Source organism: Lepidothrix coronata, unplaced genomic scaffold (genome assembly GCF_001604755.1).
Source record: "Lepidothrix coronata isolate B3197 unplaced genomic scaffold, Lepidothrix_coronata-1.0 Scaffold48, whole genome shotgun sequence".
In the NCBI taxonomy this organism is placed as follows: Eukaryota; Metazoa; Chordata; class Aves; order Passeriformes; family Pipridae; genus Lepidothrix; species Lepidothrix coronata.
In genome coordinates, this window is record NW_016690228.1 from 1,184,556 (window position 1) to 1,314,031 (window position 129,476).

Here is a 129,476-nt window from a genome sequence, read left to right on the forward strand (position 1 = left end):
GCCCTGTTTTGGGAATAAACAACAGAGACTTTCTTTTCTCCTATTCCAAAATAAATGATCATGATCCCCCCAGATGTTTTTTGCCTCTCTGCAGATTATTTCCTCTCTTTTTTCCAGCTTACACAGACCACCTGCAGTGCAGGCAAGCAAATGATACATCACGGGTGAAGATGGCAAAAGTTTGCCTTCTGCTTACCCTGGCAGTTCAAGCGTTAACGGTAGTTTTGAGATTTAATTCTTGCACCCTTGCATCTTTGCTGGCTGAAAAATCAGATATTCAGGCTATAGGAGAGATCCTCACTGGCCAGCAGAGCTCTGCTGATGCTGTGTGGAACTTGTAATGGAGTAGGACAAGTAGCCCTGTAATAATCTCACTCTATTAGTTTTCCTCTTCCAAAGTGAGTTCCCTTCTCACCTTAATTTGTTAATGAGAAGGTTGGCTGACAGGAATGAAGGAAGTCAGAGCATTAGCTGATGGTAGAATAGTTTTCCTGGCTCAGTGCTCCCAAATCAAAGTCAGCTTCTGCAGGAGCTTCCCTCTGTGCCTGGCAGCAGATCTCAGCTCCAACTCCAGACCCAAATAATTTGACCCTGTGGTCGCCTAGCATAGCTCCTGTGAACACAGCTGAACTGCTGAACTCAGGAATCCTTCAGATGTGGACAGCACTCAGCTCTTCCAGCACCTGGACATGTTAGAAAACTAACTGGGGGTGTTACCTCATCCACAGAGAAGAGGAGAGGTGAAACCAGATTTCTGCAACATCACAGTCTTTACCTGTGAAATGCCTTCTCAAAACATGAGAACCAAGAGATGAGGAAAGATCACACATGTACCAGGAATCACTTGCAAATGCTAAGGGCTCCCATCAAATATGAAGTGTGTCTCAAGGAGATGGTAATCCTGCAACTTGCTCAGTGCTAGCAGCCAGAAAAGGAGATGGGTGGTCCAGCTGTCCCCCAGGAGACCTGCTCTGAGGAGGAGTGAGAAATCACCAAAGCAAGGTGTTCTAGCTGCATGAATCTAAGCGAACACTTTGGTGTATCTAAGCACAGCATCTGGGCTGTGAGATGGCCAGGCTGCATCTGGTCATAGGAAGGAAGTTGTGGCCTCTGGCTTTTAGGGTGCCCAGTTTTTTGGGCCAGTCAGGTGGCCAGCATGACCTGGGCAGCCTCATTACCCATCCCAAACTCTTCCCATCTCTATGTGTCTCCAGCCACTCAAGCATTGTGATGGGATGGAAGCTTGCTGGCCGTGTTCCAATGCCTTTCACAGGAAGGGGAGACTGTGGCCCAGTGGTGCGGTTTATCTTGCTGGGAGAGCCCATGGCTCGACTCTTGTGGCACATCTGGATTCTGAGTTCCAGAGCAGCAAAGCTGTTGCAGCAATTCAAGGTAGGAAGAGGCTTTCATGTGTTTCATGTGATTTCACAGGACCATAATTAGGAGCTGTAGTCCCTCTCCTCTTTGCCTGTGCCAGACACACTTCACCTCCTCATCCACCATGTGGAAAGTAATAAAGACAGGGAGTCTGCAAATGCATTGCTGGCAGAGCAGTGAAAAGGAGCCAAAGTCAGCTGTGACTGTTTTTCTGTCACTCAGGGCAGTATCTTCTCTGATGTCATGCATGTAGGGAAATTTTGTTTCTCTTGTTTAAATTCCATGCACTCTGCCTTGCTTAGAAACTGAAACACAAGTTGGGATCCACCTGCTTGATATAATTCAGTGCTTGTAGTTTAGTGTGATTAGAGTTGATTTGTTTAATCTGGTGTATAAAACTGTTTGTCGTCTGCTACTCTATCCAAATTAGAATGCTTGGGGACATCTGCACAGAGTGCAAAACAGATCTCTGTGTTGTATTAGCTTATAATACGTTAATTATTTTGCGCCCTATTTTTTTTTCTTTTCCACACCAACTGCTTCACTTCCCCAGGTTTTTCTGTGCACCAGGAAAAATATATTAAAAATGTAGTTTTCATCAAGACCTCTGATGTTTCTAAAACAGCATCATCCCATAGTTTCTTCCTGACAGGCAGGGAATAAGAACTGTGTTGAAGTACTGTGTGCAGTTTTGAGCACCACAAGATAAAAAAGACATTAAGCTATTAGAGCTCATCCAAAGGAGGGTCATGAGGATGGTGAACAGGTCTGGAGAGGAAGCCATATGAGCAGTGGCTGAGGTCACTTGGTCTGTTCAGACTGGAGGAGACTGAGGGGAGACTTCATTGTGGTCTTCAACATTGTCACAAGGGAAAGCAGAGGGGTAAGTAACAATCTCTTCTCTCTGGTGACTAGTGACAGGACTTGAGGAAACAGCATGAAGCTGAGTTGGAGGAGGTTTAGGTTGGATATTAGGAAAAAGTTTTTCACCCAGAGGGTGGTTGGGCACAGGAAGAGGCTCCCCAGGAAAGTGATCACACCACTAAGCCTATCTGAGTTCAAGAAGTGTTTGGACAATGCTCTCAGGCACATGGTGTGACCCTTGGGGTGTCCCAGTCTGGGCCAGGAGTTGGGCTTTACGATCCTGATGGTTCCCTTCCAACTCAGCATACTCTATGATTCTATGACTCTACGAATCATCTTGCAACTAAAACCAGTGAAGCTAGAGCAAAGGAATCCTGACATCTTCAAGAGCTGTCTTTGTGGAGGTTCCTCTGGTGCTATTAGGGAGGCGCAGGAAAAAAAAGCCTCCAGGGGTTGCTGGCCAGCTCTCTGCCTGTATATCCAGATTTCCTTTCCTCCAGTGGGAACCAGTGAGTCACAAAGCAGTGACCAGTGTGTGCACGAGTGTTGTTCCTGGTGACACCCTTGGGAAAATAAGCTGAAGAGACTTCCCAGGTGTCCTACTTTAGTGTTATCTAGCTATAAAGCAGGCTTTCTCCACAGAGGATACAGCTGAATGGTTTGAACACTCTCTCATGGAAAAACCCAGCAGGTTTTTTCCCCCCTAAGAGCTTCATTTTGTTGCTAAGAAGTGTTTTCAGTGAATCTTCTTTGATGGTGTCCATCACTGACATCTTAGATGGGACCACCAGCTTCCAGAAGCACATCTCCCCTCATTCTTGCCAGTTTTTGAGGAAAGCACGAGTTCCTCTTGGCAAAACTCCCGTCAGCTTCAATGGGACAGCATCAGGCCTTTCGCCTCTTCTGCTGTGCTGGTTTTCACCCAGCACCATCAGAATGCAGTGATTAGCCCGGTCCTAAAAACGATAAAGAGAAACTTTGTGCAATGCTGATGATGTTGCAGACTCTTTATCTCACCTCACTGGACAAGGGGGAAAAAAAGAGAGAAAGGTTGTGCAAGTCTGAATTTGGCCACCTCTCTCCTCAGGCATAACATCTGTTTCAATGCCTGCAAGAAGAAAATGGTTGATTAACTCACAGCTCCGCTGGCCCCTGGATCCTCCTCCAGGGGCAGCTGGCCCCTGGATCCTCCTCCATGGCACTAAATGTGTCCCTGGCAAACAGAAGGTTGAGATTTTAAATGATGAATTAATGAAAATGCACTCTTTTCCTGCTTGTTGTCCCTTCAAATTCAGTTTCCATGGAAACAGGTATGGAAAGGCTGCCTGGAGGGAGCCAGGAGAGATCTCTGCCTGGCCGCCTTCCCCTCTGGGTTGCCAGCTGAGCCACCCCTATTTGCCAGGCTTTTACAGAGGTTTTTACTATTGTCTTTTCTGCCTGGAATATGAATGATGACTCCTCACTGATTCCTTCTCCAAGGAGTCTGAGGTGGTCAGCCGTGCTCCTGTCACCTGCCACTGAGCTGCTTGCAAGTGGAGCTCCTCTTCTTCCATGGCCCATCTGGTGGAGCACAGGATCATCTGTACCCCCGTGACTCCACTTTGCTGTAAATGTCACTCCTGTTAGAAACATCCACTCCACTGTTTTTTCTTTTTGAAAAGTGGTGGCAGGTGTGATCTGAGCACACAGATTGAGCTGGGAGTGGTGGCAGAGGGACAACTTTGTTGTTAATTCAGTGTTTTTCCTGGGGAAATATTTGAGATCCCACCTGGGGTACTGCATCGAGCTCTGGGGTTCCCAGCACAAGGCAGACACAGACCTGTTGGAGCTGGTCCAGAGGAAGGATGCTAAAATGATTAGAGGGCTGGAGCACCTCCTCTATGAAGACAGGCTGAGGGAGCTGGGGGCCTGAAGAAGCTTTAGGGAGACCTTATCGTGACCTTTCAATACATAAAAGGGGCCTACAAGAAAGATGGAGAAACTTTTTGCCCAGGGCCTGTAGTGAAAGAACAAGGTGCAAAAAGGGTAAGTTTAGAAATGTTTTAAAATGAGGGTAGTCAGACTTTGGAACAAGTTGTCCAGAGAAGCTGTGGATGCCCCATCCCTAGAAATGTTCAAGGCCAGGTTGGATGGAGCCCTGAGCAACCTGGTCTAGTGAAAAGTTTCCCTGCGCAGGGCAAGGGGTTTTGAACTAAATGATCTTTAAGGTTGCTTCTAACTCAAACTATTCTATGATTCTATGAGTAGGACCCAAAGCAAACTGCAAAATGATGGTGTTTGTCTGTGTAGATCCATCCTTTTTTTAGGTGAACAAAACCTAAGGGTCTTAGACCTACAATATTTGGAAGTGGCACAGTCCTAGGAATTGTGGCTGGTTTTACAATTGTTGAGATGCATCTGCTTCCATTTTTGTTAGCATTTAAGGAGATGATCTGGTATGTCTGTGAAAGGTTGTCTTAATGAAATCTGAATTTCTAGTGAAAGCTGACTAATAATATTAAGCTCAACCCACCCACTCAGGTGAGTTCTGCAGACAAATACAGTTCCAATGTAAAAGCAAAAGTAATTTTTAATTTTAATTAATCTTAATCAGAATAGTTCAATGTTAGCTGTTACTTCTTCAGATATACATAAAAGCATTGCCCTCCTTGGTAACCTAGATGCTTGCCTATAAATAGAAAGGCAGACGATCATATCTGAGATGTAATAGTGAGATCATTTTCTGCAAGCTAGATGAGCAATTTCTTGCATATTGTACCAGAAGAACTCTCTGCTTGCTGCTGGTACAGCCTCAGATGGAGTACAATCTTCATATTGAGCAATCAGACTTCAAGGAGGATGTAAACCTGTACTGGGGGGGATTTCAGAGAGCAATGGGCATGACCAGAGGTCTAGAAAATATGACCTATGAGGCAGAGCTGAACGAACTGGGGTTATTTACTATAAGTGGAGGCAAACCAAAGGGAAATATCATCATTTTGCATGCTGCTGTCGTTCTTCAGTGTGCTTGGATAACTTATCCTGTACAGGGAGAGAATAACTTCCCACTCTACCCTGCACTGGTGCAGCCTCATCTTTAATCTGGGTGGAGTTTTGGGCACCACAAGATAATGGTATAAAGCTACTCAGGAGTGTCCAAAGGAGGGCAGGAGTGTCCAAAGAAGGGCTACTGAGGTGGTGGAGGGCCTAGAGGGGAAGCTGTATAAGGAGCAGCTGAGGTCACTTGGTGTGTTCAGCCTGGAGGAGACTGAGGGGAGACCTCATTGCAGTCTACAACTTTCTCATGAGAGGAAGTGGAGGGGCAGGCACTGATCTTCTGTGGTGAGCTCTAATAGGCCTGGACGGAATGGCCTGAAGCTGAGTTAGTGGAGATTTAGGTTGGATACTGGGACAAGGGTTTTCAGCCAGAAGGTGGCTGGGCACTGGAACAGGCTCCCCAGGGAAGTGGTCACAGCACCAAGCCTCACAGAGTTCAAGAAGTTTTTGGACAACACTCTCAGGCACATGGTGGGATTCTTGGGGATGTCCTGTGCAGGGCCAGGAGTTGGACTCGATGATCCTTGTGGGTCCCTCCCAACTCAGAATATTCTGCGATTGCGTGATTCTACAACTTTCTGCAGCCGCCACCGGAACCGCCCCTCCTCGCAGCCCCGCCAGGGCGGGGACTCGAACCCGTGGCCCTGACGGACACAGTGAGGGCCCGCCCCGCCGCGCAGTGCGAGAGGAGGAAGTTTGTCCGCCGCGGGCCGCCGTGTGCCGGGTGTGCTCTGCTGCCGCCTCTCTCGCTGCCGGATCGGCCCGCGCTGTGCCCGCCCGGCCCCGCCATGAGCGACAGGGCCGAGCTAGACCTCACCGGCGCCAAGCAGAACACGGGCATGTGGCTGGTGAAGGTGAGGAGCCGCCGGCGCGCCCGCGGGCCCGGCCCAGCGCGGCCTGTGACGGCCGGGCCCCTCCGCTCGTCCCCGCCCCGCTGTGCCCGGGGTGGCTGCCGGCGGGTCCCGCAGCCTGAGGCCGGGGCTGCCCGCGTCAGGCTTGCCCTGTGACCCGGGGCAGCCGCCCCCCCGGTGCCTCTTCTCGAGGACAGCGCGGGACTGGGCCCGGATACCTGCTGAGTGAAGGAAGCACCGCAGGGAAAGTTGGGTATCGGGGGCCGTCATAGAATCGTGGAATGTGAAAGGGTCGGGATGGGCTTTAACGGTTATCTGGCCCAACCCCTCCCCAACCCAACCCCCCCTCCCGCCCCGCCATGGGCAGGAACATCTGTCTCTAGACCAGGTTGCTGAGGGCCACATCGAGCCTGGCCTTGAACACTTCCAGGGATGGGACAGCCACAAACCTTCCTGGGCAACCTGTGCCAGTGTGTCACCACCGTCACAGTAAAAAATCTCGTCCTTGTCCTTGGCTGGTGCTTTGTTACAAGTAACAAACATGACAGCGTAACTTTATTTCCCCAAAACTCTGAGGCTTGAGGAGAGTTTGAGTGCGCCCAAAAAAACCCCACAAAAAACCCAAAAACCAATAAGGAAAGTGAATCTCAGTATCTTGTCACTACAGCTGCCTTTGGTGCTGGAGAAGTACAGCTGTAGTGAAGGGGCTATGAAAAGATACTGAGATCATCAAATCAATCATGTCTGTTGCAGGGCCACACTTATGTCTGGCGCTTCCTCTCCTTCCTCCTTTAGGAACAGGCTTGGACCATCCACTTCAAAGAACCTGTGGGGACAGGGTGGTACCCAGATACTGGTCCTGGGTGGTGAGGGACGCGTGACATCATCATACTTCAGCTACCAAAACATCTTATTATGGCCCTTATAAATGATGGGGAATTTCAGACTTGATTTGCTGTGCAGAATTTTTGGTGGGCAGATCGCTGCCTCTGTCTCCCTCTTTTGTAATGACACTGGAGTCTCTGGTGTGTCTTGTACTGCCACCCAGGTGTCATGAAACCACAATAAATGCTGCATAGTGCTATAATTGTAATAGCTATCCAAGGCAGTATCAAGGAAAGCTGACAGGAGAAAGCTGCAGAAGTATATCATGATACACCAAGTGACAGGATGATAAAATGGCAGATAGAGTTGAAAAATCTAATCCGACGTGCAGAGAGAAACATTATCCTAGTTATACATACACAGCAGTTTGGTCTCTGCTGGTTGTTGTCATTCAAGAAGAAATTTAGGTTTTCAGTATATGTGGGTAACTCTTAGGAATGTCATGTCAGATGAGCAGAGTGATTGGACGTGATTACAAAGGATACAGAAAACAAAAGAGAAAATATTATTGCACCATCATGTTGCCTCTATTTGGAATGCTCTATGTATTTGTGGTCTCATCCTCCCCACTGTGGAAAGTGTACAGTGACCTAGAAACAGTACGGAGGAGAGTACCAGGGATTGTCTTGGGAACAAGGAATGATGGCTGTGGAGGGAGCTCCTAAATATGTTATATACCTTTCAGGTTGGCAAGAGGACTAGTTTGGAGATCTTATAGAGATCTGAAGTAATAAGTAATGTCATGTGTGGACAAGGAAGAAGTGAATAGGCAAAAATGAATAGGAAAGAGTAATTTTGAACACAAGAATTAGAGGTGTGTCAGATTAATTCAACTGATGCGGCTTGGAGCAAACAAAGCAGGTACCATTTTGCACAATATCTAGTTAAATTTTGGAACTTGTTGCAATAAGAAGTTGTGAATTTCAAAATTGCAGAAGCTCAAACACCATTAATCAAGTTCAGGCAAGAAAATTGAATTGAGGGATTAAAAATAAATATGCTGCCGTAACCCAAGTCTGCTAAAACATCCTAGAAATTAGAAGAGCATGCTGGGGAAATATCTTTTCTTCGTATTTTCTCCTGTTTTTCCTGAAGTATCCGCTGTTGGCTGCATTTGGAGACAGGACACTAAACTTGCTTGTCCTCTAGTCTGATACAGTTTGGTGTTTCTTAAAGCAAGCCAGGAATTTTCAGGCACATACCTGCTTACAGTTGGTGCCACTCTGTGAGTAGAGAGCGCTGCCTGGTTTAATGAGAAAATGGGACTAAAACGAATGCTTAAAGATTACTCTTCCAAGTAAGTGTTAATGTAATCCTTCGTGTATGTGTTCTGAGCTTATCATTTGTCTGTCTTCTTGTATAATAGTGATAATAAAAAACTATTAAAATGTTGCTAACACTGATGGACCATAACAAGGGACACGCACGATTTTATCCTTTGATTTCCTTCAGACTTGAACTTCGAAACAATCATCCTTGTTAGTAGGACTTCTAAAACACTCAGAGGCACAGTACAGGTACTGTCTTCACTAGCTGGGATAATGACGCTGAATTTATTCTTCCTTTGAGGGAGGGAGCAATCAGTTCTGATGGAATAAAAAACCTGACTTATTTGATTTCCTTTTAGCATGTATTCTGCTAGCATGGGAATTATTCCAGGGAGACTACTTAACAGGCAATAAAAATGCATTGATGAGTGTTTTAGAAATGTGAGCAGTAAAAGGAGGTACCATAGAGTGAGTTGCTTTAGTACAAGTCCAGAAAGCAGCTGTTTTTTTTTTTCTGTGTTTCCAGTGAAAGCTAATATAGAGAAATACTATAAGAACTTTTAGTTATGTACTTGTGGTAAAGTGAAGCCCATTTAGTGTTAGCCGGTAGAATTGTCAATTTTTTATTCCCTGTGTGTTGGTCAGGTTTTTTTTATTTAATGTGCTGCACTTATCTATAGTTAGAAAGATGATATCTTTATGTAATTATTTTTGTATGTTCAAAGGAAAATTAAAACATAGAACCTGACAGCAGCCTTACTCAGTTTCTGATGTACACACTGCATATGGATTGCTATATAGAGAAAGAGCTAATTTAGTTTCTTACAGAAAAGTGGAAGTAGTTTGTTATAGGTAGGGTCTACTTTTGTGTTTTCTCTTGAAGGTGGATAGGAAGCTGTGAATAAGCTGAAAGATGTGTGAAGCAGCAGCCCTCATGTCATACACTATCTGCAGGGTGCATTGTGTACTGGAGCCTGAGCGTGTTTGTGCAATGTGAGTAGCAAGAGGAAAGCAGCAGTGTGAAGAGGTCTTGAAGTGATGCTCCTTAGTACGTCAGATTTGTTCTAGTGATTAAAGTGTATATTTTTTTTGAGAGAAGAGTATTCTTACCAACAAACCTGAGAATAAAGGCCTCTTGTCTTGAAAACGTTCAGTAGCCTTAATCCTGTTGTGGGATCTTTGAAAATTCTGCTCTGTAAAAGCAGGTTGCTCTTGTTTTCCATATGCTCCTTCAGGAAGTGTTAAGAGTTTGAAAACTGACTCTTCTCCATAAGTTAAACTTTTATTATGCTGAAGTTAGGAAAAAGGTGCAAAATAAGATGTCTACAGCGTGTAAGACTTTATTTAATCTTTCCTGTAATTGTTTATGTCATTAGTGTGGTATTCCAGACTTTATTATGTGGTTTTGTGAGTACTATCTGGTTTTATCTGAAGTATCTGTGGATAGCTAGAAGTAATCCTTTGATCACAGCCCTTCATAACCCTTTGTCTTTCTCTGCATAGCCCTTGATTGCAGGTAGGCCAGCAGAAAGGTGATTAAATGCACTCTTTGAGGCTGTTTCCCTTGCAACTGAAAAAAGCATGATTGATCTGCCACCTCTTAATCTGAATAAATTTCCTGTCTGAATATATTACATAGCAAGTCAGTGATTTTAACAGTGTGACTGTCCTTTACTCCTTGTGCACTCACACTGAATGTGCGTCTGCCTTATTACCTGGCAGTATAACTTAAATACAGGTTAGGTGCAAGTACATAATAATATTTCTATTGAGTCAGCTGGAGCACATGTCATAGCATTTATCTTGGCCTTAGAAAGAGAATTATATGTGATCTGGTATGGAATCTGCTGTAGGAAATTACTACTTTGAAAACTGTGGAAAAATATATATTAATAGATGGTGCCAGTTCATGGCTCTCTGTTGTGCTTTTGTGGTGTTTTCTGACCCACTGTCTGAACTTTATGGGAACCTGGACTGACATTCAGTTAGTCTGAACAGTTGGAGGACATCTGGATTTTCTAGGTATTCCACAGTACTTTATGGAGTGCTGTGAGTCTAAAGGAAAGTGCTAAACACCAGTTCCAGGATATCTTCTGGAGTTTTTGAAGAACAGGTAAATGCAAAGTTAATGTTAAATTAATTTGAGCTTTAGGAAGTTAGCAGGTTTCTTTTTTTCACAAGTTCTTGGACCATCATCTTTGCCTTCTCAGCTCTGTAGTGAAACTTGGCTTAGTTTTATTCTAGGCAAAGTCAGACTTCAAAGTGCTTCTTTACTGCTTGAAACAGAAAATGCCACAGGCATAGCTTAGTGTGTTTCTCATTGGCTGTGCCTCACACCATTTTTCTACGTAAGCACAGATGTTTTCAGTAGCTATGGACTGTGTGAGCCACAATAAGCTTTGCTGTACAGTAAAGAACATTGCTGCAAAGTTCTGAAGAGCACGCTGCTTCCCAGAGGCCTTTATTGTCCATTATGAGCCCAAGTCAATTGATGCTGCAGATACCAAAATCTTTGTAACTGAAGGAATCTGTGTGTAGGTGAGTTAACATCACTGGAACAGCTTTTAATTCTTGGATGTGTCACGTTAAGCAGGCCTCCTTATTCCTGTCCCTGCACTGACCTCTAATTTGTGCAGCTGTTTGGGAAAATGGGTTGGGAAGCTCATTTGGTTGTTCCACCCACTAAATACAAAATCAGCACAGCTAAAACATGGAAGTTCCCCGCATCTCCCAGCCAGATCGGTCTGTTTTCTGTATAATGACCAACTGCACAAAGACTTTTCCCCATACAGTGGAGGTGTGGGAATGAGTGATGGGAGGCAGATTTGCCTCAGGTAGTTCTGCTGTTGGCGAAATGGACATCTCGTAGAGTGGGGCTGTGATCTGCTGCTCAGCATTTCTGAGATTTCCAAACTCTAAGCCTTCCCTTCAGAGATACCTTTTGGTCTCTGACTTGTAATTCTCTAAATTCTCATCACTGTGATTGTTTGGTTCATGGTTTTTTTTTTTTCCTGGAGAGATTATAAGTTCTAATAAATATTTAAAAGTATAGGTTTACCTCATAAAATATTGAGACAACTTAGTTTAAAAATATGATGCTGATCTTTTTCTGCCTTTCATGATTGGATAATAGTATTTGAGATTCATTATAAGATTTTTCCCTCATTTGGGACTCTATGCCAGCCTTATTTTTGTTATGCCCCTTGTCTCCCTAGCAGAACATATGTATATGTATAACTGCTTGGGAAGTGGGCTCATGTGAACCTCATGAAGTTCAACAAGGCCAAGTGCAAGGCCCTGCACCTGGGTCAGGGCAATCCCCAGGATCAATACAGGCTGAGGGAGGAAGGGATTGAGAGGAGCTGTACGGAGAACTTTGGGACGTTGGTGAATGAGGGGGCTGGACATGACTCAGCAATGTGCACTTGCAGTCCAGAATGCCGACTGTATCCTGGGCTGCGTCAAAAGCAGCATGGCCAGCAGGGCAAGGGAGGTGATTCTGCCCCTCTACTCTGGTGAAATCCCACCTGGAGCTCTAGGTCCCCCATCATAAGAAGGATGTGGACCTGTTGGATCAAGTGCAGAGAAGGGCCACTAGAATGATTAGAGGACTGGAGCACCTCTTCTGTGAAGAAGAGGTGGGGGGGCTGGGGTTGTTCAGCCTGGAGGAGGGAAGGCTCCACGGAGACCTTATAGCAGCCTTCAGGTACCTGAAGGGAGCTGGTAAGACAGATGGGGTCAGACTTTTTAGTAGTGCCTGTGGCAATTGGACAAGGAGTACTAGTTTTAAGTGAAAGGAGGGTGGATTTAGACTACATGTAAGGAAGAAATATTTTATGTTGAGGCTAGTGAAACACTGGCAGAGGTTGCCCAGAGAACTTGTGGAAACATTCAAGGTCAGGTTGGACGAGGCTTTAAGCAACCTGATCTGGTTGCAGGTGTCCCTGCTCATTGCAGGAAGATTGGGCTTAAATGACTGTTTAGGCCCCTTCCAACCCAAACCATTCTATGACTCTATATTATCTACTACATTTACCTCATACTGTGTTCTGAAGTGGTCAGGGTAAAAGCATTTGAAGAATATACACATACACAATTAATACAGAATTTTAAAATCTACTTATTGTGAAATCTGTCTTCTTTGATTAGGTCCCCAAATACCTGTCACAACAGTGGAATAAAGCTTCAGGAAGAGGTGAAGTGGGAAAACTAAGGATTGTCAAGTAAGCCTTTAGTATACCTTTACTGGTTTCATTTCTTAGAAGAAGTTACCTGCAGTAAAATAGTTGCAGCTATTGTAATACATAATCCAGTTTCTTGCCAACAATGTACATATTTCTCTGATACCTGAATGGTACTTGCTGATATATGATTAGGAATATAAATTGTACAAAATTATGCTAGGGAGTCACTGTATCCCATTACATGATGTTTGGTTTCTTAAACCTAAGAAATGTAACTGGAGAATTTTCTTTAACTTACATGTGCTGTTTTGCTGCTTCTGTTCTCATGTGCTGACTTTTCACGTGTATTCTTGGGCACCAGAATAAAAAAAATGTTGAGCAGCTCAGGAGTGAAGATGAGTAACAAAGCTAGAATTTGAATTTTCTTTTTTATCAGGAAAGCTAAACTTGAGGAATTAGGTTATGGAAACGTTGTTAAATATTTTAAATATTTATATACTTATTAAATATTTAAATATTTAAATATTTTCTTTTGCAGAAATCAAGGAAGAACGGAAGTGAGTATTTACTAATTAAAAAGACTATGAATGTTTATATTTTGAATTCTAAAAATTGTTTAGAACATGTTGGTTTCTAATGTCACATATTTTTTGTTAAACCTGTACCATAGAATCAGGAGGAGAGAATTCTGCTAGTAGTTCTGCCTGTAGACTTACTGTGGGACTTCCATCTGGTCTGTCTGTTCCCTCAGTTTGTTTACCCATCTGTAAGCAGCAATCATAGTGATGACATTCTTTCTAAACATTTTGAGATGTGTTAGTGCTAAAGGCTAAGTTGGATGCACAGGAGAAGCACACAGTGCTGGTCTGAAAAATCCCTCTTCAAGTTTCTTTCTGTGGCCTGTGATTCTGGTTACCCAGTCCCCCACTCCTTAGCAAAGGAGCCATGTTTAAATCTCTTCCAGGCTGTATGAAATTCAGGAGTCCCAGGCTAATAACACTTGTTGTGATACTTTAGCACTTTTTCTGGGACTCAGCTGACTGTGTGAAACATTTTTAAGCACTCATACTGAGCAATGGCTGAAAACTTATTATGCCTTACATTTTAATCAAATTGTTCTCTGACTTTAGGAGGAGGAGGTAATTTACAATTTTTTAAAAGTTGAGTAAATTTTATTAGGTACATGAAAGCTTTGAATTCTGTATTTCAACAAGAGATTAATCTAGGACTCTTATCCCACTTGTTATGTTTTTGAAATGGAAATGTGCTATACTACTTGTATTTTCTCTCTTTTTGTTTCCTTGTAACTAGTAAAACAGTGTAATTGAGTCTGTTTAGTAACACTCTGGCAATTGTGACTGTTAGGTGTCATTTACTTTGAATGAAGAGCTTGCAAGCATCAATGATATTGGAGGAAAACCTGCTTCAGTCAGTGCACCAAGGGAACATCCATTTCTTTTGCAAAGTGTGGGAGGACAGACCTTAACTGTGTTCACAGAAACTCCAGTAGGTAAGTTAGAATTAAAGTTATTTGTTTTGATTCCATTATTTGTGATTTCAATAACTCAATGCTGTAAAAGAAAAAGACTTGGAAGTAAGGTTTTGGCTCTGTTTTGTTGCTGTCTGCATACAGAGCACTGTTGTAATTTTTTTGTGTCTGCTGTCTCTTTTCTTCATGTGATTGAGCAACTGATTTATGTTCTTCACAAAGGGTTATCATGTACAGTTCAGCTGTGGGTCTGCTGAAGAGAACAGAGAGTGTGGAGTGCAATACAGAGTGCAGTACATTGAGTACATTCCCATTTAGGGTTTTCACTGCAAAAAATGTTTCTGTGTTCTTATGTGTTTCTGAGATGAACTAGTATTTCTTTTTCTCCTTGAGTTGGTCTCTGCTGTGAATAGGGTTCTATAAGAATGTTGATTTTTTTCTCTATCCAGTTGAACAGATGCATTTGAACAATAAACACATCTGTTCAGCACATTTTCTGGAAGTATATACATGGTTTAAGTGTATTGAAGCTTAATAAGGTCATAATAACCAAACAGCAGCGAGGTTATAATTTTTCTTACTGGATTTCAGATGCCTGCCTTAATTTCAGATCAGTAGCTGTGTGAGTGATTAGGATATTCAAGATTGTATGCCCTAAACTGCATGTCAGACTTAAGAGACATGGTAGTGTTATACTGTACAGTAAGTTCAGCAGTCTGCCTTGTATATAAGTCCCTTATGCTGTAAGGTTTTCTACTGGAATTACATGAGCAAGTTCTGGATGTTAGAGAGAGAAGGCAGGTGTCTGCAGAGCATATCTCATTGTCTGCAGAAGGTATCCCAGTTTCAGGAATGTAGGTTTCAGTGTTTCCAGAAGACAAATATACTAGTATTGTTTGTTACCTCTGTCTTCTGCAGGGCAGCAAACTACAGTGTGACCAGCTTCTGATTTTTTTGATGTTCGTAGGCTGGCAAGTAATTGCTGTGATGTCAGTGTGATAAATAAATGAAGGAAGGAGAATTGTAACTCATAGGACAGACTTAAAATACTTAGTAGGTTTGACCACCTCCTTTTTAAAATCTATTTTAAAGCTTTAATGACTGAACAGTGAGATATTAAGGTACAAGTAGCTTGGCTATCTCAGTTGTGTTTAGGTATAAAAGCACTTATGCTACAACACAGGGGCTTTTCATTTGTTATCCCTTTCTCTGAAATTAATGTGATAGTGTTATTGGTTTTTCACTTTAAAAAATTTGTATTTTTCTGTGTATGACTCGCAACTTTTTAAAAATGCTGGAGTTTGTAATTCATAGATTACAAATGTGGAAAGAGACAGGAAGCAAGTTTTCAAGAATTTTCCAAGCATTTTAGTAGTATCTCATCCTTTTTCCTTTCTCTGTGCCCCAACCTTAGAATGCTTGACAAAAGAAAGAGATTTTAGGTTTGAAGATGTGTTTAGAATATACATTCAGTGACTTTTGCATGTTTGCTGCAAATCCCAAGACACTTTTGATACAAAATACTGCTTCAGAAACCTCTAACAGTAACTTAAACTGCAGTGAGTGCTGATGCTTACCTGGATTGTGGAGTATTTGTCATCAGTTGGAATGAAAGTCATTATGTGGTAGTTAGAAGATGCCCATTTATCTCTGTTCTATCATCTGTTAATACCAGTGTCTCAAAACTTTTAGATGCTCAGAACCTGTCCAGTTTTTTTATTTAATCAGTGAAAAATTTTGCATTTCTTAGCAACCAGAAAATGTTATTCAAGGGCTATGGATCTACTGAGTAGAAGTTATTATTTTAATTGAGAGCAAAAGGTAGTTAGTGACATGAGAAATGTTTGGAATGAAGCACTGAATAAGCATAGACCCTGTCAAAATTGGTTTTGCTTGAGATTAGCAAGCCTAACATACAGTCAGTGAGTTTTCATGGAACTGGTTTGGATGCAAAATGGCTAAAATCTCTTGCTGTTGTGTTTAAGTTGGTGTTGAGAGTGTAATCAAACATAATCTTTATTGTGCTTTTCTTGCCTGACTTCTTTTGCTTGTAAAAATGAATGTGACACAAATATTCCAAATTCCATTCAGATTCCTTACTGGCACTTTGTTTCCGCAGCCATCCTTGTGTTTTTAAATGTGTATCACCAGTATGTTTTGAGCTCCATGACTAATTTCAACAAATTTCATAGTGAATTATGGCTAGCATGAAAATAAGTGTCTGAAGAGTGGACTGAAACTGTATGGATATCCCAGCTGAAAGAAAGGCTGCTACCCTGTTTTCCATGCAACATGGAAAAACCCACTATGTTTATATCAACCATGGAAAAACACTCAAAAAACCCTTACACATCTTTGCACATCAGTCAGTCCACAGTAAGAGACAGTCATAGGAAGTTGAAGTTCATTACTTTGTAGGTTCACAGACCTAGTACTTGTCTTCATATTATAATTAGCACATTTTTTCTGAAAAGCACTGGTGATCCTATTCCTCTTCCTTTTGTGAAGTGTACCATGTAACAGAAGCAATATGCTCGTTTGAACTGTGGGCCAGAGAGTAAGCTGGTATGAAACTGCAGATGTCATGCATCTGGAAGGATGCATCTTGGGAATTAGGCAAATTAAATATGAATAAAAAAGTGCTTCATGCACTATTGCTCTCAGTCCTTCTTGAGGACTGAATTTACCTAAAATGGAGCAAATTGCATAAAGCAGTTTGTTTTATTTTGTAAAGGGTGCGGTTTATTTGTTTGTGCATTTGTGTTTTATTCCCCCCCACTTGTTTTTTTGAGCACATTGAATGCCTTAAGATCTATTCTGTACAGTCCTTTAATCCTGTGATCCTTATGTTGTGGTGTCTTTCTTATGGTCTTTCTGAAGTATGTTGTAATTTTGGAAGACGCTGCAGGGAGTTCACATATTCTGGATAATTCAGCACTTCACATCGACTCATCAGGTCATTTAGAGCAAGCAAAAAAGATCAAATTTGACAAGTAATTTAATATTTTCTGTATGATGTAATTTCTATACTTCTGAATGGATATTCTATGGGTTTTGCTTTGCTTTGTCTTAACTGAGCTTGCTTCTAATACCTGTTTTACTGGAAGAAATCCTTTAGTTCTTTCACTGTAAACCTCAGCATCTCTGGGTATCCTGTATTAGTTAATGGACAGCAGCAGGCTTTTCTGAAGTGCAATTTGTTATGTCCAACACCTAATGAATTGGTTTTTTGGTCTTCTGCAGTGTATGTACTAGATCTGAGTTAATATAAAGCTGGATAAAATGGCTCCCATCCTAGATACTATTAAAAATCTGGTCTATTTGCACATACTGCACGTTCTGTTTGGACTAACTCTGGGGGTTTCTCCCGTTTCTTTTCTTTTCCTGTTTTTGTATTTTGAAATAGCTCTAGGGAGTAATACAGAGTAGTACAATGTAATCTGAAAGTAGTAGTTCCTACTTCCTTTGCAAGGCTGTTTGCACATGTGAGACATTGCATTGTCTTCATTGCTGGGTAGATTGCTAAGGCCTGCGGGATGGTGTTCCTGAGCATCAGTGTAGCAAAGCTGGTGGGAAGTGTGGCTTCCTTCATGTCTGCAGAGGGATCCGAAGCACAGTTGTCTCTTGCTGTCTAGGTCTTGCTGTCGAGGCTGGTTTCAGTATTATTTCTGCATTAAATATGAACTACATTCTGTTCCATAAACATGACCATATGTACATCAACAGTTGCTATGCAACAATGCTATTTGTGCTTCCAGTCATTTTATTTTTTCTTTGTCATCAGCTATCATAGCTGTAATTTTTGGGGTGGGTGGAAAGGAGAGCATCTTGCTTATATTTTAATGTATTGAATAAAAGGAATCTATCTTATGTATAGCTACAAACTATCTAGGGGCAATTCATGGGCCTGGTATATAGAGTATATTTGGTTAAAATTGTTTTCTGAGCTTCCTACTGGCAGACACCCTGGCATAAGATAGTGCTATAATTTAACAGTTTCTTTCTTGGTTGAAGGAAGAGGAAGACTCTTTTGTTAAACATTTAACAGCAAACATTTCTGATTGTGATTTTAAATTAGTTCCCTTCCTGCTTTAATTGCCTGATGCTTAATTTTTCTGCCAGCGTGTAGTTTAGGTTTGCAGGATCTAAATATAAATGAAAAATGCGGCTTTGTTAGAGATAATGATAAATGTTTCTTACTGAGCTGTTTTTTGGAAAAATGCACTACTAATGTGACTTGGGAAAACACAGACCTGGGCAAGCAATTGGATCCCAAACTGTAAAGGACTGATGGGTGGAGAAGAAGATTTTACACTGTAGACACAAATAAAGTATAAGATATTTCTGTAAAGTTGGGTGAGATGATTCATTTTATTGAAATTTTGAATATATCTTCACAACTCCCCCTTCATAAGTGGGATTGCCTTAATGTCTGTTTTTGTGTCCTTAAAGTCTTTCATGCTCTTTCAATCTTACTGAAAGTACAACATGTTCAGAGAATTCCATTGACAGAATACCTGCCAGAGCTTTGCTTCTGAGCAGCATTTGTGCATGGATTGTCTCACTGTTTCATGCTTCACAGAACATTTCTGTCTTTTAGCATTGTGTTTTTCTCCTGTTTTCTGAGTCTTCTCTTTCAGAAACTCAGTTCATGACATTCAATTCTTTCATTTGTATTCTTGTTCAGTAAAACACATAACTCCGCCTATATACCTTAGAATAGCTTCTTTATTCCCACATTCCTTGAAAATTCTCCCACTGTTTTGAATTGTTGGTTTTTTCCCTTTATGCAGCTTCTCATTTACAAAAGGACCTTTTCTGAGTTTGTACACGAATCACACCTGCCGTATAATGTACAATGCGCAATTGTGTTCAGTGAAAATGAACATTCAGAGGTTTTTATTCTGTATTTTGTATATATGTATTTTTACATATCAGATATATCCAGCCATTAAAGTAATGTGAGAGGAAGAAACACTAATGAAAATCTTTCATTCAAGCAGCTACTTCTTTAGTTACACTTAATTATTTTCAGTAAAATACATAGTGCTCAGGATCCTGATGCCTTGTAATACTACTTCCACTCTTGTTAGATAAATGTTTGAATTCTGAAGTTCCTCATCAAAATGTTACTTGGGAAATAAACACCCTCGCTGTTTCGCCATCTTAGCACAGCCTGCTGAGGGGTTTTGATGTTTACCTGTCTACTGTAACGGTACTTCCCAATTGTCTCTGTTCAGGCTGTCACTTAACCACATATTCCAGTCTGCAAAATACTTTGGGATCTTACTTAATGCTTCTTTGTTCCGTTGTGTACTTTAGTCTTTTGTGGGCTGTTAGCAGAAACAGAAAACCTATCAGCAGCCTCACGATCAAAAGAAATAGAAATAACAGCAGCCTTTCAGATCTCTGGCATTTATGCAAATTTCCAAATATTTTTAAGGATCATAAAGATGAAACCTGTGATCAGAAGAGCAGAATGTGTGACTCAAGCTGGTGTAATTACAGACATCATTTTGATGGCTCAAAATTTTGTGTGTATTATTGTGTCAAAAAGTCCGTTTAGAAAACAATTCCAACTGCTTACATCATACCCCTTCTCCATGGCAAAAAAAATGGAAATTATATTTATTTAATTACTTCATATGCATGTTGGATGATTAAAAAATTACTGTAAAGGAGGCTCAGCTGGCTGGCAGGGATAAGCTAATCTTATTTTCATTTCTGTTATTAAAACTACAGACTGTTAATTCCTACACAAATTTAAACAATTGAGGATATGACACACAAATTATATGGTATGTTAGAACGAGCTCACTGTGATGAGAATAGTCTTTCTGCCTGCTTTATTGACTTAAAATATCTTTGTTTTTTTCAGTTTCACGGATGTGCATGTAAAAAACAATATCCCAACACCCTGTCACCACAACAACAGCAAAAAAACCCCCAGCAACGACAAAAAACCCCAACTAACCTACCCCAACCTATTGACCTTTATCTGTAACAAGTACACTCCCCCTGTAGACACAATATACATTTATTGTTATTTGAATCAGAGATGCTATTAGCAATGTTTAAGTGTGATGTCTTTGGCTATAGTTTTGGCTAGGTGACTGATCTTCCGTTGAAACAGAGTTAGAAATGAAACAGCTTTTAACCCAGCTGCATCTCACATCTCAGTCCAGACAGGTGTTCATATCTTGGTATGTTCGTATGTTCTCCATTAACCTCTTTGCATCTCGTGTACTGAATGTTTCCTTAATTAAGTTACAATTGAGTTAGGGTATTGGTTGGGTAATAACATTTTGATGTAATTGTGCTAAATACACACCAAAAATAGTGTCAACAAGAAAATACAGGGTTTTCTGCAAACAGGCTATCCTGCATATATATCTGAAAGTTATCAGGAATCTTTACTCACTTTATGAAGGCTCATAGCTTGGAGGAGACTATATAGTGATGGTTTCTGATTGAAAAAGCAGATGCCTTCAGTTGCTGAGACCAATGACAGCCACCTGGTATAAAGAAAGAAAGATTGGTGGGAGACTGGTTTTTAGATTTGCATTAATTTTCAGGCTGTCAGCAATCTCAGTGAGAAAAGAGGGACATTAGCCTTGAAAGCCAGCAAGAATCAGTGGCAAGAAAAAGATTTTTTAAAAATATTTCTTGTTTTCAATTTTGTTAATACTCAGCCTGTAAGTGGCAGAAATGATCAACCTAACTGAACTAAAAAATTAGTCTGAGTTAGAGCAGTAATTCAGTTTTGTCTGTGACTTATTTGAGTTGAAAGCCAAAGACAAGTATATTTTAGTGGTTTTAACTGTATTTTGGGTAGGTGAAAATGTTCTTTATATCCTCTGCCTTAGAAGATGTGTAAAAAGGAGAAATATAGGAGGAACAGTCAAATATCAGCTTGACAAATTTATGTAGGGGTTTAATTTCATAGGACTGTGTAAGTGTTAGAACTCAGTTCACCAAAATACATCTACTGTCTGCCATTTCTTGAAATGTGGGATTGGAATTTCTTGCAGAAAACTGTTTCTGAATCTGACCCTGCCATTCACCTGAGTGATAATATTTCAGCAAGTCAGTCTGCAGCACTGTGTCTGTTTCTCCTTCTTACATACTTAAGATTCTCTGCTCTGTGGAAGAGGTGATGTTTCAGATTATGTGTATTTGGTGTACTTGACAAACAGATAAAATGGGCTATAATATGGTACCATTTGAGGACAAACGTTATAGGTTTGAAAAGAGAACCCCCCCTTCATTTTTTGCCGTGGAGCCGCCATTGCTCCTGTGGCTGTGAGCAGTTGTTGAGCTGCCGGGAACAGCCCGCAGACAGCCCGTGAATCTCACAGGGAGCCACAGAGGCCACCACCTGGGAAAGCAGGACTTGTTCTGAAAGTTTTGGTTGCACCACTGTTGCTTATTTGGATTTGTTGTATATATGTTAATAAAGAGCTGTTATTTTCCTTTTCCACACCTTTCACCTCAAGTGTCTTAATTTCAAAGTTAGAATAACTTGGAGGAGTTTGGTTTCTTGTTTCTTCCTAACCTGCCCTCCTTAGCAAACATTTGTGTCTTTTTAAACTAAGACAACAAACAACCAGAAAGGAGAAAGGTTGAAGAAATAAATTTTTGCGTGGTCTGTAAAAAGAGTAGAGAAGAGGTTGATCAAGTTCAAAAATCTACCTAGTGCCTATTTAAGAGCATTCTTTTGCAAAACCTTGATTATTTTTTTAATATACAAAAATTATATTTGTTTTATCTAGGCTGACCAGTGAGATAGATTAATAATGTACTTTGCTTAAGCATAATCTTACTACTGATTTTGCATAAATATGTAGCTTCATTCTTGCAGACCTCAGTCAGAGATGTAATAGAGTTCTTTCATTTCTCTCATTTTGAATTTGGGCACTAAAGGACTTCTTTTGTTGCTCCTAGTGGCAAATTATTCTTCAGAAAGTAAATTTATAAATATTAATCAAGTCCAGTGATTGTGATTTTGTCGTAATTTATCATTCTTTGCTTTGCAACCCACTTTTCAGATATAATTTCGAATAAACAACACAGAAACATTGATTCCTTTTTTTGTTTATTTTTTTTCCAGAAAGCCAATCAGAAGAAAAATCAGAAAGTGGCAGTACTGGTGAGTATGGACACTTTCTTTGAAGCACTTAAAAAATTACTTATCACTGCAGCTTTTCAGTTTTACTTTAAAAAAAAGATGGTAGATTAAAAAAAAAGTCTTTTTTGTAATATCTGGTGGATACCATAAAATTGAAAAATAACTTGATAAACTGGTTATCTGCTGTGACCAAAAGCTTAAATTATTAACATTTTTTATTTAAACGAAGGGGAATAAAATGAGAAGGGAGAGGTTTAGAAATGTTCTTTGGATTGTTTTATTTATTTCTGAACTCTTTTACTTAGGTTCACTGTATGTATTTTTTACTTTGAATTCTTTCTTTTTGATTGGAAAGTTTGTAGCAAACTTCCAGATGTTTTGTTATTCTATTTCAATTGCATAAACTAAGCAGTCATAAAAGCAGTCCATAAAGACTAGGTTTTATCTCTGATGCACACATTTTAAATAGTATTGGGAGTGGGATGGCACTCGAAAGTGCTAATTGCACAGATAGGAGATGGGTGGGAAGAATCTCACACCCCTACCTTTCTTAAAAGCAATTCCTAAACGTAAGACTAATGCTAGTGGGTGTTCAAAATGTCTTCTTGAAAGTACTGTTTTGGACACTTTAACATGGAGATATCTGCTTTTTCCAATATTTGACTTCTTTTGAATTGTATTTCAGGATCAAATGTTATCACAAGTGTATACTTTGTGTCTGGCTAGAAGTAGGGTTTGAGTTTTGTTTTCTGTTGTAGGGAATTCTTTGTAAAATTGAAATGCCTTTTATTACACTGGCTCAAGCATGTCAAAAGACTAGTGTTAGAAATGTTAAAGGCTTTAGACTTGTACTGAATCCAAGGTGTTTTTTATAGCTTGCAATTTTTCTCAATTACTTGGTAAAACCTGTTCAGTTTGATTCTATGTTAATTGTAGTGTGGTTTTAAGGTTATGAAGGGCTACTTTCTAAAAATTTATACCACTTGGAAACAGACTCAATGCTATGTAATGACTCAGGTAAAATAGATGTTGAAAGTTTAACTGCTAAAATGAATCAGAATTTTGATACTTACATTTGGTTGTTTTGTAGTTTTAGGAATGTACCCTTGATTTTGCTTGGGTTTTGTGGTTTATTTATTCGTGGTGCCTCCTCCTTGTTCTGTGAATATTATGTAAGGTGGCCACGTGTTTAGTTGTTTTTTTTTTTGCTTCAGCCAGAAGAATGAATTACTGTGTGCTGTGGGCTGTTTAAATATGCTGACAAGATGAGTGCTAAGCCTGTTTGATGGAATCAAGCTGGCTGTGGATTCAGTTTCTTAGTGATGGTAGTGGGTTACCCTGGGGCGTGTAAAGGATTCTTAACCGTCAGTTGTGATTATTTGCTTATTCACTTTTTTCCTCAAAATTGTTGTGGAACTCAGATGACCTTTACCAAACTACCTCTCAAGTAATTCAGATAATTGAGTACTCTGTTTTTCTGGTAATCTACTTTATCCTGGCCTACAACAAGTATTTCTGAGGCAAAGATGATGTCTTTCATGTATTTATGTAGCATTTTATTGCATACTATATATATAATTTATTGGTATTTATGTTATATATTGCATGTATATAAGTATTAACATTAAACATTAAATTTATATATAGTATATAATAAATAATTACATAAAGAAATAAAAGACAACAATAAATTATATGATAAATTATTATCATATGATACATATATTTAATATTTTAGAAACAAAACTTTTGGGTATTACTATAATACAACTGTGTGAGGTTTATTTGTAGCTAGAAAATGAAGGCAGTAAATGAGATAAATAACATTCAGAAATTGTTTGATTTATATCCTTAAAAAAATTTCTTCACATTTTTACATTGTTAAACTTATGTCATAAATCATTAGTATTATGTATGATATTTTAAATCACATTTATTATTGGAATGGTTGTAAACCACTTATAAAAGGCAAGATAGTACCAGTGTTGCTACTCTACTTCATAAACATTTGGAGACAGGCAATGTAAAGCCCACCTAGTCCAACCCCCTGCAGTGAACAGGGTCATCTTTGACTGGATCAGGTTGCTCAGATCCCTGTCCAACCTGACCTTATATGTTTCCAGTGATGAGGCATATTAGCACCTCTCTGGGCAATCTCTTCCAGCTTCTTCCAGCCTTTAATGATTCACAGTTCAGAGAGAACCAGAGCCGGGGGTGACGGTGTATTATTTAACAGGGTCTCATAGATTTTCCCTCTGTGAAGTGTTGCTCTTGGTTGAGCCGATGTAAATTTTAGTATCCATAATATCTCAAATGATGCTATGGTTACAGTCAAAATATGCAAGAATCAAGAGGTATGTGTAACAAGTTTACTTAAACTAATTTTGAACTCCTTTTGCATATTATCATTTTAGATCGCTTTTCCACACAGAAATCCTATTTGTTTAGTGCTTGTGATAAAAAGTGCTTGGTGATTCAAGCAGTGTTGTTTAGTGCCTGAAGGCTGGTTTATGTTAAATATGAAAGGAATATAGCAAGTTACACACACAGCTAAAGGAAAAGAGAATTGAGAATTGGCTTTGCTTGATCACGTATGATGATAAGCAAGTGATTTTAAATCCAAATATATGTATGTAGCTGTTGTTTGTTTATGGCGTTGCTTGCACCTACCTGTAAGTGCTGTCAGTGGTGACAGAAGCTGTGAAAACCAAGCATTTGTGCCAATATAAAGTGTGACCTGCTCCCTCCCCCCAATAAAAATACCCAAAAGCTGCTGCTCTGAGCCTCTACGGTCTGTTAGGAATGATACACTAAAGGCATGCATTCTCATGTAACAGCAGATGTAAAGAAGTGCTGTCCTTGTGGAAGTGTGTTAAGTGGAAGTTGCATGTGCAGAAACTGAGTATATAGTGTTGCCTAAGCTTTGAGCATGTAGGCAGACAGTATAGTATGAACTTATTTATTGACTTATTTATAATAACGTATTTATAATAACCTATTTATTTATAATGACTTATTTTTATTCACAGTTTTACTAATTATGAATGTACTTGTTTGACTGCAGACAAAAATACACAACATTTGAATTGTCTGTAGATCACACTTACTTAATTTTTTGATGTTGTAATAAAAAAAAGGATTCATGTGTTGTTTATACATGTGTTGGAATATTTGAAATTCAGTGTAAGCACTATGATAGAACACTAAACTTCATGTGATAAAATCAGCAATTTTTTGTTAAAGGCACAGAGTTCTTATGTTATAACATGGGGCTATATAAAGCTGCTCAATGTACATTTGAATTTATCCTCTTTCAATCAGTTAAAATACATTAATAATACTTCAAAAGCGAAACTCTAAATGAAAAATGATTGTCAAGAGGAGTAAAACAGTAATTCTTAATTTAAATACTAGCTTGAAACTCAGTGTTGAAGATAACTTAAATATGGATTCTACCATTTTCAAGCCACAGGAACTGTTTTTGTCTTGGAAATATAACTGATTTTCTTGGCAGGTAAATACAACAAAACTTAAAATACAAGCTTTTCGGTACTTTTCCTGGAGTTGTAATCAGTGAGACTCCATTTGTAGCTGTTGAAACACAAAGAAGCAACAATTTCTGCTTTAAGGTATATTATACTGGTTATAATAAATGTTGTGGAGGAACAGGGAAGGTGTACTAGTACAACAGCAAAAAGGATATGGATTTAATTTAGGTCAGCACTAACTGAAGTTAAATTTTATAAGAATTTGCATAAATATCCTTTGTGTCCTTAGGGTCTGGCTATTTGTTTCAGTATACTGTATGAATATTCCAACATTTATGCTTGTCTGAGCGAACTGATGTATTTGTTGTCATACAGTCGCCATCCCGAGAACAGGACCTGATACAAAACAGTGGGAGTTAATCCCACAATGCTGTTCTGTCCTTCAGCGATGTCCAAGTCGAGCTTGTTGAAGTACTGAACTAAGCCGAAGTGTGCTTTTGGCTTGTATCAGAGTTCTTGGTTTTCACTTATGGCTCTTGAGAAATCCCAGGAATGTCAGCTATGCCTGGCGTTGCAGACTGTGACTTCACAAATTGTGTTTGTCTTCTGTGAGGGATTTTGCTGATTACTGCAGTTCACCCACCTACCAGCATGATCACATTGGATGGGTTCAGACCTTTGCAGTATTGCAAATTTGAGCCTTGAATGATGGATCAAAGGAGCAGAGAAACAAGACTGGCGAGTAGCAGTTGTCTCCTAGCAGGAGGCAGTTTCAAAGTAAATAAAATGAGGTGGTTCTGCATGCAGAATGTAAGTGAGCAATTGAATTCCTTGACAGAAGATGTGGACATGAAGGTGGTATTTGCTAAAGGTGTACATAACATTAGAGGAGACCAAAAAGATGTGTGAAAGAAGATCATAGAATGTTAGAATGGTTTAAGTTGGAAGGAACCTTAAAGATCATCAAGTTCCAACTCCCCTGTCAGGGGCAGGGACACCTTCCACTAGTCAAGGTTGCTCAAAGCCCTGTGCAACCTGGTGGGGAACACTTCCAGGGATGTGGCATTCACAACTTCTCTGGGCAACCTGTCCCAATGTGTCATCACCCTGACAGTAAAGAATTTCTTCCTAATATATATAAATCTGCCCTCTTTCTGTTTAAAGCCTTTGCCTCTTGTCCTATCACTACATGCCCTTACAAAAAGTCCCTCTCCAGTTCTGTTGTAGCCTCCTTTGGGTACTCGAAGGCTGCTCTAAGGTCTCCCTGGAGCCTTCTCTTCTCCAGGCTGAACAACCACATCTCCTTCAGCCTGTCTTCATAGAAGAGGGCTGCAGCTCTCTAATCATTTTAATGGCCCTTCTCTTGACTTGCTCCAACAGATCTATGTCCTTCTTATGTTGGGGCCACCAGGGCTGGAAGTAGTATTCCATCTGGGGTTTCAAGGGAATGGAGAGGGGCAGAATTACCTCCATCGACTGCTCATCACCCCTCTTTTGATGCAGCTCAGGATACGGTTGGCTTTCTGGGCTGTAAGTGCACATTGCTGGGTTACCTTGAGCTTCTTGTCAATTAAAGTCCACCAAATGGTACTAAGATTGAGAGGACATTGGATTTAAGAGACCCCGAGCCACAAAAGCCAGGTGGACACTGGGATGCATACCCAGTAGGTGAATCATACATGGCTGCACTTCTTTGTGGATATTCAGTTGTGACCGCTGTGCTGATGGAGTCATGATGTTGAGCAAAGCAGCAGACGTTTAGTCTGATACAGTTCTCTTACTCTCAGGCTCTTACTCTCCTGTCCCGTCCCTGCCCGCCTTCCCCCTAGTTCTGTTCTGTTGTTACAGAAGTTCCAGCAGAGATAGTTCTTTCTTCTTTTTAGCCATGGAAGTAGCTTTTCTGGGGGAAGGCAATGAAGGCAAAGGCAAGAACAGCTCTTCTAAGAGTAATTTATTTCTGCCTTTGCTGACTGCAGCCACAAGAACACTGTAGGCTGTAGTGCAGTAGAATCTGAGCTTTCTGTATGTTTTCAGTCTGGACACAGCCTGTCAGAGCTCGTTTGGTGCTCTTCCTGAGCTTACAAGGCTTTTTCAGCCCCAGTATCTTGCCGATATCAGTGGTGATACAGGAGCAGGAACAGTGTGTAGCTGTGCTACAGCATATTGTCTTACTCATGCAGGTTGTCTTGTTCCTGTACTGTGTCGGCAAACCTAGAAATCATAATCTCTGTGTGGCAGAAAAGTTATGGAGGTGGACTTCATATTAGAAGGCATAAAATAGCCTACATGTTACATTTCATCATGTTGGGAAAGAACTTTATTGCAGTTCATTTTAGAAAATGTGTTGGAAATATCACAAGACCTGGCAATGCTGCAGGCCTTAGATAACATTAGTATTGATAAGACTCCTAACTTGAGAGCACGTTTTTCTCTGTTCAGCTGACTCTTATCAACTCTTATCAACCTGCCTGGCAGGACCTTTAATTTGTCTGCTCTGAGATTACCAGTTTCAGCACTGAGAAAATGTACTGCTTTATCCCTAATACTTGCCAAAAGCTTTATTTAAGTAGCAGAGAGGCAATAAATGACTGGGTTTGGTGTTAACAGTTGTTTGTTCTGTTTACATTTTCTGATGCTTAGCCTGTTCATTGCTAGTTTGTGTGCTTATTTTTTTCTTCCTGATTGAGAAAGTCTGTACCCTCCTCTGACCTGTTCTTTTTTTTTCACTTCATCTGTTCCCTATGGTACAAAATCAAGAACCCCCTAGGAGCTAACAAGCAGCTTTCTGTGGAGCTGCAGCAGTAGATTTGTAGCTCAGTTTTCTATTAACAAAGTTTTAAGAGTTAATTCCTCTGACTTCTGCTACAATACAGAAAATTGCCTCTTTGAAACCTGATATATGAAAAGTCAAAAGAGAATTTTTTAAAAACTTTTTCCCCCCGTTATTTATTTGTTAATTTCAGGATTATTAGACCTTACTTGTACAACCTCAGTGTTGCACTGTGTGGGCATCTGCCTTCTGCATAAACCCAAGACCCTCAGGTAACACCAGTTCCCTTCCTTTTCATCTAATAGTGCTCAGGTATTGTAGGCTCTCTCACCGCACTGCTCCCTCCCCATCCTCACAGCTCAGGGAGTCCAGCACTGCAAACTTTGCTGAGCTTCAGACTCCAGACTCTAGCAAGTCCCTTGGACCTCATCTTTCTGGGGTGTTTCTCCAGCAAGCAGCCTTGGGTTTTTAAATTAGAATTCTCATCTCCTTGTTGTGCTTCTGCAACAGGTGAAGTGCCACCCCCCTACACACAATGCCAAATCTCTCTTCAGGAGATGTGAGCAAGAAAGTCTTATGCTGCCTTTTGGCTAGGCTTTCCATACCTGGGACAAAGCTGCTGCTGAAAGCTTGGGGTGGGGTAGTGGCAAAGGCAAAAAAAAAAGATGTATCCTGGAAAAGCATGGAGATCTAGCTTTTCACATAATTGAAATAATGCTTGGGGTGGAACTAGTGGAATTCCCCTTTAATGACCACAATGATGATGGTTTTCCTGAACTCTCTGTAAACCAAGGTCATGTCCCCCAAAGTCATACCGTTGGCAAAATTGCAAACAAACAAGGCAATATTGTTGTAATTTTTAGCATTACCAGGAGAAGTTTACAGACATTCAGAATGACTCAATTTATAACAGTCATCTTCGAACTACTTGGTTTTGAGATCTTAACATGTTGAACTTGCGTATCATTGTGTCATAATAGTGTTTTAAATGAGTAGATGCTGTTTACAGCTATATTTGTTGTACCAGCTTTGTGAACAGTTTTGTTTCTGGACTGGCAAAGCAGTATTCTTTTCTGAAGCTTAAAATGAACAAACATGGTGTTAAATGGTAATGGCAATGATGTTCAACTGTTACCAGCGCCAGTAGAAACAGCTTCTTGGGAGACTGTTGCATTAGCTGTGTGTGATACTCCTACTATACACGTTTTTAGGAAAAGCAATCAACTGTTTAGTTCTACAGAATATTACACAATTTCTTGCAGAAAGAAAGGCAACTGCAGTTTCTTTTTCTGAGTGCTTGCTCATCCACATTCCTCAGGTATCATCATACATCTTCCTCCTAGCTTCCCCAGTCCTTGCCACACTGCTTGTTTTCTGGCATTTTGTTGTGAATGATGATGATTTGCAGAGGCAGTGTTTTGAGACAATGTTCTCTGTGATATACCACTGCATAGGAGTTAGTGTCTATTTCAAAAGTAAATAAACCCCATAATGTTATTTTTTCTGATCCTAAATTTCTTGTGTCTCATTTATTGATTTTGTTTCAACCCAGTGGATTATGCAAGCCTCTCTCTTCGTATAAAAATTCCTTCAGGTTTTTAACTAGTAGTCACTTTCCTATGAATCTGCCCTGTGTTGCAGGGCAGGAGACAAAATTAGGATTATGTAATAGTTATTTAGCAAAGATGATCTAGCCTAGGAAAATAATATTTATTGTGTTATATACCCAAGTTAACATGTCCTCTTCATCCCCAGTCCTGATTCTTGAATCAACAGAGTAAGGGCAACATGACCCTTCTACCCAAAATAGATAAGATGAGATACTGCTCTTATTAAATTGTATTATTTATTGCCTGCCATTTTTCTGCTTGTATACTAATGGGGAGTGGAGAAGGAAGATAATTTTCTCAAGCTGTTCTCATCTTACTGAATGGAAACCTTGCAATGCTTTTAAAAGTGAAAATAATAATACCACTGATTGCTGCAAATGATGATGTAATTTTTTTTCCGTTTATGATCTAGAGGGGCATTCCCCACTGTAGAAAAGAAGAGACTAATTGTCACTTAAACAGTTGTAATAGGTACAAATAGTAAAAAAAATAAGACATGAGTGTTTGAAAATGTCAATAGTGCAATTATGGTGCTGCGAAACTTTGACCAGTGGGTGAGCTAGAACTGGAGGTGCAGAGTTGGAGCTGCAATTGGACTTCGTGCAGCCTGTGTATTTCACAGCATCAAGGCTCCTCCTAGAAACCAAATCTAACTCTAGAAGTCATTGGGCAGTAAGTGTTTGGAGACTGAGGAAATACTTTGAGGGGGCATAATATATGTTTTTTCTAGTTTTATATTCTTTCCTAGGCATCCCTAGGAATGGCCTGGTGAAAGAAAAATGAAAAGTCATTGTATGATGGGAGGAGAGAACAAGGGGGAAGATATGAGGGTCAAAGGATCAAAAATGGGGATTTCTACCCGGAGATGGGAAGGCTCAGGGGTTAGAAACAGTTCACAATGACCAGGGGACACTGGGCTAAACAGACCTTAGTCTGGTGTAGTGCAGCCTCGTAGTTTTGTCCTCATATAGAAATCCATGCAGTTGGTACCTACGCCAGCGTACTGTCAAGTGTGATAAGGAGCCCTTGGCTTCTCCTCTGCCAGTGGGGAAAGATGGGCATCCAAGTGTCAGTATTTTGGTCACTTTGGCAGCTATTAATATTTTTCCATGAGCAGTCATTCAAGGAATTCATAGGGGCAAGGATATTCTTTTTGGGGGGGGGTCCTACCTTCGACTGCCTCTGTCCTTTCTGCTTGGTGGCCCCTTTTCTCACCCAAGAAAATGGACAGGAGGCAAGTGGAGCTGACCAAGCCTGGGAGCAGGTTAAGTGCTTCCTTGGGGAGAGGGGAGGAAGTTCCTTTTTACTCATAGCCAAGCAGTTGAAGATCATTGGATAAATTTTGATAATTGTCATTCCTTCCTGATACTTGCAGGAGAGTTCTGGTAAGTTCATAGTGATCCAAGTCTTAATGATAGAAAGAAAAATAGAAATACTTTGCATGCACATTGTGTCCTAAAGGATGTTGTTAGAAGAACTGTTGGTATTTCTGACTTAAGCACTTGATTTTGCAGCTTTCCTATTGTCATGGTAGTTATTGAATTTGAAATTTCCAGCCTTAAAGGAAAGACTGAAGAGATAGCTGATGTATAACTGGGTACCTTTTCTGGCACACCCTACTATGGTGGAACACGAGTATCCACTGGACTGACACAACATATACAAAATATATTTAAGTTTTATTTAATATCTTTATGGAGTAAAAAGGAAACATTATTCACAGTATGGAGATTTTATGTGATCATTTTATTCAAAGCAAGACACGCCTCCACCCTAGTTTGAAAAATTACTCAAGTTTATAAGTACTTTGAAGTGTCTGTAGCTGATATGGCAGCTGATATATTCAATATACTTGTGGATTTGTTCAATGTGAACAGGGAAAAGAACGAATTTTTTACTCTATATTCCTTTCTGCTGTGTAATTCAAAGAACTGAGTGAGGTGCCTCTGATCAGAGATGGCTTGTAAAAATTTCAAGCCCTGACACTTGCAGAAATGCATGAGTGCTCATGAAAATGGGAAAAGAAGACAACACTGAAGTTAGTGTTACAGCAGATGACTTCACATGTATGCCATAGATGTCAGTGTTATTTACACAGAAATATAAAAAAGCCAGTTAAAAGTGTGTAACGTAATGAGTCATTGAATCTTAAAAAAAAGGCAACAAATCAACCAAACAACACAGGTGTTTATTTTTACTAATGATTAGAGCTGTACATTTTTCACTTAAAAAAAGGGTTTCAAGTTCTCTTTCACAGGTTAAGAGGGCAGTAGGTACTCTGAACCGAAAACCTGACAAATAAAGGCTTTCTGTAAATCTTTTATTATAGACTATTGTATAGAATATTCTTAGAAGATGTGTCAGATGGTTTGCATTTTACCTGTGATTACCAGTTTATGAATAACTTTCATTCAAAAAGTATTTTCTACAACAAATGCAGACCTATCAAATTCTCTACTGGTTTTTCATGAGTGAAATCATTATCTGATAAAATACAGGTCCTGCTTTCTGATATAAAGTGCTAAGGATTGATTCCTTGATGTTTGGCATCCTAAGAGCCCAACTGAAAGGCGAACAACCACAACATATTTTAATTAACATATATTAATTGTTTGAAATCAAAATTGATTTGGGCTTTTTTTCTTTTCAAATGCAATGACGTTTTAAACGTCAGTAAAGATCCATTACAAACGAAGGTTATAACCACAAGCATTTAAGTGGAAATGGATGATTTGACATCCTAGGAGCAACAGCCTCCTCCACTTTGTGCTGATGCAGGCTGTGTATTTGACAGCACTGAGAGCGTGCTGCTTTAAAACTTGTGGATTCGTTATGGAGCTTTTTTAGACTGTCATGTCACTTTTTCTTGCTCGTGTAGAGAATTGTGTCTACAAAGGCCTTTTCTTGTAATTGTTCTGTGTGATGGTGTTTCTTGATCTTGTCCTAGAAGATCAGCAGGATTTTGGATTTCTTTTAGGGGAGCTTTCACATTTATTTTCACAGAAGTTCTACAGATTCTTATAAGCACAAGATTACTGGTTAATGAGGATTTTTTTTTAATATATCAATTAGAAAAGAACTTGGAGGGGGAGGAGAGAAGGATGGCACGTTGATGGCATATGTAAATAATAGTATTTTACTATATTATACCTTTTGTTTGTAGATAGTTAATGCATTTGGACAAATTCAGAAAAGTTTTGGGATACATGGACAGTTCTTCAGCTTGTATACCTGAAATGTAGAGCGATCTGATTTTTAAATAGTTGAGTTTGGAAAAGTTCCACTTAGAACCACACCTTTTATGAACTGTAAGTCTGTACTGTGGGGACTGGATTAGAAAACTTGATCATTTCTAGACAGTGGATTCATTTTGAGGGAGTATTCTAGAGAGGTTGAATTTTCCCATTTGATAAAATCATACTGGAATATGGTTCAGTCACTGCTGCCTGGTCTGGAGTTGTGGAGTCCCCGTCTTAGTTCATGTCTGGCAAGGAACCTAGTTAGCAACACTTGTATGTTACAAGTGAAACAGTTTCATGTTGAAGGATAAATGGACCTTGCATTTATATTCGTAGTAGGTACTACTAAGGATTGATTTTTTTCCCTCTAAAATCCAAAACAAAACTCAGCCTGTCTTGTGTTAGCTGTTTTTCTTGGTTGTCGCTTCTACTATAGATTGTACTGCGTTCTGTTGACATTCTTCGTATTTTTTCCTTTACAAAATTGATGTTTTGGGAGAACTACTTAGTTGGGGTTTTTATTTCTTTATTTTTTATTCTTTTTTTATTTTTTTATTAGCATTTTACCTGAATTTTGTGTTCACATGAGCTGTGAATGATGATTGTGTTCAATGACAAAGCTTAAACTTAGATTTAGTGAAGCTTTTTTTTTGCCTTTTGTGATGATTTTTCAATTTGCTTTTGTGAAGTGACTGCTTTGTAATGCCTGTGGTTAAATTAGTTACAGTTGTTCTATAGAAGCTATTACAACTTTGTTTAAAATATAAATGAAAATATTTGATAAATAGTGGAGATGAGGAGAATGAAGGTTTGTTCACTCTATTACTTAGAGTGAATAATCTTAAATGCCAGCAGGTGGTCTATTCAAAACTGATAGTACTAGTTGCATTTAGTAAGCCACTGTGCAAAGCAAGGGCTCTGGTAATTGGCTGTCCTTATGAGCACAAATGATTGCTAGGAAATAGTGACTATAGCATTGTAGGATGTCATTACTGGAAACCTGTTACATTTAGCTTTATGTCAAATATTTTTATTAGCCATTTGATATGTATATATATTAGAAAATGTAGCATTCTGTGCAGATTGAACTCGTTTCCCATAATAGAATGAATCTCCCCCAGCATTATTTTGTTGGTTTACATCTTTTTGGCAATTGTTATTAGTGTAATAACATAGTATAAACTTGGTTGTGAGTTGAGAAATCATTTAAAATCAAGTTGATTAATTTTAAACTCTCTTGCAATCTTGTTTTTTGCAAATGCAGTACAATAGATTAGCATAAACACTAATGAACAGTCAAAATCGTTTATTCCAGTTAAAATCCATTTTAAATTTGTTATAAGCAAAACATATTTTAAGCCTATTTATTATGTGAAAATACTGCCACTGCTGTTCAGCAGAGCAGTTAGGTGTATGCATGTTAGTCACACAGGTACATAAAAATTCAGCTAGACTCTGCTTGAAAGACAGCAGTGGGAAAACATATTACAAAGAGCATAAAGCATTCAATCTGTGTTTACAATGTTAACAGGTAATTTTTATTAAATTCAGACATAAAATTTTCATTCAGCTTAAGTAAGCCAGAGATAGATGTCATTATGAGATTTACATACCATTAGCTCACATCAGTTGATTAGCAGCTGAGCTCTGTGGTACAAGGCTAGTTAGATACATTATTTGTGATGCCAGGAGGCTGCAGCTGAAGGAGGTTTACTGGCTGCATTGTCCTTTGCCTTTGTGATTACTTGATAAAATGCAGTGCATCACTGTGAACAATTGACCCTTTTGAGCAATCCAGACTGGTCAGCAGTCTAAATCCACATTTTAAAGCCGTCATTATAGCCTCAAACTTAAGAGTTTCCAAGGTGCAGACAAAGGTGTTATCCTCCTTCAGTACCAGTCGTGTACCATTTTCAGACTTTATGAAGTACTTGAATTGAATAATATTTGAAGATACTGAAAACTCTTCCGGAAATCCATCCAGCCTGCTTTTAGACACCAGTACAATTCTGGATTTTATTTTTGCAATGAAATCCGGAGCATTACAAAAGATTCTGAGTCCCTGTGAACGGTCGTGGCTGTCAGTTATTTCCAGGAAAGTAGTCTCTCGAGATGCTAGCTGTTCCTTCTCCCACCTTGATTTCACTGCATCCGAGAGTACCTTAAGCTGGAAAAATTCAGCTTCTTGTGCCAAAAGTTGATTTTCTCGAAACCCTTCTGGTAGAAGAAGTTCTCCATTTCGTAGGAAGTTGAGTATGTGTCTGAAAAGGAGTCCATCTCTGTCTATGAAGTAATGACCATCTGCATCAAATGGACACATTATTCTTCCGTTTATGATCCCTTCCAGAAATGAATCAGGATACTTGGTTAGTGTCTGTTTTTGTGTGATATATAGATAACCACCAACATTCAGAGTAATCAGAGACGTTTTATATTCCTTGTCTTGCTCAGAGCCTTCAGAGTTGCTGTTTTTTTCTTCGCATTCATTTTCTCTTCTGCTTGCTTTTTTCTCCATTATTGAAGCTGAGACAAAAAACCAGCTATCCTGCTTTGTTCTTGTTAGCTTGTAAAGAGGATGTTTCTTTTTAAAAAGCACCTTTATTCAGCTCCGGAACGATGTTGGAATGGAAATGCTGCTAGCATTGCTCTGACTGCCAGCTTGGGTTTGCAGTAGGTGGCGTATCAGCTGTGTGTGCAGGGTGATAGCAGGAATATGACTGTAAAGGAGAATTTGCATTTAACTGTATAAGGGAAGAAGGGTATAACAGCTGTTTGTCTCCTTCTTTTCTTTAAGTCTTAAGAAGTTTACGTAGCTTCTGGGCTTATCCACAGAAATGCATACTACTGTTCTAAATGACACCTTATCTTTAATACTTGAGGATATATTTGTAGTATCAGCAAGCCAAATCATATTTAGTGCTTAAGGTGTTAAACAGATAGCTTCATTTATGTTTCAAGGATTTTAATTTTCACAAGGCCTCTTTTGACTTTTTTTTTTTTGGTAATGAGTATAGTATTTGATGCATACAGCAGGACAATACTGAAAGGAAAGGTGTCCCTGTCTGTACAAGGGGGCTGTCATCTATGGAGTGTGTGCACATGCATGACACTCATTTATTGGACACGTGCACAGCAGTGAGATGTTTCCACAGAAGATACTCTGGAGGTGATGCTTAGGGCTTGTTGGTCTGACTGTTTTAAGTTTTTGGTGAAAGCTCTCATTTGCAGTCACAGGGAATATCCTCACCAACACAGGATATTCCAACAAGGAGCTGCAGCCTGATTAGGTTTTGCTTACTGCCTTTCTGTGTGCCACAGACAAAAACTGTTTTAGAGGGGGTATTTACTATTTATATTTGTGGTTGCTTTTAAGTCATCAAGACTGTCTAGCATCAGTTTGTTCTTTTTTGATAGAAAAACTGAGCTGCCCTGTGGAACAAAGGGTTAGTGTGCCTAGAGATAGCTTTGAACATCACATAACATTATAGCTTAGCAACACTTGAGTGCGGGGAGGCAAAACATCGTCGGAATCGAATGGCTGTCTTCCCTCCTGTGCTTTAAGCCTCTCTCTCAGTTGCCTCTTAAAAAAAGGTTTCCCCTTTAAACATTTGCAGCTTGGAGCAGGAAAGGGAAAGCTCTCCACACATCTCTGTGTGCCTTTCCTTGGGGAAGCGGACGGACGGGAGCCACAGCATGCATTCCCCAGCACAGGTGGAAGCAAACGCTTACCTTGGGCTAGATCTGGAGAGGAGGTCCCATCTTTTTCAAGATGTATTTTTCACTTTACAGGTAGATGTGTCCTGTTTTGCCTGATTAGCAGTGGAAAGGCAATTATTCTTATGTAAATTCTTCTGCTCTATTTCTAAATATTTCTACTGCTCCCACTGTCTCTAAGGCTGTTTATTGATACTGCAGGGTAATCACTATCATATTTTATTAATTGATAACTGAATCTAGCGCAAATAAATGCACTTTTTTTTTACTTTCTATTCTTCTTGCCAGGGTATCTCTAGCACTTACACACTAAATTTTTCTGCTGCTGTATGTGATATATTAAGCAGATATTATTCATTAGGTTTGATTTATCAGGAATTAGTCATGGTTTTGTTTTTAACTCTTTGATATGATGGATATGTTCATCATAACTTCAGTTGAAGGAATTTCAACTAGTTTCTAATTTTTAAACATTTGGATTTTTTTTCAAAATTAAATCCTTTCATGGTTATTGAATTAATAATTGAGAAAATGAAAGAGCCAATTAGTTTCAAGTATGATTTTTTTTTTTTCTGTTACAGGTGACATCCGTTCAAATTTAGTTTATTGTCAAGTAATGGAAAATTTACTTAATGGGCTTAGATCAGGCGTAGCTACAGTATTAAAGCATCTTATAGTCTGTTAAACTCTAAGAGAATGATTTCTGTGGTGCTTGCATCTTACACAGTGAACTTGAAATACTCTGAAACTGAACTACGAGTGTCCTGGCACAGGTGAGAAGGAGTTTACAAGGAGAGCAGGGATTTGTAAAAGATAAGAAATTTTCCATGGCCAGTTAAGCCGTCTACACTTTAAGAGACAGAAGTTACAGAACAGTATCTGCTTACTTAAATTTTCATCATCTTCTCAGTGTTCTAACTCTTGCAGTTGAAATTTTCCACTTTGGTGAACGAGTAAGTATTCTTTGAAAGATCATGCAAAATCGTTCTAGTAGTTTGTATGATAAAATATTCAAAATGAATTTGATGTGGAAAATATACTCTGTGGAGTTCATGAATATTTACATTTAAACCTTTGAGACTTGAAAAATTTAGAGCTGCTGTAAAATTTTCATCACCACAAACCCATGTAACTTCATTTCACTTCAGCTGACAGTCATCTGTGATACAAAATTAAAGCCTGGCATTTCTTGGTGAAAATTTTCCACTTTCTGTGCCATACTACAAGACTTTTCAAAAAAGCCATGGTTATTCCTGTGCACTCAGTGATACATATGGTATTATCGTGCTTGTAGTTTTAGTGGGGCGGTTTCATATAGCTCATTATTTTATGAAGGTGTAGCTATGCTGGATTTCCTTTTTTCTTTTTGCCCGTGCACTGGAAGATCATCCAGAAGTTCATTTTGGCAAAGATATGGAAGTATTTCTTGCAATCAAGTTCGAGACTTTGACCGTTTTTGTGCTTTGAGAGTCTTTTTTTGTTGTGTACCAGTGTGACAGCTGAGATATGCTAAATGCATCCCAGATCTTCTTCCTTCCAGCTTGTATTGAGACAGAGTAACTTGTTGCTGGGTGCATTCCCTTGCTGTGAGTGAACTGTCTGTTTCTGCCCTATCCAGCTGAAGTGTCCCACTTGCCGATGGGTGTAGCTAGCAATCCTGAAATGACTGCTGCTTCACAGATTATCAGTGTCACCTGTATGCTGGGATTGGCCATTCAAGTAAGGAATAGTGCCGGAATCCAACAATTGAAAGCATATTGTTTTGGTTCCATATTAAGCCAGAAAATATACTAAGCACCCTTACACACACTTAGGAGAGTGGCTGTAGTAGTACTCAGTTTCCAAGTTAGTCACCCTTTGGGTTGCACCAAAGGGCAATCCACAGAGCTTTTCAGTTTCTTCTCGGTCAGACAAGCCATCCTGGAGACAGTGAAAATGCAGTGCTGGTATTTATCACTTACATAGAAAAACAAAACCAAGGAGGAAGAGGCTAGCCTGCTGCTCCTCATTCTGCCCTACAAATTTCCTTTTGGAAAATAAGGTCACTCCCGCTCAGTTTCCACCCTCTTCCTGAACCTCCTGGTCTGGAAGCTTGAGCGTGCCATGGAACTGAGAATTCAGGTCCAGAGCACACTACAGAAAAGTTGGTGCTTTACCAATTTTTCAGCTTACCTATCCAAAGAGTACCAGCCTCTTTGACAGTCTGCTGTCAGTGAAAATAACCTGGGTTACAGAAAGCAGCTACTTTTATTTATTACAGTACAAAAGGATATGAGGAGAAAACTCAGCTATAAGACGGAGAGAATTTTAGATGTGTATTAGGAAGCCATGCTAATGAAATCCATTTGGGTTATTGAGGCAGCTTACTTGCCATTTAATGTCATAACACAGAAAATTGGCCAGGTTGTTGGACAATTAAACCATTCAGTAGCTCCTGTTTCACGATGTTGGTAGCATAGATATTCTCATTCTAGTTATATCTCCAGATGTTGATTAACAGCCATTGAAGCTGTTACGTAGTAACAGCTCTACATAGTAATTAAAATTGAAGGTTTTCAAATCAGCAAGTCTGAAAAATTAGCATTCAAGTGATGGCTTAAGGTCCATCTGTTTTTTTTATTTTTCTAATTTTTATAAGTTTTATAAGTAGCTATAAGTAGGTTTTAGAAGCAGCAGCACTTATTCCCTTACCTTTAGCATAGTAACTACAACCCTTTTACCCCAATTCCCCATATCAAATATCCCCTGAATTCCTTTAGCAAATGTTTAGTCTCTTGTCAAGGTAGGCCTATTCTGTTTAGAGAACACTCGTACTTTGGCCTAAACCGCAGAGTACAGTCAAGAACTGGATGACTATGTGCCCCCTGTACCCTGAAAAAGATGAAGAATGATGAAGAGAGGGTCTCAGAGACACCAGACCCAATTCCCAAGAGGCGTGACTGAGGGTGGACCAGGGCAAAAGCCGGGGGTGGAAAATCTGGGATTGGACAGGCAGTATTATAAATTGTAACATCTATAACAGAGAGGCACACTCGCGTCTTGTAGCTTTATACCTAGGCACAAATTAAATCCTTTCCTTATCTCACCTTCAAAACTAAATTGTCTTGGAGTTTTTTCTCCCTGAATTTTCTTTTAGGCATCAAAGAGTTTTCAAAGGGCTTTCTAAGAAACTATTCAGGTTGCTGTTGATATTTTTAATAATTTTAGAGCACTGCAGTGCTACGAGACTGGAAAAGCAAATGCTGTGCCAGTATTTGAAAGGTGAATTGGATGACACAGGTATTTAAATATGAAAAGGTACTGTATGAAAACCAATAAAACATCTGACTTGGAAATCAATCAGTTAAAAATTAAGGGAAAGCAATATAATACTAATCAATATGGGTGGACAGAAAATGGGTGGTGCCAAATTTTTTTGCCCTCTTTTTTAGTTAGAATTTGTTCAGAAAAGCGGATGATGTTTTTTCTGTTAAATCTTGCAGTATGTTTCATTTGTCATTTTGTATTAGAATGTATATATACCATATTAGTTTTCCTATAATTTAGCTATACAAAAATTGTCTGCAGGCTTCAAACTGGGAAATGTTAAGTAGAGAATTATCACTCAAATGTTCCTGTGATTTGGTTCTTGGTCCTATGTTTTTTAGTGAGCGACCAAGAAAGAGATAGTTACTGGTGATCTTGGAGATGATACTGATGAGAGTGTAATCAGTAAGGCAGTACATTGCTGATGCAGAACCCTTTGGATTGTTGGTTGGGATAGTATTTTAACATCACCAGATATGAAGTTTATATGCCCAGGAATACACTCTAGACAGGGCTTGCAGTGTATATGTTTGCAGGAGAGTTAGGGCAGAGACTCTGATCTATGTATAATACATCACTGGCAACTGAGCATAAGGTCATTTTTCTGTGCAATGGTCAGTAAAACAAATGTAGGATGCGTCCTTGGATTCCTAAATAAGGGAATGCTAGGTGAAGACTGGGTGATCCTTTTCTCTGGTTGCATAGCTGCTAGGGAAGGGTGGTCTGAGAAGGGCACCAGCTTTGAGGCAACCTTTTGAATGCAAGAGAGGTGCCATAAAATGCCTTTAGTCTGTAAGAGCAGAGCTTAGGTCTAGTGTAGGGGGGGGCTATTCCATGTCCAGCCAACACATGTAGTAGCTGGGAAGCTGCACAGCAGTTTAAGTGAGCAGAGTGGACTTCCAGGGCTTCCAACTTGGATGCTGGTGTGCTGGTTTTGGCTGGGGTAGAGTTAACTTTCTTCACAGTGGCTGTTATGAGGCTGTGTTTTGGATTTGTGCTGAACACAAGGTCGATAATATAGAGGGTTTTTTTTTTATTGCTGAGCAGGGCTTACACAGAGCCAAGGCCTTTTGTGCTCTTCATACTGCCACGCTGGCAAGGAAGTTGTGGGTTCATGGGAGGCTGGGAGGAGACACAGCCAGGACACGTGACCCAAACTGACCAAGGGGATATTCCAGACTATATGACATCATGCTTATATATGTAAACTGTGGGAAAGAAGGAGGAAAGGGGGAACGTTTTGAGTGATGGTGTTTATCTTGCCAAGTAACTGTTGTGTGTGATGGGGCCCTGCTCTCCTGGGGATGGCTGAACACCTGCCTGCACGTGGGAAGCAGCAAATTAGTTCCTTGTTTCGCTTTGCTTGTATGTGTAGCTTTTGTTTTCCCTATGAAACTGTCTTTACATCAGCCCACAAGTTTCCTGTCTTTTACCCTTCCGATTCTGTCTCTAATCCTGCTGGTGGAGGAGTGAGTGAGTGGCTGCGTGGGGCTTGGTTGCTGGCTGGGGTTAAACCATGGCAGTCCTTTTTGGTGCCTAATGTGAGGCTCAAAGGGTTTGAGACAATGACAAATTTGATGGGAATGTGCTAGATTGAATTTATCACTTAGTGGTCTTCAGCTAGAAATGAGCAGGCTCATGCTCAGTCTGTGGGGCTTGGTTGCTGACTGGGGTTAAACCATGACAGCTGGGAAGCAACAGCCCAGCTTCTACCAGTCGAGGAACTGGAAGCACATGTGCCCATAGCCTCTCCTTACTGTACTTTCTTCTGCTTTTTACCGCTGCCTGAGAACCATGCATACTGAGTAAGGTATTCATCTCCTTCTTCCTTGGCACTGCCCACAAAGTGAAACAGTTGGTAAAGGACCAGATCCTGTCCCACATGCTGTCAAGTCTGGCTGTGATAGACAACGTCTCAGGAGAGAAATTCATGAACTGAACTTTTTCAGGCCAATAAGAATGATTAAGAAGCTGAAAAAATGGCATAATGGAAGATTCAAGGAAACATGATTTATTTTTATTAGGCTTGATAAAGGTGAAGAGTGCATAAGTGCATGGATGGGCAGAAATGCTTTCCTAGCAGGCTCTTCAACCTAGCAGTCAATGGTCTAATAAGACACAGTGGCTGGAAATTGGAGCTGAGTGCAGTCAAACAGAAGACTGATACATTAAAATCTCCAAGTCAGCCCATCTCTCTCTAAAAACTCCAACAATCTAATCCCTATCAGACCATATTCTGCACAATTTCAGTAAATTTCTTTTATGCCTGTTTGTGAAAATTGCCTTAAATGCTTTTACCGCATTCTGTTCATTTGATAATGATTGTCAGCAGGACTTGAAGCTGGAATCAGCATCTCCCCAGCATCTCTCTCGATCGTCTCACTGAGACAACAGTTGAAATTACTTTATGACTTAGCACCAGGGCATTTGGGCAGGGACGTCAGGGTGAGTGTGCAGTTGGCAACTAACGATGAAGCTATGGGTCACGTAGACCAGCCTGTTGGGAGCTGCACTGACTGTATTTGTACCTGCCATCCCATTTAGGGCAACTGAGAGCATAAGACACTTGGGAAAATGTTTTATTTTCCCTTCTCATCACTGATCTTAGCTAGTCTTCCAAACCTATTTGTTTATCTTGTACTATCTGCATTAATTTGAGTAGGTATTTTTAACAGGGAATTGCCACTTTCATGCCTTATTCATCTGTTACCTTCTAGGCTGATGTGACTATGGAAATACCAAGGCAGATGTGTAGCACTTTGGATGTTTTCCAGTGCAGCTGTGGTCCTGCAACAGAAGACAGACTCAAGTCTCTGAATTTGAGTTTGGTGAATGAAGGCTGAGTGGGCTGCAAAGATAGTAAAAACTGTATTCCCCCACTACAGTCTTGTATCAAGAGGTTTGCATGTGTCTTTGCAGATTTATTCTGCTAGACTCTCTGGGTATGTTAAAATGCTTAAGAGGGTTCAGGGAAAATGGGACATAAACCTTGGCTTTTGGACAGTGGTTGAGCTTAGACATCAGACAAACTTAGCTGCAAGGCAGTGTTCTTGGAGACTGTGGACAGCCTCGTACTGTGAGGCGACTGGAACATTTGATCTGGATTCGACTGCAGAAGTCAATCTGGATCAGAGGTAATTAAAAGAGGGTATTAGCCAAGACATCGAAGAGGAGATATCCAGAGAAGTTGTGGATGCCACATCCCTGACAGTGTTCAAGGCCAGGTTGGATGTGGCTTTGAGCAACCTGGTCTAGTGGAAGGTGTCCCTGCCCATGGCATTGGGGTCGGAACTAAGTGATTTTTAAGGTCCCTTCCAACCCAAACTATTTTGTGATTCTATGATAATACTAAGAATAAACATGCTTAATTGGCAGGTTCATTTCCTAAATAGTTGGTATGGGGGAGCTCTATGCTTACCTATCCTAATCCTTAAAATTTAAAAATAATTCGAAAATTCTGCAAGGTGCAGGGAGATTGATGGTGACATGTCAGTGTTCGGGCAGCTGGGCTGGATTGCTCAGATGAATATAGGTTAGCAAGCCTTGAACCTGTGCCAGAGAAACTAGAGGAAAAATTGTTATGGAGTTCAAGAGGTAGATAAGATTGGAAATAACGCAAATGCTAGCAAACATGGCTTTATGCAAGGGTTTTCTGGTCAAACAAACCTAATTTTGTTTATTTGTTTATTTTGAAGATTGTGAGTTTAAAGTAACAGCATGCTTAGCATTTCATATTGCACATAGAGTCTTGTGACATTCCGATTTATGTATAAAAAAATCAGCAAACACAGAACAAGATGAAAAACTGACAGTTATCAGAAAGTAATTATGAATAGGAAGCCACGGGGGTTGTAGTTTGAAGGGCTTCCTCCAGGATTAGCGAGGAGGATAGTAGTGGTAAGTGAGAATCACTGCTTATAAAATGTCATGATTGACACAAATGGTGGTCAGGCAGTGAATAGCTATGACAGGACTGTCACGGTGTGACTGGGATCACTTAATTCACAGAATCTGCCAAAGGCAATTATACCCCTAGGAACTGGGAATGCAGAGCACATAGATAAAATGTGAGGTTAGAAAATACTCAAAGTAGTTGTGTTAGTAATATAATAGCCAGTCAGCTCCGTAAACCCTCAGATCTTGATTTTTAGAGACAAACTGATCTTAACACAGTTTAGCCATCTAAACATGAAGTGGTCATGGGACACAGACACCACTGTCCTGCCCCACCCCCCCAAAACCAAACCGCAAAAAAACACAACAAAAAAAATCCAACACAAGGCAGATCACTGAATTCTAAAAGAAGTGGAACCAATTTTCTTTCAGCGGTCTCCCTTCTTCCCTCTCTCAGCTGAATTCAGAGATTGAATTGAGATGGCTGAAGTGAGGTGAGAGAAATTCCAGCTCCTGTATCTGTTATTTAACCTCCATGTATGTTTTTTGTAAGATCAGTACAATAGTATTATATCTGGTTTCTGGTCTCTGTATTCAACTTCATTTCAAGATTGAACAAGATGCAAATAAGAAACCCAAAATTGATTTAAGTGTGCCATAAATGCCTTGTGATGAGATAATGCATGGGCTTAAATTACTTCATTTATTGAAAAGATGGTTGAGAAATGATTTGATTGCTATGTGTAAGTACTTTCAAAGGGAGAAAACACCAGGTACTGAAAGACTCTTTATGACTGTATAGAGAGTCATAAGAAGAACCAACTGCTAGAAGCTGGAGTCAAATTCTTATTAGAAATTAAGCAGCAATATTAGTACGACTAGCCACAAATAGTATGTACAAATAGTACGACTAGCCACAAGGTTCTGTAGAGAAGAAAGACAATAAGATTTTTCTATCTGTAATACAAAGGAAGTCAGGCAAATTTGCCAAATTGTCTCTCCTGACCATAAACCTAGGAATCTGCAAAACCAGAAGTGTTTTAATACAAATTTTCTTTATTTCATTCAAAACTATCTGAAAAAAATATGGCATTCTTATTCCCTTCAAGGATTACCAAGAAATTTTAGATTAAATCATTTTAAAATACATGATGTTGGAGTAATTGCTCTCTGCGTTATTCGGGGAGAGCAGACTTAGATTTGCAGATGTAGTAATATTTCAGTCTATAAGGTAATAGAAAAATCAGAGGTGTCTCAGAGTGCCTTGTGTTACTTGGCATCAGTACATCTAAGCATTTCTGTTATCTTTTGTGTTGCCAACTGGAAGTGACAATGGCAATGTGGTGCCCTACCCCAACAGCAAGACAAGACTCTCTGTTGGAAATACATTTTAAAGAGTGAGAGCTAATGAAGCCATTAAAGCTCATTGTTTGTTGTATGGCAAGGCTGTACTGGCGATGTCCAAAAGAGAGGAACAAATTGACAGGCTCTCCCCTCCCCCCCATCATTATGCATTAGAACATTGTAGTAGAGATGCAGGTGTTTGCCCACCATCACTTCTCTCTTCCTTTCTACATCAAGTTGCTTTTAATTTTTGGGCTTCCCCACCTTTATTGAGTAGGCTGTTACTGCTCTGTTAGTCATCATCGCTTTAGGCAAAAAGGTGGTCTCGTTGGATAACAGCGACTGTCACGGAGGTGACTGTACGGAGACAAGTATTAGCTAAAATGCATGTACGTGATGTCCTAGGTTATTAACTGAAAGTTTTTATTTCTTTTTCCTGAGTGTTAGCATATGTTGTTCCTTTAGTGAATTTTTTTTTTTTATATTGTAATAAGATGAAAGTGTGTTACTCTTTTCCTGAGGATAGGAATAAAATTAACTTTCATTTTACTGTCCACTAATTTTGGATACTTGATAATTGATTCTCTTTGTACATTATGTTTTTATAGTCACTGACTATATTCATTGCACATTTCCAGAAAGCAGTTCCTAGATAATCAAGAGTGCAACATCTAGAGAAAGGAGTTGCCACTTCTTACTTCAAATTTGATCTTTGTGTTTCATTCTTAATATATAAAACATCTGAAGGCAAAATAAGGAAGTCTAGAGTATACCAACTGTGCAAACATGTTTTTCCTGCTTATTTCTTTGGTGTCTAAATATCAAATATTTTAGAACTTTATTTGAGAACTTGTAATTACATTTTATTTAGTAAATTCTTACTTAGTGAGAAATAATTCAAATTTTGACCATGTTGGTGACACTCATTTTAATGTCTAGTTTTGCTTGGTTTTTTTCATTTTAGATAAACTTGCCTTGGAAGGAATAGTGGTGCAACGTGCTGAATGCAGACCTGCAGCTAGTGAAAATTATATGAAGCTGAAAAGGTAGGAGTGTTTCATTACGAATGGATATGTGATATCCGACTTTGATGCTTTTATTATTGCCTTACTAGGGATGGATGACTTCAGTATTATCGTGGTCTTACTTCACATTTATACAGGATCAGAACTGGTCTTGCTTTTGGGGTGGATTTACAGTAGGGAGGGAATGAAGGCTGGCGTGGGACTTGTACCTCCCTCTGATTTTGTCTGGTGGGATGATGCAGACCTCTCTGTCCTATCATATGTCCTATCATATGTTCATATGTCCTGAACATATGAATGTATGACTATATTCAAATATGATTGAAGCTGAATTTCCTGAAGACTTAAAGGTTTACATTGGTCTGTTCAGGACACACTTCTTGAGTATGGGTTTCGCTGTGGATTGTCCAAGTTTAATTCCACTTAATACTGTGCCATGTTAGACAAAAAGAATCTCTGAAAAGATATTTAAAATGTCCAAAGTAGGAAAGAGTTTGTGGAGAAGTGCTGGACATAAACTGGCATGCTTGCTAGAAAAGGTAATGACTGAAAGTATCAGAAGTGGTATGGAAACCACAACACATACATTTAAAAAAAATCATTTAGTGACTTCTAAAAAGTTCAGCAGATATGTCTAGAATTGTGATACATGTGATTCATGTATCTTATGGATAATTAACTTTATGATGTTCTCTAGTAATAAATCAGATTTGGGATTGAAATGTGCATTGTATTAAGTGCTTCTTTATATATATTAAGCATGTGAGTTTTCATTAAATCACCCTTTTGTACTGTGAGTTTGTTGTAAATAGAGAAATTCAAAGCAGGACATTTCAGGAAAAGAATCATGTGCGACTAGTTTTAGAATTGTCAAAAGAAATGCAGAAAAGGCAAAGCGATGTTTTTCTCTAATTCCTGATCTGTTTTCTATGTATCATATACATTTTCAGTATCTTATGTTTTATTAACCTCCTCTGTCATCTAAATTGCTCCAGTATTTCCTTATTGCATTCATTCATTTTCGAGACTTTATGTTCTAGCTGTTGGCCAATCAGTACCCTAAGTTTGTTCCTGTGCAGTGAACTGCTTCATTTCAGACTGTGTTTTGTGATTGCTATCATGGTTTTTGTCATCAGGGGGAAATGGAGTATGAGGCGAACGTGATGGTGGCAGAAAAGGACTCATTTCAATCTGGCAATTTTAAATATACATGAATATAATCTGTGGGATGTATTTGCTTCATAATTGTTCTAATTACAGGTTTCCTGATCCAAGTGCTTTTTTGCATTTTGCACATAGTTGATCAGATAAGCTGCTTCTGGTAAGGCCTCAGCAGGAGACTGAAACAGAACTGATAGCTTTAATTATGTGCTACCCAAACTTTGAATTTTTCAGCATTCTGCTTTCTGTCTCACATGCATGCAGCCCCTCCTGGTATTCAATTTTGTCATATTCAACTCCTATAGGAGCAACAGAAGTACAAACATGAAGGCAGATTTTGTGTTTGGTATTGTTGTTTTTTCTTTCCTGCAGAAAAATTGTCAGGCTGTGTATGCCTACTTTCTAGTTTTCCATGTTTGTAAAGATTTTTTTGCCTTTTACCAAGAAGTTTTAAAAAAAGTAATCTGATCTGTTGGGAATCAGCATGAGATTTAGCAGATCTAGCAGTCACACCTTCAGAAGAAATTGGGTTTTGTCCAAATACTGTGTCTGGTATTTGAGTAGTAGGATCGAATTTTTCACTCCCTTTACGCTCTCCCACCCTCAACATGCTGCAGTCTGTATTTGTGCATAAAAAAGGGTGACAGTATTAAAGATAAAACACATAAGTTACACAACCATGTTATATTAAACCATTTTATTCATTTTTCTGTTTACTGTTGTGCTTTGTATGAGACAGACTCTCCAAAGATGAACTTTATAATATTGACAGAACAGCAAGTCTATTGTGTAGGCTTTAAGTGTTACAATATTAAGTTGAGTTGGGGAGGAAATAAAATTAAAAGATAAATACAGTTGCTTCAAACTTTTAAGATCTAGAAAATTAAGTTAAGCTGCACGCTCTCAACAGCTGTAATCGTTTGTTTTCTGAGAGCTAGCAATGACCAAAAGAGATTATATATCTCCTGGTATTAAATGCAGATATGGATCCTGTCTGTTTTACCATCTGTATCTGGGTCAACAAGATCAGCTGATGGATGCATGGTATTTGATTTCCCTGCTGCTCAATAGAGTTTCAGTGAGAGGACAAAGCAATGGTCTTGTGATGCAGTTGCCAGCAGTTAGGTGGGAGATAAGTGTGACATGTGGGTTTCAGGATGAATAATGAAAACACAGAAATTGGTGAAACGTGTGAGTGAAAGTGTTATCGGGTGTAGTAGCTGGGAGAGGTTTTTCCCCAAGAAGCAGGTTTTGATATGATTACAGGAAGGCTGTAGATGACTGATGTTCACAACACTTTGAATACAAGGTACAAATGTGTGTCTAGGGATAACTAGCTGGAAAGGTAAAATAAAGGTTGTGTGACCTTCACTTGGTGTTTTCTGTTTTGGAAGTTTTGTTGTTGGCAGATTTATTTAATTTTTTTCAATTTTCCTGAACTTCAAGTTCTAGAAGGAGAACAAATACCATGAAACTCCTGGAATCCTGCAGGAGTAAAGCTTTGTGCTGTTGAATTTCCTAGAAAATTTTTATTAGCAATGTATTTGTTCTTTGTAACAGCTTAATGATTAGTTGTACATTTGCAATTACTGCTGCTGATGCTATTGAGGCTAGCTGGAAAATAATGTGTGGTTTCCAAGCACCTGTCCTGATTTCTGTCTTGTGGGAGTGGATCTCATGATCCCATTTAAAATATTTTAACTGTGTGGGGGGAAGAAATGAGCAGTCTATTCCCAGCTGCAGACAGTTTTACTGTGCAGTGGTCACAGAAAATACTGTGTCTACACTATACTTACTGTTTGATAGTTCCCCTCTTTACATCCTCCCTAACCAGTCCCACCCAACCTAGACTATTTTCTTCATCTTACTGTAGTTGGCTTTCCACCATGAAGATGCATTATCTGTACCTTTATTTTTTCTTTCTGTGCGCAAGAGATTTTTGCTTCTTTTACATTAATTTCGTGATCCCAGTGTTTAACCACCTTGGGATTAATGGCTCCTCAAAAAGAACGATCTCCCAAGAGGCTTGTCTGTACTGGGAAAAATGGGGAACCGGGAGAGAGGAGTCCCCCAGACATTCAGGATCTCTTAAGCTCCAGATGATTTGAGAGGAGATGAGAATAAGATGTTGATACTCGCAAGGGGCTTTTGCTATTCACAGAAGAGGGGAAATGGGGGACTGGCATGCACCCCATCTCAGATTCTTTCTGACGAATTACCTGTTTCTATCCTTCACTGGTCCTCATGTCTATTCTCTTTATCCCTCTCATCATAGCAAATTCTCTTCTTCCCCAATTCTTTCTCTGTCCCCCTTTCCCATTTTTGTTTGCTTCTGTTTCTCCATTTCCTCACAGGAAAAAAAAATTTTTCAAAAATATTTGGAACACATTGGTATCATATACCTCAAACTACTACATTTCATTTTGAGGTAAAGTTGAGAAGAAAAAAAAACAACTAAGAGCAACTTCTGCAAAGCTCCAATTCAAACTGATATTGTCAAGTTCAGTAGCTACAGAAAGCTCTAGAGGGCTGCTCAGGTCCTCTGCAATGTGATGGCCAGGCACCAGACTCACAGTTCTCGGAGGAGGTTTTGAAGGTGCGTGAAACTGCAGCTCTGGCAGTTGTCAAGTGCACTGTTGGATAGCACTTCCCCAACAGCAGGGGATGGCAGGCAAAAACCGAGATAAAATCAGAGCCCTTGTTTAATTCTCAAATGTGCTGCTGAAATACTGGTCACCTTTCAAAATGGATTTTGGAAGACTCGGATTCAACAACACCTAATCTGAACTACCAAACTGTCACAAACTGTACAAAATGAAGAAGATAAAAAAAAAAGAGTCCCAGGATTACCTAAAGCCTGCAAGAGCCAACATTTAACACTGCAGTGAGGCTGGTAATGCCTACAGTTCTCTTAAGTAACTTAAAAATACATTTTGAAGTATGGTTAGTCTAAAGTGGTGATTGCCAATATGGCAGCTTGTAACAGGATTGCAAGAATTCTGTATATCTTTTTGCTTTTTCCTACAGGAGTTTTTTACAAAGAGTAGGATGAAAGTCCTTAGAATAAGCTAGTGGAAGAAACATGCATGATAGGGTTTTAGAAAAAATGAGTTGCAAAATGTTCTAGAATAGTTAAGGAACTTCCGTGTTTGAAAAGTCACATGTCTTTACAACTACACTGTGGAGGCCTCTAAAGTCCAGACATTTGGTGGTCTGTGTCAAGCAAGTGAGATTTATTAGTGCATATGAGTTGCTCACCTTCTCTAAAATACTGTGAGAGTATTGACTGACTGACAGTTCAGTATATTGCTGAAAATGAGCATTATACCAGTTCTTTTTTCACAAATAGCCCCTACTAGCAGAATAAGATTAATAACTTGACCAACATGCTGTTTCATATATGTTCTTGTAGATATGCTTAGTTGGCTATGAATTCTTTTCCAAAATGAATATGTGTGCATGCATTTGTGCATTTTCCACAAAAGCTGACATGCTGCACAAAGGCTGCACAGTTTGTTTGAGGTGGGAGGCCATTTTTATGCAAAGCTGAGATTGCATCTGCCTCCGAGTCAATACAACCTTGATTTTTCAAATACCGAAGATCATTTTCTATGGCTCAAAGTAAGATTCAGCATAGTACAAAAATACATTCCTCAGGATGATTTGAGTTATTCATCAGATACAAAAATATAATTTTTTTCCATGTGCTAAAATGTTTCCAATCACAGTTTGTCTGGAGAATTTTGTGGAATTTGTGAAAAATTATCTATTAATCATGTCCATAAGGGTACTGTTAAAAGACGTATTTTATATTATTCTTGTGTTCCTGGACACCCACCAGTTCTTACAAGTCAAGCAAATAGTTTTCTGATTGTGAACAATTGAACTGCAAAGTAACAGCCACACTAGTACTGAAGTCTCTTTGTCCATTTTTAGTCCATTTTTCACATTTTTTGAAGAGACTAGTGGAGAGAAGCAAGTAAGAAAAATAAGGTTAAAGACAGATCAACTCGGCAGCACAGAGGAGTGGTTATTCCCCATTTCAGGGGTCAGGAGAATTGCTTTTGTTGGTTTGCTATATATTTCTTTGTGATCTTAGGTTCTTTTCTCTGTCTCTCGTCCTTTTCATTTTGTCCGTCATGTTTTACTGTTCTTACAAGTGGTGTTCTGAGACTGGATTTTAATTGGTCTTTTATATTACCATGCTTTTTTGTTCAGTGATATGAAAAGGTCGTAATTTTGGTCTCTGCTTCCAGCCATTATAATAATGCTAATAAATAAGGAATAGCTGATGTTGGTAATGCAGCAGGTATTTTATCATATTCCTCTTAAATCTGCAACTGAATGCAGAAGGTTAGCATGTTCTTTTTACCCCATTCTTGTCTTCAGCTTCTAGTAGCCAGATGTATATGGGCTAATTGGGGGGTGGGGTGGGTTTTGTAGGGAAAAAAAAGAGGCATGGTACGTTCCTTGTTTTGATACATTTTCTGGCATATGAATTATATTAATTGTGGAAACAGATACTTTCTTAAATTCTGGGAGAGACCGTTGATCTGATCACTGGATCTCAGTTTCCTTCCTTTTTGTAAATGCCTGGATACAAAAGATGAAAAGTGTAGGCTTACTTGGTGGCTGACTTACCATTCTCCTTTTGTTTTAACTTAAAATGACTTTGTTACGTGTGACATGAAATTTACCTTCTTTCTGTTTTTTAAATATCATCATTTCCAGGTTAGAGTCACAGTATAGTTGAGCTGGGAAGGGAGCTCTGGAGGTCATCTAGTCCAAACACCCCTGCTCAAGCCAGGCCACCTAGAGTTGGTTGCCCAAGACTCTGTCCAGACTCCCCCTTATTTCTCTGGAATTGAAATAGTTTCTTAACAGTGAGCATAGTGAGTGTGTTCTGTGCCTTTTTAGAAAGGCATATTGCTGAGAGAAGTCTAGCATGAAGGTCATTTTCAGAAAGAAGAGAGATTGCATGTATCATAGGGAAGATACATATTTAAGAAGAGTTTATAGCAAATACTGCATGGATTTTTTTCCTTATACCTTGAGGAAGAAAATCAATAGTCGTGATTGGAGAGTTCTCATTGTTCTGGTTTTTTAACACCAGAGTTCATGAAACAGTATTCCTCTTCTGCTGGTTATACTGCTCCTTTTCCCCATTGCATTTAAGAATATACCTAATTTGCTTTTATGGTAATTAGCAAAAAAGCATCCATTTCCTTTTTATCTGCTGAAAGGGTTGAGGCTAAAAATAGTCACACTGGAATATGTTCAGGCTTCAGTCGTAGCCAGCTTCTTCAGGCTGAAAAAAAGCCTCATTTAGTACCATTGCTCAGCACCAGAAGTTCTGGATATTTGTAATTCCAGTAAACCTATATTCCTGTCAGTGGCACACATTCCTTCTCTTGAAACCAATGTCTTTGGTGTCGTACAGTGCTGGAGGGCTTTTAACCTTACTGTTAACAGGACTACAATAATTATGAGGATGTCTCTGCTGCTAAGGTGCTTTGCAGATTTCAATGAGGGACTTGTTTAGTACATAGGGACATCCTTCCTCTTCCCAGGGCAGCACCAATTCCTTCTTTTCATCTCTTTTCCATCTGTAATATGGAAGTCACACTATAGTGGGTGAAAATCTGAAAGAGGGTTCAGTTTTAGCTGTCATGAGTTACATGTTGTTACTAGACATGTTAACCTTCTGTTCTCATTTATCATCCCATTTGACCCTGCCAGGGAAAGTGGGATAGCCAGCTGATCTTAAAAAGGCCATTTCTGTATCGATGTTAGCCTTTAGATGTAAATCTTCATTTTCGCTGTTGCAGAGCAGAGCTCACTGAAGCTCATGTGTCTCTTCCTGGCTCCCATGCCAGATGCTATAGTCATGCTGCGTACTGCTGGTGTTCTGGGTTCTGCAAAGCTGCTTTGGCAACTACTAGGCTGATAAGTTTAAATTTTCACAATATGTAGAATGTCAGCACCATAGCACATCTTCTATTTTTAAGCAACTTTGCTCGCATACTACTGGTGATATTTAGAGTTTGTGACATACTACTGATGATATTTGGAGATCAGTAGACTAGTATCGTCCAACAGTAACCCTGATGCCAAGGAGCTCCCAAAGTTATATGATATCCCTGAATACTTAAAGTTATCCTAGTGCAAAATCAAAGATTAGAATCAGGTGGCAAGTTCTGTCTGTGGCATAGTAATTTCCTGGCTTACTGAAGTATTTCTGGAACTGATGAAACTGCAGGAAGGCAGTGAAACAATGGCCTGAAAGATGACAGGGTACATATCTGTCCATCCAAATAGCACTTGATACTTGGAATGTCACCAAGTTCAAAAAAGTTCATAGATGACAAATCCTCTGGTTTCTGGTTCTTTTTTGAAGGAATGTCTGTCTGTAGGACTCCAGCGCTTCTCAAACTAGAGTTGCCTGTGATCAGTGGGTGATTTAATTCCTGAAGACATGGCAAAACTCCAACAGGAGCTTAACTCCCAGATTGCCGCAGGACCAGCTACACCATGGGGGAAGCAGTGGCAGTATCTCCGGTGCTCTTCAAAGACTCTGTGGGAGGAAAAGATGCCAGCTTTAGAAACTAATCACAGCATTACATTTTATGGAAGAATCGTTCATTCTCTAAATATCTCAGATATTAATACAAGATACTGAAGCACTGCAACCATCAGTTAATACTCAGGCACAATCCTGAAATATTTTCCAAAGGAGCGGATACTGTGCAGCCACCTGCTAATACTTGAGTCTGGGATGTTTTTAAAATGGCTTAGGAGTTGAATTCAAATGAACAGCATACCTGAGATTGAAATTAAATGGTTTTTTTCTGAATGCTGTGATGTACCCAACAGGAAAGCATAAAGAGTGCTTGTGGACTGCTGCTCAGTTCCTCCTTCCCTGTTGCCCAGGGCAGAAAGCTGGAACTAAGCAGCTTTCTGACAACTACCTGTGATCTTTAAGGTTTAGGATCAGTGTTATTTTACATTACATTTTTGTATATATTTGTTCTATAATATGGGTTCTGTAGAACGCATAGATATAATAATGTGCACGGTCCTGCTCCTGGGGCAGGGCAATCCCCAGAATCAGTACAAACTGGGTAATGAGTTGACTGAGAGCAGCCTGGTAGAGAAGGACTTGAGAATACTGGTAGATGACAAATTGGGCATGAGCTGGCAATGTGCACTCACAGCCCAGAAAGGCTGTTGCACAGGAGTCGTGAAGATCTGTTTTGCCTTGGAGTGCCATGTTCTAGGTGACTGCTCTGTGCTTTCTCAGTGCCTAACAAAAAGCCTGAAATGTCCAAACACAAAATTAAAATGGATAGTGCAGTACCTGGGAATTGTCAGCTTCTCCTGTTTCAGGTGCTTGCAAGCCATGAGCTGGAAGCAAGGTATGACATAAAGTAGTGGAACTTAGAGATTGTATGCTGGTATTTGAAATAAAAGTTTCCAACAGAGTGTAATTAATATAGCAAAGCCACTAAATGGAAATAATCAAAGAAGAGAAGTATGCTTATCTTCACCTAAGTTGCTGACGCACCTCAACGTTGATAATGTTATGTACTAAAAGTGATTCTGCATAACTGAATTAATATCCTACTGATATCCATGGGTATCACATTGGTAGATACAATATATGTTACCTGCTTTATTAAAATTTTTAAGTTTTCTTCTCTTTGGGATCCATTGTCTCTCCTAAGGTGGTGTAACATAGCTACCTAAAGCCATTTCTAGTTGGGCTGTGTCTGAACAATTTAGAAACCGTGGTGTGCAAAGACCAGAATTTAGACTTACAAGATAGAGGACAGACAATAATGAAACCTGCAGCGGTGGACTGACTGGAGTTGGGATGTTTTGGAGGACAGACTGACTTTTTTCAGTTGATCAGAGTATGTGTGTCTTTTTCCATCCTCCACCCTTCTCTCATCCAGCCTATTTTTCTCACTCAAACTTTAGGTGTGCTGGATGCTCCTAGTATTGTCAAGCACTGTTGAATATTTGCTGATAGAAGATTATGGTGACCCTTTCTGACTCAGAAGAAATTGCAAGTGAATTTATCCAGGAGTTGTCTTCATCAGCAGTTTTAAAATATAAATCAATTTAAATCTGTGCTCAACTCCTATGATGTATTTTATTAACAATTTGCATTTAATTTTCCAAATGCCTGAGGTAGCAAACCTCCAACTTTATTAATATATGAGTCCATCGTGACAGACAGTACATACAATTAATTCTGCAAGTCCAAAAAGACCTGTCAGAAATTAACAGGTACAGCACTATCTTGCAGGTCCTATACACACTGAAAGAATAACAGAGAAAAGTGTGAACAAACTGGGTCCTAACCAAAGTTAATGCCAATGGAATATCTTTGTTAGATCTTTGAACATGTCCGTGTTTTTGCAGGAATAACTGACTAACCTCTTTTTTAATGATAGTGGCAAAATCAGGAGGAACTGTACTCTATGACTTGTAATAGAAATTTGAATTACTGCCCTGCTGTTTCCTCTGTGTGAGTGTGCTTGAGTGCTTACTGAGACCTTGCCAAGGAGGAAGATAAAGAAGAAATAGTAATGAATTAGGCAAAGAAACAGCTCACTGAAGAGCTTTCCTCTGCTCCTTCTGCTCTTGGACTGTATTCAATTCTGAGGCTTTGTGCAGCACTCCCATTAATAGGCATGGGGAAGTTTGAGATTTTACAGGGTTCATTTCTGTGTATAACATAAGGTTCTGAGTTCATGATTCCAGTCTGCAGACGGTGGAGACACACGGGCATCCGTCCTTCTTCAGAACTGGTGGAACTGAACACCCTGAATATGAAGAATCTGAATGTAAAAAACTAGAGTAACACCAGTGCTTAACTCCTCCTGAACTCAGGCTCTTGTTAATCCTTAGACCATCATGACCATGACAATGCAACAGCTTCTGCTTTAAAAGCAGAGGGAGGTGAAAAAATCACTTTCAAAATGGTTCAGATTTTTTTTTAAAAAAAAGGTGTTTAGTTGGGGCTAGAAGCAATGAGACACACATTCTGGCTGCTAAGCTCATTTTTAAAAGTTCCTGTGTTATTTCTGAAAAGATCCTAGCTCTCCAGCAGTGTTAACTATATCTGTTTCTGAGCTTAAAGAAAGCCCTGTGTTCAGAACTTGTTACAAGGTTGAACGTTATCTGTATCATAGTTCACTCCATTTTTTTTCCAGCTGGAAAACAGACAGGAGAAACAGGAGCACAGAAATATCCATGGCCAGATTTCTTTATGTAAAAAAAGAAGAAAATCCCTGCATTCTGGGATGTATTTTGAATTGAGAAGTCACCTTGAAAGAGAAATTTCAGTGTATGTGAGTGTAGGCGGGAGTATAAAAATGTGATAAAAATAGCAGACTACATGGAAATCAACACTGATATGTGGATGCATACCTAAAGATGTTACATGATAACATCTGAGAGAGAATTATACTTTAGAACTGTATTTATATAATACATTAAAAAAAATTTAAAAATACCCTTATATAATTTTCAAATTATATTTCAGATAATCTCTTTATTTTGAATTCTAATTTTGACTCAGACATTGGCTCCTGTTCTGACTTTGGGAACTGCTTAGAAAAATCCACTACTCTGTAGTTGGTGGCACATATTGACAAAGAACTTTTCAACGAAGTCCTTGAGAAGTAGGTACTCTTTCTCTGAAGTAAAATGCAGGGAATAAGTACTACATCCTGAAAGTTTGAAAATTATCAAAATGCTTAGAGCATAAAGAAATTGCTATATTGCAGAAGTGACCACCCGGTTAACAAGAGGTTAATTGATCCAAATTGTGATTTTCAAAGTGAGCATTTTTGTAGGCTCTCATAAAGCACAACTATGGGTACAGCGAACTGAGAATTTTTTCATATGCAGTGTTTATAGTATTGGAAGCAAAAGATAAAAGTTTTGTCAATCTGCAAAGTATACTTTATGAGGTTAATTTGTTTGTACTTGTGGTGGTTTGGGCTAGGCCTTCCTTGGTGACCAGTTTGTAACCAAGGAAAGGTCCAGATTTACCCAGTATTCCCTACGATTTTTACGTAAGCCAGATTATAAGAAGAGAGGAGGAGAGGCCTTCGCTCTCTTTCCTTCCGGCGGTTTGGAGGTGCAGGTTCCCTGCTGTTGAGTCTGTTGGGTTGGGGAGCGAGGCCTGGTTAGGCCTTGTCGACCTTGGGAGACAGAGGTTGCCGGCGATCGTTCCGGAGCGACTCTCAGTTGTCCCAGGGGAGTAGTGAGCTATTTTCTTTGCTAACTCTTTTAGTTGTTAGATATTGGGTCACTAATTGGGATATCTATATATTTTATTTTTGTTTTGTTCCTTTTCCCTTCCCCCTTCCCTTTCCCTTGTGAAATTGTATATTTTAATTGTATATAAGTGTAAATATATTTATATATCTCACTTTGGTTGTCTCTCTCTCGTTTTGGGTTTTTCTTAGTTTTTTTTCTCCCTCTTCTCCCTGAGGTTTGGGGGGGTGGGGTGGGGAACTTCTGGTGGTAAGGTTTGGAGACTTGGCAGGGAGCCAGCTTCAAACCATAACAGTACTATATAAAATAAACTGCCTTTCAAGTTGGTATGGTAAAGCAACTGGGAAAAAAACATTGATACTTTTATTCAGCACTGTTTTTTTATTCTCTGACTGTACCTAATGCCATTGGGAAACCACCCTTCAGATGTGCTCTTAAGTATCAGTTTTCTTTGTTATTATCAGCATGATGCAGGAGCAGCATATGTCTCTGGGAATGCAATTTATGATAAAATACACCTAATTAAATCCCTTGAGGATTTATATTCACACATGCTGTGAAATCGAATCATATGAATACTTCCTATTAAATTGTAGCGGACTTGAAGCATCTGTTTTAATTTCTAACTGTGCGCCTAAACCCTTTCCCCTGTCTTTATATCACAAATGTAAACTAACATGAAATACGCTTTGTTGCTGCAATATTGACCATGAGGTACTCAGGGCAACTTGGAGAGAAACACAGCATAGTTATGCTGCCTCATATTAGAGTAGGAGTAATAGTGTGGGTTTTGTAGATTGATGCCTAAATCACCCAGTTGGAGTAGATCATTAAAGCTGTTTTTATTGCTGTTTCTTCTTTTAACTCTTTTAAGCTCATTTTTATATTAAAGACAAATATCTGATTTAGTATCCACTATAGAGGGGAAAAGTATCTTAGCAAGGACAAAGCTAGCAAATAGTTCTTCCAGATTTGATACATTTTATTACAATCATACACAGATTTTTTTTCTCTCTTCTCTATCCTGAACTCTAATATGTATGGTGTGGTACAGAAAGAATTATCAGTTAATACATCCTTCTACTGCTTTTAAAATAAAAAATAGTAACTTTGAATGTCACTTGGGTATTGGTTTGTGCTCTGTGGAGGATGTTTATTGGATACCATTTAGATTTTTTTTTTAAATTATTTCATTAAGCTGTATGTAAGTGAAATGTGAGGTTAGTAAATGATATGTTAGACTTAGTGAGCATATTAATTTTTGTTCCTGACCATGCCTGAGAACCAGTGCTTGTGGAAAATGAGCTGTGGTTTTGTGTATTCAATGAAGTATATTAGTTGCTGCATAGCCTGTACTTAACGTAACGAAATTTGGTAGAACATAGATTGGAATATGGCAGTTATTTGATTTAATTCCATTATAGGCTCTTAAAATTTAAGAACTTGTTTTCTATTTATACTCTACTTCATGTTTGTAAATGTACATGACACAACTGAAAGAGGTATTTTACAGGCTTCAATTACCTAAGCACAGCATTTGTGGAAGTCTAGAAACTGGTTAAATGGAGGACAGGATAAAGTTTTTTGGAAATAACTAGGACCTTATTTTTGTCTTCGGGGTATATACTGAGACTTCAGCTGTATGAAGGAAAGTAAGATTTGTGAAGGCTGCTTGAAAAGCAGCTGCTTGATCTAAACAGGGCACAGTTGTTCATCTAAATTGATGAGAACTGAGCAAACAAATCATAAACTGATCTATTGTTACTATTTTCCAACAAGGATTTCAAACTGCCATTTCTTTAAATATAGTTTTTAAAAAATATACTTGAAAATGGTATATAAGGAATCACAGGTAAAGCATTACCAGCTTTAGTGAATCCAAGCTGATATGTTTTAGCAATAGGTACACAAGTTGGGAAATAAAATGGCAGATGTGCTTTACTTATGGTTTTATTTCTCTGAAAGGGTCAGTAAATTCAAATGAGTTTATACACCTCAGGGACTTTTCAGTCTCTGAACATCTGGGTGATGAGCCTGGAACAAGGCCCTTGAAAACCATATCCTCACTTCTGAAGGAATAGAACCAAATGAAGTGTATGTAATTAGTGATGTGTTCCAGTCTATACATGGGCAGCTGTATGCTTGGTGCTGTGTAAATATTGCAGAGATAAACATGAGTAATGAAAATCAGGAAGTGCCTAATTATGCATGAAGTAATTTGAAGATTATGGGCAGATCCACTTCAGAAGCTACTGAGTGAAGCACAAGTGTCCTGTGTGTCATCCACAGAAGATGAAGAGGATTTATAAACGTATTTGCCCACATGTCACATATGCCATTATTTTAATAAAAGAATAAACATTGAATTCAAGTCTACGATTTAGGAAATGTGTTGAGTGCAAAATAGAAGTAGTACATGGTATAGATGTCTGAAACTTGCTAAAAAGGAAGTGCACAAGCTCTTACTAAGTTCAGAAGGACCTGTGTCATTTTTGGAAGCAAGGGAAACCATCTTGTTACATGGACAGCTTTGACGGTTACATGGGCCTTTTGATGTATTTCTCTGTATAAAAAATGACTTGATGCGCAAGACATTTATTTAGCAAAATTTAAAAGGCAGAAATCAATGTCGTGAATTCATGACACGCTACAGCAACCAAGTAGGAGCTTCTAGGGTCTGATCCCTAAATCTTATCAAATCAAAGAGGAAGGCTTCCGTTGGGTGTAGCAGTTATTAAATCCATCCGTTGAATGGTGGTGCAGAATCCATGTGTTAGCTATATTTTGTGGTCATATAATACTCGGTTTGCTTTTTCAATTTTTTTTTTTTTTCTTTTCTCACGGGTCTGCTTCTACTGTGTAAGCAAAGAAGATACTACTGTAGCACTGCTTTTCCCCCCTGGAATAAAATGCAAGGTGGAGACCACCCATTCTGCAATGCTGCCTTCAAAATGATTAAGTGTTGTTTTGTCTCCCAAGCGCTCCTCGGATAAGCTGGCTTCTCACACTGGCTTGACAGTTGCAGCTCTTCTCTTTATTAATCACTATGAGCACAAGCAAGTGCTCTGGACCCAGTTAATGTCAGAATAAAATAAATTGAACCTGACTTTGTCTTCAGTTTTGAGTGTGAATTGAAAGTCCCCTGTGAAAGGAATTGAGGCTAAAAAGGGTCATCTGCTCTGAGTTCTCAGGGACCGGGCGATTAGCACACACTGCTTTTTTGCCTTCTATTAAGATAAATCAGTAGTTTCATTCGGAGTCTAGGCATCTTCCTTACCTTTTAAAAAAATAAGGTTTTGCTTTGGTTTTGTTCAAAATTTTTCTTAAGTTGAAGAAAAAAAATTGTTGAAGGTTTGGCAGGATGTAGAAGTACTTCCAGTTCATTGCAATATTAATAAAGAAGGGAAAGAAAAGTCAGTTTCAGAGGCTTTAAAAGCCAGCTGACAAGATGATTCTTGTTCAGATACAGCTTCTTGCTGCAGTAGATAGGAGCTTTTTGGAAACAACTATGTCAAAGCAAATGACTCAAACCAAGTGTCTAGTAGCCCATCTTCAAGGAAGATGAAGCTCTGGACATTAAAAAGAAAACAACCGAAAACCCACAAAACCCCTCTCAAGATTACAAGAAAGAAATACTTGATGCCATCAACAGTTCCTATTCCTCATTGAAATAGCCTCGAGGATGCCCTGTTTTAACTTCTGGATGGAGACTGAAGTGCAATAGTAGTTCACTGTCTCTACCTACAAATGGATGTGTTTATCCAAGAATCCCAAGTATTCAGACAAAATTCTGTCTGATGTCTCTAATCTCCTATATGAACTACAGAAAATTAATATCTTAGGAAGGCTGTTCGTGGGCCTCTCTTTTCTATTTGTTGGTTATCTTTTTTCCTCCCAGTTGTGCCTTTATTCCTTTTTGAAGAAATCCTCTTTTATTTATGTGATTGTGACTTCTTAGTTATTTAGAAAACTGTTCCAAAACCCTCCCAATTTTCTGTAGTGTGTTTCTGTCTACATTTTTATTCTTCATTTTCTCTGTCTTTAGGGGATAGTCCTATCTGAATGTTTCTATGGGTGCATGGGGTTCCATGGGGTTCCCTAATTGAGACTGTCCTCATCAGGTCAGGACTATGTTACTTCATCCTAAATAAATGTAATAACTTGTAGATTTTTTTTTTTTACTCTATTTTATTTATTGTAGTTCTTTTCTATCATGGGTGTAAATGTCCAGCTTTGTCATGTATGTCCATCTTGAGGTAATTTAATTTCTCTGCAGTTTCACTGGTCAACAGGAACAAGTGTTTCACTTTTTTCTTCTTCTGACTGTTTTTAGGTTAACTGTTTACAGAATCACAGAATATGCTGAGTTGGAAGGGACCCACAAGGATCATCAAGTCCAACTCAGGCCCAGGATCATTTGCAAGAGTCACACCATGTACCTGAGAGTATCATGCAAACTCTCCTTGAACTCTGTCAGGCTTGGTGCTGTGACCACTGTCCTGGGGAGCCTGTTCCAGTGCCCAACCACCCTCTAGGTGAAAACCCTTTTTCTAATATGCAACCTAAACCTCCCCTGACACAACTTCAGGCCATTCCCTTGGGTTCTGTCACTGGTCACCACAGAGAAGAGATCAGTACCTGCCCCTCCTCTTCCCCTCGTGAGGAAGTTGTAGACTGCAATGAGGTCTTCCCTCAGTCTTCTCCAGGTTGAACAGACCAAGTGACCTCAGCTGCTCCTCATTCGGCTTCCCCTCAAGGCCCTTCACCGTCTTTGTTGCCCTCCTTTGGATGCTCTCTAAGAGCTTAATATCTTTCTTATATTGTGGTGCCCAAAACTGCACACAGAACTCAAGGTGAGGCCGCACCAGTGCAGAGCAGAGCAGGACAATCCCCTCCCTTGACCAGCTGGCAATGATTTGCCTGATGCCCCCCAGGACATGGTTGGCCCTCCTGGCTGCCAGGGCACTGCTGACTCATATTCAACTTGTCATCGACCAGGACCCCCAAGTCCCTTTCCGTGGCACTGCTTTCCAGCATCTCATTCCCCAGTCTGTCCATACATCCAGGGTTGCCCTATCCCAGGTGCAGAATCCGGCACTTTCCTTTCCAGAACTTCATCCGGTTGGTGATTGTCCAGTCCTCTAGTTTGTTGAGGTCTCTCAGTTGGCTGATCAAACCTGGCAGCTGCTCCACTTTCATTTGGCCTATGAGTACTGTCTTCAATCCTGGCAAGCCAGCAGCCCATTCACAACCATGTGGCTGTCATTAGTTGAATTCAATGTGTTTCAGTATCAGGAGATATCATAGAATCGTAGCTTGCACGTTATTCCAAAGTGGTACCACTGTGTTTATTCACGTGTTCATGGCACGGCTCAGTGGGGTTTGTTAATAGTCCATGTAATATGCCTGTATCCAGGGGTCATGAAAGGCTTTGCATTTGGGATGGTTAATTTTATGCTGTGTTTTCAAGTGGTGAATCAGGCATATGGAGATGCTGATTAGCCCAGCTTTGGTGAGTGAACTGATGGTGTTCTTCATGTTGTGACAGAAATTCTGTGCTATGTTCACAGCTTCGGGCAAAAAACAGGTTCATGTTATTTTCCTTTGTCTATATGGGTCATATAAGATGCTTCTATCCCCCCAAGAATCTGAAGTCAAAGGCCTTGGCTTCGAAATAATACTCACTCAACTCAGAAAGTCCTCCTTTCTGTTTTTCTTCTATCTCTTAGACTTATTTCGAGCAATAGGATTGCAGCAATATATGCCTTTGTGTCCTTGTATTGGATCCCATCCTTCTGCTAAGAGGTACCTTTGAGCAGAAGCTAATTAAATCTACACACATTTAGGGTGACATTAAAATTCTTTTTTTTTCCTTACTTACTGTAGCTGCTTTATGAAATATGATTACTGGCACAGTAATTAACATTTCTCAGCACTGTCATTTCAAGTGAGTGGGAAAAAAATCACAACAATATCTAATATGTTTTCTCATTCTGGAGTGTCATTTTTACTGAGCTGGAGCTGCACTGTAGTTACAAAGGGGAGACTCTGTGACAGCTCACTTGATACGTGGTAGAAGGCCATGACTCAGTGCCTAACTCTGCTCAAGGGAAGGACAGACTGCATTGTCTCTTCAGTTTTCCTGCTAAATCCAGCATGTTGTGCTTGTCCTGTGATACATGTAATGTTATATTTGTTGCATATGACAAGTTTAATGCCTGAATTTAAGATTGTCTGCTGGGACAGGGCAAAAACTGTCTCACGGAATGTCCGAAAGAGTTACCAGTAATGGGTGGCTTAGAGAAAGAAGACTGTTAGAACAGGGTAGGCACCTGATGATCCTTTCTCAGCACAGTCCCTGAGTCTGCAGCAGCTCATATCTTAAGGACTCTTGGGTTGTCCTGGTGTTTACCAGTTGTTAATAAAGTTACTTTTTGGGAACTCATATGCAATTTTAGCATCCATAATATCCTGCATCAGGAAGTTCCATCATTTATTTACAAGTTGTGTGAAGAACTGCTTTCCTCTGTTTGCTTTGGATTTTCCTATGGCTTAATGCCTGCTTGTTCTGGTATTCAAATCATACCGTTGTTCCCTATTGTCTTCCTGGACTGAACGAATTTATAGACCTCAGTCATACTTTAATATCTCTTTTTTTTTCTTTTTCAGCCCTGAAGGGTCCTGCTCTTTATTTTCTTAGAGCCTAACTTGTTCCATACCTCTGTGCATTTACCCTGGGGCAGATTAGTGCCTCAATAGTTCTTGTTTCTTTTACTGTCCTTTCAAAGAAGAGAAGACCACAATTTTTAATGAAATACGATTTCATTAATTGTAATCAATATCTTACTGGCCTGGAAATAATTGTCCTTGCTACTGAGGATGCATAAAATAATAATGGTGGAATCTCACCCGGGCTTCTCAAGCATTTATCTCAGGTTCATTTTTGCAATGCTGGTCAATCAATGTGTCACAAAATGTCACACTAGTATGCCAGCCTGACTTTTCAGCTGCTTATAAGAAGCGTTCCAGTCTGTGAAGTGTCAGCAGTTCTAAAGTCATCTGGCTGGTACTGGTGATGAGTGATGTGGGGAGCAGGCTGGCTTGGGAGTGCAGGGCTGTGGCATTCCTGAGCAACTGGAATTGGAGTCTAGTTTTTGTCATTTTTGTCGCCACAGCAAGCCAAGGAAATGGCAGTTGTGAAATGACAAGAAATACATTAATTTCAGTTAGCAGCTGCTGAGGATACTGGGAAAGCATATCTTGTTTTGGGAACATGATGTTTGGGTTTCCAAAACAAACTTTTGAAGGATTTCTGTTCCACGAAAACTTCAAATGTTAGCTTACCTCCTGATTTAAGGGGGGTTTTTTGTTGTTGTTGGTTTTGGGTTTTGGATTTTTTTTCCTTGAAAACACAAACCCCAAGTAATAAAAATCCAGATTTCCAGCCAGCTCTACTTAGGCTTCAGTTGGAAGATTATTTCCCTTTCTTTCTACATGTTATTAGTAAGAAACTTTCTTGCATCTACGCCTTTTGCATTTGTATTTCTTTCATCACTGCAACAATTGTTAGTGTCCCAGTGTGCTGCTTAAATTTTCTTTTGCCTAATTTCACTTCGCTACTTCATTGCACAGCCTTCAATAATCCACCTACTTTTTTGTTTACACCCTTGACATTCTCAAATGATGATGCTTTTTAGTTATTCTGTAGCTAAGCTATACCTATTTGTCTCAAAGTCTTCTAATTACAGAGTAAATATGCAGCTATAGAAAATACACATTTTCTAATGTATATTAGTAGAAGCAGATGGTGCAATTTGTTCATCGATGGAATTCAATTTCTAAAACTGATTTAATCTGGTTTGCAGCAAATACCGTTCCAGTACCGTCTGTCATGGAACATGTGCAAAGGGAGACATCCCATTTCAGGTTGTTTATATTTCATTGCAATAAGGTGTTTATTTCATGTGTTACATAGGGTATGCCATAACAGAACACCTGCTGTAAAACCATGTTGTTTCAATGCACAAGACCACTTTGTTTGTTATTTGTTATTTTTATGTATTATTACTTTTCACTACCTTTTTTGCATTACAAAGCTGTGTACTGTTGGTCCCTTTGTAAACCTAATTTTCATGCAGTCATTAATAGAATTTGCACTTGAGAAGAAACAATGGAGAACTATTTTCTTAATTTGTGAAGTGGAGAGAAATCTTAAATTAATTATAACAGCATTTTGTGTAAGTTGGTATTTTTCCCATTGTGAAAAAGTTTCTTCAGAACGGAGGATTTTCCAGAATTAGGAAGGCTATATAAACTGTTTGCATTCTGCTTTTGCTAAGCCAAATGTAGACGAGAATACAGTGTGTAGTATCTGTCTTGTTTAGCTGAGAGAGGTCCTGTAATCTCTAAAGCAGGAACTACTTGGCCTGAAATGCTGAATTGCCATAGAAGTCTTGAAGCTCTGTATAGCTGGAGAAACATGCTAGCAGAGAGAGTTTTCTTCTCCCCACTTATCAAAAAATGTTTGCAGCTTTAGATACAGATTTTGCAAGGAATAAAGACAAGAAATTGGTAGGTAATTTCTAGTTCATTTCCTTCTGCAGTGAAGGAATCCTTCGAAATCTTGTGGAGTTAATAAAGAGTGCAGCGGGGTAGAGCAAGTAGTACAAAAATTATTGCAGAAGTAACATGATACAAAAGCATCTGTTTGGAAAAAAACCTGTTAGGCTTCTTGCCTTTTTGATTAATTGCTTGACTGTTTTCTGCATTTTGAGATTTAAATATTTGCTACAGCTGCTTTTTTCTTTTAAGTCATTCTGGTTTCCAGTTCTGTTCTCTGGAGTGTCTTCATCTCCTCTGGAGCTAGAATTCAAAAACTGATCTCCCACACAATTTAAACCCTGTCCACCAGCTCCAAAGCTGTCAAGTGTCACAACTTTCACAAAAGGTGGTTTGTTTCCCAGTTCCCCTAGAGGTGCTTATAACTTTATTTTTGTACAAAGCCAGTAAATAATAATGATAAAAATTAATATGGGTCTTTCAAGGTGATAATATTGTGTAAACCAAAAGGAACTTAGTAGGAGACGTGTCAGTGGGGAAAATAAACTTCCTTTTTCATTGAATCATAGAATGGTTTGGGTTGGAAGGGACTTTAAGGATCATCTGTGTCCAACTCCCTGACATAGACAAGGACACCTTCCACTAGAAGGTGTAGTAAAGTAGTAAGTGTATGTGATATACCGAGGTGGTTCCTAGAAGTAGACCATGTATGCGCTGAAGAGACAGCACATACCCAGCAGTTACATCGTTCTGAGCTGACCTGTATCTACTGCTGTTACTCTCTGCCAACACTAGCCTCTGTGTTGTTTCATCCAGAGAACTTCTCCTGCTGATGCTGAAAGTTTTTAAAACATTTACAGCTCTATATATCTCTAATACTAAGGTAACTTTTTATAATGTTACCATTTTTTGGCATTTCTAAGTGTGGTGTGTTAACCTTGGCTGGCTGCCATACTCCCACCCAGCTGTTCTCTCACTCTCCCTCCTCATCAGGGCAGTGGAAAAAAATAGTATGGAAACTATCGTGGGTTGAGTTCAAGGCAGTTTAATGGAAGAAAGCAAAGGTTGTGTGTGGAAGCAAAGCAAAAAGATAGATTTATTCTCTACTTCCCATAAACAGGTGATGGCCAGACACTTTTTGGAGAGCAGGGCCCCAGTGTGCTTAGCAGCTGCTTTGGAAGACAAACACCTTAGTAATGAATGTCTCCTCCTCCTCCTTTCTTTTAACTTTTATTGCTGAGCATGACATTGTATAGTATGGGATATCCCTTTGCACATCTAGGTCAGCTGTCCTGGTTGTGTTGCCTCCCAACCTCTTGCCCACCCCCAGCCTACCAGCCCTTGGGGGTGTTGGAGAGACAGCCTTGGTGCTGTGTGGGTGCTGCTCAGCAGCAGCCAGCACATGGGTGGGTTACCAACACCCTCCTAGACACTGTATGGGCTGCCGTGAGGAAGGTTCAGCCCATCCCATTCAGGTTCAATACAATGAGATACAGTGTTTTACACTGCCATTTGATAAGTATATGCACACTGAATTAAAAATTGTAGAAGGTTTTGGAAAGGTTTTCTCAGTAATAATGGTTTCATATTATGTTATATTTCATGTTTGGATTACTGACTAACAAATTCAGTTCCGTGCAAGTTAATGACAAACCAATGAAACTTCTGTGGAGCATTTCTTCTTGTATATATGTTTGTTTTTTTTTTAAAATTGCAACCTTAGGTATGATTAAGAAAAGAGCTATGCAGAGCAAGCTTTAAAATACAATGATCCTGGAACTTCTTTCAAGACTTTTTTTTTTTCTGTGGAGGTCTCAACAAAACTACACATGAATGGAGTCTCCTTGCACACAGATCTTGTGGAGGACCCGGTTATCCAGCTTCCTCCTGGGGAAGCTAGACAATGTTTGTGCTTCAGCCATTAACTGGTTTTGGACTTTGTCCTGCCAGACAAATCTATAATCAAATCTTTGGGGTTTTTTATTTAATAACAGTCTAGGTATGACTTCACAAAGCCTGAGTAAGTTTCTTTGTGTTCACAAATAACAGGAACTCTTCTGAAAATCTCTAATTAAGAGGAGAATATTAATGTAGCAGAGCTCAAAAGTGCATGGAGCTAAGTTTATTTCTTAACAAATAAGCTCTCTACGGAGTTTTCAAAAGATAATGTTCTGAACTACTAAGATTATGATAGCTTTTTCTTCAAAGCAAAGACAAAGTTATTTATAAATTATATTTTTCAAATGCAAAATCAAATCTTACACCTTCTGGACTCACCTCAAACCCTAGACATGTCCTTTTGCCTTGTGGTCATAGTGTGCTTTTCAAAGGAAGATATTTTGAAATAATTTTGAGGATTGTTGGTTTAAAGCTATAGAGGAGCTTAAAGCTGCATCTGGCGCCACAGTCTCCAGACCCTGAATGTAGTTTCAATTTACTGAGTGAGAGCTCCTATCAGGGCTAATGGTGATACACCTGTAGCTTTGGCGAGCACCACTTTGAAGATGATGCACAGAAGCCAATTAAGGCTTTTTAAGAAAATAACACATTTGCCCTCTGCAGCAGTATTTCCAAGAGCAGACCTTGAGGAAGGTGACTCGGACCAAACTGTGATGCTGTGCTGGTATAAAACCATCCTTCCCAGCTTGGCAAGCAGGAGCAGAGTCCTGTGGCAGGTGGCTCTGTGGTGGCTCTTCTTTCTCCATTGCCATCACCTCCCAGCTGCAGTGCAGCCCAACAGCTCCCACCCATATTCCTGCTTTCTGGGCTCCCTCTGCACAGCTGGTTTCTGCCTCTGGCTTTGCTGCAGCCACGCACCCTCTTGCTCTGCTTCTGGTAGCACAGTTCCCACTTGAACAGGTGAGGAATGTCTAGTAGTGATTTTCCACTGGAGGTGGGCACGTATGTAATGTGTTGGGGAGGGAGCTGAGGGAGCACTTGTTTTGCAAAATAGGAGGTGGTAAAATGTGGTTAAACTGTTTGAGCAAATACAGCAGAGCAGTAGTGCTGTACAGTTGGCAAAGGAAATACAGTTGGCTGAAAGAAGGATCAAAGTTTTAAAAAAAACAACTCAGTTTTCTGATTTAACTGATACATCTTTCAGTCTGCTCTTTGATTCATTGTGTTACATTTATTTATTTTTTTTCCCATGTTTTGCAGGAGAAACTGGTAAGTTTTCCAGCTGGGGGTTGAGCAAGACTGCATTTTTGCATGGACTAAGGAGAAAGGTTCTTTACTGTATTTGCTTTGGGTTCCTAGGGTTGCTGAACCTACACAGCTCATCTTAACTTAATCCTGATTTTGTTTGGATTATGTGTGATTTCAGAGTTCAGTTGAAACCAATTTCATTTTCTTTGCTTGCAGGAAAGAATGTTGAGTGGGTTAATTTGGCAGTTCAATGTGAGCTAATTCGGCAGTTTAGTGCAACCATATGTTTAAGTTATTGCACAGTAGCTGAACTGTGCAAGATTCCCTTTTAAGCTATCAAAGGCACTATGTAGTCATTAACACATGGTCATGCCCAGTGTGTTTTCCCAGCATCTTCCTTTCAGTGCCCTTTGCAGCAGTCCCTTGTTGGTTGTTTCCAGATGTATTTTAATAGAAGGGAGGTGGAGGTCCTCAAAAAGGCATCTGCTATCCAGCATTTTAGGTCTGGATGCTAAGGAAGGAAGAGGCAGAGAAAATCCTCAAGGATTTGAGCCAGCTAGGTTTTTTAGGGAAGCAGTCCAAGTGTTTCCCAGATTGCCACAAACTGTTCAATTGTTTACAGTAAATTTTAACTGGAAGATCCCCAATGGAGCCAGATGCCGTGGCTGTTTGCAGAGTGATCGGAGGAGTGGTGAAGTATCTGGGAAGTGGAGTTTTAGAGATGGGAGCATGTAGTTGGAGGCAGAGTTCTGGCAGCTGTAACTTGATAAAGACATTTTGCAGAAGGGGAGGAGAGGTTCAGATTTAGATTTAGCTGAGATGCTGTAGGGATTTTTATTTTCATTTGAGGACTTGTAGCCAAGAGGCTGCCTCTTTCTTTCCATCTTCTCTTTAGCTGTGAGCAGTTTCATTGCGGAGTGAATTGACTGAGCCTGTAAATCATCCATCCTTTTACCAGTAATTCAAGACCTAGGCCTTTCAGGGTATGGTAAAGATGTACCTTTTCTGTCTAACAGACTACTTTTAAAATTCTCTTTCTTGTCCTCATTAGCAAAGTGTTGCAACATTTCTGGATCTGCAGACTGACAAGAAGTTTGTGTTGCCTGGATTTAAAAACCCCTGTTATTTCTACCGGTGGTTTCAAAAGAGCAACAAGCACAGCAAATTAGTTTTGGCAGGAAAATGAAGATTATGTCATTTTGAGACAAGTCTATTTGTTGTACTTTTAAAAATAATTAATAGTTGAGAATTAAAAATTCCTCTTCTAAAATCTAAATTGAAAATAATGTCTAACAAATAAATCCATTTGCTATGGAGAAATTTGAGGACTGAGGAAACTGGGAGCAGGAAAGGAAACTGCATCTTTGAAAATAGAAGTTGAAAGGGAGACTTCATCTTTAGAAACATGGTAAAAAGGTATAGACATGCAGTGTTTTTTAATAGTTTTTGGTTTTTTGAATCACGACAGGATGTTTTTCTATAAATGATGTGTGGCAAAATTGAAATTATATCACTGGATCCTCTTCAGTCAGTAGTATACAGAAGAAAAGATTAGATTATCGTTTCATGATTATAATGCTAATTTCTGTTCTTAACACATATAAATACCTGAAGGTAATTAATTTTTAAAGATCTGGTTTGACTTGTTTTTGTCTCTAAGATGTCGGATTTTTTTCTTCTCTCTTACCTCCTCAGGCACCGAAGCATAATATTGCTGCTAATTGTTTTATGACATCAAAGAAAATATTCAAGTTGAAGTTCTTAAACAGGAAACAGTTTGGAGTTGTATATACAAGTGCACACACTTTTAAACACATTGTTTATTCATATTGGTGGAAGAGTGGGCAACCAAACATCTGATTGCAAAGCAAGAAAAGGTCTTGAGCCAGATCAGGGGAGATAAAAGTATTCCTTGCACTTTTGCCTTAAAAATAAGAAGTACATTTCTTAATATGTTTTTGCATGTTTTTAAGCTAACTTGTATATTTTCAAGAAGTCTGTGCCCTTTTCCAAAACCATGCAGTCTTCTGGATTTTTTCCAACTTGCCTTCAAAACCATCTAGTAGCATAAAAGAGGAAGAAGTGATGTTGTATAGTTGTTTCCTAAAGGTTCTTTTTTGATTAGGAGCAACTAAGATACGTATGCATGCATAATTAAAATTTTATGTGATTCTTTTGGAAAAAATACATCTGACTTTAATTCAGGAGATAATCTTCATGTTAAAATTAAAGGGCTGGGCTTTTTCTGTCCTGCTTAGATTGCTAATGAGTCGGTTTTCCTAGATCTTCAGTCTTTGCCTTCTGTAGTATTAGTAATGGGCTTGTGAGACTCCTGGTGCTTCCCCTGAAGCGAGGAACTGCTCTCTGTGGTTATTCATCGCTCTTGATATTTAAGGTGCAGACACCTGTCTGCATTATATAGACTGCTGTACAGACAGTGCTCTCTCAGAGGTAGAGATCTGTAGGTCTTCACATGCATGTCCCGGCTGAACAAACACAAAGGGAAACTAAGACTTTTCAACCTACTTTTCCCCCTTCCTTGCTGTTATTCAGGAGTATGTCCACCAGACTCCTGCCTATCCAGCCATTCCCATTGTGTTGTGCTTCTCTTGCAGCCTCTGTGTTGCCTCTCTCTCTTTTGCCATATGGGACTGACATGGCTCTTCACAGCTCTCTCAAAAATTTCACCTGCATTCCCACTTTTTCTGGCATGCTGCTTAAATTTTTATGTTTGGTGTACCTTGTCACTCTGTCTCAAACCTCATCTCGTGCCTGTGGTTGAGGGACCCTGCATGCTCTGGACAACATAAAAGGACATCCAGGTTTTACTTAACCCTAGTTTTAGACCTTTCTATCACTGGAATAAGCCACAAGTGTAAACACCCTGGTATAAAAATGTACCATGTCCTGTAGTTTTCTCCACTTAGAAATTAAGATGAAGTGCCCCACAGCAAGATACAGCATGTAACTGAGCATATGTGGATGGACTTAGTCCTCAGGGAAGACTGTCCCCTTTAGCTCTGCTTTTGTTTATTCTTGCACTTAATCTTCTTGCTTGTGTTAGGCTGAAAGCTGAGCAGAGCAGAGATGTTCGTGGTGTGTGTTAAATGTTAAAATGGTGTGAAAATGTTAAAAGTATGGCAGGAACCAATAATGGAGGGTTTGTTTCCCTTCTCAGCACTAACTGATTGAATATGACTGTAGGTTGGAAAGGACTGCAAAATCCTGACATTTGTAACAACTGCAAAGCTGCAAACTTCTCTGCTCCTCCAGAGTACATGAATTGTAATAAGGAAGTGTTGATTTCTTAGCAATAATTGATAGGACAAGAGGAAACAGCCTCAAGCTATACCGGGGAGACTTAGATTGGATTTTAGCAACCATTTCTTTAGTGAAATGGATGTCAAGCACTGGAACAGGTTGCCAAGGGAAGTGATTGAGTCACCATCCCTGGAGGCATTTAAAAGATGTGTAGGGACTGTTAGGGACATGCTGTAGGGGTGGACTTGGCAGTGCTGGGTTAATAGTTAGAACTGATGATCTTAAAGGTCTTTTCTAACTTAAATGGTTCTATGATTCTGTGGTTGGCCGTGCAAGACCTTTCCATCAAATCACAGCCTGAACAGTGCTGAAAGGGCCATTTTACTTTGGCAAGGTGGTGATGCTGTGACCCAAGTCCTACTGGAAGGCCAAGGAGAGTGCAGAGGCTGCTTTGCTTCACAAAGGAAAATGGGAATCTGTACCCTTAAGGATATCTGGTCAAGGATCCTTTTCACTGCAAAAAGGGGTGCTGAGTAAATGGGGAAGCAACAAACCAAACATACAGAGACACAAATCTGGACAGAAAAACCTAATGGAGGAAGAGACAAGAAACAAACTTTGTCAGCCACAGTAATTGATGGGCTACTTATAATCTCATTTAACAGTCACATTGCATAGAAGATATCTCTGAGTTATGATTCCTTTTTGAGCTTAGCCTTGGATAAAACACTTCCACCCACTCCCCAATGTGGACCAGGTACTGCCAGAGCCTGACTTCATTGGTGTCAGAATGCTTCTAGAGGAAATATCTGTAGACACATGTGAGCTAGATTAAAAATATCCCTGATGTCAAGCAGATATTATAGTTTTCTTCATGCTAATTGCATTACGGTATCACTTAATATGTTAAAAGTTGGGCATCAAATAAATAGAGAAAATTATTCAATTATATCACTCCTAGAATGCTGAAGTAGGTCTTATTTTATCTTTACATGATTTGTTATCACAAACTCAGCGGAGAAGGTTTTAGTCATTTGCAATGCTAAATTCAGAGAGGAAAAATGGGAGTGGTTTTAATCAATTATTCACATCTTGTCAGTCCAGAAAACAGAATGCATAAGAAATTGTTACTTATTGTTGAATTGCCATTTATGTCATCTCATTTTCTGTACTGGAGAAAGATATGTAGAATTGGAGTCTTCAGTTGTGACTGTGATGCCTGTCTGAGTATTAGACATGAAATTATCATATATTCCTATGATTCACTGCTTAGCCTTCAGCATATATAGTTGAAGATGTCAACTTCAGAAAAATCTAATACGTTTCCTGAACATATAATAATTGTAGCACTTTTCTTGAAATGTCAGGATTTCAGGACTTAAAATCAGTTATAAATCATACTCTATATTAATAATCTGAAACGTTTCATTGGCAAATGCACTTCTTAATGCCATTTCCATTCAGCTCATGCTCTTCTCTGTCTGCCTGTCTAGTCTTAATAAATGGGGACAGACTCACTTTGCTTTGACTCTGTGTGTGTGTGCTGGAGTAACATGCAGCATCTCAAGAACAGTGGATTCATCCGTGCAACAGTGGAGTCATCCGCCTCCATTTAATGTGAGACAGTAGGACTTCTTGCAATGAAACCACAACATGCTGAATTTTCATGTTGCTAGTTCTTATCTTTCAGAATATATGACAGATTTTTTTGTGTAGCAACAGTTTGTAATTTTTATTACTATATAATGTGTATTTTTACCAGTGTGGCCGTTCTGGTAATTTCCTATGTTGTTTGTGCATGGGCATTGCCATGGGGTTGTTTTACCAGGATGTGCCCCACAGGGTGCTGAATTCCCTTAGTTCTTGCAGAATTACAAAAACTTTTTAAGTTTCAGTATCTTCCAGGAGTGTTCATCTCTTGCCCATTTCACTTCTTACATTATTAATATTCTTGCTTGGAAGAAAAGTCAAAAGAGATGCTACCTGAACCTCAGCAAGGTGCAGTAGTCCAAATGAATACAAAAGAAGTAAGTGTAAGGCTATATTGTTACATTTATTGCATTAGTTTGTTTTGGATGAGGTTTTTCAGGATGTACCTACCTCTGACATTTTTGGGATGCTTAGCAAAATAGGAAAGCAGAGAAAAAGCTTTGTGGCCTATATCAAGTATTGTGAAACTTCATGTCATGCAGCCGTCAATGTCTGGTTCAAGTACAGAATTACTGAGTAAAAGACTATGAGAGCGTTAGTCCTGGGCTTTCATTCCCTGGTGTTGGGCTGGGAACTTCTGTGAGCAGTCAGAAAAAAAAGCTGCAAAACTGTGCAGAGCTGGAGAGTTTCTGTTTCTTCCCCTCCAAAGTTTGGGCAGTGGGCCTGCTCTTTTCCAGTCCATTTCTGCTGGTTGATACTGCGGAGAGAGAAGCAACCCAACTTTTCCCTTTTTTGCAACAGTAAGGCAAAGCTCCTAACTTACTAGTGACCTGTGTACATATAGCCAAGCACAAAAAGTATCGAAACTTTCCTCTCTTGTCTGTGAAATAATTTCTTTATAAATGTAAAGAATTCAAGCCCTAGCAGTGTTTCTGATTAATACTCTAATGCTTCAAATCTTTGAAACATTTGTTTTGTGACAAAAGATTAATCACAGTAGATTATCAGTTCTAAAGGTCTTTGGTTTATTTTTTATTGCTGAAAATTACATTGATTTAAAAACGAATTAATATCTCCTCCTAGGAGTGTATGTACTGTCTTCATCTGTCTCCCTGTATGAGCCTGCTGCATGTTGACAAGTCCTATAGAATTATTTCCAGACTGTTTGAGTGTTTTTTCCTCCTATTCCACTGTAAGCATAATGACAAATCAGAGCTGCAGTATAAAATGTATTTTGCTGGGAAATGACTGTGATGAATTTGATGCCGTGCTGGTTACTTGCTGTATTTCAAGGCAGAAGAGCTATATTTGATCTTGGGGGTGGAAGAGAAAACCACAGTGTGCAGGCTAGTGGCTGCTCTGTTTCTAATTTATTGGCAGTTTTGGGGGAAAAAGTCTGCATTCTCTTTTTATTTTTTTTTAGGCCAGATATTAGCATGAATTATGGCTCTAGCTATTTCAACAGGAGTTCAGTGGAAAATTTATTTCCTTGGAGAGTCTTGTGTAGTTCTGAGCCATAACTAAGTCTTTTAACTCCTGCAAATCATAATAAAGAGTAATAGGTAAAAAGCCACTGCTCCTTTAAATCAGTGTCACCAGTGACTCAGAATATCTATTGATTTTTTTTGTTTATTCCTGCCAGCAGTTTCAATTAAGATTCAGCAGGTCCACTCTGAGAAAACTCTGCATAAAACACTGCTTCATATTTTTGGTTAATACTGCTTTTTAAATTCTCTTTAAGAAGTGAACAATTAAAAGTAATTATATCTGTAACACATTAAAACATCAATCTAAAAGGCTAGTATAATGCCCAATTCATAGCTTTTGGTGTGTATTTTTGAGTGTATAATTACTGGAATGTATATATATATATTTATATATATACATGTATTTGATCAAATTTTTTCAGACAACAGCTATACAAATTTATAAAGTCAATTGTATTCACCCAGACATACTACTTTCTGAATATGAGAGAACTGCAGCATGGTTTTGAAAAATAAAACCAAGTGCTGTATTTTCCCTGCAAGTAGTGTCTGTATCAACAAATCATCTGGACAAAATGATTACAGGCTGTTTGTCTTCACCCTTTGTAATGCACTTAGCAAATTTCAGTGCTTAATCCACACGTGAACCATTTGATAATTTGGTGTTTATACCACATTTGTCAGTCCCTTTACTTGTATTCGTGGATTTTAGGGAAGCTAATTCCAGATGTGCAACAGCTGTTGTTCCACATAGGATTGTGTGACGATATTCTGCATGGAAGCCTGATGGAAGGAAGGTAACCTGAGGCTATGTCATTCTCTGTGAGACCTTGAAAGCTGCAGAAAAAGAAATGAGAAGGGCATCCATTAGGGAGAAGAGCAAGATGCATGTATAGAATAAATGATAGTAATAAAAAGGTTTCCCTCCTGATTCACCATGCTTGCCATATAAATTTCTATATTGGCATGTGTCCACTGCTGTAATTGTTTGCATTAAAAAGTAATACCAGGAATGTAGTATATTTTTAGCTCTCACTACAGCAGTTTGTCAACTAGAAACAAAAAAAAGGTTAACATTTTACTGTAAGATAGTTTTCTAGAGACCATCTGAGATCTGTGAGATCTGTGAATCCTTGTAATTTGGAAACCTTTGGCAAGAAATCTCAAAGTACAACACAAACACCTCTGAAATTTTAGAGACATATATTTGTAGCTGATTAATTTGTTATTTGCTGTATGTAGATCTTCCTGAAGTCTTCTGCCATTTCACAAACAACCTTAGATTATCCATTTCCATTTTTACTTGGTAGGCTTCCGTTCTGTTTCCTAAGCAAGCAGTAAGTTTTTCTGTGCTTTCAAGGTTGTATGCTGGGGCACTTCCCTTGTTAAATGTAACTTCACTGCCATCGACCTTTGGAAGAAGGCCTTTAGGAAGTGTATTAACTCTCCTACATGTTTGGGTTTCTACTGGTTTGGAAACTGGCAGGTTAAAATAAAAGAGCTAAAATGCATATCCTGCATGGTGAGTGAAAAATGTTAAGAAATAAGTTGCTGGTGTTCTTTTATGCAAAGAAGGATTAATTTAAGGGAGCTGCACTGAAGTGGGGCTTGAAATGTCCTGTATTGTGATTTTAAAATGCCAGATTTAAGATTGAGTGGTGTCTGATGTTCATGACTGACAATTCACCATTGAAGGGCTAATGTTCTTTGGCTGTTTACCCTAAGAAATGGAGGATGTCCTAAATTTACATTGTAAAAAGTAATCAATATAAAGCCCAGTGAAAGGAGGATTAATCATGATGAAATGACTCCATCGAATGCCCATCTCTCCCTGAAAATGTGACACCAACTGATGAATTTAGGTATTGTTAGGACCTTGTGCTGCAGCTGTAATGAGAAGGACTCTCAAACAATATCACAAATCAAATAACTAAGTCTAGTGCACATGAAGTTGGTGTACTGGCCTTGGAGGGGAGAAGAGTGACAAGAATTCCCAGTTTGTCTCAAGGACCTCCTGTTTCATGAACAGGAGCAGTATCAGTAAGCAGGTTGAGCAGAAAATCTCCTCTAAATTAAAATGTGGGGAGAAGTGAGATGAAAAATAGCTAGAATAGGGGAGAGGGAGGACTGGAAAACCCCCCAGGTCAAAACAAAAGAAAACATGGTGAAGAACTGCAAAAAAAAATAAATAAAGCCAAACTATTTAATAATTTAAAAAGTCACTGAGACCAAAAACAAACAAAAAAAAGAAATGGAGAAGTGGAGAAAAAGACAGATTTGTAGAAAAGATATTGATTTAACTTTAGCCTATGGCTCTTTGTGAAACGTGAGTTTAGAAGACCTTTGGTAACCAGATCAATAAAATCTTTAAAATCATTTAATTAGATTGAAGGCCAAAAGATAAACCCTTGTGATAAGTAAAAAGTGTTCATTGTTCATTTGCCTTCCAATTGATGTTCCTTCAAGCTAAGAAAGAAACATGCTATGTTTGGACAGAAGGCAGCATTGATACAGAAATGTAGAATACAAGGCAGTGGTTGCTTAGGGGTAGTTAAAACTATAGAACAAATGACAAGTTTGCCAAGATTCAAGAGGAAGCAGGTTTATATCTATGTATGAATCAAAACTGTCCCCACCTACTGTCCAGCAATATAGCTATGAAAGATGATTGGCTTTACATCTAGTTGCTAAAACTAGAGAATTTAATTCCAAATTTAATACTTACTTCAAATTAATTTATTTAGGTTTTTCAGGTGTTAAATCAGAAGCATGCTAAATTTAAGCTTTAGCTTTTTTGGTATACATTATATCTTTACAAAAATAAATCAGTGATTTCAAACATTTACAGGGGTTTTTAAAGAACTGTTTTATCATTTTTATGTTTTAGACTAGTAAACATGCAGTTATTATTTGAATTAATGTACCATATTAATTCTTGTTTGGAAAGAAGCAAGCATCATTGTACATTTATTGGGCTGTAAGTCTTGTGTTTAGTAAAAATTGACTGTTCTGCCTAGAAGATACACCTTTGGAAATAAAAGAGCTTCACTGATGATGAACATATTAATTGTATGTGCCATAAAGCTATTTGTCTGAAGGGACCACATCCTGTACCTTTCTAGAGCTTGGTGTCTTGTGTCATTTCAAGTAGTAATTCTTGAGTGCTAAACCTGAAGTAAATGGAACACTCCCTCTACACCATCATAGATAAGTTTTAAATTATGTAGGGATGAACTTGACAGGATACCTTCATTCTCTGACCTTCTCAGAGTCTTTCCTAAAGAGGACTGGAAGTCACCTATTGTTGTCTATGTGATAGAGTCTTTATTGCACATTGGTTTGAAGTTGGGTGGATTTCTCTGGCTGCACATTTTTAAAAGTGCTCTTAAAACCATTATTTGTGCTCTTAATGTACTGTAATGCCAAAGGAAAGGTCACAGAAATTTATGTTTTTACATTAAAATATATAAGAGAAGGTCATGGAGTCAGCAGAGATGAATGAAAAGCTTTTGCATCCCTCAGCTGAGTAAACTGTGAGATTCTGAGTTTATTTGGGTTGGGTTTGATTTTTTTTTCAACCTGAGCATTAGGCTTTTGGAATGAAATTTGTGTTCAGGCATTGTTTTTAGTATCTTCCCTTCACAGTTGCTTCGTTTTCAGCATTTCATTTATATTCTGTAGCATATAGCACCCTAATAATTCAGTGCCCTCAAGCAAAAATAGAGAAGAAAAAACCTAATTCAGAAGAGTGCATCTGTTTTTGCCTTATGGTTTGTTTGCAGCTGACCTTTGATAACGGCTGGTTCATACTTGCAGATTTTTAGAATTCATTTTGAACATGTGCTTTTCTGAACTTTTTATTAATTATTTTTTTCTTTTCTTTTGCAGATTACAGATAGAAGAATCTTCTAAACCTCTAAGGCTATCACAACAGCTGGACAAGGCTGTAACCACGAACTATAAACCAGTGGCTAACCATCAATATAATGTAAGTAGCTTTTAGTATTTTCCCTTCTTCTCTTCAGGAGGAGTTTGGCTTAGGATTCCAGAATTGCTCTGCTGCAGTCCTGCAGCATTTTGCTCAGAGTTGGCCACTGTCTTTGGAAATGCTCCATGTTATCTGGTTTTCTCCCTGATTTTGTCTTCTGGGGATCTTTCTGTCTCATGACCAATATCACCCTTGGGGCTGAGGTCTGCCAGTTCTAACTGTCTTGTGTTACCTGATGGAGGACAGACCATCTTCACCAAAGCCTTTTTAGTGGCTTTATTACATTCTTCCTCTAGTCTTTTTTTTTAAATGCAATTTTGAAGTTTGTGGATAAAAAGCAGTTCTGGCTTTATGCTATGAGATGTGGAAGCACTGCTTAAAGCCAAATAAAATATCATCTGGAGCAGAGTAAAGGACTTGAAAAGAATCATTAGTTTCCAGTCTTTTGGAGCAATTAACAAGTAGAAAAGAATAACAGCTGATAATTTTTCACATTTCATACCTTCACAGTACATGTTATTGGCATCATTGGCTTTGTCAATATTACACCCACACTGCTTTTCCAGATCAGTTGATGTACATACAAACTATAATGTCCTTTTCCTTAAAGATCCTCTTTGAGTAATTTGTATTTGTGCATATAAAATCACTGTTACTGTTGAATGTGAGAAATGTTAAATCATGCTTAAAATGAGTCACTGTGTTAGTCATTTAAACTTTTACACTTTTTATTAAGATTTTATTTACATAAAACAAATGACAATATACTAGATGATATTTAATCCTTATTATGAAAGTCAGTCCATTTCCACAGAACCAAAAATAATCGTTTCTCTCTCATGGGACTGTTTTGTAGTAGTTACTGTTGAAAGCCTGATCTATACATAGATGATCATACCAATATAACTATTGCAACTGAGGGAATGACATTTAACCAAAATAGTCACAGTGGTACGTCCTGCTGTGGAGATGCAGTTTTGTGTGAGTAGATTCTTTTATGATGCCACTGTTAGTCCCCTTTAATTCTGAAATAACCTTCAGTGATGTACAGCTTCTCTTTCTAGCGGGATGCTGTGCCATTTCCCTGACACTACCATAATTACAGCAGTATGACTTCAACCCGGAAACAATCTTAGTATCTTTATTCCAGTTGCAAACTGCAGTCGTCATGTTATTACAGAAATTAAAGTCTCCTGTGAGCTTGAGGGGGTATAAATAGAACATAACTGGGGCTCTTAGAAGTGATGATTCTCTTGTAATGTTTTTTATTGGTTACATATCTGTCTATGGTAATGGAAATTCATTGGCAGTGTGTTTACTTTTCGTGTCTACCTTAAAGGTGTTCTGATAGGAAAATGCTAGTAAGACGTACTTGTACTTGAGTCACCCTTGACCTTGCCTTGACTCTAAAAGCCCAAGCATGACTACCTTTCGAAAACATCTTTCTTTTCATTAAGTCTTTTATTAAGGTACAAGTTAGATGGCTGGGAAAAAGTCCATGAACTTTTTAAACCTCTTGTTCTCTTGTTTGAATTTGTCTGCTGTGTTCAAGCAGCAATTGCTTTCTTAAAACTTGCTGCACTGCTTGTAATCATATGACCGTTATGTTGGGGACAGGACTTTTCACAAGAAAGAAGAAAAAAATACCGTATTCTGATACATTCAGTCATCATCTGGGCAGTTTCTGAGGATAGAATGAGTATCTGCTAAATAAGAAAGAAAGGGTTAACATTCCCTGAAGGAAAGAATTTAAAACAGGGCTTAAGTGTGGCTGCTCCATGTACCTATAAATTTACATACAAGAAGGAGGAGGGAAATAAATTATATGTGGATGGGAAATAGCAATAGCTTGTTTGAATTCAAGGACTGGTAAAAAATTGCAATTCCATTACAATATATGCTAAGACTGACTTAGCTTTTCTTCTCTGGGAAAGGGACCTTCGTTTTCTGTATGTCTGTAAGTGTTACACGTGTTTGCAAGGTTAATATTCTTGCAGCTGGATTCTTTACATGATTGAATTGTAATACAGCAGAAAAGTTCTCTAGTGGTCCTGGTTACCTGTGCTGGTTTAGAGGTAAACCAGCAGGGGAAATGAACCCAACTCAAAAGAGAGATTATAAGTCAGAATAGCAATTTAATAAAATAATACAATAAGTACAATTATACAGACAAACAATTGGTTTTAACCCACAAAACCCAAATGTATAACCCAGCACCCTGGGGCATGAACAGAGTGGTGTTCTTTGGGCCCCCCGCGTCCAAAGGAAAAGGAGAGGGGAAAACCTGTTGGTGAGAGTGCTGTTGCAGTCTGGTCAAGAGAGGCGATTGCAGTCCAGTCAAGGGTGGGGTTGCAGTCCGGTTGAAGAGTGGTGATTGCAGTCCAGTCGAGAGTGATGGTTGCAGTCTGGTTGAGAGTGGTGGTCTGCAGTCTTCCTCTGGATCCCACGAGTGGTTAAAAAAGTCCCAAGACTCCAAGCTTATATATCCTCCAGTTCAGGCAGGAATGCCCAGTACCTCCCTCAGGGCGGGGAGTTCCACAATGGGTGTGAGGACAGGAGCATCCTCCTATCTCGCAGGCGTCTTAACACCTAGTTTATAGTCTGAGGAGTCAGGCATGCTGTGGGCAGATGGTGTAAATGGTCTATTGATAACAGTTTCTGGGAAATGGCATGGAAGGCTATAGAATACACAGTTTTGGGTTACACCCATACAGTGATGAACTGGTCCCAGCTCTTCTAACTAGGACATTACCCCTTCAAAGACTTCTTTGTGATCCCCTCTTCCCACTGTCCTGTACTGTAGAGGTTGGTACCCATGCTCCATGAGATGGGAAAACCTTTGAGACTTCTTTCAAGCATCTTCAGATGAAACTTTAGATTTAGATTGCTTCTCTATCACCTTTGTATTATCTGTCTACTGAAGCAGCTACATCAGCTTCAGTGTTAGTGGTACTTCAAGAAGGCAATTTTGACAGCTTTTCAGCAAGCTTAGCAACATCGTGGGAAGGTAAACAAAGAGAAATTGATTTCAGTATGAAGTCTTGCAGGAATAAACTCACAACTTCTATGCTAAACAGTTTCTTCTAAGATGGTCTTTCCTTGAAGTAAAATTGTATTTTAATGCTTTTTAAATTAAAAAACAACACAACTTTAAACCAAATCTAATTAGTTTACAGTGTTGGCACGTTCTGTAATATGACTATTAAAAAGTGTGTTAAGCCTACTGCATAAAAGATTCCATTTGCAAAGAAAACAGGAAGGAAAAAAATGAAAGGCTGCATTGTAACTTGCTATGAGCAGTGTATTCACAAAACAAAAAAGAAGAAAACAGCAATACCATTCTTTTTTTTTTCAGTAGCACTTCACAATGTGCTCTGTGTTTTTAGACAACTATGGGAGCTGTCGCTAAAGTTGGAGGGAAATGCTAGAGTGTTGCTAATTAAAATGTGGACAACTGGGACACCAGCTGCAAATAACTTTTCAGTAAAGGGATATTCAGTTTTCTATGTGAGTTGATTTTATACATTAATGAATTAAGAATATTAGAATATTCACATTGCATTTGCCTAAGGAATACAAATACTCTTATCTGATTTACCTTAGCTCATCCAGAGAATGTAAAATAGAAGCTTCTACTGCAGAGAGTGTACTGTAGCACTAAAATAATAGAGAAAGAAGAATGCTGGGCAGTACAATTTACTACCAAAAAAAAGACCGTGCATTGGTTAAAAAGACTATTTCGTGTTATTTTCCAGGAGACTGTTAATTGCGTCCTTGGGATTTTATACCCAGTCATGAAATAGTTGTCTCAGAGACCTAATATCAGTGAAGAATTTCCTTATTGTTACTTTGAGGTTTTGTGTAGGAAGCATCAATTTTTAAGCAGATATGTTTTTTTCTGCACATGGAAAGAGTTATAGTTGATAGCTAGTTGCTTGCTAAGCACATTTTCACTATGTGTCATTTGAAGAGTACAAACAGTACCGTGGATTTTTTGATGTTGATCTTAGAGATTGCCTTGAGAGTCCCAGCAGCTTTTCCCGTTACAATCATGTTGCTTACCCATTATTTCCATAGCTCTGCCTCATACAGAAGGAATAACCTCAGTGCTTCGCTCTTGTTCTTGCTCCTTAAAAACAAAACAAAAACCAGAACAGGAGGAAATCTGTTTCTTCCATCACTTAAGCTTAACCTTCCACCTAAGGAGGTTCCAGTTTGTTTCTGGTTTTCTTCTTGTTCATTTTGATTTTGTCAGTTGGGGAGGTAGAAGACTTCAGAAGGGTTAGTATAATAGCTGCTGGTGTGGCACAGGGATGCAGCCTGTGTCTTTGTCTTTTATGCCTCATCTTTCAGCTGGTGCATTTTTGAGTCAGAGAAAAGTTGCTACCCTCAGAAACAAATGCATAAGTCTTTGCACTGAAAAGTGACCTTAGGTGTATGCAGGAACCCAGAACTCAGTCAAGCATTGCAAATAGAGATGCCACCTTCTCTCCTACCATCTTCTGAACTTCAGCTCTGAAGTGTTGGATGCTTTTCTGGCAACAAATTGTAAAATGTTAACATCTACATGTATTCAAAAAATTTTTAATGTACTTAGTCCTAATTTCCCATAAACCAGTGTATCAAATGTAATAGGGCTCCAATGAAAATCCAGTGGAGTGTTTTTTACTGATATCATTTGTGACCTGATCAGCAACTGCACAGAGAAACTGGAAAATTCTGTGCATCCCTAAGTCAGAAAAGGCTGAAAACTCAGGCTCAAGAAAGCCAGCTGCAGCTGATTGCAGTGACTAGTTAGGAAACTGCTTCCAGGAGAATACTGTGTCAGTGTCTTGATTCCATGAAGTTGTAGGTGTGCTTTCCTTCCTGTGTCATACAACATATCCTGCAGGGCAGTAATTCCAATGAACTACCAAGGGAAAGAATCTGGAGCAGTTTTCTAAGAGGACCAAAAATGTTTGTTCTATCCAACTAGATTAGGTTAGATTAGGTTAGATGATTTTTAAAAAGACCTCAACAGGTTGGAGAGATGGGCAGAGAAGAACCATCTGAAGTTCAGCAAAGGCAAATGCAGGGTCCTGCACCTGGAGACGAATAACCCCAGGCACCACTAAAGGATGGAGGCTCACCTGCTGGGGAGCAGCTCTGTGGAGAAAGACCTGGGGGTCCCGATAGACTACAAACTGTCCATGAGCCAGCAATGTGTCCTTGTGACCAGGAAGGCCAGGGGTATCCTGGGGTACATTAGGAAAAGCATTGCCAGTAGGTCAAAGGAGGTAATCCTACTCCTCTACTCAGCCCTAGTGAGGCTGCATCTGGAGTGCTGCATCCAGTTCTGGGCTCTTCAGTACAGGAGAGACAGGGAGCTCCTGGACCAGATCCAGTGGAGGGCTGCAGAGATGCTGAGGGGACTGGAGCATCTCTCTTACGAGGAAAGGCTGAGAGAGTTGGGCCTGTTCAGCCTCTAGAAGAGACAACTGAGAGGGAACCTCATCAATGTGCATATTAATGCCTTTTTGACACTTGAACGCTCACGCATCTCATACTTCATCCTACATTTTGCACAACAAGGAGCCAGTCTCCTCCTACTCCCCACTCTTTGTGTCATTTCTTTAGGTGCTTCATACAGAAACCCTTGTTCACATACCAGGACATGGATAATGCTGTAGTTATAGTAACTTTCAGATGAATGAGATTTATCCAGCTTCTTCAATAACTGCATGATGATGTGAACATACCCAGATAACTGGGCAACTGCTTTGTTGGTGGAGCTGCAGCCAAGAGAGGCAGGTAACCCCTAGTGACCCTGGCCATACTGTTTGGTAAAGAATTCAACTCATGTCATGTTATGGTGTCATAACTTTCTATTGTATTAATGGATCCTGACAGTATTTGGGGTTTTTAGTTTTAAAGTATGTCAACTGAGTAGACTTGTTCATATATATATTTCACTGCCATTGCAGTTCTACTTCCTGTGTTTGTGACTAGGTGCAGTCTATGTGCATTGTCCTGCATGGTGAGATTGTACCAGTAGAGAAACAGAAATGCAATCTACAACAGGACCTCCAAAGCTTGCCATTTCGACCTTTTCAAGGTCAACAGAAGCTCCTAATAATTTTCTCTTGGAGTTCAGAAACGAATGTTTTGACGTACTATGGTTTATAGGAAGGCCAGTGTGCTAGGTTTACGTTCCTACTCTAGTGTCTGTGGTGTAGCAGTTCTGCTGTAGATCATGACAAGCAAGATGATGTACTGTGAAGTTGGTTTACTTGATGCTACAGTTTGCTATTGTTGCAAAGCTATTACTGTTTTAAAGATTTGTTCTTCTTTAAATGCAGAAGCTAAAGAGTTAAATAATTACACAAACCTGTATTAGTGGATAAAAATCAATTGTGTGGTGGGTTTGTGTGATTAGATTGTAGCTTTTATAACACTAATATGCAGTTAGAAAAGCAGACAAGTATTTGGTTGTGCAAGCCCCTTTTAGGTTTAAAGCAGAAGAAACAGACTTCAAGCTATAGGTTGGGAACAGTTGCTCTGCATTCAGTTACATCTGTTTCAGGATTTGAAAGATATTTGGCTGGCTGGAGATCTGTGAGCTATGGCAAAGGTGGTAATAGTCTTAACCTGCTTTGGGATATCTACCAAGAGACAGGCTATTTTCACTCTGAGACTAGGAGGGAGTTAGCTGGCAAGGAAACATAGGAAAAAAAATAAATTGTGCCATAAAACCAATCTCTTTTCTTAAAAATAAGATTTTTAGTATCCAGTAGAACTGTGAATTTTCATTTCTAGGCTTTTTATCCAAAGGCCTTCCTTTTGAGGATCAGGTTTGAGACATCAGAAGCGGAATGACTCGCATACAAAATTATCCTAGCTTACAGCCAGGCATGTGTCCCTCATGGATCACATGAATCTTTTCTGCTGTACATTGTGCCGCTATGGATTCACCCACGCAGTTTGCCTGAAAGCACTTGATGATTACATGAGTTACATTACCTTCTGCATCACTTTTGTTGGTTCTGAGGAGCTTGGTGGTTTTCTGTTATCGAGGGTGGTATTGGGGGTGGATGGGGTGATATGCTGGCAGGTGTTGTGGTTGGTGCTCTGTGGTGATTGGGGTTTGTTTGGGGTGTGCTGGTCTGTGCAAATCATGCTTTTAATGATGAATCAGAGGAAGTATTTTTGGAAGTGATAAAAGTTTCTGCAAAAATACATGGTCATCTTGTGCAGATTATAATGGTTAAGTAATTTTTAATATGCAATTTGAAGTAGTATGATGTGTGGCAACAAGGGGCCTCTCCCTGCTTAGAAGGTTTATGTTTTTGGGTGTAACTGTTGTAACTTTGGGTATACTACTGGGATTTGTCCTGAAGAGAAACCATCTGCATCCTCAAACCATGTCTTCCATTGCTGAAGACTGTATATTAACAGGGTGGATGCCTTGAGTGCTGTTTCTGGAGCAGATAAGGCAGTGTCCAAGGCCTGTCTGAGCATCCTTTGGGTTGTTATGATTGCAGATGCAGACCATGTTGGTCTGTGAATTTTCCCAAGTATGGCAATTTGTAAGTTGTTTGACATTTGTCGTTATACTTCAGAAGCTGATATTAACAGAGGTGGATGGAGAATTCCATCTCAGTTTGGATTCCTGTCCTATTATTAATTTTTCCTCTAGGTTTGGGAACACCATGCAGGCTCTGTTTCTGCAGTTTTTTTCTGGTTAAAGCAGAAATACATATCTGAAAAGCTTAATTGTGCTGAGGACAAAGTGCTTAGTTTATGTTCATAAAAGAACATTTGAATCTTCAAAAGAAAATTTTCCAGATGAAAACCACTGAGTCATTAAACAGTGTTTTATTAAATAGAAGAGGTTTTTTATATCTTGATGTTCACCACTGAGAATTACAGAGCATCACATATGAATGTCTTCAAAATGTGTTTTGTAACAGATTGAATATGAGAAGAAGAAGAAAGAAGATGGAAAACGAGCTCGAGCTGATAAACAACAAGTGTTGGACATGCTTTTCTCAGCCTTTGAGAAACATCAGTATTACAACATTAAAGACCTGGTGGACATAACCAAACAGCCCGTGGTATGTACTAGGAGTCTTGTAAATACAACCATTTTCAGTAGTTACTATTGTGTATATTTTACTTATCCAGAAAATAGTTTAGTATATATTATATGCCTTTGAAACAGCTCTCTAAATATGTTTCACGATGGACTGAATTCATCAGTTTTAAGTTTGTTATTGTAGGACAGTGCTAAGTTATCTTAGCAGAGCAACAGGGGTTACTCTTTTTCTGTGGGTCTAGAAAACTGTGTTTCATGGAATTAGTATTAAATGCAGGCATTATCCAGCTCAGGCATCATGTCAATGTTCCCAAAAGCACTGGATTTCCTTTTACAAATAGAATAATTTTTAGGATAAGAGTTTAGGTGGTTGATATTTAGGATTTATTTTGGGGTTTTTTTAAACATTGTTTTGATACACAAAAAGGAAAAGCACAAAGGCATCTGCTTATGTGGTGGTTTTGTTGTCTTGCAGTGTCTGCCAGCCTCTTCATCTGTTTATCCTAACTTTCCAGTTCTTTCCCTTCTTCCCCTGTTCAAGCTTTCCCAACCAGTTGGGATGCGGAGGGAGATGATGACACGTGAAGTATCTTTGGTGTTTTTGATGTTTTTCACTGCCAACTTAAATATCTATCCTCAACCCAGCTGCAGATTTCAAAAAACTTAAAGGGACTTAATTTTGAGTCTAAATGAAGCAACAATGTCACAAGAGCTAAAGCAGAAGAAAGAACAGCAACATCTGGATTATGGAAAAAATACTCCTATGTAAAAAAAAGGGGGGGGAAATAAAGATGCTTACTAGTTTTGCTCACTTCATGTTTAGAATTAAGTATACCTGTGTCAGAGCATTGGCATAAGGTGCACAATATAGTTAGAAGCTGCACAAAGATGTTACCCAACTCAAACCCATGTAGGTTCACTGTATTCTAGTACCTTGAAAGAAACTAGTTGAGTAACATATTTGTGTCTTCCATTCCATTCATGTATCTCACGAGTCAATTCTTTATCTGTGTGGCAGAGAAGGTGTGTGGATCATGGGAAATGAGAAGGAGGAAGGAATAGGAGGAAGATATGGAGGAAGTGGCAAGAAAATTTTAAGTGTGTTTGTTTGTTTGTTTTGTGGTTTTCTGGTTTTGGTTGGGTTTTTTTTTGATAGAGAGGTGTAACAATCACTGTCTTGATCACTTTGAATGTACATAGGTGCAGATTTATCCCATCTAGCATGACATCAGCTAGCAATAGTCATCCACAATTCCCACTTAAAACACTAGAGAACTTGAAGTTACAAATAAGTAGGGGTATTTTTCTTACATATTGGTAAATATAAATAGTAAATTAAACCCTTGCTACAGAATATGTTGCATGTTACACAGGAAATTGCTGCCAATTTTATTTGTGATCATAAAATCACAAAGCAAGTCTGTTCTGAATACAAATATTATGGTAACCTGGGTTTATTTGTTTTCCATTTTAATGAAAAATAACGATTTGCACTAGTAGGCAAATCTATTGCCACCTACCCAGATGTAAGTACTGAGTGCTCCCTGGAAATACTACAGTAGTTCTAGATTTGGGCTGCATGGTTGGGAACATAATACAATTTTCCGTGAGCAATCAAATGTTTGTGAAGAATGGAACCAGTATGGAACCAGTGGTCTAAGATGAGCTGTCTTTTTAAAAAATTACATTTTAGCTTGAAGTAATGGTTGTCCTAAACACAGTGGGGTTTGTTTTCCCCTCGAGGTTTCAGAAGGATTTTCAGAGCTTGAAATTTCACTCCTCAGTAATTTTTATCCCATGATTCTTTAATAACATTTCACTTTCTATGAAAAAAAATCAAGAGGGAAGGTGGAACAGAGCAGGGGATGCCTTGAATGTACAAACAGATCACGTACAAATGAGCTTCTGTGTTAGAATTCTATGTATATAAGCATACTGAATCCCTTTCTGAGAAAAAAATTGTGGTCCCCAGTATTTGGCATTAGTGGAGGAAGTGTGGAGTTTCTCTCGATGGTATGGTGTCAGAGTAGTATGTTTCATGATGTATAGGCCAGCCTGGTGCAGTGAAGACCCAGATGGATAGTCCTGGTTTCTAGGAGAACTGATCCTGCAGGAAAAATCCTAACGTCCCTTGAACTCCCCTCATCAAGACACTTGCTTTCAAGTAAGACAATTTGTAATTGTCTATAAAAGCTCCAGCAGTTCACTGTTATCTGTGCACGTACAGTGATTTTTTGGGGGGCTAATGTTCTTAGCTACCCTCTCTAAAGCCACTGCTGCCTGGTTCTCCCCTGCACCAGAGATGGCAAATCATCAGTTGCTGCAGTTTCATTGCTTCCAGCTTGAAGTTCCGCTACTTGTGGCACTTGCTGTTCAGTTTGGGTTGGTTTTGTTCCATTTTGTTACGCTGTTGAATCAAAACTCTTGGAAGTTTTGCCCTGAGAGAAGCAGAACTGCCTGGGGAGTTAGGTCTGAAAACTAGCTGAAATTAAAAGTAACCCTCATATAGCTGGGTGGGCAGTTTTGAGTGAGTGAGCACCAGGAGCTTTGGAACGTGCAGCCACAGTGGTTTTGCACTGCCTGAACCCAGCAGCACCGTCACGCCTTGTGACCTGGCTTCCCAGATACAGACCTGTCAGCCCAGGAAATGCGTATGGATGTACTTCGTGAGACTAAGTGCAATTATAGGATTTTTTCCCCAATTCTCTGTTCATGTGGTCTAGAGCAGAATTTAACCTTGCATCCAAGAGTTCCTTCCACCCTCTCTGCCATGTTTTGAAGTCTCTGTCAGTCGTACTACTGAAAGCTACCTTGTGTGCCTGCACAGGGATTGCAATCAAGGCAGTGGATATGCAGCTTTACACATCTACCCATAACCCATGTAGAAATCTCTTTCTCAGCTGCTTTCAGCACCTTCAAAAAAGTGCGTGGCACAAAGAGAGTGTCGTCCTACAAAAACATTTGTGCACTGATTGCTGTTGTAGTGAGCGCATTTGTCCTGCGTACCTGACTCTGGAATAATGACGGCATCTCTGCAATAGGCAAGATGCGGAAAGGTGTGCGAAGGGATGTACAGCGATCTGCTGCTGCCACCTGCTGGGGTTGGCATCCTGCGCCCTCGAAGGCCAAGGAACCATCCTGGCAGTGCAAAATAAACTCTCTGCTCACAGCTCCTGTGTCCAGCCACTCCGCTCCAGGAGAAGACCCTAAGAAACTAGTTCTTATATGCAGTCTGCTACGATCACATTTCTTACTTGTGAGACCAACACCTCTCGTTGCTTTGAGATAGGTTTTTAAGAATAATTTTGCTAGATGAGTCCACACGAAGTGTCATCATTAGTGTGGGATCTGGATTTTTATTTTACTTTGTATATTTTTGATGTGTACCTAGAAAGTAACGATTGGTTTCTCTAAAAGAGACATTTTTTTTTTTCTGACTGAGAACATAGTTTTTATTTGTGTATTTCCCACCTTTTCCATTTAGCAAAAGGAAGAAGATTGTAAGGAACAGACTGGGCCATCAGCATTTCTTTTTCTATGTCCTCAACAAATATTTGCTGGTTTTAATGAGTTAGAGTATATTGATATTTGCGCTTAGTGGAACTGTAGATGCAGAAAATACATGGGTTCCAATAACTCCAGTACAATATATGCACTCCAAGAAGATTAAATTGTTCAAACTAAAGCAATTATGAATTTAATGTGAGGATTCTTAAACTGTGGTCTGTGGTTGCCATGGCAATCCATTCACATCAGTCCCAATTAATATTTAAACAAACAAGCAAGAAAATGGCTCTTAAGAAAATTGCTGGTGTTTATTATAAAGAGTAAAACAGGGCAATATTAGTGAGCTGTGTTTTCTCAAAGGTTATTCCGCTGGTATCATAACTGTACTTGTTTTGGGTTTTTTCCTTTCTCTTCTAAGTCTAAATAATGTATTAGAAAATCTTCTGACATCTACTCAGTTCTCCTCTAAAAGTGAGGCCATAATAAAATGCTTAAAGCCTTTAAGCCAACAGCTTGGGGCTTTGATAGTCTGAATAAAGCAAGAAGAAAGATCAAGAGCTTTTAGCTCAAGTGGAGGAATTCCAGCAGGAGGATGTGTGAGATAACCTCAGCATCAGCTTCTCAGGAGGTTCTGGGAGCTTCATTTTGGCAGCCCATGGAGCTTCCATCTTGCTAGTACTTGCCTCTCACAGGGGACTGCGTGGGAGCCATCATCCCTGGGGCTCGGGTGCTCCCTGCTGCATCCCTGGGGCCTTGCACCAGGTGTTACACCCAGGCTGCTCTGATCCCTGTTGGAGCCTGAAGGTTGAAGTCCATGGCAGAGCCGTTATTGCCAGCGCCAATCAACCAGCCTTGCTGTCCACGCCTTGTGAACTGGGTGAATGCAATTGAGCAGATATGTAGGAACCCTGGCAATTGCCTGCCTGTATAACATGAATTTTTGTTTTCTTTCAGATATACTTGAAAGAAATTTTGAGAGAAATAGGCATCTACAATGTGAAGGGGACCCACAAAAACACATGGGAGCTGAAGCCAGAATACAGACACTACCAAGGAGAAGAAAAGAGTGATTAACAAAAAAAATTTCAAACCAAGAGAGAATTACAGTTATTGCACTGAGGGAACTGTGGTGGATTTACAGGCAGGACTGAGCACAGTGCCATTATGCAAGGATAAAGATAAATTAAAGCAGCTGATACTTTGTAATTTTCTGGTAGCTCTTTTCCCAAGGAATATTTCTTGTATGTTTCTATAAGTGGGTTGTCTTTTGACAGGAAAAAAATGTTTATAGAATAAACTTGTATTAGATTTATCTTTACTAGAAATCTTTTGAGCTCTGAACTTACTTTTTCTTTGTAGCTTTGTGGCTTTTCCAAGCCTCAATGACTCTGAAGGAAAACGTGTCCTAGAGGAACCCAGGACTTTGTGGTTTTGCATTCCAGTATAACCAGGTTAATACCCTCGGTTCTGCTGGGATCTGCTAGGGCTTCATCTGGAAGGCTGCAAGGGTACACAACCCTTTGTGCAGTGTTTGGGTGGAATGGACATGATGCTCCTATTAGGATCAGGCTTTAGGAAAAACAGCCACAACCGTGGTGCTCATCACAGTCCTCAGACTCCGTGGGAACAAATCAATAGTTAAAAACCCGTAAAGCAAAGGCTGTTTGACACACAGGTCAGTGGGACAAGGACAGTCCCCTCAAGGCGATTACTAAGAAAAAATTGAAATGCCTGTTAGGTACAGCAAGGAGTAGTTATATTTTTTGTTTTCTTTTTATGCTGATACCTATGTTTTGTTCAAGCATATCAATAAAACATTATTTTAATTTGTACCACGCAATGTTCTACATTATTGACTGAACAATGTGATTTAGGTGGCGTAGGTCTGAAGGGTGTTTTCAAACCAAGGGGGTTTTATTGCAGGCTGTGCCATTGGATTCCTCTGTGCTTTGGGAAAGATTGGTGAATTTGTCTGTGTCTCTGTTCCCCCATTTTTGAAATGCATATTGCAAGGGTTGTCTGTTCAGCATCCTTTTGGGAGGGAACTATTTAATTATATTCTCAAAGCTTTTATGTTAAAGAAAGAGCAAAGAACACGCTGGAAAAAACCTTATTAGTATACCTGTAAGTGAAGCAGGTGAGGTTTGGTAGCACAACTTTCATAATCCCTCAGGTCCTTCAGACTGTGCATCATTTCTACCCACTCTACTGAAACGAGATCTGTGTGAAAAGCAAACATCCCACTATTGGTCCACTTAGAAGCAATGAAAGGCTTGCAGGGGTGTCAAATGCCTTTGGAGGCTTGTAAAACTCTGACCCCAATTTTACTCATTTATTTTTTCTAGAGTTGTGTAGTTATCTCTGTACAGATACACTTCCTGCTGGTGCTCAGCTTCCTGTGGTGTGAAGTGTTCAGTTCCTAGGAGGTAGTCTGCTGAGAGTTTTGAAGAGCAGATCACATTCCAGAGATATGTGTGTGCTTTCATAAATACTGCCATCGACTTGTGTCTCCTTGGGCTCTACAAGCAGGACCCAGCTTGCTAACAGTTGCAGGAGACATCTGAGGATGCTGAGGAACTCAGGAAGTCAGCCTTTGTGTCTTGCTGTGGTACATGATGTGCTCTCCAGCAATAGCCAGAGCCTGCACACATTGCTGTCCTCATTGGGCTGTTTGAGTCCTCAGTGGGCTTGTGTTCACTGACATGTAGGATGAGAGCTCTTGTTTTTCATGAGCTGGGCTCCTCTGTTCGATTTGTGTCCTGTTTTAGCAGCTGAAGTACCTAGCAAGTCTAGATCAGCTTTTCCTTTGTGTTGCTCCTCACGTGGTCCTTTAAAACCATGCAGGGGAATGCCATGCGGTCCTGATTTAGGAGTAGTGTAATTCATTGTCACAGGTAAAAATGACTGTGCTGTTTCAGAGGGCAATGGTTACCTTTAGTGGGATCCACGGCAGGATTAGCTTAGCAGGAAAGTGGTTTGGATCTGCTTTATTTTTGGTATTATGAGCTGTTTCACAGTTAGACTTCAATTGAGAAGGACATAATCAGTCAGTGTAAAATACCAGATGATTGAAGTAAAGGAGGTATTTTATTGATCTGTAGAATGCCTTGGACAGGGTAGATAAGCTCTATTCAGGTGTAATGGGAAGTGTACGGAGCTTTTTATGGGATTTATGGTTTTTACAAAAGACTGGGGGTTTTTTATGAGTATCATTAAAAACGTGGAGAGTGCTAGAAGTAAACAAGCAGTGGAGTTTTCAACTGATGAGCAACAGAAAGGTTGAGGAATGCCAAGGTGCACTGGTTTGCTTGCAGCCTTCTGTATAATAGCACCAGTTAAAAAAAATGAGGAACAGGACAGTGAGGAAACACCATTTAAAAAATGGAACTACGAAATGCTATGCCAGGGTAAACTAAGAAAAGATAACCAATGGACAGTCCAGAAGCCAGTCAGCTTGTGAAGCACTTTTTTACCTCCTTCCTGCATGATTTTGAAGGCTTTCTGGCTTGCTAGGGTGCAATTGGAATTTTAGCCCCAAAAGCTGCCACAAAATCCAAGTAGCATGAGAGAAGGGATCAATGAGCCCACAGATATGCTGATGCAGAGCATGAAGAATGTGCCATGCATTCAAGGACTCTGCTGGCTCCTGCCTGGTAGGAGTGCATTAGTTCTGCAAGAGGACCTTATGCAAGTGCTGTTACCAGGATTGCCATCTGCCAGAAGAGAGGAGGAGGCTTGTAGGTGTTCAGGTCTGATTAAAATGAGATTAAAAACATGTCCACTCTCAAGCATTACTTCTCCCAAATGACTAGTTTGAGTCACTGGACATTTCATACTCAGTAAACCCAGCCAGTTACTAGCATGGACCTGAGCAGACAGGAGGTGATGGTAATGCAGCTACTCCATTAGAGACACCCCCATGCCAGGGGGCTGGGAGTGGGCAAGAAGACGCATGACTGGAGGCTGCCACTGTAAACCAGGAAAGGCATGGATTCAAACCCAGAATGGGACGGGCTGGTCCCAGTGCTCCTGTGTTCCGTTCCGTGCCTGCCCACAGCTCTGCCTGCCTCATCCTCTGCTGCCCTGCCTGTAGCCAGCCAGGAAGCTGCTGGTGGGACAGCCTGGTGGGCAGCAGGGTTGCATGAGGAATTGGAGTGGAAAACACATTAGTTTTGAGCCGGCAGAAAGTTATATGGCTACAAGACCTGGTGCTGATGCCACATCTTTGGCACAGGGCTTGGAGTGGGATCAGAGCTCACTAGCTGCTGTGATCCCAGTGGATGCTCACTAAAAGTTGTCCATACTTTGAGTTACCTACATATTGCTTTCACCAGCTGCTTAGAGTTGGCTCCAGCTGAACATACCTCTTGCATGTCAGCTATGCCCACCCACATTCACATGTCCCTGCCGCCAGGATGGCATTTTCATTAGTCACTGTTTTTCTGGACTCCTAACAAATTGTTTTTCTCACTAATGCAGTATAAGAGCCGAGCCATGGCTCCAGGCTCATCTGAAAGACAGCTCTGTATCTTGAGCTTTTTAAAGAGCTGTGGCTGGGTACAACCTGCCCCTTTTCTCATACCAATGGCAGGACTAGAAGACTCTTTCTTGGCTCTCCTAATCAAGGCTATGTGTGGCTACCAGGCTGCGGGGTCAGCCTTTCTCAGGGAGTATTTAATTATTCACACAAAGATGACAAATTCCAACACAAAAAGATAAAAAAGGCACCTTTAAGCCAGAAGGGTCAATGAACGCCACTGAGCCTCCCTTCGGGTAACTATACCTAGGGCTTGTGTTATAAGTGACAGTCAAGGACTTTACAATGGAGACCCCATTTTCCTGTCCAGCTCAGCAAACCTCAGCACAAGGAACTGCTTGGGGCTAGTCTTATGAGTACCTCAGCCAAAATGTATTCCTTGGAGAAGGAATGCACCCCCAAGAGGGCTTTCTGCTCCTGATGGTGTTTAGGCTTTTGCAGGCAGTATGTTTGCAACTACAGGCAAATAAACAGGAGAAGCTGCAGTAGTTTGTTGTCAATCTTGAAAGGAAGAGAATGATAGTTTCTTTTCCTCTCTACTCCATTAACTGGTTTTACCTCTGGAGCTCGTTCTTGAGATGGTACCCAAGCGCCTCCAGGAAGCAGGGAAGGTTTTCAGCAGCTGTGAGACAGATGACCAAGTACTGAGCACCAGAGGAACAGATAAGGGCAAATTAAAATGATTAAAAGCAATGAACAAAATCATGGAGAGTCCTTCCTAAGCCTTCTGGGCCTATGCATACCCCTGCCCAGCTGTTTCGAGCAGTCTATGGGAGACTCACATAAACCACAGCATGGATTCCCAAAAAGCTTCCCTCTGCCACCTGGCCAAGCCCAGCCTTCGGAAGAAGCTATTTATACTCCAGCAATGAGAGAAGCTGCCAGCAGCAAGGGCTGTAACCACACAGGGTCCACCAGCCCAAGAACCCCCCAGCCACAAGATTTTCCCTTTGCATGTCTTTCCTGCAGTGAGGTGGCCATGAACAGGAAACCTTTCTACTTGTGGGCAGCTGCTATATTGCTCGTTTGGCTTAAAAATCAAGTGGTTTATGGGAGTTAAAGCACTCTTAGGCCAACCACAACAGGTGTGTCACATGCTGCCAGGAAGCAGCTGCCGGGCTAGGGCATCTGAAGCCGATGTGAGAAGGGCTGCCCTGACTCCATGAAACCCCTTTCTGTGGGCAGTGTGAGGAAGCACCAGCAGCTGCAGGCAGTTCTATGACTGCAGCCTACAGAAACCACTCAGCTGCAGGGGCAGCGAATCATCCCTCCCTGCCTTGACTGGAGGGGCCTGGCTCATGTAGAGGAGGTAGATCTCAGCCCTTGAACCAGACTATTCCGATAGCAAGTGGGGTTTTGCTGGCTAAGCATCCATGGTGAGCAGGGAGGGAACATCCAGCTTTACAGGGCTGTTTCTCAACTAGTCTGTAACAAAGATTTTGAGAAGCTAATCTTTAAAACCTTTCTGGGCATCTACTTTTATGGACATTCCGTATCAAAAAAAAAAAAAATAAACGGCTGCACGCTTTGGCAGGGCTTCCAGCATGCCAGCACCTAGCTGAGGATAGGAAGAAAGTGGGCTGCTCTCCAAAGTGCCAGTAGTGCTTCTTCCTGATGCTGCTGGCCACAGAAATGGGGAGGTGAATCCCTGCTGTTAGCTCCCAAGATAAAGGGAGGCCCGCAGAGGAACAATTGCTCAGCATTTTTATCACCATCCAGCTGCTGCCTCTGGCAAGGTTAGCATCACACAACCAAAATAGTCTTAAAAAGGCCTCCAAGGGTGTTTGGCTCCTTTCTGCTGAAGTGGAAGGCGATGAATGCAGCTCTAATGGATCAAAACACCAAGCAGCTATGCCCATCCTCAACAGCATCCTGTGCATTCCTGCAGAACACACTTGCAGGGCTGCCAGCATTTGCTGGCACCCAAAAAAAAGCTCTCTCAGGCCACCAGCCCTGGCCACAGCCACTTGGCTGCGATCTTTGCACAACAGCTTCCAGCTGCAGCTTCAACCAAAAGGCGGCCAACACACAGAGACTGCAAACCAGCACGGCTATTGGCATGCTCTTGGCAGTGGATTTTGTACTGTTCATGGCAAAAAACTTTCAGGCTTGGTTAGGGGCTTTTTTCTCGTCCCACCAAGACATTTTTCTCTGAGCTAAATGAATACAGTGTTAAACTGCTGCTCTCCCACTGTGGGCTAGCAGCAAAAGAGATTTCATGGCTGGCTGAGCCAGGGCTAAACATCCCAGCTTTTAATTCCCTGGCCACAAGCCAGAGAAGTGGCTACAGAGCTGAAGCATAGATGGAGGTTCACAGGAGCAGAGGGAGGTGTCTTACCTGGTCCAAGCCAGCAGCAGCGTGTGAGAAAGCAGAACTATCTTGACACAGATACTATTGCTCTTAAATAAAAGCATCCTCCCTAAAGGGCTGTCACTGAAAACACTGCCAGGACTGCAGCAGGCTGACAACAGCCAGAAACTTGCTAAGGGAAAAAAAGCAAATTACAGCTTTTTAATTTTTTTCTTACCCATTTTTAAAAAAATTAGTCCAATTTTATTTCTCTGACAACAATCATGTTCTAAGCTTATGTTAATTCCCTCCTGGCCATGAGCTAAACCAATTTAAAAAAAAATTCCACAAAAAAAGCCCCCCAAACCAAAGAAACCCATGTTTCCTACTTACTTTCAGTTAAAATTTCCCTTTTGCAGGTTCTCCATCCTTGTTCTCAACTGAGGGCTGCACAAAGCTCCAGGACCATCACCCACTTAGGCTTTAGCATCCACCCCCAGCCCATGCTGAGTGGGCAAAGCCAAGGGATGGAGTGGGGCTGGCTCAGCTGGGTACCCAAGAAGGGGCAATGGGGCCACCAGTGCCTCTTCCACACACCCAGATATTCCTTCCACTGCATGAACATCCCCAGGTCTGCTGCACACTTTTCTCCTCAAAGCAGGCAGCCAAGGAGAAACAAGCTGCTGCAGCAGCATTCAGTTATTAACATCATTGTTACTGCCTCATGGGAAATGGGAGTTTTTCTTTGCTTTCAGAGGGCAAAGAGAGTGGATTTGTAGATGGGGTAAGACCCAGATGGGACAGAACAACTGTGAGACAAAAGCAGGCAGTGAGGGGGAACAGTGGGGTGGGAGGGCAAAAGGTGGGACACATGCCAAGCAGAGCAGCTGCTTCCTCCAGCCCCAAGACATCACTCCCTTAACCAAGCACCACAAAACCATGAAAGTAAAAAGGCGAGGTTTTTTTCCCCTCTTCATAAGCAATCAGCCTTTGTTCCCCTGTCAGCATCCAGCTCATAGTGGGTGCAGGAGACGTGAGCCAGCAGGAGAAAGGTTTCTACCTAACTGCTTAACGTGCTCCATGAGGCACAGGGGAAAAAGCTATTTGGATCCTTCCCAGTTCCACAGCCCTTCCAGCCACTGAAAATCTTTCCAGGAATGAAAGATACAACCCTGATAAGCACATTTTAAAACAAGACAGGCATAGGTTTTAAAGCTGTCCTTCAGTTCAGGCTTGCGTTTAAGCAGCACCAGGGTAATTTGTAATCATTGGGGATTTTTAGCAATCAAATAACTCCAAGGCTGTTGTGTGAAGTATGAAGCTTTGTCTTCCCAAATCACCTCAGCTTTTCAGCCCCAGGAAACAGCTGCTTGAAATGAAGATGGGTCAGAAGAGGAACTGGGTTATGAGGAAATACACTGATTTCCTTTCCAACTCAGAGTTGCGTCACAGACTGTTGACAAGTGCATTTACTGGCCACGGACCTCCCACTTACCAGGATGTAGTGACTCCCAACCCTCCCTCACCCAGGCTCCACAGCAAGCAGCTACCACAGCACTGTGGCTGTGACAGCTGCTTGTTACTGCCACAGCTACTTGTCATGGCCATGATCCTTCCCTGCCACTGATTGTAGTTTAACCTCTTCTCCCGGATGATTGACAGACTTGACACCACAGAACAGCAGGACTTGCCCTTTTCCCTGAGAAACTGAAGGCAGCAATACATTTTTGAGAAGTGCAGCAAGTGCAACAAGCAGCAAAACCACTCCTCTTGCAGCTCACTGAAGAAAACAAACATAACCAAGTCCTTCATCTCCACAGCCTTTGAACTGACACTTCCTTACAGCAGGCTGGGAGGACACTTTCCATCAGAGGCTCTGCTGTGCAGAAAAGCACACAAGACTTCTTGGAGCACAGAACCCTCTAGTTAGGTATGTTTGCCCACACCAATTAAATACCCCAATTAGCCTGGAGGACAGATAGGATGACACACAATTTGCCATTCAACCAAACAGCAAGGCCGTGCTCATCATGGTTTGAAGCACCTGCTTTAAAGCAGCACCTCAGCTGTACACAGGTGCCACGTAGCAATTTGCTCCGGGGTGGTGCCCAGGGCTCCCAGCCTCGGTATAATGAGCCAGGAAGGGGGAGGAGCCATTTCCACTCCCACATGTCAGCCCCTCACAGTTTTAAACTTATGATTCACTGGAAATGGGAGCCCGGGCTATTAGGGGCTGCACAGCCATACCAGCACTGCCCTGCCCACACTAACTTCAGCTCAACTAAGCACCTGTTTCCTCTCCCTTTCCTTTAATCCTCCCAGTTTTTAACAAAGATGCAACAGGAAAGGTAAGATAACATCCTCACCTGGTCCCATTAAACAAATCCTCTGCAAGGAAAGCAAGAGACAACCCAGTGATTTTATCTAGGCTTTGAACCTGCCTCCCTGCCTTTCAGCCCCATTGGGTGAAGGCAGGTTACAGCATAATTGTACCTCATCCAGAAGCTCAGCTGGCCCAAGATCCTTTCTTGGGAAAGCTAAAAAAAAAAAAAAAAAATTAAGTTCCCACAGAACTAAAATAGGGTTTATTTAACCAGACAGGAACCTCAGAGATAACTAGGGCACACTCCACTCCCTCCTCCAGTCTCTCACTCCTCCCAGCCTGCTGCCACATCTATCTCACCTCTGCAGAAATGTACCTCCACCCTGCAGTACCAGGGGCCAAAAACTGACACAAGATAGCGAAGATGCAAAAACTCACAGCTGGTGAGTGGGCTATGCCCTCCCCTTTCAGGCACCTTAACCTCCTATGCCTCTGCCATTGCTGCAGTAGGAAAAAAGTTAATCATTTGCAGTCCAAGGCAACATCCCTGGTCAGGCACGCAGTCAGCAGTGACAGCTGGGGCTATGAAGGCATTTGTGTTCCTTTATTCAATCTAAACTGCCACAGGGTTGGACAGGTAGAAAGCGCAAGGAACCTGTTACTGTTGCATCTCAGAAAGAACCAGAGAAGCAACGGCCGTTTGCTCCAGGTCTGTCAAACAGATGCATTTCCTAAGAAGGAACACAGCAGGAACAGTATTTTATAAGCACTCAGGTCTCAAGCACAGAGATGCATCTGGTTTGGAGGAAGTCTACACTAGGCCATTCCAACAGCTCTCTCCAGGTCAAATACAGAAACCCCTCAAATCCTGCAACTCAGCAGAGCTCCAGTTAACATGGTCCCTTCAACAGCTGTCAAATACAAAGGAACCAGTACCACGGCCAGGCTGTTTTGGAAAACCTAGTCATTTCACCCTCTCCCCACAACGTTCCCAGTACCTAGACTCAGAGAGTGCTGGTGTTAAGACTCCTGCTCCCTCCAGTCATCCTCCTACCTTGATAGTGGAGCCATACCAGAACTGAGGACAAACTCCAGTATTCTTGTCTGACAAAGAAGTTCAGCCAGCACTCAGTTTGAATAGCACATATTCCGTTCTGGGATTTTATTATTTTTTCTTTTTTTTTTTTTTTCCAGAGATAAGTCTGTGCAATCATGAAAGATGAAGGTGGTTCACTCCATTATGACATTTCTTGGACTTTGCCTTATTGACTTCTCTTGCACTCCAGAGCCACAGGCAAACTGTGAAATCTGTCTGGAAACAGTCCAGTTGTAGCACACTAGCACCAGGCTATGCTACTGACAGTACCAAATCCCTGGCGTGACCTCTCCTGTGAGTCACCTCAAGAAACACATCAGACCAAAAGACATTACCTAGAATGGGTTTAAATGAGTTTTATTTTAGACAACCTACATGATAGATGTTTTTTTCGTTTTTCAAAACAATGCCTCCACTCCAAATCAGGGTCAAAATAAGTGAATAAAGCTCAAGATGACATCAGTCCAGTTGTTAGACATTGCCGATTCCTGGTGGTGTGCCGATGAAGAAGAAACAGCAGCCAGCTATGAAGACAAGTGATCCAAAACCATACTGTTTGATTTGTTACTGAAACAAGAGTAGCAAGTGTTAGCTCAAGGGTCACGACAGTCACAGTAAATTCCTACAACTTGTGTTTTCCCTAATTCAATCTGGGCTGCCACAGTCAGGCAGGCAGAAAGCGCAAGGAAATTGTTTTTGCATCTTAGTGCAAACCAGAGAGCAACAGGAAAAGTGCCCATGGTCTATCAGAGGATGCTGATCACTTTTACAGTCATACAGAGCACCTAGCACCAATCAGCTGCTGAGCAAGTTGGACAGAATACTCATTCATACCCTTTCCTAAACAAGTACCAAAGCATACAATCTACTCTCTTAAAACTGGAATACCCCGTCGATATTCTTTTGCTCCATCTTGAAGCAGACATAGGCTACCCAAATTGCACATCCAAAAGGTGTGCCCCTGTAGAGAAGATGCACACAAGCTCCTGCTCCCAAGGATGTGCCTTCCAGGTCTGGCCTGTTCTAGGGTCCAGGACAGGCATCACCATCCCATCAGGCTGCAGGAGGTGCCAGGTCTGTTTTGGCCAATAAAAGCATTCCTTAGTTTGCCTACTGCTCCACACTACAAGCTGGCTCATCTTTACATGATTTGCATACCAGAAAGTTTTTAAGAGGCTTTACAGATAAATTTAGCTGGCTATTAACAGACTTCATAAGTCCACAATGACTGGGCAAAGCAACTGGTGATCCCACACGGCACTTAATTCCACAACTCTCCCAATAAGCAAAAGAAATGAGTGTTGGGATCCAAATACTGTTTTGTTGCAACCACATTCCAATATAGAGTAGTTAAAGCAGACCACAGGAGCTGTCTTGAGCTCAGGTAAGCTGGAGATTCCAGAGAGAATATGGTTAAATACTTGGTCAAGTATTACTGTGTTCCAAAATTTAGGGCAACATTTAAACTGACAGTTCTTGCATAAAAAAATACAGGCATCAGATTAAGTGAAAGAAGATGGAACGTGACCACGCAAAGCAGTGCACAATTAAACCCCACCAGAGGGATCTGAACTACAACTGCTTCATTTCAGAGCACATTGTCTTTCATCTAATAGTTTAAAACTATTCCCAATTACACGCATCTTGCCAGGACAATTCCTTCTGCATTCCTTAGCCATTAAGTCACCATGAATCACTGCTGTGACACTACATCCCCCCGTTTAGTACAAGTTAATAGCATTCAAGGGAAGTTTCAGGCACTTTGCATAACACGAAGCACCAAATAGGCTGTACTTACACAGACTTCTAAGTTTTTAAACTGACAGCTACGGTTCAACTTACACAGGGATAAGAGAGAACAAGTGCTGCACTGAAGGAGCTCATCACGTAGTTAGGCACATTCACCCAATTCAGAGCAGTACTTACACACTTCTCGATTTCTAAGCCGTCCTTAAAGAAAATCATATATGGGGTTACACCATCCTCACGGAAGTCCAGGAGAGCCACCATACCATCTGGATTCATGTTCTCTCCTACAAAGAACTTCAAAGCAATGTGTTACTGAGACATTTAATCAGCCATTACCAGGAGAAAATGCATTTTTATACAAGAACAATACAAAGTCACCAAGTTCAGGTTAAAAGTCTCCCTGACCAGCTGCAGGGATTTTACTCTCCACAGCTTGCCCATTTCAGTACCACAGGAGGGAAAGGATGCAATCCAAAGGAACAGGCTTGAGAGGTGAGCTCATAGGAACCTCATCAAGTTCAACAATGCCAAGTGCAAGGTTGTACACCTGGGTCAGGGCAAACCTGAGCACAAACACAGGCTGGGCAGAGAATGGACTGACAGAAGCTCTGAGGAGAAAGACCTGGGGTACTGCTGACAGAAAGCTCAACATGATCCAGCAATATGCGCTTACAGCCCAGGAATTCAACTGTATCCTGGGCTGCACCAAAAGGAGCATGGCTAGCAGGTTGAGGGAAGTGATTCTGCCCCTCTGCTCTGGTGAGACCCCACCTGGAGTGCTGCATCCAGCTCTGGAGCTGGAATCCCAAGAAGGATGGGGACTTGTTGGAGCAAGTCCAGGACAGCCACAAAGATGAAGGCTGGAGCACCACTCCTGTGAAGACAGGCTAACAGAACTGGGGTTGTTCAGCCTGGAGAAGAGAAGGTTCCAGGCAGACTTTAGAGCAGCATTCCAGTACCCTAAAGGGGGCTACAGAAAGTCTGGAGAGGGACTTTTTACAAAGCCACATTGCAATAGGACAAGGGAGAATGGCTTTAAACTGAAAGAGGGCAAATTTAGATTAAATATTACAAAGAAATTCTTAAGTATAAGGTGGGAGGCATAGACCCAGGTTGTCCAGAGAAGCTGTGGATGCCCCATCCCTGGAAATGTTCAAGGGCAGGTTGGATGGGGTTATGAGCAACCTAGTCTAGGGAAAGGTGTCCCTACATGGTGACTGGAATTAGATGATCCTTTCCAACTCAAACCATTCTGTGATTCTATAATTTTACCACACTGCTATGAACAGTGTAAGACTCAGCAAGGGCCAAAGTGATCCACATTTCAAGTCTTTTAACTCCACAATCCCTAAACCACAATGACAACAAACACAGCTAACTACAAGCACTATGAGCTGAAATGAGATCCCCAAACACCTAACACCCTTTTGCTGTTTCTCCTCCCTAAGTCTCAGAGAAGAGCAAGTTAGACATCCTCACAACAGGAGAACTCAAAATTCTCAACAAGCCAGTTCAGTAGGTGAACCAGCTTGTAACACTGCAATACTACAGTAAGGAGACACAAGTTACCTGGTAGTTTTTGAAGTTGGCAAGGATGTGTTTGATTTGTTCTGCAGCCCCTGTCATGAAAGGCTTTACTCTCTCTGGCTTGTGTTCCTCAAGTCTGGCTTTGATTCTGGAAGGGGGAAAAAAAAAATATCAAAACTCTGAAAACATGTTCTACTTTAACTTCACTGTGTAAAGTCACATCATCGCAGAAACAGTTACTATCAAACTTTAATTTTGCTTTCCCCCCAATCCCTTTCAAAGCCCCCAAATTTTAATTTAATTTTGCTAGTGAAATAGCAGAACAGTGCCTGCCACTCATATCAGGGTCATTTTACTTCTAGGCTAGTGGTAGACAAAAATCAGCAAGTCATTTCCACAGCACCAAGAGTACTTTCTATCAGTGTCACAAAGCGTTTTCACCTTTAGTAGCAATCCACTGAACAGAGATCAACAGAAAGTACATCTTGAATTAGCAAAAAGTCCCATTCACACACATTTTTTAGATATTTGCCAACTTAGAAAAGCTTCAGAAAGCTTTTCTTTACCACCTCACTCCCATCCACAGGAAGGTTTGGCATTAAAAAAAAAATACAGAAGAAAACAGCATGGTTACAAACTAGATCTAAAGCATGTGATCAGGTCCTCTACCTCAGCCAAGATAAACATAGATATTCCAGCATCAATCTCTGGAGCTCCAGTTCTGCCAAGTATTCAGACATTGCTGAAGTTTACAGCCAGTTTCACACCTGTATCAGAACTAACACCTACTAGGAATATGTCCAATGCTGTTTTCAAAATCTCAATCACGCAAAAACTCTGCAATCCCATTCAAAGGAAAAGCCTATCAACACTTACGCTTTCATGTAATCCTTGATGTACTTCTTGTAGGATTCTTTTGTGAAGCTGGTCTCCTGAAGGTGGTGGTTAATTACTATATCAACACCAGTTATGACCGTGGCTTCTGTTCCATCTCCCTCTGGACCTTCAGCAGAGGCATTGCCACCAATTAGAGAGTCATCAATTTGACCCTCTGTCCTGGTGACCATCTGGATTTAGAGACATCAAAAAACTTAACGGCTCTGCAAAAAACCTTAATGCTACCACTCTTACACACCTACGACTTGAGAGCAGGACATTACTCCAGAGCCACAGATCAGTGCAAGGAACCTGACTGCAGCCAAAGCACTAATTTCCCAGTGACAGGAAAAGGGGGAACAGGTTCAAATTGAAAGACAGGTTTAGATTAGACACTAGGAAGAAATTCTTTACTGTGAGGGTGCTAAGGCACTGATACAGGTTGCCCACAGAAGCTATGAATGCCCCATCCCCAGAAGTGTTCAAGGCCAGGTTGGATGGGGCTTTGAGCAACCTGGTCGAGCAAAAGGTGTCCCTGCCCATGGCAGGGGGGTGGAACTACATGGTCCTTAACGTCCTTTCCAACCCAACCCATTCTATGATTCCGTAACTGCCATGCCGGGTGCCTCTCCTGGTGCCTGACCCAGGTTTCATTACACTCCAGCCCGGTTGACCCGGGCTCTCTCAGGCACCACGCGGGGTAGCAGCCAGCCTTGCCCCGGCACAGGCACCGGGCCGCGGTGGGTCACCCCTCCCTCGGGCCCCTCGCAGGGACGTCACCCCCACTCCCCACCGGCCCTGAGTCACCGCAGCATCCCTGCCCCGCTCCCTCCCTTCCTCCCTCCGTCGGGGCGGGCGGGCACTCACCTTCCCCTCCACTTCCAGGCACAGGCCGTCCGCCACCTCCCGGATCTTGTAGATGTCCGAGAACATCTCGTCCTCTGCGGGGACACGCAGACATGCACACACAGGGTCAGCCCCCGCCTGCCCGCGCCCCCGCCCGCCCCGCTCCCGCCCCCGCGCCCCCCCCGCCTGGCCCCGCATCGCACATGCGCGGCGGCACCGCCAGGCCCGGCGCCTGGGCCCGGCCCGCTCTCCCCCCCCCACGCCGCGCACCCGCCCGGCCGTCGCTCCCGGCCGCGCCGCGCCCCTCCCGCCCCCCCCGCGCCCTTACGGCTGATGCAGTCCCGGTAGATGATCATGGCGGCGGCGGGGGGCGGCGGGGGCGCGGGGTCTCAGCGCAGCGACCCGGGCGCGGGGCGGGAGCGGGGCGGAAAAGGCCGAGTCAGCGCCTGCTGGGGCTCATATAGCGGGCACGGCCCCGCGCGTCACCGCGCACGCGCACTGCGCATGGCCCCGCCCCCTCCGCGGGCGGCGCCCCCGCGCGGCCGCTCCCGGGACCGCCCTGGGAGGGGGACACGGCCCCGAGCGCTCCCGCAGCGCCGGCCAGGAGAACTCCGCGACATCCAGCTCGCCCGCTCCTCCGCAGCGCCTCCGCTCCACAGAGGAGGCTGGTGTGGAATTCCCCACCTCTGCTTCGGTGCCGCCCAGGGGAGCTCCGAATCCTTCGCCGCGTCTTGCGGTGGCGGAGCAGGTGAGGACCCTTCCAAAAAGGGGTGCCGTGCCTGGCAGGGTGTGCCAAGGAGGGCAGGGGAGCTCTGTGAGACCTCATCGCAAAAAATCATAGAATTACAGAATATGCTAAGTTGGAAGGGACCCATCAGGATCATCGGAGTCCAACCCTTAGCCCTGCACAGGACCATCCCCAAGAATCCCACCATGTGCCTGTGATCATCGTCCAAATGCTTCTTGAAGTCTCAAGCTTGATGCTGTGACCACTTCCCTGAGGAGCCTGTTCCAGTGCCCAACTACCCTCTGGGTGAAGAACCCTTTTTCTAATGTCCAACCTAAACCTCCCCTGAGGGAGGCCATTCCCTCGGGTCCTGTCACTGGTCACCACAGAGAAGAGCTCAGTGCTTACCCCTCCTCTTCCCCTCATGAGGAAGTTGTAGGCTGCAATGAGGTCTCCCCTCAGTCTCCTCCAGGCTGAACAGACCAAGTGACCTCAGCCACTCCTCATACGGCTTCCCCTCAAGGCCCTTTGCCATCCTCATTGCCCTCTTTTGGACCCTCTCTAACAGCCTAATATCTTTCTTACATTGCAGTGCCCAAAACTGCACATAATACTAAAGGTGAGACTGCCCCAGTAGAGAGCAGAGCAGAGCAGACAATCCCCTCCCTCAACCGGCTGGCGATACTTTGCCTGATGCCCCCCAGGACATGGTTGGCCCTCCTGGCTGCCAGGGCACTGCTGACTCATATTCAACTTGCAAAATGGGAAAGAGGGTTTCATCCTTCCAAAGTCAGAAGGGGTCAGGGCTGGCAGGGAACTCCGGAGAGCAGCCAGTCCTGCCCCGCGCCAGAGCAGGGCTGGTGCCTCTCCCTCATCACCTGTCCTTGCATTTCATGGGCTTCAACACCAATTTTCCTCTTTCTTCTAATCTTTTAACCTCTCAGTAACAGTTTTCTTTTTGTCTAGCTTCTTGTGATGTTTCTGGGATGTCTCATCCCTGGCCCATTTCTTATTACACAGTCACTGAGCTGGGCCGATCACATTTACATTTTCTTTCTGCCAGTTGGTGCAAGAGGGAAACAGCTTTTGGGCATATCTATGCATCCGCTCTTTTTCCTCAATTTTTTTTCCAGGGAGAGAATTACTCTCTTTTCTTTCTGTGGTATTATAAAACATCTTTGTACCCCCATATTCCAAACTAGTTTCCCATTTTACATAGGCATGCTCATAAATACTGTAAAGTAAAACAAGAATGCCAAGGCAGTGGAAGGATTAAAAAAAGGTTTATTTCAGATGCAAGGACCACTTCTTAACGATGTTGCACATACCAGCCCCCAGGGAAAAAGGCAATGCCCCGCCTTCTCCAAGGCTTTTTGTATCTTTTCTCTCTCCTCCCCCACCCTCTCTGGCCCGAGGAGGCCTTGTACATGTCTGCAAACATGTTATCTCTCTGCATACCAGGGAGAGAGAGAGATTGCTCACAGCTTATCCCTGCAACTTTCTCTGAAATGCAGAAGGAAGGAAAAAACCTCACATCTAACCCGTTTGAGAAGGCATTTTACAGTCTTCCTAAGTGAAATCAAGTTCTAGCTTTCCATCACAAACTCTTCCGAAATGGTAGCTATCCCTACAAATACACACTTTCCAAGGAGAAGCGCTCCCAGTCTTTCCCAGACACTCTGGGGAAGCGCTGCTGCCTGTGTCTCACCAGCGCTCGGGTGTCACCTCCATAGGCAGCCTGTGTGTGTCTGCTGTCCTGGCCACCTCCAGCTGCTGCCTCCTCCTCCTGATCTCCATCATCTGGACAGACTGCCACAATGTGAGCCCTGCTCACACACTGCTAAGGGGCTGCAGACCCCTTACAAAGGCAGTGACACTGGGACATGGACATTCATTTGCTGTACTGAGTGCTGCACCTTCTCCAAATAAGTGATGCTTTTCAAATGGGCAAATAATTAAGAAGCCATTAGACTCTTTCTGTTATTACTCCCTCACATAAATCAAGTTAGGTATGTTCAGAGACACCACTTCTGCACTTGTGAAAGGGGTGGTTAATTTTTGGGGCACGTATATTTTTCCAAGAATAAGTGAGATTTAGCCCAGCAGTCAGGGTCGAGATGAAAGGCGGAAGGACAGTAATTCCTAGACCTTTTTTCCCCCTTTGGACATACTTTTCTGCAGCAGCCCGTCACAGTTGAAATAAATCCAGACCTCACTTGAACCCTGATTCTTAGGGGACATTGCTAAAATACCTTCAAAAGACAACATGGGACCTAAAACGCTTAGTGCTGCTAATGATCCTGGACTTGACAGAGACAACAGGGCACAGGATACAATTCCCAGTCCCTCACCATCCTCAGGCAGTAAATTACTCATTGCTTTCTTTGTGTGTGCCAGAAGAGCTCCTGTTTTATCTCCTCCCCTGCTCTTCCTTCCTTTGCTCCAGATATCAGTGCCCTTTTTTTTTCAGATGGTCTACCTGCTTACATAATCTAATGAAATATATAAGTCATTCTCTGCTGTTTTTCACCTTCAAGAATACTGCTGCTGTTTCAGGCCTGAAGAAGGGGCTTCTGCCCAAAAGCTTATCTGTCTTTTTTTTCCTCAATGACATCTGACCTGATAAAAGATAGCCCCTCTTTTTACAAACCACAGTAGAAAAAGAGCAACTTACGTCTTTGGCAGTGGGTTGAGTGACAGGGGAACATTTGGCTCCTTCAACATAGTGTAATGTGCAGCTAAAAACATCCAGTTAGTAGGTGTGTTTCAATTTTGTTTTATTTTGAAGAGACTGTTCTAGAAAAATGAATATTTCTACAGCAGTGTGGAAACCTCTTACAAATTTATCATTTCATCCTTTTACTGGAGTCAGGGCAGAAATCCTTTAGCACAATGTGAAGGTAGATGGACCTTCAGGTTGTTTTGCCTGTAGGTCTATGTTAAGAGTTGGAATTGTGAAATGTGAGATATTATTTAAAAATGCATCTGTTAAATAGACTCCTGTGTGAACACCAGTTTGATGTGGAGTTAAGCTAAATCAGTTTCAAGCTCAACAAGCTTTAAATGAGACTAGGAGTGTTGAAAAGGTTTTGCATCCTTTTCACTTGAGTTGCTTCTAAAACTGATTTAAACTCAGACAACTGAATAAATCCCAGGACTAAGTTAGCAATATTTTAGTTGGCTTTCTGTGCAGGCAGCCTCTTCAAGCACTTCTTGCATCTAGCTAGAGTTAATATGTTCCAGAGTGATAGGTTAAAACGGTGGTACCTCCTTCCCTCCAACTTTTTAGGTGCTGACTGACATCCAAAATGATGTGACAGGTTTTCCTGACAGCGCACTTCATCTTTGGGGATGTGTAAGTCCCCGAGGACTGAGGGAAATCCTGTGCTTTTATAGATGAGTCTTTTAATAGTGTTTGAGGAGGATTTTCTAGGCAGGTGTGTGCAGAGTCTCATGAGAAGCCTTTCTCATGGAAGCCACACCTCAGCTACTTGTGAATTATTGCAGTGTTACTTTCATCAAGTATTAGCATCTGGATATGACTGTGCTCAACTAATTGTGTCTTGGATTAAGATGCCAGATGACAGCTGACACTATGCCATTCTTTCCCTAAGTAAATAGTACATTTTCAGCCCACTGTGGCAACTCCCATCGAGCTGTAAGAAAAGGGAGGAGATCATGCCTGCAGCTAAGTCTCCTGCAAAATGCAACCAGTGGAAATAAATGAGAAGTGAGGCTGGAGGAAGAGCGGTGATGCTGGGCTATGACATAAGGGATGGCACCGATGTGTTCTTCTAACCCTTGTAATTCCTGGCTGGAATTTGGGACTGAAATAGGGTCTGTAACTTTGTATCCCCTTGTACTATCCACACAGGTGGAAACAGTCGCTTTAACTGGTTTTGATCAAGTTCTTTCCCCAGTGTATTTCAGGGCAATCAAGATTGATCACTAGGTGTTAAACCTTCTTATTAATTGGGAATTGAACTCCAAAAACGATGCCATCAGTCTGATTCTTTCAGGTGAGTCTAGGTTACACAATATAGCCAGCCTTTCAGTTCTTGGCAATCCTTGGAGTGTTTTGGATCTCGAGCCAAAATTCATACTTAAGATCTTAGTATACTTAAGATCTACACAGTGTACAAAGCCAGAAACCCAGATGCCAAGATTAGTATTTGAAAGAGTTGAGCTTTTATCATCAGTGTAACTTATCTGGTGTGATCTATTCACAAATAACAGACTATGTTAGACTGGACTAGATAGATGAAGATACCCCAAACAAAGGCATCAATTTTTAGAATATAAGAAAGGTCTTCGGTTCAGCAACAACCCCTCTTGCACGCAGAATGAATGCAGGTGTACTTACTCTTTTTCAATATTTACAATTCCTCCTGTTGCAGCTGAGTCTCTGAAAATCCTTGGCATCTTCCTTGGCTGTACACCCACAGCTCTGTTTCACTTGATGGCTGCTGCACTTCTTCGAACGGACACAGAGGTCACTGTGCAGCCACAAACCCCTTTTATCTGTGACATTACATGCACCAGGTCAGCTCACCTAAACCCTGCCCTGGGGATGTGTGAGGATGTCAGCTGGCACTGCAACTACTGCATTTTTAGGAAAAGCAGAACTGCAATTGCCAAGATAATACTTTGAAGCAAGCTGCTGCTCACCTACAATTTTAGACTTGGTAACCTTATAAACATCCCCGTGAGTCAAGAGCTGTGGAGAAAGGCCTGCACCTGCTCCTTGGGTCTGCTTACTAGTCAGTGTCTCACTAATGTGCTGATTGATGGAATAGAGGGTGCATTCATTAAAGTTGCAGATAACATTAGGTTGGGAAGGACCCCAAGTGTATTGGAGATTAAGATTAGAATTAAAATTGATCTTGACACGCTGGACAAAAGGCCTGAATTGTTAGAAGGTACTTGGACAAGGCCAACAGGACAATGAGCAGTCAAACAGATTTACTAATGGAAAATCTATCAAAGCTTTTTCAATACATGGATGCAACACAACATTCAAGCAAGCTCTGAGCCATACACTATGAGGAACTGAGAGAGTGCATGGGCAAAGTGCTGCCTTGTCCTGGCCCTGGTCCTCTGTTCTGCTGTAGGCTTCTGCCACTGGCACGTGCCAGGGGATACTGAGATGATGATGTTCTCCATATGTATGCCCTGTGTCGTGCTCTGGCGTGCAGAGCAGAAATGATCAGCTACAGATTGGACAGAGAATTGGGCAGCAGTTCTGGAGAAAAGATCTGGGATACTGGTGGGTCCAAAGCTGAACCAGAATCATAGAAGCATAGAAACATTTAATCTGAAAAAGGCTACTAAGATCATCGAGTCCAACTGTATACCCAGTACTGCCAAGTCCACCACTAAAGCATATCTCTGAATGCCATATATACAAGTCTTTTAAATACTTCCAGGGATGGTGACTCAAACACTTCTCTGGGCAGCCTGTTCCAAGGCTTGACTACCCTTTTGGTGAAAAAAAAATTTCCTAATGTCCCTTTTATCTGTTTTGAGAAAAGCCCACACCATATTGGAGTAGATAAGTGATGATGTTATGTGTAAGAAACCTCTTCTGTTGTATGAGGTGAGAAGATGAGCTCTGTTTGGTGCTGCTAGTATCTCCTAGAACACTGACTTAAACTTTAACAACACATTTTTAAAAAGGTATGGACTGAACAAGGGTTCAGAAGAGCAGAGGGAGTGAGTAGAAGAAATATGAGTTAGGTTTTTTTGCTGTGAGGGAGTTTTAGATTAGGCATTGAAAATGCTTTCCAGTACAGCCAATAGAAATGCAAGGAATAGCCTGTCTACCTACTTCTAGAGTTGGACTCGATGATCCTTGTGGGTCCCTTCCAACTCAGCATATTCTATGAGTCTCTATCCCTGCAGGTTTTTGACGATAGTCTAGAAACCTGCTCATGTGAGATCAGAAAGCATGTTAAATCCATCATTAATGACACAGATAACAGTTGATTCTGCCTCACAATAGAGGGACAGGCTGCCTCTAGTTCCTTTCTAGCTCTGTTCTTCACCCAGTGATTTTTAGGTGAACTATGTGCTGTCATTTACACCTGTTTAGACTGGTTACACAATTGGGATAAAAATAATATCCTCATATCCCTATCCAGAATGAACAAGAGGGTTTGGAAAAGGGATGTTATGAGAGAGGAATGTGTTTGTTGTCCTGCATGGCAAGGTGGGTCTGCTTAGAAATCACATGTGCTCAGAGGGAGAAGCATTCAGGTTCTACAGTGCCGAGAGCTTTAATCCTAGTGAGTCCCTACTGTAGTCCTATTTAAATTCCATGTGGTAGTCCTTTGACTCAGATTAGAGGTATGCTGCAGAAGAGGCTCCCTCCATGCCAAACCTAAGGGAAAGGTGAGCAGGGATTTAACTAGTTGTGCTTGGTGGGACTTTGCTTAATCTGCGAGGAGTAAGCCTGGCTCTCTCTCTGCAGAGAGATCTGCTCTTACACCAGAGCGGAAAATTTCTAAGTTCATCTACAGAAAAAAAAATCAGTGCGCGCCTGCCCACTTCAATTGTTTTGCAAAGAATGGGAGTGGAATTTATCCTATTTAGCCTCCACAGCAGAGATAGCTTACCACTAGATCCCTTTGTTAAGTGAGCGCAAGCTGACTTCCCATGGAGCAGCTGAGCCTACTACATAAGGGAAGGGGAGCTGGGAGTGTGGGTGGTGGTGAGGCAGGCAGGGCAAGTGTCCTCCTCAACAAGGGCTCATCCCACAGTGCCCCAGCCAGGCCAGCAGTGTGAGACCAGGTTCTGAAGTGAAGCCAGGGCTGGGATGAGCAAGGCACGGGGTCAGACACAGCCTGGCTGCAGCACAGCACAGGCAGGGAGTGAGGGACAGGCCGAAGCCCAAACACAGCGACTGAGCCGTGGGAGAAGAGGGTCCCAGTTAGGCAGCTCATGGCTCCATCCCACATCCCAGCTGGTTTTACAGCAACATGAGCCAAGGTTACAACTTCTATCTGCAGGCACCGCTCCTAAGTTAACCATCTTTGTTTTTCTAAGGCCAATGCCTCTGCCTAGTTTTCCACCCTGAAGATGTTGAGCTGAACTGTATCCTCAGTTAATTTAGCAATCCCCATCGAGAAGACTCAAAGAAGACTTCCCTCTGCTAGGTCTCTGTGTTTTCACGCCAGACGTAGAACTGTTTGAGTGCCTGTGATGTATGGAGACACCCCACTAGATGGCGGGACAGGAGCTGGTGGATGGCAAGCAGGGCTCTGCTCACCTTGGTAGGAGACCAGAGCTTTTTCCATGGGTGTCGTTCCCATGTCACCTGAAATGCCCCAGGACCAGCACAAGTAAAATTCAGTCTTGGGCCTGTAACTGATACAGCCCCTCTGGGCTCCTGGCCAGCTGGGTGCTGCGCACAGATACTATTCTCTCCAGATAATTAGTGTCCACACGTGATGAGCTGGAGTCTCTTGAGTTTTTAACCATTAGAGGCACTAATCCTGCTGTGCTAAACTCAGTTGCCATTTTTCAAAATGTCATTTGCCTCAGAAATGTTTTAAAGCCTGACATTGAGTTCTGCCATTTTGATCCATCACTGTGTGCTCTTTAGGTCATTGTTATACGGCGTGAGCTCTCAGTCTTGTCAATAGAGAAATAATCATCAGAGCACACAGAATGTTAATGGTGTTATCCCTAAAATTCTGACACTACCAGCAGGTAATAAATAAGGAACAGAGTTACATTTAGAAAGCAAACTTTGCTGCTGATGCTCCAGCAGAATGGCAGGATTTGATATCCATTATAAAGAAATGAGTAGATGAACCTTTTGGTGTCTCAGTTGTGTAAAGCATCACTCTAAAACACTGTAGGGGAAAGCAGGCAACAGGACTAAAAGACTGCATTTTGGAAAACAGGTTCTTAAACAGAAATCCAGTAACTTGAGGTCATAACACTTGTCAGCTTCAAATACAAAACTGCTGTCATTTTCAAAGATCCCAAGACTGATTTGTTATTTATTATTTTCTGATAAGGATTTTGTGTCCACTATATTCCTCCCTTCTGTAAAAATCAAAAAGGGACCTGAGCAACAAAGGATATATTGGAGGATTAGGAGTTATCTCCCATTTTTCTGAGTGGTTTTGAATTGCCCTGGTTTCTATTGTTTTAGAAAGGTAAGGCAGTGCTGTAAAAGCCATTATGAAATGGGGAATTTTAATGGAAGGGTGGTAGAAGAAACTGTGTACAAATTGTCCCCACAAATGTGCTTTGAGGAAAGAGGGGCCAGTCTGTTTACCTATCTGTGAGATGGCTGATAACCCGAAGCACTTCAAGGTAAGAGTAGGAAAGGACCTTGAGAGTTCAATAAGCCAATCTTCTTTCATCAGAGGGTTAGTTAGACATGCATTTCTCTGGGGAGATGTTTGCCTACCTTGTTTTTCAGATTTCCTGATATTGGAGATTTCCATCCTCCTCTGCAGAACAAACATTTACTGAAAAGGGGCCTGGACCCTCCTGTTAGCTCAGCTGGTTAGAGCCTGGTGCTAATAACACCGGGGGCATGGGTTCGATCCCTGTATGGGCCATTTACTTAAGAGTTGGACTCAATGATCCTTGTGGGTCTCTTCCAACTCAGAATATTCTGTGATCTTCTGCGATTCTCCTGTGAGAGTTGTAAATATAGAATGGATCATAACCTGCATTAATGTGGATTTAGAGGTCTGTTTGATGCTCAGATCCTTATGAAGCTCAGTGTGCCTCATTCTACATGGACACTTGGCTACATGGTTTCCATATTTATTTAAAACCCCCCAACTGTATTATTTGTCACTACTTTCACACAGGATGAGCCAGTGTGTTCCTCAGTGTTTAGTTCCTCCACTGGCCCAGTGGGAACATGGAAGTCTATCTGCATAGCTGTGATACTGTAGGGAGAGACAAAAAATGGAAGAACGAACCCATCTTTTGTATTTCTAAAGGAGCTTTACATATAAAAAGTCACTTAGCTAATGAATACAGTTCAGGGCAGAGTTGCCTGAAGTGATAATAGATACTTCTGTGAAAATATAAGAGCTATTCTCAGTGCTGCTCAGAAGACTAAAATGTTAATGAAATTTTAAGAAAGGAATAGAAAATAAAACCAAAAACATCCCTGCCATATCTATGTCTGTATACACACACACACACACACACACACACACAGAGTAAATATATATATAATTTTTTTTTGTATATAACTGCTGTATGCTCAAATGTCAAATGCCATGTGCAGCCTGGCCTCTCCATGTCAAAAAGGTATGATAAAAGTAGAACCAGCACCAAGAAGAGAGGCAAGAAGCAAAATATTAATCCAGAATAGGACACATCAACTTTAAAAAGAGATATTTGAGGTGGTAGGTGTGATGGCAGTCTTTGAAATTAACAGCAGCACTGAGAAAGTTAAAAGAGGTCAATTATTCCCTGCCTCTCAGCATATGGGAACTATAGGAACATCAATAAAATAATGAGGTGACAGGTTCAGAAGACTTAAAAAAGGCTACTTTTAACACCCTATGTATAGTTATATGCGAAGCTTACTGCTTGAGGATGCTGTGGATGCCAAAAGTTTCAAATATTGCAAAAGCAATTAGGAAAAAATGCAGAAATGGATATCAAGTACTCCTGGCTCAGGAAGAAACCCTTCAGCTAAGGACTGCCGGAGGTCAGGAAATTTAGCACTGAGATGTTACCTTCCTCTGCATAGATTTGTCGGTTTTGCAGGGAGGGGTTTGGAAATGATCTCCTGTATCCTTGAATCCCCTTTATTAACTTGTCAGTCATGTGCAGCCTTCAGGGAAGGACATTTCTAGAAAGGATGAGGGAGCAAGGAAATCATAAGGAGGCTAGGGAATCATCTCTGGCTGTTTCTCTGGCCTGAAATAACCTTTGGAGAACTGCGGGACCGTGCTGAGGTGAGTTAGGACCACTGCCCATTCTGCCTCATCAGTCCCCAGCTATGCCAAGTACATTAGCTGCTGCCCTGAGGATTTCTCCTGGTCTAATTTTGCTGTCTTATAGTTCTGACCTGGTTTTGGCATTTGAAAGAGCAAGTAAAACCCTTCTCACATGTGTCAGGTGCTTCAGCTGCCATCAGCTTCCTTAGTGTTTAATGACTGTCCTCAAATGCCCAGCCAAGGAGGTGTTGGATATCCCTGAGTAAGCAAAGGATTACAGAGGTGCCGTGAGGACAGGCTGCCTTGTTTCAGCTGTGCCAAGAAATCACGTCCATGCTCCGCAGTCTTTTGGGCAGCCACAGGCCCCCTCCTTGTGTCTTATTTTTGAGTCGTTCTGCAATATGGTCTAGTCCTGTGTTCCTTCAGCTGTGGCTTCTTGGGCATTAAATCCCAGCAAATTTTCCATCTGGGACATCCTGCCATATGTGGACACCTCAACCCACAAACAATTACATGTGTACAAGCACACAAAGTGCATCAGGAGGTAGAAAAGACATATATGCACATCCAAAGTTGAGCATACATACTTTTCTTTTGAAAATAAAAACCTCTGTGGCCATGATGCACACAGTGCCTGTTAGGTTTGGTTTTGTTGTTACTCCTAAAAGGTCATGCTGTCCTTCAATTTTGAGAAGCTCAACAGTGTGGGTGGAAGCACAGAACGCATCTGGGAGGCAAGAGAGAAATTCTGTGCATCAAAACTGGTGTTTACAGCCACTCTTCTCTGTGATGGCAGTCCGTACGTAACCCTCCAGTCTCATATTCTCCATGCATGAGGCTAGTAATGAGGCTAGTTATGTCTATCCACCCACTGAGAGGCTTGATAGAACAAATCATTACTACTCTATGGGGATATGGAACCAGGAAGAAATCTCAGTGAAATAATTAATACATACAGGAGCAAGTGAACACAGGGAAAAGAGGGAGGTCTGGGGGTGTATGCTCTTATAGCACAAAGCAAATGATTCCCCACTGAGAACGGCATGAATATGGAAACCATGCAACAGATGCACTATGATGAACAACAAATATATGTAAATTATTCTGCTTGTCTTTTTGGTGCATTTCCTCACTATTCACGAATGGGTTTGTGCTGACCATCCAAGAGAGAAGCTGAGAAGCTGCTTTTGGGTACAGTGGGTGTTACAGACACACAGCGAGAGCATGTGGGGTATGGTGTGCTGGTGCTGCCCAGAGCTGTGGTTGGCCCCTAAATAGCAGGATAGCAATTGGCTTGTGCTTTCAAACTCCTCTGAGGCAACGCAAAGGATCAAGCTCCGGCCAGGCACTTAAGAGCAATGACATGGAAGTGGGGACAACTTTTCTTTCTTTCCATTAATCTAAGTTTATTATCTGCTCTGGATTTCTCCTGGTCTCCAGTGCTATTTAAAGACTTGACTTTTATCCAAGGCCTGCACTCACGTGCTTCATATGAGAAACACAGACAGAAAAATAGCAATTTCTCCATTAGTTCATTGAACAGTTCTGCTGCTGCTGAACACAAAAGGCACCATTTCAGTTTATGCATGCAATCCCAGCTTATAAGCGAGCTGCTTCCCTGAGGGTCAGCTTTGCCAGAGAAACAACCTGACCACTTATATGTCTCTACTACCTGCAGTTTGACCTAGGTAGACAGAGGGTCAGGGCACTGATTTTTACTTAAAATTCTTCTTTTTTTTTTAAAGGATTTCACATAAAAAGTTCAAACACAAAGGCTGGGTCTTCTGATTGCTGAAGTTTAATTAAGGGCAAGGAAAATTCTTTTTCAGAATATCCTTGATTTCTGATTATATTCTCCATTCCCGAAAACAACCATGATGATTGGAAGATACATTGACCAAATATGTTTGTTCATTCATAGCTTCTCTTCTGATGTAATGCAGTTTCAGAATCACAGAATCACAGAATCACAGAATATTCCCACAAGGATTCTGACAAATTATTATGTTATTCACATAGGTAGGGAAACAAAACTATGGAGATCATGGATATTCAAGATGGATAGTGAGAACCTGAGATCTTGCCATGATAATAGTATTTCAGTGATGCTGATGCAGCAGTTTGGTCTTTGAAGAGCTAAAAGATTTGTTTTCACAGTGTGGCATTTGGCCTAAGTTACAAAATGTTAACTTTGACAGAGAAGCATGAAAAAGGGCTGGGTTTTGGACTGACAGTCGGGAGGTCCCATGTCCCAGCCCTGCTGGAGCCACACTGCTTTCTAGGGTGTTCAGGGCTAAACCCGCACATCTGTATTTAGGAATCAAAGTAATTTTCTGATTCTCAGCAGAAGTAGAAGCTTCCTGTGATGCTTAGGTCTTGCTCTTGGCATTCAATTCAGGTTTCCATCTTTTGGTTTTAGTCCCTTTATTCATGACATGTACCTGTGTGCAGTAACAGACCACACAGAAATATCCTGAAGAGTCATTGCCAACAGCTCAGAAGTGCAGTCTACGGGATGAGATCCTTTTAAAGCCTTGAGGAAGAAGGCTATTACAAAGCATTGCACCCTGCTGCTCAAGCCCAGCTGCAGAGATGTGAACAGCAGCAGGCACTGTTACATCCTTTTTTTCACTATTAGTGCAATTTCAGTTGTATCCAGAATTTTGAAGTACTTTATTTGCCCTTTTATATCATAAATATGAAAGACTTACTAGCTTAAAAACTGTAACTAGAAATAGCTGTGAATTTACTGGAAGGCACAAAGAGGAGAAAGACAGACTTTTGTTATCCCCACAATATTTCAACAATATGTAATCATTCTTATATCTATCTCCAAGAATAAAAATTATATAAATATGCATACAACGTTAACTACTGTTAGCTAATATAATAAATAATTTTTATATGAAAAATATGAAAGCTACAGACTGTGTATACTGCACACCTAGACTTGCATATTTAAGTCATGGAGAAAGCACTTTAACCTTTTAATGCAAATGTCTAGTAGACATCTGAGAGCTAAAGACTGTTGAATACATGTGTTTAGGTTTTGTCTGGTGTGTGATACAGGAGTAATATTAAGATGACTGTAGTTGTTTTTTTTTTTTTAATCACATAGTTTGCAAGACAAGAGCTGTGATTTCAACTCAATGTTTTATTTTTCATGCTCTGGTAAGTGACACCATGACTTTATTTTTACTTAGTTCAAACACAAATTCTTGTGTTTGTCTTACTATACATTATGTTAATACTGTATAGTAAGAGGAAATTAAACCAAACAATGAAGATTTGCAAAACTTTAGGAAAATTCTTTTATGATTTTCAGTTTATTTTTCAGTGCTTGCTCTGCAAGGAAGTGCATTTGAGCATTTTTAAACTAAGAAAAAGAACAGTCTGTGTATGAACAGAGCTGGCATAATATTTTAGTTGATGCATCATCATTATTACCACTGTTGTTATTAATTAACATGTTGAATGTCTTGAATGTATTAAGGCATGTAATTTTGTATTCTGTAAGTAAGTTTGTATTCTGTAGACAAGATTTATGTTAACAAATGTTTGTGATTAATTTACAGTAGATATAAAATACAGTACTATATTACTGAAAGTGATGAGAAATTTGCTACAGGACCTTATGCATTCTGTACAAATACTTAAACAGCTTTAGTTTGCACTACTTCTCCTAGTATTCTTGTGATCACACATTTATTTTACAAGTGCTGTATTTTTTCTCTTCATATTGCTTGCAGGAACTTAGACATGAATCCATTAATGCAATTACAGAAGCACATGACAGAAAGCAAAAGACTTATTTTTTAATATGTGGGTGCAGACTCACCCCACAGTAAGGTCACACTGCCTACACTGGTTCTTGTCTATGGTCAGGAGAAGTCTCTTGGAGCTGGTTTTGGAACCTGGCACGAACTTGCTCTATGCCACTTGGGGAAAAGTTCAGACATTCAAATCTGGGCTCAAAATAGAGGCAGCAAGAACTAAGATGCATTTGTGACAGAGGAGATTTATTGCAATTTTTTACCTGTCCCACAGAGCTCGAGTGCCCTTTTGGCTGTACTTTTTAAAGTTCATGTTTGCAAGTGGGGTGGAGAGTATCTATATCTGTGTATGTGGCTTTCCATGATGGAAAACATTTCAGTCTACACTTCAGAAGATTTTAAAATTGACACATACTGGAGCCAAGGTGGACCAGTGCATTAGTACGAATAAAACCAGCTAATCTGAGTCATCAAAAATTCAGAGTGACTGCTATTGTACCTTGCCACCACTGACTCCTCATTGCAACAGCCACAGTCAACTAGAATCAGCAGAGCAAAGCCTCTATGAGCTCAGAGCAATGTTGGAACACACACCTCTGTATTTACAGTGCAATACCTAATGTCAGTGTCATGGCATGTCTTTAGGTGTACCCTAAAAAGGTCATGTACTTTATACATTCAGCTGCACCTTTTGCAGCAGCACCTTAAGTGCTAGTGCACATTACTGTGTCTAACCTAATGTTTGAAGGCCAGACCCTTGGTTTAGTCATGAGCAGTCACTGGTCTCCCGGAAAGAATGTTTTGCTCTTGATTTCATTCAAGACTTTTTTCTCTGTTTTGATACCAAAAGTTATGGCCTGAGAACACTACAAAATAATAATCAGCCTCCCACCACCACTCTCTAGAATCAAACTTCTGGCTTTCCAAGAATTTTCATAGTACATTGCTCACAAGGCTAAAAGCGATCAGCTAAAACTTGGAGGCAAACCTAGGTCCATTTAATGAGCCAGTAATTCATTAACATTTACACAGCCAGTTCTTTCAGTGCATTTGAAGTAAACAAAATAGGGAAAATGAAGGAGAAAGAACTGAATGTCAGTGAAAAGCTCTAGGGCCTGATGCCATTACCACTTGTCAGCAGATGGCAAATATCTCCAAACCTGGCAAATGCATTCTAGGGTTGCTGAAATTGTTGAGAGAGAGACCACCGTTTGGGAGGAAAACTGTTGTGACCTGTCTGAACAATTGTTTTTCAGAGAACTGATGTATTCTGCAGTGGATTTAGAAGAATTAGTAAGACAAAAATAAAAAGCTGAGCTTTCCGGGTAAACCGATTTTGACCAAGAATGCCATTTATGAAAATGCAAAAATGTTGCTCTTTGTTTCTAATGCAAAACAAAAAAATCTGTGGCACAGTCAGAACAGCTTTCATTGTAAGAATCCTGATTCTGATCTCCTGCTATAAGAAGTTCTGCACTTGTGACAGCATGCCAAGTATTCCATTCTTAATGCTGTCCCCTTGCAACATGTAAAGGAAGTTTTGAAGGTGTCAGTGCTTCTGCAGCTCTGTCTCCTATCACAGCTGGTAGGGGATCACAGCACAGTGTAGAGCTCAAGTAAATTCTTAGAACCATTTCTGGGCGGGTATCCAGGAGCCAGTATCTGGCGAAGTTTAGAGGGCTTTTCAGCCCTCTAATGTGATACTTGAAACCCTTGAAGTTAGGTGTGTTAACATTTAGATTGAAAAGACTGACATATTCTGATGTGCTAACATGGTCGGATGAGCTCGGTTTGGGAGCTAATTCCTTCTGCAGTGGTGATGCAGGCAGTGGTTAAACTAAGATCTTTTTTGCTGATTAGAGACTTGCTGAGCTAATTGAATGAGCTCTGGTCAGATAAACCAGGTGGAGCTGCAGGAGTCTGCACACCACTGTGATTTTTCCCACCTAGTCTTTAACCACACCATTTAAATGACTCTATGATGTCCTGGATAGTATGGAGTGAGTAAGATCATCTATACTGCACACTTCATTGCTCACTCTTTCACCTCTTCCATTCCTTTCAGATGCTGTACACTTACTAATCAAAAGCCATCTTCTGGGGTTCCCTTACTTCTGGAACTGCTTCTGTACTCCAAGGTTTTAGAAGTACAGAGCACCCTGCTTGTAATCTCCAAAATTCAATGTTACAATGGAGTCTGCAGTGACAATTAACATCAGAAAAAAGTGCTGTCATTTGCATATTACTGAGATACATTAGAAAAAAGTTGTGGAGCTTCTATAGTTGCCTCATTTTCATACACATACAATTACCTCCATTACAGAAGCCTTTCAGGTAGGGACTGTATAAAAATATAAAAGATATAAAAATAATAAAAACAATCGATGTATGTCTTTTGGAATCACATAAAATCCAGGATGTCTCAGAACTACAAAAGCTGGCCTAGTTTCCTATAAAATTTACAGATATTACAAACGCACAAAGTTTAATTCCATCCGGGGGAAGTATATCATCTACTCCTAAGTCCTGCTTTCTAAGCAGCCTGGAAGGATGGCCATGCTGCGTCTCCTGGGATGTGACTGCACAATGCTGTGACCGTCCAAGATCCCTCAAGACCTCTTCCAGGAAATTCAACTCAGTCTCCAGTCACCTTCCTTGGAACATTTAGGCTCTCAGACTGCCGAAAGTGTCAGAAGTAGCTTTTACCAGTAGTGCTTTCCTTTGGAACAAGCTACCTAAATGTCTTAATCCTCACGGCAACTATTACAGAACTGACAGACCATCTGTTTTCAAAAGATCATTTATTCTTTTCACTTACAAAAAAACCTCTCATCATTTCAGACAGTCTAGCACCAGTAAAAGCTTCTGCACAATTTATATATGCCTGTTCTCCTCATGTCTCTTGTCTCAGTCTTCATTTCCACTATCTCCTCTTGTTCATCTCTGTTACTCTTAAGTACTTTTTTGTCTCTCTTCTCCTTGTCTTCTTCCTGGCTTTGCATTTGAAATGAAAAGTAAGGAAATTTGTAGGCTGGTTCTTTGATTCAACAGGACTGGATTCCCCATGGCCTTAGATCTGAAACAAGGCCAATCCACCTCTGGTATGAATTAGACTCTGCATTTTTAGCTGTACTGTAGGAGTCCATCCAAAGTCCTTGGATGAGGTTTTACACATGGTCCAGCTGGCAGCCAGGCCCTTGTCTCGGTTCTCTGACCTTGAAGAAGGTTAGAAAAACTTGTTAGCAAAGTCCGGGGATTAATGCCACCTCTTGCTCTCACTGCAAACCACACAGGAGGCTAGCGGTATTAGGATGGGGTGTTAAAGGCAGGACGAATATCACAACCCCTCAAACATTTTTGCTGCGCCTGGTACTTGTGGCTAAGTCCTCTGAGATGTTGAAACATCCTAATATTTTGATGCTTCCAAACAGGGTGAACACACTGCAAGTCATGCACTCCTGCTGCTTCTGTTACATTGGTGCTGGGGTCAGTGTGAGGCCAATTCAACTCCACGAGCTGGCAGAAGCTTGTGTTTTGATGGGTGCATTCTGTAAACTCAGTGATTTCATGATTCAGATAAGAGTCATCACAGGCCTGAGCAAAGAGCCAGAACTGTGTCTGGGAATGAGAGGGAAATGTGGATAGGGGAGGGAGCAGCCTAGGGAGCTGCTACATCAGTGCTACCATTTTGCAAAATTCCCTTGTTACTGCTATGAGGCCACATTGCTGTGCTTGCTGGTGCTGCCACCCAAGGCATGAGTGACTCCAGAAGCTGGCATCCACTGAATCCTCTGTAGGGAAGGATGACTGTAAAATGGAGGGAGCTGTTTGAACATGTCAGCTGCCATGTTTCCCAGAAGGCCAAGGTCTCTATCACTGCAGTCTACACCTCTTTGGCCCCTGAAAGACAATAGTTAGAATCATAGAATCATCAGTAAAGATATTAAACAGAACTGGGCCCAACACTGATCCCTGGGGGACACCACTAGTGACGGGCTGCCAGCTGGATGCAGCACCGTTCACCACCACTCTCTGGGCCTGGCCCTCCAGCCAGTTCCTAACCCAGCACAGAGTGCCCCTCTCCAAGCCGTGGGCTGCCAGCTTTTTCAGAAGTATGCTGTGGGAGACGGTGTCAAAGGCAGAGTTTCCCACTCTGCCAGGCTTTGTTACTAGGAGTCAGTGGAGATGTGAGTTCCTTCCTGTGACTGCTGCTTTGCAGCATCAGCAAGGAATCCCACTGCAAACTAAAGATCCTGAGTGACTTGTTCAAGATGTATTTTTCATGACAGATGACTACCTTAAGGACAAAATCCTACAGCTGTTTTCCCCTGCTGTGCAGAATAACCCCTGTTGCTCAAGGTTAACAGCAATCATCTTGGCCAAACACAGTGTTAGTTCTGGTGTTGTCATGCTTTGGATTAGCAGGCCTGCAAAGCAAGAAAGTACTTCTTCAGAAAGCATCCTGCATTTTCAGAACTTTTAATTTTAAAAAAATTGTGATGTTGCTTAAATGTATCATTTAACAAAAATTTGTAAACTACATTTTTAAATTTAAAAAGAAGGAAATGGTATTCAAATTCTGATAGCAAAAGCTGTGTTACCCAAAGCCAGACTGTGGTAAACAGAAGAAAAGATGGATTATTTGGGTAATGATTTAATGCAAAGTATTCTGGAGATGCTATGGGAAAATTATCAAAACTTGGGAATCAGGAAAGAGAATAGTGAGGCTCCTTTAAAAAGTAACAGCACTACAAGTTTGAAATTTTCCTACATAGGCAGTTATGGGTTCTGACCAACCTAAATCCTGCACTGTGAAGGACATGTCTTGGGGTCACCTGCCACCACATTTCATTGTCCATTGTACTGTATAAGTCACATTTCTGTTACTGTAGAACTACTTCAATTGCAACTCCTCTTCCACAGGATAGTTAAGTGCAAATATATATTTCCCCCAGCAGATACTTCGACAAATACGTGTTTCCCCAGCAGATGCTTCCTACTACCCCTGGATATTGAGTACAGCCAAGTAAGGTATGTACCTAAAGTGGCAGAAAATGCACCATACGTAATATGTTATTTGGTGTCACATCAACCCCTCTGTCCTTCATTCAACATTGAATCATCTCCCTCATGGAAAAGGTTAGGCTGTATCTTACACCATGTTCTGCCTGGTTTTTAGTAGGACATAGAAAAATGTTTGCTTTTCTTTGTGTGGCATCTACCAGCATTCAAATTGGCATTGTTTCTTCTAGTTACTACTTGTTTAGCTGCAGTGCCATGTTGGACAAAAACCTCTGTGAAGCAACTGTGACTGATCTTTATTTAGCAAGGATCCAGAGGACAACAGGTGACCTGTTAAGGTTGGAAAGTATTTTATAGTAGTGAAAAGCCTTCTATAGTGCCTTCCTATCTGAGAAACTTTAACAGCTTTTCATTTGCCTCATTCAAATAACATCAAATCTAACACTGTGACATACACAGAAATTATTATATCTGTAGGGAGCCTCAGAAAACAGGAGAAATCAATGTCCCAGGACCTACTGAAAGATTGCAACACTTTCGGAAAATTTTGTATGGTTTGCAGATTCACATTTACTAGAATTGCCTTATGCTGTATGACTCTCTTGTCCACCTAAAGCCCAGAACTGTCCTCAGTTTCTTTACCCTCAAAGGCTGGAACTGCCCTCTGCTCCTTTACCCTTTACCCATTAAAAACAAATAACATGATATATCCACAAAACAACGATACCATAAAGACCTTTGGCTCTTGCTAATGCCAGAGCCCAAATCAGATTATTAAAAAAAAAGAAAAAAATTTTAAAAGGGTACAAAATAACATTTACCACTACTCCTGCTTTCACTTTCCTTTCTCCTTGAATTCTGCACAGCAGAGTTGAAGTTAGAAACTTAAGTTGTGTTGTCATTGTATGCCTATATGACATATGTTAGTACCAGGAGGAGGAAATGTCATTGAATAATTACAGAAAGATGGCCTGGAAAGATCCTTGGGAGTCCATCCCAATGCTTGGGTTGCATCACCCAGACTGAAACTACATCTGAAAAACAGCTGCTTAACAGTTTTTAAAAGCTTGTGATTATGAAGGCACTGCAAGCTCCACAATCAGTCTCATCTAGCACTGTCCATACCACTAGAAAGTCTGTTCTAATGTCTAATATAAGTGGTGGAGAACAGATAATTAATTTCCTCTTTATGGATAACTTTAAGTCTTGAAGTTTATGTTATTCTTTTTTTTTTTTAATAAATAAGTCTATTTCTTTCAGTCTTTCCTTGCAGATTGTGTTTTGTATCCCTACCCTTATCCTCCTCTTTACAGCCCTCCTGAAATGCACCACACAGCTGGATGTGGTACTCCAGCTGAGGCTTTGCCCCTGACAAACACAATGGAAGGACTATTTAACGTCTTTTATTTTTACACATGCCAATAGCACATTGAGTGTTTATTTTTCCAACAAAGTCATCTGCTGTATGACTGAGAGTATGATGAACTCTTTCTCAGACAGAAAGTGCAAACACTGAAGATGAAAAGGCTGTGCCAGGGCAAAGAGCTGTTGATTCCCATATCCTAGACTTGCTTTCAACACACAGCCGGTGGGACACAAAAAAGCAAGTGGATTATGTAACTAATAACTGTGAAAGTTTCCAAGAGACAAAGGAAACTCTCCAGTGGTTACAACTAGTGACAAAATGACAAGGCAGTTTGAACAATGCCCATAACCTTCTGCCACTTCACTAACCAGTAGGACACCAGGCAAAACTGTCTTCATCACTGCAGAGACCAGAAGAGAAATGATTTTCAATTGTAAGTAGCAATGTAAACAGTGAAACAGGAATCAGCGCACAAAAAGCAGAACTCTCTGGTAGAATTGTTTGAGGGTGGCCCTCTTTTGCTTAAAAAAGAAACATAAAAAATGTGTAAGGAAATTCAGGAGCAGTAAGGTTAGGGGTCTGGGAATTATTTAATTAAATCCTAGCTCTACACAGCCCATTGGGAAAGAACTGGCTTTTGGACAAAACTGTTGTAAGAGTATGTAAACATGGATTGTTCAGAGATATGTGAAAAGATGCTGAGCACCAAAGTCAACTACTGATATGACGCAGGTATCAGGCTTAGGGCAGCTTGCCAAAAAATAGTCTACTGGCTGTTGATGAAAGCATTACATATCTCATAGTATGAACTGGGTTGAGAATACAAGAAAAGACGTTACTCAGAGGAGCCACGCAAAAGTCAGTAGCAGTAACAAAAGTTAACCTGAATTTCTCTTTATTCAGAAGTACACTGTTGAGAACTAGCAGGTACTTAGGAAATGTGATCGGGTGCAAGCTGTAATGTGTGCAGGAACTGGTTTGCATCAGAAATAATAAAACCCAGCCGCCTGTGGAAGGAGCTGGCCAAACTCCAGGAACAATTTAAGGTCAAACTGGAATTAAAGCCTTTCTTAAAAGGAGACAGAAATTTGAGAAGTCAGAAAACTGAAGTGACTGCACAAAACCACAAAATCACTCAGTGTTAGAATCGGTCCAAATGATGTGCAACAAGAAAGAAAGGAGCCATTTAAAGTTTACCTCAAGTAAGATCCTACCTGCTGTACATATAAAACCTGGAAAGTACTTGATAGTTACTAGGAGTTTCAGGAGGGGGTCTGAATGGGGATACCAGTTCTGAGGTGAGAACCTTGTAGCTACTTTCTGAGGCCTATCTTTTGCAACACTGTGATTGGAACATGAGCTCTGTGAGCTGCCTTAACAACTGAAATGTAAAATTTTTGGGAGGTCTGTAATAGACTTGAATGGTTATAGAGAACTATTTTCATTGTATGAAGCACTTACAGCATACTGGAACACAAATTTTGGATTCTTTATGTTTCATTGAGGGTTGCACACGAGGCCACATTCAGCTTCTTAGTGAGAGCTGAACGGGTATTATCACCTTTTTGCACCAGCCAGTAAGCTTAAATAAAGTTTCTCAGCTGCCAGTCTTGCCCTGAGATTAGTTGCCTTATTATTGCTCCCCTCAGGGAGCAATACTACAGGATGTTTTGACCTTTCAGGGCATGCCATCTACTTGCAAGGCAGCAGAGTGACAGCAGCAGCAGGGCTGCACCGTGGGGGTAGGTCCTACAAATTCCTGGCAGCTCTTCAGTCAGAAATAGAAAGCACCGAGTGGCCAGAGCACTCTGCCTTTGGAGGC

The 129,476-nt window shown here is 40.7% G+C and overlaps 3 protein-coding genes across 3 annotated transcripts; 1 reads left to right on the top strand and 2 right to left on the bottom strand.

Moving 5' to 3' along the window:
- The first annotated feature begins 5,988 nt into the window (after window positions 1–5,988).
- GTF2F2 (general transcription factor IIF subunit 2) lies at window positions 5,989–93,431 on the top strand. Its single transcript, XM_017815107.1, has 9 exons — window positions 5,989–6,131; window positions 12,431–12,504; window positions 13,004–13,022; window positions 13,831–13,975; window positions 22,065–22,103; window positions 46,412–46,493; window positions 79,919–80,018; window positions 87,968–88,111; window positions 92,554–93,431. The coding sequence occupies exons 1-9, from the start codon at window positions 6,066–6,068 to the stop codon at window positions 92,671–92,673; spliced, it is 789 nt and encodes a 262-aa protein (XP_017670596.1). The 5' UTR covers window positions 5,989–6,065; the 3' UTR covers window positions 92,674–93,431.
- KCTD4 (potassium channel tetramerization domain containing 4) lies at window positions 34,479–35,894 on the bottom strand. The gene has a single exon (XM_017815108.1). The coding sequence runs from the start codon at window positions 35,702–35,704 to the stop codon at window positions 34,931–34,933; it is 774 nt and encodes a 257-aa protein (XP_017670597.1). The 5' UTR covers window positions 35,705–35,894; the 3' UTR covers window positions 34,479–34,930.
- Window positions 93,432–102,179: 8,748 nt separating the features above from the next.
- Window positions 102,180–107,343, bottom strand: TPT1 (tumor protein, translationally-controlled 1). The gene is made up of 6 exons (XM_017815042.1): window positions 107,172–107,343; window positions 106,865–106,938; window positions 105,998–106,188; window positions 105,164–105,269; window positions 103,772–103,888; window positions 102,180–102,412 (listed from the first exon to the last, which is right to left on the bottom strand). The coding sequence occupies exons 1-6, from the start codon at window positions 107,197–107,199 to the stop codon at window positions 102,410–102,412; spliced, it is 519 nt and encodes a 172-aa protein (XP_017670531.1). The 5' UTR covers window positions 107,200–107,343; the 3' UTR covers window positions 102,180–102,409.
- Between the last annotated feature and the right edge of the window lie 22,133 nt (window positions 107,344–129,476).

Excerpts from the sequence above, each read along its gene's own strand:
- GTF2F2 (XM_017815107.1), top strand. The coding sequence starts at position 6,066 with ATGAGCGACAGGGCCGAGCTAGACCTCACCGGCGCCAAGCAGAACACG. Across the intron at positions 22,104-46,411 it reads ATCAGAAAGTGGCAGTACTG|ATAAACTTGCCTTGGAAGGA; the intron begins GTGAGTATGGAC and ends TTTTCATTTTAG. Across the intron at positions 88,112-92,553 it reads ACATAACCAAACAGCCCGTG|ATATACTTGAAAGAAATTTT; the intron begins GTATGTACTAGG and ends GTTTTCTTTCAG.
- KCTD4 (XM_017815108.1), bottom strand. The coding sequence starts at position 35,704 with ATGGAGAAAAAAGCAAGCAGAAGAGAAAATGAATGCGAAGAAAAAAAC.
- TPT1 (XM_017815042.1), bottom strand. The coding sequence starts at position 107,199 with ATGATCATCTACCGGGACTGCATCAGCC. Across the intron at positions 106,939-107,171 it reads CTACCGGGACTGCATCAGCC|AGGACGAGATGTTCTCGGAC; the intron begins GTAAGGGCGCGG and ends GTGTCCCCGCAG. Across the intron at positions 106,189-106,864 it reads GCCTGGAAGTGGAGGGGAAG|ATGGTCACCAGGACAGAGGG; the intron begins GTGAGTGCCCGC and ends CTCTAAATCCAG.